Source organism: Hesperophylax consimilis, chromosome 19 (assembly GCF_061612785.1).
Source record: "Hesperophylax consimilis isolate HC1 chromosome 19, BYU_Hcon_1.0, whole genome shotgun sequence".
Taxonomy (NCBI): domain Eukaryota; kingdom Metazoa; phylum Arthropoda; class Insecta; order Trichoptera; family Limnephilidae; genus Hesperophylax; species Hesperophylax consimilis.
The window spans coordinates 18,147,606-18,291,784 of NC_142854.1; the positions used below are offsets into that span (position 1 = coordinate 18,147,606).

The window sequence follows — 144,179 nt, forward strand, 5'->3', positions numbered from 1 at the left end:
TATCTAAAATTGCCTCCCCTCCATTCAACATCTCATCTCTTCTAAGTCTGAACTCGACTCCAATTTTCATTATAATTTTGAAATTTTCCCATTTAAATAATATTTAAATTCACCTTTCATTTCTCAATAATTTTAAATGATGGCCAAGAACACCCTTGAAGGGTGAAAGCCAGAAATAATGTTAAAAAAAAAAAATGGGTTAACTTAAATAAGTCAAATTTAATTTACTTTTTTCAGAATAATTAAAAAAAAACTTAAATAATACAATAATAAAGGCAATCGACACATAATATTTTATTCTGGAAACTTTTGGTACAAATTAAAATAGCGATGGTCCTAAAAAATATAATAAAAATGCATTGTTTTTAAATTTTAATCGCTATCCATTTCTAGTGCTAGAGCATCTTTTTTTAACAGGTCGTCATCGGTGTTTTTGCCCAATAATCCTTTAGAATCTAAGAACTTGGCGTATTGGTTGGGTATTTACATGAATTTCTTTGGCTTTTGCCGAAGTTGTTTCCAGGTTTGTTGTTTGTAGTTTCTTCTGGCCTTTGCCATAGCTTTGTAGTCGTTTCCGTATTTATCCATGAAATATGTGATGTGTTTAATGAGATTTGGGTAGCCTGGAAAGAACACAAAAAATGACATGATACATTAAAATTAAACTAATTACATAATACTAACCTCCCGGTTGTCAAAAAGGGTAACCAAAATCTATCTTCCATGCATCAGCCTAACCTTTGTTTTTTACTGCCTTAGCGTGCCAAGGGTAAAATGCCGAAGGGTCCGCTAACACTATTTTCTTAATGTGCTTATACAGGGTGCTTATACAACATTCATCGGAATAGAGCAGTTCCCTCTCGAAACACCATCCTTCGTTGGGTTGAATCACTTCGCAGGCGTGGTGAACTGATCAACAGAAGACCAAGAGGAGCTCCGCGAACATCCAAGAGCGCCTCCAGCACTGCATCAACGATTTCGGCCACCACATGCCTGATGTGATTTTCCACACTTGACTGTCTCAAATGCTATTTCCTCGCGAACCTGGTTCCATCAATAAATTTGTTTTTGAGTAAAAGTTAACTATTTTATGATTTTTTTAAAACCGTCCGTCCTCTCTGCCACACCCTGTATATTTATAAAAATTGTGAATAACTATCCTATGTATTTTCCTTAGAATGGCTACAGAAATGATAAAATAATCTAAACCAGTGGCTTCCCTCAAGGATCAGTTGGGTATATTTTGTACATCACAGATATGCATACCAGCTCGAGCTGTTTCACGGTATATTTTGTACATCACAGATATGCATACCGGCTCGAGCTGTTTCACAGTATATTTTGTACATCACAGATATGCATACCGGCTCGAGCTGTTTCACAGTATATTTTGTACATCACAGATATGCATACCGGCTCGAGCTGTTTCACAGTATATTTTGTACATCACAGATATGCATACCGGCTCGAGCTGTTTCACAGTATATTTTGTACATCACAGATATGCATACCGGCTCGAGCTGTTTCACAGTATATTTTGTACATCACAGATATGCATACCGGCTTGAGCTGTTTCACAGTATATTTTGTACATCACAGATATGCATACCGGCTCGAGCTACAAAATTGACTTATATATTATTAATTAAAAGTGGTGTATACAAAGTGTTATGGCGTCATTTTCATATAATTAAAATGACGTCACAAAGTTATTTTGCGATTATTGAAGAAGTAGTATTAGTTTCTTTATTTGGTTTCTGCTCTTCGGGTTTTGGCTCAAATAACCGGCCGTCCCAAGATAAACCTGTGTAGCAATTACGAGGAATCGACTGTAATTTTCTAAGCACTTTTGCACAGATAAAATAAATATTTTTGATAGTGATGAAACGTCAAGCTAGAAACATTATTTCGTTGCCAAGCAAGTAGTTTAGTCTGCTAGGAGCACTTTATGTCCAAAATACCATAAAATTGAGGCAAGTGTGGTGAGCTACTACCGTATCCGTTACGATAAATGGATAGAAGAACACCGCACAGTTACAATATTTCAACTGGAACTAAGTTGATGATTTAATACACAAGGGATAACTAGTGCTATAAAGAAGTGGACATATATTTTCATAAATAGATAAACTAGTCACATATAGGAATAAAATACAACCGATACAAAGTGTTTTTGGTAAAATTTTACCAACGACTACCCTTCTTCATAAGCATTTAAAAAAAAACATTTGGTTCAACTTAATGATAATAAACAACAACTTTATGCATTTATGATTATGGAAAATAGTACAATTTAATATTAATTTCGTAAAAATTATTACACTCGAAAATCTAATAACTGATGCACCATTTTGGAAGAAAATCGATTTGAATTAGATTGGCAATATCGGCAGTGCCTACAAACAAATGCTAATTTCCTATGTTCTTTGAAAATGCTGTGTCAGTTTGCAGATTTGGTAAATATACAGAAAATAGGCACGCGCTTAAGAGGAAGCTACAAGCCGAAAATGTGTATATTCTTGGTATACAAATATTGTAGGTAATAGGAATTAAAATCGCTTGACAAACGGAATCTAGAAAAATTCGATTTCAAGCACAAAACTGGTTTTTATTTATTTTGTAAATAATTTTATAAGAAAGCAAAAAAGTTAATCAAGTGAAACTGTCACAGATAATCTTAGTTATAATACTGTATTTTTTAAAGTTGTTTCCTTTACGCGTTCATTCATTTCTATTGAAAAAATTTTTTTTTTAGTAGTTTATATTTATATTTTTTATTGCGCAATTTATTATTTTATTTGTATTCTACTCAAGCGAAATGATAGGAAAACCTTAAATTAATAAAATCATATTTTTGGTATTCATAATGTACACCGATTCGTTATAAAGATTAATCAAAATAGTGATTTAGCATTAAGGGGAACGTTTACACTGCCAACTTCGGCCTATCGGATATAAAAATATAATATTGTGTATACCGCTCTAGTTAAACAAAACAGAGCTTTTAGTTTCATGCTTAAATAGTTGCACGAAGACGGTGAAATACCCTTTGGCTTAGTTCCGTAGCTATAGCGTTAGTAATAGTGTTAGTGGTATGTTATGGGTACCACACTCATTCTCTTAGTGTTATTATGCATAAGGTGGACAATAATTTTTATCAAATTTACGAAATTATAACTTTCAGTAAGGTCTGATTCATTCAACATCTATTCAAATTTATATTTAGCCAAACTTGATGATTTTAATAAGGTCTGGTCACCAAACACGGCCAAAGCCATTTCAAGCAATGTTTCAATTCTGAAAGGTGGTCGTCAGGGCGATACTGGGAGTATCTACTACTCTGGAACCTGTCACAAATATATAGTTTTTTAATGTGAATACTGCATAAGGATACGGATAAATTTGGAAACTGAAGCGCGAACCGTACCACGAATTACGGGAAAGGAATGAATCAACTGCAAGCGGCATATCGCGCCATTTGCGGTTTCTTCGTTTTTTTCCCATAAGTTGAGGTTGAGTTAGGCAGTTCGGCTCGCGGATGTATACGTAGCATAAAAGTCCCAACCAGTTGCGGCTTGTGACTTTTGGTTGTATTAGAGCGCTAATATTACAAAATATGAAAAAAAAATTATGAAGATTTTCAGGAAATTTCAGTTTGACTGTGCGCCGCACGGTCTCATAAATCTTTTGGGATCAAATCGCAATTTCTTCAAATCGGACACATATATACTTTATACATGACACACCTATTGATTAACCCTTACAGTGCCGAAAAGATCCGTGGCGCTTATAGGTAGGTGTGCGAAAAATGCTATAGACGCGGTAGCGCTCTTTTTGACAGTTCACTTTTGGCCCGATTTCACCAAAATGAAAATTCAACACATCTTTTAAAAGTAATATAGAGTCATTAAAAGTGGTGAAACAAAAACTAGGTTTAATAGTTACCTATGGAACCTTGTTTTTGTTTCATCACTTTTCATGACTTTATTACCACTTTTTGGAGGTGTGTTGAATTGAATTGTCATTTTGATGACATACCCGGTCACCATGCAGCAGTAAGGACAGTAGCTCTGTGAAAAGATCCAACCTGATTTGCTCATTGTGTTTGTGTAGGAAAACAATCTTCTACGTTTTCCATATATCTTCTGTAATTTTCTTGTCAATAAATATGTAGTATTTAATTTCTGTGCTTTTATTATCATAGTTTGAAACGTTCTGAAGCGAATGTTGTTAAAATTATGAAAATTAGTGTATTGTAACAGAAATAGCAAGTGTTTTTATTTTTTATATAAATTATCTGTAAAAATGCACTTTTTTACTAGCATTCTCAGCATATTTTGACAAAATATTTATGGCACTAAAAGGGTTAAAAAAAGATGAATCAGTTTAATTTGGTATTTTGGCCATAAATCCAAATCTAAATTTTGTATGAAACAGGCCGCGCAGCCGTTCCATTTAACACACTTCAAGCGGACCAAAACAAGGGTCCCATTCGAGAAAATGGATTTTGTATGAAACAGGCCGCGCAGCCGTTCCACTTAACACACTTCAAGCGGACCAAAACAAGGATCCCATTCGAGAAAATGGATTTTGTATGAAACAGGCCGCGCAGCCGTTCCATTTAACACACTTCAAGCGGACCAAAACAAGGGTCCCATTCGAGAAAATGGATTTTGTATGAAACAGGCCGCGCAGCCGTTCCATTTAACACACTTCAAGCGGACCAAAACAAGGGTCCCATTCGAGAAAATGGATTTTGTATGAAACAGGCCGCGCAGCCGTTCCATTTAACACACTTCAAGCGGACCAAAACAAGGGTCCCATTCAAGAAAATGGATTTTGTATGAAACAGATTTCTTTGGAAATAATACATATATTTACCCACACCCCAACTATAAAATGATTGTCTGAAATTAAAAACTACTTAAACTGAAGTCAGTGGTAGGACATTTAGTGGTGTTTTATTTGAAACAAATGTATGATTTTATCACATTACAAAAACAAATCGTTTTGACACAAATCTTAAAAAAAAAACTTCCGCATCTCCGGTGAGATATTGTGATTGTAAGCACTATTTTCCATAATCGTAAATGCAAAAAGTTATTGTTTATTGTCATTAAATTAAATCAAAGGTTTTTTTTTAATGCTGATTCCAAACGGTAGTAAGTCAAGTAAGGTAGTATTGTGTATTGACGATTCAACAAGTTATAACAATATGTTTTAAAAGTCGGTACCTTAATTTAGAGGTTTTTGGTGCTTTCGCTACTGTTTCCAGTTCCCGGACAACTTCTGGTTTGGCATCGGTGACGCATCTACCAGATGGCAGAAAAAGACAGGTTACAAAGGAGTTCTCAAAAGCAGGACAAAGGTTTCATAACACATAAACACATATGATATTGTGCAGTACTTACTTTGGTGGGGGCGAGACATTAGGATCTTCCTTTTCCTCCATCTCCGTCTTAATTTTCTTTCTGTAAATTTAATATCATTACACATAAGTTGGGTTGTTTCTGGTAACAAGTTTTATTTGTACAACATAAATCAACGGTTTCAAATAATTATAATAATGTAATGTGAAAGACTTAATTCCTGCACCATGATGCATATCTGATAAAGCAACATATTGAACCAAAATTGATGCTAATGATCGTTTGAATCGTTTGATCGGTTCAATTTGAAGTGTTAAATGGCGCTGAGGGAATTTGAAATAATAATAATATTTAATAAAATACTTTTTTGTTTTAAAACCACGATATTTATTAATTTAAGAACCGACCGGTTTCGCTTTACTTAAGCATCATCAGGGTACAAATTAATACTAAACAAGAAGTACATAATGTGTGTATATATATAACAAAATATAGAGGGAGACAACATGATACAAATATAAGCAACACAAAGACGGTCATAAAATACATTAACATAAGTGAACAAGTAATGGAAAAACCGCTAGATAATTATGTAGACTAATGGGTTATATCAATAAATCGGGAGAAACAAAGCATCAACTGGCATGGTGGTAAGGAGGTTAGGAGAACTGGGAATTTTTTTATGGGTTTATTGGAAACAGACCTAATATTGGACTACTTGATATGTCTAATTGATTATTAAGTATCTGACTTTTGGTTTTTACAGCTTTTTTAATTTCTAGTATGGCAATTAGTGTGGGAGAGTGAATGGGGAGGAGAGAAAGAAGGAAGGTATTCAGATCTCGACCAGGCCGTTCATTTTCTGTTGGAGCCTTTGCCCACATTTTAAGTAGAAGGGTTAATTCATGTCACCTTGGTTAAATATATTTTAATGGCCAATGGTAAAAGATACGGATGAAATGGTATCTCAATTATACAGCCAGTTTGAGAGTGAAATTTGTAACCGGTGATTTGATCTTTGCATCCATTTCTTGCAGTATTTTTATTGTATCATAATTGGCAACAAGGACTAAAACCACATTAGTTGGACATAATAATTACCTTGCTTCCTCCTGAATCTCCTCCCTCCTCTCCCTCCTTCTCTTTCTCCGCTCCTCCTTGCTGTCTTGTCTAGAATAAATGAAAAACATGAGCATTTACATAATATGGCAATTAGTGTGGGAGAGTAAATAGGGAGGAGAGAAAGAAGGAAGGTATTCATATTTGGTCACTAAATATACCTAGGTCTACCCCTAGAGCTGAGCGGAGTGACCTTCAGCTTGTGTCCAGGTATTACTAACATATGTATTTTACTATTTTTTATACTTGTTCAGCGTCCAAGGGTGACCTATTCTTACCCGTGTGCATTTAATGTGTGCATATGAATGTACATAGTACTAAATTTTGTAAATTTATATATTCAAGTCATCAAATTTTGAATAAGTTTGGATGTGTGTGAGTACATTGTACATCCGTTTGGGATTTTGATGATTTTCATATGTACTTTTATCATATTCATTTTGGAAATGGTTATGTAATTAACTGTTTTCAAGATGCACTTGCTAGTCCGGAATGGAGGGCGTATCTTCAAGATAGTTTATAGTAAAATACAGTTGGGTTTTATGTTTCGTCATCTTGTTCTGTTTCGTTATCTTGTTCTGTTTCTTTGTCTTGTTCTGTTTCATTATGCCCTTTGGGATGTTACATACTATAAGCTGGAGAAATAGTGCATTTTCAATTGCTAGGAACCATACAACATTTGTATTTCAAATGGGGAGACATTCTAAGAAATATAACGACAAAAACTCAAGCAAATCACTCGTAAACAGACAATAAGTACCACTATCACGTACTGTCAGAAGCCGGCTCGAAAATGGCAATACGCTTATGACGTCACACGAGATAGCCCCGCCCCAACATTTCCTTTTGGCGGTATTTCAAAAATGGTATTTTAGACTCGCTCTAGAAAATTTATTCGTCAACATAAAAATAAAATAAAAATTCCGTAATCATCGTAATTTTTTGTACCATGTTATTGCAAAAATGTTGTCATTATGTACCTGCTGACAAACTACATAAGTAATAACTACATATTCAATTTGGTAGGCGGGAATGGGTACCGCCGCCCTGGGAACCATTTATTGGATGACCAACACCTCTGCCACAGGTCACCCCAAGTGGTTCGCTACGTTTGGTGACTTAGCAGGGGTGCCCGGGTTCATGGGTTAAGGTTTGCCCAGGTCTTGGTGACGGGTGCGTCGGCCCACCTTCTGCGTGGCGGGCCGGTTGGGAGATGCTGGTTGAGGGAGACCCTTTACAACCGGTTACCGCTGTCCGGGCCGCTCGATAGTACAGGGGCCCGACCCTCAGGCTCACGACTAAGGGTGGGCTGCCCCATCAGCGAGTGAAAAAACCCCGCCACTGCTGTTGTGCCGGTTCGTGACCGGAGGGGACCCAGCAGCAGCGTTTGGGGTGCATTGGATGCCCTCTCCAGCCGGACTCTCCCAGCCTATCGCCTATCACCGCAGTGGGTGGGCTGGAACCAAACGCTCATCACTCCTGGACAGCCTGAACCCCAGATTCCTACCCACCCCTCATACCTTTCCTTTCCAGACCTTTCCTTTCAAAAAGAAAAAAAAAAAACTTAAAATTCTTGAACTTACAACACAACAATTTTAACATCGTTACAGCGGCGAGTAGCAGGCGTCCCCGGTGCGGGCCAAAACTGTTGGTAAATTTTGCCAACATTCGCGGCCTGCACACAAATTTAAATTCCGTCCATCACCATCTTTTGTCCCAACGTCCCAACCTTCTTTTCCTATCCGAAACTCAGATAGCCGAGCCGCCAGACTCCTCCTATCTGGACTGCCCGGGCTTTACCCTCGCAAGCAAATTCCGACTCAAAGGAGGAGTCTGCCTCTATAGTCGAGCTGACGTCAACTGTGTACGACTATTGAGTCTGGAAAACTCCAGATTCGACGTAATGTGGGTGCGCGTCAATCTTGCCAGTACGGCAAGATTCTACGCATGTCTATACCGCTCACCGAACCTTAGCGAATCAGACACTTCCGAACTCTTCAAACATTTGAGCGATACTATTGATGATCTCTTGCCCCGCTACCCTTCGGCCGAGTTTGTTGTTCTGGGGGATTTCAATGTTCATAACGAACCATGGTTGAAGTTCTCAGGCCCAACGGACTCGGCTGGCCGACAGGCGGAATCCTTTGCCATTTGCTACGGATTAGAGCAACTAGTTCAGGAGCCTACAACGGTTCCTGATGTCCAGACTCACCGCTCCAATCTGTTAGACCTGTTGTAATATGGCAATGAAATAACATTCAGTTGGTAACACTACATGAACAGGAAGTAGGTGTCAAAAGTATAAGTCTCTGTAATGGCTGTAATGTGTGTGCTCTGCTACAATAAACGTTATTTTGGTTAAAGATCACCATCTATTATTTATCAAGACTACAAGACCTATTCTTAACTACTGTGCCACACGGTTATAAGATTGACGTCACAGCGCCTCTGGGATCATCTGACCACTGCCTAGTGACGACATCAATCCCCGTTAGCCTCAGACCAACCAATGAGAGGCTGAGGAGAAAAGTGTGGCACTATAGGTCAGCAGATTGGTTCGGTGTGCGGGCCCATTTCAACGCTTTTCCGTGGTCAGCTGTTTGTTTTCGGACTTCGGACCCTTCAAGATGTGCCCAGGAGATTGGTGAAGTCATCAAATCGGAGATGGATGGCTTCATACAATCGACTACTAAAGAAACTGGTGTGGGCTCAAAGCCGTGGTTCAGTCGACAATGCTCCGAAGCAGTTCGATGAAAAAACGCGGCTTACCGAGCCTACAACACATCTCGAACGCCCGAAAGCAGATCAGCATACAACAAATCGGCAAAGGAATGCAAGAGAATCATTAATAGGTCAAAATTCGAACACGACCTGCAGATCAGCAAAAAGCTGGCTGCCTGCCCGCATGGCAGCATAGCATTCTGGTCGCTTGCGGGCTCAATAGGTCGAAATTTTTGCAAACCCAGTTTGCCACCTCTTACCAGACCTGACGGCTCACTAGCAAACACCGCCACCGAAAAGGCTAACCTATTAGGGAAAATGTTTGCGGAAAACTCGACCCTCGACGACGGAGGTGCTGTTCCGCCGTCGGTTCCTCACTGCAGCTTCTATATGAAAAAGCTGAGGATCCGGCATCGGGATGTACTCCACGTCATACGGGGGCTCGATGTTAATAAAGCTAGTGGACCTGATGGAATGCCTGCCCTGGTATTGCAGAGGTGTGCTGCGGAAATAGTTCCAGTTTTGACAAAGCTCTTCAAAATGTCCCTGAAGTGTGGCACTGTGCCCTCTGGTTGGAAAAAAGCGGTAATTCACCCTATTCCCAAGAAAGGTGACCGCTCCAACCCGGCCAACTACCGCCCCATAGCGATCACATCAGTTCTGTCCAAAGTGATGGAACGTGTGATCAACGACAAACTACTCACATACCTCGAGAAGAACAAAATTATCAACGACCGTCAATACGGATTCCTGCGGAACCGCTCGTGCGGTGATCTTCTCGCGTATGTGACGCATGTTTGGGGGCGGTGCCTGGAACGTCACGGTGAGACCCAAACGGTCGCACTAGACATATCCAAGGCCTTTGACCGGGTCTGGCACCGAGGACTTGTCAACAAATTGCATTCTTACGGACTTCCCGCATCCCTGTGTACGTGGATTGCTGACTTTTTAAGGGATAGGTCGATTCAAGCGGTTGCTGACGGTTTCACCTCTTCCTCGCACTCCATAAATGCTGGCGTCCCACAGGGATCGGTTCTGTCTCCGACTTTGTTTTTGTTGCACATCAATGACCTTTTGACATGTGCACCGATTCATTGTTACGCGGATGACAGTACAGTTCATGATAGCTTTTTGTTTGACAAGCCCCCAAAGGGCACACAAACTCCAACGGCTCGGAGGGCTTTGAAGCAGAGAATGGACGGTTATCTCGAGAGTATTTCCTCCTGGGGTAAAAATAATCTCGTCGAATTTAATGTTTCAAAGACCCAATCCTGTCTGATTACGTCTAAAAGGGATCCAAATGATAATCTAGTCTCCTTCAACGGAAGCAATCTTCCGAACAGGCCTTCCATTGATATGCTTGGTATAACTGTAAGTGACCAGCTCAGGTACGGGGGCTCCATCGAAGCCAGAGTAAAGTTGGCCTCTCAGAAGCTGGGCGTACTGTACAGGGCCCGCAGATACTTTAATAATACACAACTGCTGACCCTGTACAAATCGCAAGTGCGCCCTACTGTCGAATTTGGCAGCCATCTCTGGTCCGGAGCCCCTAAATACCTGAAAAAAACCCTAGACTCTGTGCAGAAACGGGCGGTCCGTTTGATAGATTCCCCAATCTTAACAGACGGACTGCAATCTTTAGAGCACAGGCGTCAGGTAGGTATGCTGTCCTTGTTCTACCGGTAATACAATGGAAGATGCTGAGGAACTAGCGTCATTGATCCCTTCGGCACCGGTGCGTAGTCGGGATACACGCCAAACGCGCGCCCAACATTTGTACACAGTTGACACTTGTCACATGAGAACGGGTCGCTTCTACGATTCGTTCTTAAGTTCAACAGCTCGGCTGTGGAACGAACTGCCGGCCTCTGTGTTTCCTCCCTCCTACAACATGGGACTCTTCAAGACCCATGTTCACTCCTTCCTCTCCACAAAAAGACCCTCCACACAGCATCCCCAAAGATGACATAGGCCCTGAGGGAAATTATTTTCTTCAGGGCCTCCTTTGTGGAGTAAATATAAAAAAAAGCAGGTTTGAATGTTAATAAATAAATAAAAAAAAATAATAATAATTACTTTGCTTCTTCCGGGGACTGCTGGCCACTCATTATATGAGAAAGCTCTCGGTGGAGGGCGGCCGCCACCTCGGGAGCAGCATCCAACAAGGACTCCCCAATCTGTCCAATCCGTTCCTGAGAACATAATTGATATCAAACTAGTTTAAAACATGACAATGTACTATTATTTGGAATTAATATGTTTTTTTTTTTTTTTTTTTTTAATGTTTTTTTTTTTTTTTATTTATTTCATATATATCCCGTTAAACTACGGTTAAGTAGTTTGTCAAACAGGATTTTTATAACAACTTTTTACAGATTACAACTTAGACCTTAATTTATACAATAACAATAAACTTACACATTAAATCGCCTAATACAAATTATTTCTACCTAGTAGCCACGTTTTCAGCAAATATCAGACTCTATTTGGAAATTCGCATTTCTTAATATTACCAGGTAGCATATTATATATTTTAGGCACATTATACTCAAGGGTTCGCTGTCCGTATTTATTATTATGTTTAGGTACAAGCATGCCTTCATTCTTTGTGAACCTAGTATTGTGCCCATGTTCAACTTTCCTCTTATACTCAGAGTCAGATATGTGCTGAATTAATATTTTATACCACAATAAGGCCTGCACCGGCAAAAATGTTAAATTTTGATACAAAAGTGAAATGTTTCGTCTTTGCGAAAAAATATTTTTTTTAACTAGTAATTTAACGATAGAATTTTGTATTGATTGTGCGTAATTTAAATTTGTTTTGCAAGAATGTCCCCAAGTGGTTATTCCATATCTTAAAGTTGATTCCGCGAGTGACATGTAAATAATTCTTAAGGTATTCACAGGAACGAAACACTTCAATTTGTATATTCTACCCACTATCGCCCGCAGCCGTTTACAAATTTTGTGTATTTGTATGTCCCATTTAAAGTAGCAATCAACAGTCACGCCCAAATAAACGTATTCGTTTACTAGCTCAATCGTTTCGCATGAGCAGGGCTGCACAATATTTTGATGGATGCAGGTAAAGTTATGAGAAATTATTTCAGGCATGATGGAAACTTTTGCATGTGGAGATCTTATGTGCATGAGTTTGGTTTTTTTTGTATTTATAATTAATCCTACGTCATGACACCATTTAATCAGAGATATAAAGTCTTCTTGCATATATTTAATCGCAGTATATAATTGTTCATCCGATATGACCAGTGCCGTGTCGTCAGCATATACAAAGTGTTTAACATGTGAGAATAGTTTACTCATTATTGATACAAATATTATATAGAGGGTGGGTCCCAAAATTGACCCCTGCGGGACACCGGCGTACATTTTTTTTTTCCCACTCAGTTTTTCAAATATTTTTACACAGATATGTCTATTAGATAGATAATTTTTAAATAAATTTAGTAGATTTCCTCTGATTCCTATTGCTTCGAGAATATTTAATAATTTTTGCAGATTAATTGTGTCAAACGCCTTGGAATTATCGATAAATAATACTAAAACATGCATTTTTTTATTTAATTCATTATTTACATAATTCGAGAAATCCTGTAATAATATTTCAGTACTCTTTTTCTTTTGAAAGCCATATTGATTTTTGTCTATAATGGAAAATTTCTGTAAGTATTTGTTTAATTTTAAAGAAATATATTTTTCAAAGATTTTTTCAAGTGCAGGCAAGATACTGATAGGTCGATAGTTCCCTATCTCTGAGTGTACTCCACCTTTGTAAATAGGTCTAATTATAGCACACTTTAGATCATCAGGTATTTCTGCTTGAGTAATAAGTCTATTTACTAAGTGCGTAATAATTGGGGCTAAAATATTTATATGTTTTTTTATGTCGTGCATTCTTATACTATCAATTGCAGCAGATTTTGAGTTTTTAATTTTTTTAACAATATTTGTTATCTCCGTGATAGTTGCTTTAGGTAGGTACATACTGTGAGGTAATTCTACTGTATCAATATTAGATGCTTTAAAATCACACTTGTGCAACATATGACATATAGTATCTGAAAAATAATTCACATATTGGTTAGTTACACTTTCCACTGTCTGATATTTTATCACATATCGCGAGATGACTTCATCACAATTGCTTTTAGTTTTTCTTCCTAAAATTTTATTTATCTCATCCCACGTTTTTTTAGTATTATTGAAACATGTTTTAAATTTATCTTTAAAAAAATATGATTTTTGTTTAGTAATTAGTTTGTTAACATTATTTCGAAAGGCCTTGTATTCATTTTCGTAATTTTTATTGGTTGGTGAATTCTTCCACCTTCGAAATAGCAAATCTCTTTTTTTAATTTTCTCTAAAATATCAGTAGTTATCCAATTTTTGATCCTGTTTGGTCTTTTATTCGGTTTTTTCAGGAATGATACTGTGCATCTTTCGTATAGGTTAATAAAATTGTTTTTAATTTTTTGATACAGTGTAATACTGTCTTGTTCATTAAGTAAGGAATTCCAATTTATTTTATGTATTTGGCTGTCTATACGTTTTTGGGACAAAACAATAATCTCCTTCGCAATGTTTAAAGGTTCCTTTTGCTCGTCATATTTAATATTAACTGCGACCATGTAATGATCTGCTATAGCAATCTCGCATACGCACGCTGATAACGCGTCCACTTGTTTATGTCCGTTATTGTACCTAACATAAATGTGATCGATGCATGAGCGTGTAACGCGTCCGTCTACAATTGCCTCTCTAGTCACGCCGTCTATACACTTGATTAAGTAATTGCTAGCTAGAATATTTTCATATGAGATTACAGCAGGATCTTGGTAATTCATCAAATTTAGATTAACATCCCCAAAGAACAAAACATTATCGAGAGGATCTATGAAACTTGTCAAAACAGATGTTATTTCCCCAATAAATGATTGTTTGCTAAGATTCGGCGGTCGATATATTGCTAAAATACTAATATGTTCTTTATTTGGAAGAGTAATTACACCGAATACATTTTCAAAATAAAACGATTCTAGTTGTTTTTGTTTGAATACAATATTATTCCGAACATATAGTAGAATGCCCCCACCTGACTTGTTAGTGCGGCAGTAGTTATAGCATGTGTAGCCCGGTATCTCATATAAATCAATAAGGTCAGTTTGTATGGAAGTTTCGCATAGCATTAAAATGTCTACAAACTCCCAGCAACTATTTAAGTATACATGTAATACATCCCAATATTTACATATTGATCTAATATTAACTTGGATGCAAATTAAATCTCCTATCTCACTTTTACGTTTCATTTTTACCCATTGATTCAAATTGTTTGTTCTTATAAAGTCCACTTCACAGTCATCTTGTATATAATTATTTAAAGCCATAGTGGATGGTTGTCCCTGCAAGTCCCTGGATAGTGCTGCTTGATAAGCTGGGCATTCCTTGTCTCCCGTCGGGTGGTCCGCGGCCTTACCGAACCTCGTGCATGTTGCACATACCGGCTTGGCTTCAGCGCTTGGGCACGATTCACGTCCGTGTCCTTCCTTGGCGCAGTGAGCGCATCTTGGTTTTTCCTTACAAAATTTGAATGAATGTCCAGTCATCTGGCAATTAGAGCACACAGTAAGCCCTATAAAATCTCGTACACGGCACACCGTCCAATCCACGAATACCCGTTCCTGTTCTACTAACAGATGACGTAGCTTAGCCGGAACCTCATACACTCGATGACAGGTTGAGCCAGATCGAGCGCCAGCCAAATGGCTGAGTCGGCAATTCGAAATCATCTCTCCAGTGTCCATTTGCTCCATGTTTGGAATTCCAGCTAAAGCGCTATTCAGGAAGCTCTCATCGGATAACTCTCTAGGTACATTGAAAAATATTACCTTGGGATGTCTTTTTGCTGGTAGTCGTGCGCTTAAAGTACTTGAATTCGTATTAGTGAGCGCAATTAATAATTTTTGTTGGTCTTCAACACTGGCAGTATGAATCGCTACTCCCTTATTTCGTATGTTTCTCATGCCGGTTACTCGGACACCTAAAGCTGAGGGCTTTAAAGTTTTTCTTACATTTTGTTTTGTTTCCTCGCTGTCTTTAATGCTATCCAGCTTAGGAAAAACGCATATAGTAGGCTTTGTAGGTCCTACTGCTTGTCCTGTACGAGTGATCGGCAATGGAGTCGCATCTTTAGTTTTTATTTTGGTGATGTCCGCAAATGACATGGTCGCCTCAGTAGCTTCAGCGACACGTCGCATCACAGGTCCTAGGTCCGCCTCTAGCTGCTGAATTTTCTCCGCGAGGTGACGGTTGCAGTCCTCAACCGAGCGTTTTTCCGCCTGGGCCACTTTCAAACCAGCCTGGGCAGTAGTCAGATCAGCTCTCAGTTTTTCTCTGTCCAATGTAAGTTGTGATACAGCACCAATTACGTAGGTTACGTTTCTGGCAATTTTTAGTTGCTGCTCCTTGCTTACCTTACATTGCTTTTCAGCTAAAGTGTCCTGCAATTCCTCCAGCTCCATCTGGACATCGCTTAGAGCTTCTTTCCCAGATCTAAAGTATTCTTCAGAATTGTCCGAATCCTCGTCCGAAATATCACCTAGTTCTAGCCTGGGACTGCTGCAGACTGCTGCTGGTGCCCGGGATCTCGGCGGCGGCGGTTGTGGGAGAGTGCGGGGGGGCGCGCATCGTCCGGTTGATCCATAGATGGAAGGTAATTCTGGAGTGGTCTTCTCTGCGTTATTGTTCACTTTGTAAACATATAACTATTATCCTCTACTAAGCACTAGTTAATAATATTATAAACTTCACTCGGTACAGCCGCGAAAACAAACGTCAACTGTCAAAAACTACCGCAAACATAAACGTCAAAATTAACACAAACAAGGAATCTAAAACTATGCTGAATTGACCGTGCCAGATTTCACTCGATGGGAAATGTTTTTTAACGTCTGGGTGGTCTCTTATTTACTAGATTAGAACTGACTTAAGTACTAAAACACTAACTTAAAGACCGGGTCCTTTGGACCGGGCCGAACTGTCACTTTCAAAAACACTAAACCAGGGGTGCTCAAACGGTCGATCGCGATCGACCGGTCGAGTACTTTTTGAGTCGATCTCGAGAAAATTTTCCCATTTTCCATGCCTTCTTTTTGAAGTGAAACTTCTTTAGGCGCGTAATGGATTTTCGATGGACGGAGTAAAACCGAGTCAGGATCGACACGAAAATGCGGGTACCCCCACCACCGCTCACCGTTCACTGTCCCTCTCTCACCATATGCGCTTGTTGAGGTGGGGGAGCCGCTCACGAACGTTCTCTCTCTTCTCTTCTTTCCTCTCTCTCAGACACCAGCGAACTGCGCCACGCCAAGCATCTGCTGCTTGGTTAGTATACTGCGTCGTGAGTGTAATACGAGTGAAATACGTAATTGATTGTGGTTCATACGGTTTAACAAAAGAAGTTTCACTTCTGTCTTGCGTAGGCTTGACACACCCACTTTTTTTTTATTATTTATTTGTAGCTTGTAAGACTGAGTTACTGAACGGAGTGTTCTGGAACAGCTGGCAAATTTCGTATTCCCAATGTTTGGGTCAACTTACTTGTGCGAGTCTGCATTTTCTGAAATGAAGATAATTAAGTCAAAATATCGCAATCGACTAACTGACGAACATATGTCATCGTGCTTGCGATTAGCACTCGGTAATTACGTACCATCATATAAAAAGTATGCTGAGGACATGCAGTGCCACGCTTCAACATCCAAAGTCATTATTTAGTTTAGAAACTAGAACTCGTTTGTTTTTTGTATGAACCAATAAACTTGCAATTTCGAATAAATATAAGTTTTTTCATCGACTTTTTAGTGCAGACCTTCACCTACCTTGACTAAAAAAATGCATATTGCGAACTAATTTCTGTCGTTCCTCCAAATTCTATGTGGATTCGTGGCCATGCAACTATGCAACGTCCCTATATATATACACTTATACCTGCGCCACCATACACCCTACCTACATAGACGACAATTCTGCATATGCACATACTTGCAGTCTATCAGAGTCGATCGATCGGAATCTAATAATATTGAGGTAGATCGCCAGCAGTTCAAGTTTGAGCACCCCTGCACTAAACCATATAATTACGTTGATTTTAAGTTTTAATATTATGAAACTGATAAATCGGCGGAAAGCCCTTGACTTTCTACGTCGATTGAGCACTTATTTTCTTAATGAAAAACGCTATTTTGATTTTTAGAGTTGAGAATTGCACGGAGTAAGTGTTATTGTGGCCGGTTTTCGGTTTGGGTAATCAAAACTGTTTGTGAAAAGGAAAAAGCAAATAACCCATATTTAAGAAATGAAAAGTCGTCAAACAACATTATATTTCAAAACATTGTTCTTATTGTCTATATTACCCTCCACACAGCATCCCCAAAGATGACATAGGCCCTGAGGGAAATTATTTTCTTCAGGGCCTCCTGTGTGGAGTTAATATTAAAAAAATATATATAATGAATAAAAAAGTGTTAATAATGCAAATTTTAAAATCTTATCAATTATATGGTGCCATTTGAGTAAAAGCCATTGGTAAAAAAGTAATTGGTAATTACTAAAAAAAAATTATTTCAATCAATTTACCTTTTCCTCCTGTGGATGCTGAGTCGACCTCTCGGCATCTCCAACCAACTCTCTCAGGGTTCTGAATTTTCGAATGTTATGATTCATACCTGCCCACATACTTTTACACATGTCGGCAGAGTATATGCTGAATGCCACCTATTAAATAGAAAATGTTAATAAAAACGTATGTATTGCTACGGGCAATGGAAAGCTTTCTAAATTCGTTGTAGGTAATATAATATATGGTACATAGATGCAATCAATTTGCACAGTGAACATTTCCTTCGATGGAAACTTGGACGCCAAACTATGCCACTGAAGACAGACAAAGTATGCTGAACAGTGTGGTAGAATCTGAGAACTATACAGTTTATTGTTCGAAACATAACAGTATGTTATTAATGTATATGATACGGTATAGAATGCAACAACATACCAAATTCCACGGCACTCGCGCCTCCCTCCACTTGTGTGCGTGGTTATCCAATGATGGGGGCGATGGGGCAAACTTTTTGATGCGTCTTAGCATTTTCAATTTGTCTTTTTTAAATTCGTTGCTCATCTTCGTATCCGTTTTGACTTGATTAAATTTTGGCCTAGAATTTTCCAAACAAAAGCATACAGTTTATTGTTCTAAATTTGAAATATTTTTCTTGCAAGGCGTTTGGAGATAAGTCGGTAATGGAAAAATAACATAGTTCCTGCATACTTATGCATTGTCGTTTCAAAACCAAACAGCTTATAAACATTAAATTATAAGTTAGAGGCACTATTATAAAAATAAAGTAGAATAACCATTTGAGAAAATATATCAAAGCCCTTTTTTATCAATTTTTAGTGTTTATTTTATGAAAAATGAAGCAGGTACTGGCCGAAAATGCCAAAAAATCTAGCTAATAAAATTTTCGTATGGTTGGCAGAATTGGAAGATGAATAATATCCTGCGGGTGGTCTCATTGGACCGGCCGGAAAAGGTAGCTACTTCCCAACATGGTGCTTAGCAGTGTTGCCAACGTAGGCGATTTATCGCCATTTAGGTTACCCAGAGCGAGAATCGGCGACGAAAAAATTTAAAAGAAGGCGACTGGTCGCTTATTAGGCTACTTCGGAGAAAAGTTAAAGGGAATCAAGCTCACGGAGAATATTTGTGGGGAATATGTGGGCAGAATTTATGCGAGTTCATTAGAATTACTGCAACTGAAATTCGGCTACTTAATGTTTGAAAAACGGCGACATTAGGCCAAGATCCGTTGGCAACACTGTTTACAATACTGGCGCACGGCGTGTGTTCGTGACAGCGCGGCTATTCGCAAATATAGTTTTTTGAAAACTCTAATTTTGCTTAAAATCGTCCAAACAGTTTTAATATCTTCATTCCAAACAGCAAAGTAAGTTTTTTTTTTCCATTTTTAACCGCCATAGCTAGTTTTGTGATGTTTTTTTTTATGGATTATGTGAAATCTACGTTAAAAAATGGCGATTGTGGTAAAATTGAAATCAGGTTCGATAATTGTGTTTTTTTTTGCAGGATGTCAAGATTTCGAGAGTGGGATCTGCACTGCAAGGTGTACGTAGGAAATCTCGGATCTTCTGCTTCAAAATACGAAATCGAGCGTGTTTTCGCTAAGTATGGTCCGATCAAAAATGTGTGGGTTGCAAGAAATCCACCAGGTTTTGCCTTTGTTGAATTTGAGGATACGAGAGACGCAGAAGACTCTGTACGGGGTCTGGATGGCACGTGAGTAACATTGAAAATTACACAATTATAATTTTAGCCAAATAAAAAAACGTGGAGTGGGTTATAGGGCATAATGGTGATTTGCTGGAAAACGGCTTTTACTACCTTTCGTATGTCATTCTCAGACTTCATATTTTTTAATACCAATTAATGGACTATTATTTTTCAGTCTGCCTATTTTTTTTTGTAGTTGTTGTAGGCATTCGACTATAAAAAATAAAAACATTGATACACCATACAACCCACTTTTAAAACTTCGATCCATGATTATCGCATTAAAAACGGTTTTACACAATATTTTTAATTTAAAATATGTATATAATACACACATCTGTAGAAGTACGGCCTCTTATTATCGTTATGATATCTGTGGATATTAACAATTAAATAAATACTTCATCTTGCACCAAATTTTCAACACATTTACACTGTTTCACTTATTACGGGTGAGAAGCCCCCGAGAACGGTAGTGGGACTATACGCTCCTTGTTTTACGGCGTATATATTTCTAAAATGCCATCAAAATGTTTCATTTCTGGGTCTAAAAGTAGAATACCGACTCACTTGAAGCATTGCAATAATTTTAGGAAGCTACAAAAACGCTAAGTACTCACAAATACTCTTTTCACATAAATTTGTCGCATTGTATTTTTTGAACTGTCATATTCTTTGAAACGAATAAAATACAATATTCAATGTGCGTTGTGCGTACCTTTTCCTAACGGTTAGCACGAACGTCACGATGTTGATTTGCGTGCCCTTTATGCAAGTGTGTGTGAGAATTCATTGTCGCTCTGACTCAGTTGTGAGCGCGTTTGGTAATCAAACCAAAAATTACCATCTCACGCCAAATCATTTTTAGTTTGGTAAAATCGGCAATTTTAAGTGATAACATGTCAAGTTTTTCACTATTCCGACCTTACATGGTAAGGCGTATTCATATAAGGAGTAAACAAGTTTATTACCGTTTTTTTTATCTTTAGATTAAACAGACAAAAAAAACTTTATAAGTAAATTTACGATTATATCACCTTTCTGCGTATACACACGTAACCATTCACACTTTGTCAAATCAAAGATATTCTATCTACGTATTGTGTTGTAAAGTTCCAAATAATAAGGGTTTTTTAGGAAACAATTTTTTCCCTACCGAGAAAACACAAGGCCTCTAAGTCTATAATAGCCAGGTAACATTTTAAACACCCAAATGAGGCAAAAATTGTGAGGCGCATATTTATTTATTTATAGCATATGTCGCCGTTCTATTTGTATAAAGAACAGTAACTTTAAATTCAGTAAATTTAAATGATTCACCATTTCATATATTTATTACGCGTCAATACATCTTAAACAATAGGTCGAATCGTGGATTCGTTGAATAATATTTGTATTTAGGTATTATATTTCAACCCATTGACGTAATTTTTTTCAATAGCGTTGGTCGTTAAATGAATATAACTATTATTTCCAACGGCTAGTTATATTTTGATACAGTACTAGTATGCCTTGCACGATACTGCCATGGTTAAAACAGATTATTGTTTAGTTAACACTGAATAATTTAACAAATATATAAATTTAAAAAAAACTTTCTTTTATTTTTCGAGGTCAATATTATTAATATGTATAGATATTCTTTCAAATAGAAAATTTATAAATCTACCAAATAAATCCGCCTTCGATTTTCTCGAAAACGAAAGCTCAAATAAAAAAGATCATAACCCAAAATTGACTTTAAATGAAAGGTAGATTCATTCACAAGTTATACCGTTTATACCACGAGTTTCCGAACACCGTGCAAAACAACCTTTCTTTGTATAGGAAATGTTTCTCAAATGCGATTCGTAAAGCCAAAAGCCGTTCAAATCTAATTAGATTTAACAACAGCAAGTGAATGATAAACATTTATAAAAAATGTCAAAGTAAATGCTTTACCAAAATAGTAGGTTCTGCAAATAAGTCATACCTTTTTACTAAGCTGTTTGTTTTACTTAATATTTCCAATTGCGTACGTGATGATGCGGGACATGATCATGACGCACATTTGACGTTGTATTTTGACAAGTTCATTAATGTACAACTACCGCCCTCTAGCGACAAAAAAATGAAGAGATTTTGACAGTTTGAGAAAATCCGCTGGCATATAACAAGCGCTTAACCCGCGTGTCAAATTTGTCTTTGAAATATGTTACCGACACAACGCGCGTGGTTTCACCGAACTAGGTCCAGTGAACACAGTTGAGATTTACTGCGTTTAGTATCGCACACAAGTTCGTTGGTCAGACAAGCTGTCACCAGTGCCACAACCACGTTGCTCTAGGCTCCTTTTTGTGTTAAAATGCCTTCCTGTGCTTTTGAGAGCTGCACAAATCATTCTCGAGCAAAACCTACCAAATCTGATGGAATTTCTTTCCATTCGTATGTGCTCCAAAATCACTTATTATTTCAATAAATACAATTATTCATATGGATTTTTGTTACAGTTTTGTTTGCCAGTGGACCAAATGTTATCAAAACGACAGGCGTTCATGAAAATATAGCTTTTACAGCCGTACACATTCTTCAGGCAGGCATATTTGGTCTATTCACGCATCGTTATTGGCTATTCGTTATATAACTTTAAATGCAGCATATTCCATCCCTCAGATGTAAATAATTGGCTTATAGTAATTAAGGGTAAACATTTAGAATCGCTGTTCACGCTCAATAAGAAAACATGGCTGAGCTATCAAATTGCATTCAATTTTGAAACTTTGATTGACAAAAAATGGAACTTTAACGCATTATTTTCCACTCCCCTGGATTTAAATATGTAGTTGGTTTTTATTGTAATTAAATCAAATCAAAAGTGTTATTTCAAAATTCTGTCTATTATTGTATATGGCTGAAATCCCATACGTTGAAAGCAAATTTTCATTTTATGTAATTTTCAATACAATATTCATATTAAGGCGATGCACTATGTAGTAATTTAAAATTATGTGGTTTGATCCTGGAAATGTTTCAGATGCTTTAATTAAATACCGCGAATAGAACACATCTTTGCCTTTGAAATAATCCACTATTTTTTAGATAAGTCTTTTTATAAGCCCAGAAAAAATAATGTATAAGGCCTATGAAAACTGCTTTAATGTTCAAAATCTCCTACTTTCGGTTATGATTTTATTTTATAATGTGGCAAATTAAGTTATTTATAAAATGATGGAAAAACATTTAAATATTCATGCCTGAACATTAACAAAATAAAATAAAAGGCACTTTTTGGCCATGTTTTTTTCTTGCATAAATCAAAACAGGTGGATGGTGTGATTTAAGCCTTATCGCCAGCTACGTAAGGTGTGTTATTGATAGCGGCTCGATTCAAAATATTACACGACGTAGTGCATCGCCTTAAGAAACACTAAAAAAATGTATTAGTTTTGGATATTTACCTGATTTTGTTGTATATTTAGATTTTGTTGTATATTTAGATGATTATATATTGTGCACACTCCTTAGATCCATTTCTGATTTACTTAAGAAATGAAAGAGTCATAAGTGTGCTAGAACACGGTACCTCCATACTCAGACCTGTATTCCTCGTCCCAAAGCCCTCGGGCTTTTCTCTGGACGAGGAGTTAATCTGGGAGTGGGGAACAAAACTACGCTTACTTTGTCAATACGTACAAATTATTTTAAAAACACTTGCTTTGATAATTGAGCATTTATTTCAGTCTCCTGTGAAACAAAATAATGCATTTAAATAGCTATTTCATTATAATACTAGCAGACTTGTTAATGTCTTTCTCAGGCGTCTCCGACTTCTTCCACCATCCACTTCTGTCTACCACAATGGTACTGTTAAAAAACTACATTACTTTGACTTGAATTCGCCTCCGTATGTCATTACGGTGCAGAGATAGTACGTTATAAGCATTCCTCATGTGTCTACTATCCAAACACTCCTGGCACTAATAAAAACAAAGTTTGGAATTTTCAGCCATATCGGTGAAGGACTTTTGGAGATTTATGATTTTGAACATTTACATTTTTATTTATATATATTTCTATCATGATTACTTGTTCTTATCTAATTATTACATTCTCCTATTCTCTTCATAAATGCTAATCTTTTTTTAAACATTTTAATCCAAAAATGGGGGTATAAAAACTATTTTTAATTTTATTAAGTAGATAATATTCTACCCCTATAGTTTTGGTCAGAGGCATGTTTTATGAGAAATTAAAAGAAGTAAAAGCAACACGCGCTATTGTTTCTCTATCTGCACAGAAGGACTGAGGCACAGCAATGTGTGGCGGGGTACAGCTAGTCTGTCTATATAAACCAAAATGTAAATGTTCATTTGTTGAAAATCTTAAATCTCCGTAATTTCTTCACCGATTGCTTTGAAATTTTGACACAGCGTTGCATTCGAATACATGTGTTTTTATATACCTATATTATAAAGATAACAGCCCCATCTGTTCAAACACAAACAGATCTTAAATAAAAGAGGCAAAAAACTAACATTAAAAAATGTCATTAATAATTGTAGTGAACAACAAATAGCCGCCTAGTAAACAAAATAGCTATTAAAATGCATTATTTTGTTTCACAGTAGACTGAAATAAATGCTCCTCATTCTAATTGAACTGATACAAAGTGTTTTTTTAAATAATTAGTGTGTATTTATGGAGCTATCAGAAAAGTAAATTTGGTTGAGCGGCTGTTATCAATCTGGTTGGGTTGAATCATGTGGAGGTGCATTGCGTGCGGTTGGACCTGGGTTGAACCGACCAGATGGAGTGGTCTGTAAGACCCATAAGGATGTCCAGCATATCTGGATATTTCTCACCACTTCCTCGGTCTGCTCCTCGGTCTGCTCCAGGGTCACTTCCACTGGGACACCCACACAACACATCATTTCTCTGATGTTCATATAAGTCTTTTTTAATTTATTTTCAGACGGTGTTGTGGAACAAGGATCCGTGTGGAGATGTCTTCAGGAAGAACGAGAAGAGAGGGCAGAAATAGGTATGCATACTTTGCGCTTTCTTTTCCCATCTTATCTTATATCATCTCCCTTTCAATTCAATCTCTAATTTGATAACTGGTATGATATTGGAATGAGTCCATGATAATTTATATACTTTTGATTGTGAGTTCATCTGATGTAAGATTGGTATATGTATGTATTTATCAAATGTTAAGAATTATATGCTCAAACTCCTCGTCTTTTGTATGTTATCGCAAAAGCAGTTTTGTATATAACAAATTTTATTTTTCCACGCCGCATTCATTCAGAAAGCCCCATACTGCCCATCGATGGCAGATTTGTTAAATAAGAATGCAAGAATAAAGCTGGAATCCAAAACACCCGGACTATCGATGTCTGATGTGCTATTTCAATCCAGATACATTTATTTTAACCAAGCTATGCAATTGAATTTGGAATGCTGTGGAATTGAATTTGGAATGCTAAGGATTGAATTTGGAATGCTGTGGTATTGAATTTGGATGTTGTGCAATTGAATTGAATGTGGAATGCTATTGAATTGAATGTGGATGGAACATATTTGTTATCATCATCATCCTCTTAGGCGCTCCCTCATGGGTCAGAAAGGAATCCAATGTAAAGCGGGTGCGTGATATCGAGAATGCTTTGTTGCATTTACTTCTATTGGCACTCGAGCAGTGTTAAGTAATTGCGTTTCATGCTTTCTTACTGCACCTGGTTTATGTCGATTCCCTACCGACCCATGAGGGAGCGGCCTTAATGCCATCATTAGGACCCGGATTACCAGTGGAGAAAATAATTTAATTTTTCCCGGTCGAATCCGCGTTCTAGTCATTATATTAAATTGCTATTTTTTTGGATTTGGGTGATTTATGGATACTGGATTATTGATATAAATGCTATTGGTTTAGAATCTCTATTTTTTACATTCATCATCTGGAACTTGACAATTATGGAAAATATAATTTGAAGAGGTTTAATTATTAAATAAAATAGTAAATTTAATGATCTTGAAAAGTGAAACACGTTGTTTGCAAGTTGATGTTATTGTGATTAATATTAATATCATGTTGGATTAACGATTTAAAAACCAATAGTAATTTGATCATTGGCAATATGCGCAACCGAACACGGGGGATAGAGAGTGGCAGTGTGGCACTGTTGGCAACCACAACAAATTAACTGACGTTGCTGGGTGTTGGGACGTTTTCAGGTGCCACCAACTTCAACAAGCACCATCGTCAACAACCATCACCACCAACAACACAACAACCGTTCCACCACAACACCAACCGGCCCCCACCCAACCATCGCTGGAACCACCCAAGTTCCTCATAGACATCATCTCGCTGATGCGTCAGCTTCTTGGGGCAGTCATCACCTAATTCCCGTTATTATCAACCATACGGATTTTAAACTACTACTACTGCTAATTATTGCAGTTGACCTCATTGTTGTGATGATTGGTTTCATACATAACCGTTGAAAGATAGATTGTTTCTGCACCAAACGATTGAAAGACTGATTGTTTTTGCAAGAAATCATTGAAGACGGATTATTTTCGTACGAAACGATTAAAAGACAAATTGTTTTCTCATAAAACTAACGAAAGACTGATTGTTTTCTTAAAAAAGGAATAAGTCATTGATTTACGCTTTCTTTAAACCCTGTAAATTTTTCAAATGAATAAACATATACATTTGTTCTGTTTAACCAAGTAAAAGTCTCACTTTAAAATCATTAGAAAATTACTTCATTTCATGTTGGAGTGTTGATAACATTTGATATGAATTGCACAACACTTTTCACACTTCTGTGTTGCCACATTGCGGTGGAGAAAATTCATCAATTTAAAATAAAAAGAGCCGCAGGCTGTCGAGCGCGCGCGACTACTAGCCAAGTCAACTGGCTGGTCAACTACCAACCGCCACCCCCCACCGAAGGCCGCCCCACGCTCCAATCACCACCCCAACCACCCTTTATTCTTCCCCGACGACAGCACATCACTACGAGACGTGTGCCTTGGTACTTAATCTCATAATATTATTCATTGTTATTTTTTATAATATGTTATAACAATCTAAAAGAAACCCTATTCTTAAACGTAGGAATAATTTGTGTGTTGTTTTAAAATTATGTTTTTAAAATATTAATTTATATGCAATTCAGATCAAGAAAAAAATAGCTTATCACTATGAAATGTTTTGATTCTATAAGATTTGTCTTTGGTTCGAATCCTTGCTTTCGGCAGTGTTAACGACAAGTTGGGATTTTCTTCAGGTATTTATCCCTGGTTAGCCCTGGTCATGGATGACAAAGCATAGGTGATAAACGTAATTGCAAATAATATATATATATGTATCAATTATTCCGCATTCATTTAGAAAGCCACAAACTGCCCATTGATGGCAGATTTGTTAAATAAGAATGCAAGAACAAAGCTGGAATCCAAAACACCCGGTCAATCAATGTCCGATGTGCTATTTCAATCCAGATACAGAATTCCTTTGCTATAAAAAATTAAAAATTCATAGTTATTTGTAACTGAGAAGCCTCTTAGAATCTTATTAACATTTGAAATGCCGAACACCCTCAACCTGATGTCTCTGTAATGTGCCGAGAACTGAAAGTATTGTTTCAGATTACCGATTGAATATGCCGGCTTTCGATAATAGTTTCCTTCTATTTGAGTATGGCAAGACTCGATGTAACTGCTTTTTACAGACATTTGCAAACAGCAAACCCCCTAGAGTCATTTTGGGAGATATTTCTCTCCATCTGACACGGAATCATAAGTTATGTTATCTCACTTTGTATTACTGTAAGATATATGATTTGAACAGTGTTAGAAAGAGAGAACATTACGCTTTGTATTTGCATTCAAAAGTTTACCACAGATGCTCCCGAAAAAATTGAAATAATCTATTAATAAAAACATTTGGAAAATATTTATTCAAGGTTTGCAAATTTCAATATTTTTTATAAAACGAAAGAAAAATGAAGTGACAGATTTCGACTTTTATAATAGTACCTTTGTCTAATTGAATATGTTTTTTAGTTTGGTGCAAAGTGGTAATTATCAGTAAGCTTTTATCTATGTTTGCGTTCAAAATTTTAATATTTTTGATTGCATAGGTTGATTTATAATACTAAAATCTGATATTATTTTGTCAGGGCGAAACTGAGCCTGCATCAATGCAAAAAAACCTAAATCTCAGCCTGCCAACAAGCAAGGACTTTGTCTTCAGACTTTCTTATCCGATCGATGAGTATTATTATTTTAATGATTGTACAGTTTAGGATTGTTGCAAATGGAAGTGGCGCCCTCTGTTAATTTCAAAAAGAACTGTTAATGTTTTCAAACAGCAAATGGCGTTAGCAGGTTTTTATCTGCTAGTTTTCTATTATTTATTTATTGATTTCTGTATGTAACTTTGTTTGATGTGCAACCTTCATTTAACTAACAGAAGCACAGATGTCACCATTCGATAGGTCAAAGTCATAGATATCGTAAATATTAACATTTAATTGTCCCGTTTAGATCGAGAAGTCGCAGCCGCAGCGGAAGCCCCCGCCGTCGCTCCTACTCCCGGGGGCGCCACTCGCCGCGCTACTCATCGCGGCGCTCGCCCAGCCGCAGCCGCTCCCGGTCCCGGTCCTTCTCTCCGCTCCCCCGAGGAAGGAGGTCCTACTCCAGGGATAGCCGCCCGAGATATTAGAGGCTGCGGAACTGCTACAAAGATTGGATCTCGGAACGGGGGATTGACGAATAATACCTTAACTTGACATTTTTCAAGACTCTAAAAATATTACTGACGTTACCAATTGAAGATCTTGGGGAGAAAACCCAAGTTTTTAGAAACTAAGTAAAGGTTAATCACTAAGCAGATATTGTAATCATGGATAATAGAAAAAAAGAAGATATGCCATGCTACGACGAGCTATCAAAGCGGCTACGCAATGAAAGTTGTTTGGTGTAGTATGAGTGAATGATATAGGCGACATGCGCTGTGCCTGCGGTTTCATACCCATTCATGACCCATCTCCTTTGTTTCTATTATCTATGCTTAGCACCCACAAGTACACAGTACCCTCTATATCATACGACTTCACGGTATTGTTTGTTGATCCCCGGAACGTAAAAATGTGTGATACGATGTGAGGTGTTGTAATTTTACAATCACCACCATAATTTAATAAAGTAAATTTATTATTATTTATGTTTAAAAATTGCTGAAGGATTCCCTTACAGCCGGTTTTTCAGTGTACTCGAGAATGTCACAAGTCAGATTGGTCAAACTACTTGACAAAGGTTAAGTGCGCCCTTAAGGTGGTTTTTCACTAAATCGGCGCTACAGAAATCATCCAAATATTATTGTTATCATACATTAACGCTCAACACTCAAAAATGCACAGTTTATAGCAGTCTCGAATATAAACGGGTTGTTAAGAAAATGTATAACGTGGTTTCCAGTGATCAAAAGTTCTCAGAGCGCCGTCTATGAATTGGTAGATTATAGTGAACGTTACGTTTAGCCTTGAGGCCATTTTTGAGTGCTGGTCCTAAAGCTGAGCTTAAGAAGCAACTGAAATACCGGCCATAATTGATTTCAATTTTGGAAAATAGTCTTCAATACATATTTTTGTATTTAAATTAATATTAAAGGTTGGTTTACGCCTTGTGAACAAATTCGTATAAATTTGTCATTGGATTAAATTATTATTTTGTATTAAACTTAACTTTATTTTTACAAAAGACATAATGTTTATAAAAAGTAACCTTGTTTGTAAAACGATTTAAAAACTTGAAATTGCCATATGTATAAAAAATTATTGTACATAGCTTTTGTCGAATACGATTTCACATTTTGAAAATTGGAACTGATGAAGTAATGTTAATGCTTTGAGAAATTCATATCCAGACAAGCGATGAAATACCTACCTACGATAAATTTTAGGAGACAAAATTATTATTTGAAATTTAAAAACTAAATGTATTAATTTAAAAAAAAATGTAATGTTGCTAGGTTACAAGAAAATTGGGTATATTGTTTAATGTTTGTGTATCGGTAAAGCTTACTTATGTTTATTAAATAAAAATTTGTAAAAAGTAAAATGGTGTTTCAAAATATTTTTATTTATTTTACCTTTGACATGTCAAGAAGCAATACCATTTTTTCGCCAATTATTCTTACGATTTTTTACACATTTAATGTTTTCATGAAGTCATTATCAAAATGTTAATTTTATAAAACACATTTTATCAACGAACACTTCCGGAGAAGACTTGGGTTATGCCGATTTACATTACTCTATATGTTTCTTTCGGTTCGCCGGACTCACTGGATCTGGTGGAACGCCGCGGAGTTGGGAACGATAAGAGTCAGGAAAGTTATCAGATTTACTCACCGACGAGGAATCGGAATCGATCCAGGTTAAGGGGAGGTATTTTAGATTCACCCACGGCTCGAAACGAGTGAATCTGAATGAGTTAAATGCCTTTGGAATCAGATTCAGACTGACACACTTCTATTTGGTTCCCGCTGCGTAGGGTAATGTCTATCTCCTCAGCTTTGGTAATAGCGTGAGCGAGTTAGATGGCACGACTCACCCAAAATATTGGCCCATGATAAACCTGGGTTAAACTATTCTTTCAGTGTATTGCCTAATAATACTGATATATTAGTCTGCTGGTATTACAATATTTTCACAGATATACGGATAATATACAGATACGCTGGTAGCATTCAATGGCGTCATTTGATGCATTGTACTATACATAATTATTGGAAGAGTGCAATATCAAACACAAAGCTCAGAGTGCAAACACCAATATAGCGATGGGTCATGACCAGAGATGTAGTTTATTTCAAATAAATCCATTTCAAATGGAAATGCAAAATGGGTATTTTGCATTTTAAATGCCTTTCTAAAAACCATTTTGCATTTTAAATGCTTTTCTCAATGCATTTTCCATTTTAAATTCTTTTTTGCAACATTCTTCCTACTATCTCCACTCATCTTTTTTTCATAAGCCCCAAATATCATTCGGTCCTCAACCTCGCTATGAGAGATAATTAACATTTGTCAAGTTGCTCCCTGGTAGGAGCCCTGGCAATTGAGTGATACCATTACAAAAAATACTGAACATGGGGCCCATGACGCTGTAATATTAAATGTTAGATAGCAGTTTCTATGTTTTTACGTTGGCAACATTTGTCCCGCGCAAATTTTTTGTGGTTCATAATCCGTAGTCGTGGCATTTTTTGATTAACCATCATGTAATATGTTTGTTCTACATTGATGTCCATTATTAAATGACAAAACTGTTTAAAAACTCTATAATTACTTTAATTGTTTGACCTGAGAAACCATTTTGCATTTTCAATGCATTTTGAAAATAGGTATTTTGCATTTTCAAATGGAAAAGTTTTGACCCATTTCCATTTTGCATTTCAAATGGTTTTGGGTACCCATTTTGCACATCTCTGGTCATGACTTATTTTATTAATAGTGGGAGCCACGATACCAGCTCAATATTTTCTTAATATCTCCTGATGAAAAAGAGTAACCGTTCAATTGAGCCATGGTTACGGTGAATATGTAGGTTGGTACCTACCATATGAATATGTAGATAGGTACCTTTTTTATCCAGTTCCAAAAAGAACCGGTTTCACGGAAAAATTATCGGGCGTTCCAGCAATCGCAGTCGCCGAGACTCGATACAGAAATAACGACCATCTCTAGTTAGTTGTCAGAGGTTGGTATATCTATTATCTATGGTTGTCAGTTGTCAGTGTCAGTTAATATTTGACGTTTGAGATCATTTGGGTTCTGTTGTCAAAAACTACCTTGTTTTTATTGATTTCCATATATAAATAGCTGAATGAAGATGGTCGTTTCATGTTGCTGTCATGGATGTGAAAATACGTTTGTAGCAGGAAAATTTATGGATTTTTTCGGGTAAGTTTACGTACAAAATAACACTTTAAACAACAAACTAGTTCCGAAATGTCTGACCTTCTAAACAAACATTTAAAAATTATACTATACAACTATTTAAACTTAGACTAAACTCGTATTAGGCTTATACAGCCATCATATGATAAAACTCCCTAATCGCCGCGCTTAATAGGTACAGATTATGGAAATTACACCTCATTTCAACTCAATTACTACAAGAAACAACGGTTTGCTTCGGGATAGATTAGGGTTGCCAGATGTCCGGTTTTGGACAGTACGGTTCTTTGAACGGCTCTCCGGTCTAGAAAATTTTGGAAAACCGGACAGTAGAATGTCCGTTTTTTTTTAAAATACGCGATATATATACCTCATTCACGAGAAAACGCTCTTAACATTTACCAAAGCCTATATTGAAAATTGTTACCCTTTTGAAAACAATACCTAGAAAACTTTCAGTTGCTTGGATATTTAACGTGGAAGATTTTATGCTAGATTAACTAATTGAATTATGGTCATTGTCCCCATGGAAGTAGCAAATTCCTCCTGAAAATCTTTACGAGGAACTGCCTGCACTTCAAAGTATTTTTCTTTCACTTGAAGGAACATCCATTAATATGTGGTGTAGGTTTTTCAACTATGAATCGGCACCAAATCTGTTGAAAATGGTACAATATGTGTGCAGTGTTCCCGTCTCCAATGCCTACGTAGAAAGAGTTTTTAGTGTAATGGGTAATGTATGCACTGACGAAAGAAATCTACTAGGTGTGAATACCGTAAAAACCGAATTATGTGTTTTCTTCAATTTAAATGTCAGTTGCACTGAATTTAAAGATACAATTTCAGGCAATAAACGATTATTAAAAGCAGTAGCATCTAGTGCCACATATGTTAAAAAGTGATGTTTTGTTTACCAATAGTAATAATAAATATATGTTTTAATGTTTACTAATAATAATAAGTGTTTCATTGTGTTCATCCTTAGTAATTTTCGGAAATTCTGTTTGATCTGGCCAAAATCAAAGGGGTTTATGATATGATATTTTGCTTAAGGCGATGCAATACGTCGTGTAATATTTTAAATTGAGCCGCTATCAATAACAACCCTTACGTAGATGGCGATAAGGTTTAAATTACCGCTTAACACCATCCGCCTGTTTTGATTTATGCAAGAAAAAAACATGGCTAAAAAGTGCCTTTTATTTTATTTTGTGGATGTTCAGGCATAAATATTTAATTTTTTTTCGATCATTGATAAATAACTTAATTTGCCACATTATACAATAAAATCATAACTGAAAATGGGTTCGTAAGTAGGAGATTTTGAACTTTAAAGCAGTTTTCATAGGCCTTTACATTATTTTTTTCTGAGCTTATAAAAAGACTTATCTAAAAAATACTCAATCATTTCAAAGGCCAAGATGTATTCTACTCGTAGTATTTAATTAAAGCATCTGAAACATTTCTAGGCGACCAAATTTTCAATCCAAAAACACATGATTTTGCATTACTACGTATGGCATCGCCTTAAAGAAGTATTATAATTCCGTATTTATTCAATCAAAGTTAAAAATTTACCTTATAAAACCATCCATTTGCCGGCATTTTGTCCATTTTTAGTATTGAGAGCTACACTTGCGAAAGTTTTATTTCAATCTAAATTACTTAATTAACCCAAACTAAAAACTTAAGCACCTATTGTTAAAACAAAGTATATAATTTCCATAATCTGTGCCTAAAAGTGCGGCGGTTGGGGAAATAATTACCTTTGCTTATCAGATTTTGTTCTTAGAGCCATCATCCTATTCACTCTAGATTATCTAACACGTTTTTTTGGTAAAGTTGCCGAATTTCGCTGCACGCTTAGAATGCAAAATTTTTGAAAAAAACATTCAGTTTCAACTTAAATTACTACAAGAAACAACTATTTTTGTCGAAGGAGATGGTAAAAGATGCATTAAAGTTCCATTTTTAAATTACATTAATTTCAGTTTTTGTTTTTGTCATGAATTAATGCAAATCTTGGAAGCGAAAATTAACCCACTTTCTGACATCCGATCGAGCTGAAACTAGGCAGATAGACTCGTTATCCATGACAATACGTTCTATCAAATTTTGGGGGCAATCGTGTACACACAAGCCGACATATACGCATTTCTCTGAAATCGGATAACATTACAGCAGTTAATATACAAAATAAATGTCGGTCCTACCTGATCGGAATTTGGCGAGGTTGGTAGAGATGTTGACTCCAGTTCCTGGGTAGGAAGGTTCAATCCTCAGTGAAACAGACAAATTTTGAACAGTAAGACATTTTCAAATAGTAAAAACCTTGATTTTCACTGGTTGATTTTTTCGCAATCAAAGTTAAGTTAAAGGGTTGAGAAATATGCATAAATTTACTATTAAAATATCCCAAACTATGAACCTAATAATTTTTTTTTTCATCTCCCCCTGACTTAAATTGTTATTTCCAGTAGTAATTAAGTTGAATTATCTTTAAAAAAATGCGTGCATGCAGAGGAATTCAGCAACTTTACCTATTTTAAAAAACTTTGTTTCTAGATTTCCGAGGGATAAAAAGAAAAAAAATCTATGGCTCAAAAACATAGGAATGAAAGGTTTTGTGCCAACCAAAGATTCTAGAATTTGCATAAATCATTTCACACCTGATAGCTACGTCTTCCACGGAGTTCTAAGAAGAATGTTCCTGAACAAAGATGCCGTACCGACCATTTTTAATTTAAGTAATAAAGGAGGGAAGAAACTACAGCCAAAACGTAGAAAAAGTAAGTTTTTCTGTGACAAAATGTACAATTAAGTAACCACTCAAACGATTTTGGGCATATTATGACGTTTGCAAACATTTTCTAAGGGGTTCAAATATAGTTTCCCTTTGATAAAATATTCTTCCACACAAAATACAAGAATTTGAAGATGGGGAATATGCGGTGCACATTTTTAAATGCATATACATATAGTTGCGATCCTTACAACGCGATTGTAGTAAAATTATCTGACAGTAATGCCTTTTCCGCCATTCAAGTAGAACTGGTGTCAAAGGTAGAACTACTCTTCTCACCGGAAGTGTGTTAATATCAATAATATACATAGTTTTGATGCTAATTACTATTTATTTAATATAACGATACAGGAGTAATTGCTAAGGCACTAAGACGGCACCCTATTCGGCCGTTGAAATGCTTCTGATCGCTAGCGGCCGGCGACTGCTCGTCCGCCTAGCATTCGGAAGGTACTCGGTAAAGACTAGCGAAATGCTCGAATACTACAATTCTTTATTCTAAATACGTTTAACTCACTTTATGCGGACATTTTCCTTTGGTCAGAGCAACGCATGCCACTGCAGTATACCCATATATCTATTGATTCAGTGATCTTATAGATCATGCAACTATTAACGCTTCCTGGGTGACCAAGCATTGTATGATATCAGCTTCAGTCAAGGATTCAATCAACAAATAAGATTATCCCAAAATACATTCTCCAGGGAAGCGATGAATGACATATAATAAATAGATTTAAAAAAAAAAGAAATTGTTTAAATTATACAATAATTCATTTAATTTAATGATGTTTCTCAGGATCCTTTGCATGTGTTGATGTCAATGAAGAAACACCTCCACACAAGAAACGGGAAGAGGAATTTAAACCAATTGCCAAAAAAGGAAAAACTGTGGAAGAACCCTTAACAAATATAAAAAAGACAAACATTGAATCAACAAAGAAACGAGGCAGACCACGAAAGTAAGAAATCATATTTAAACTTTTTTTTTAACTTAATTCCGGTACCCATCCACTTTAATTATTTTATTAAATTATCCTCTCCCTGTTAACCTTTATGTACCGGAAGTTAAAAATTGTGCGTCACCCAAAGGGGGGTCACAAGGAGCCCCCATATATAGCGGAGCGATTGTGTCTCTTATTATTTATTTTGTCGATTCCAGTAACACTTGGATATTTTATATTATATATTCTTATTATATTCTTGGCCTGAAATATCAATACAAATTGAAAATATCTCCCGAGTAAAAATAAATGCCACCAACGGGAATTGAACCCGTACCTTCTGATCTCCGGTCAGGTGCTCTGTCTTTTAATATCTTGTTTTAAACCATCGATAAATTTTGTTTTAATTTGGTTTTTTTTAAATGAATTTTATAGAAATGCCGGAAAGATAGAACCATCGATTGAAGTGGCGAAAGTTTGTGTGGATGAAAATAAAGAGGAGGAACCCTATGTTTTCGATAAAACGTGAGTATTTTTTACAATTCTAAATTATGAGACGTACTCCCATAAAGTTGTTCCACAGAGAGATTGCATGTGAAATCATCGTTCTTTTTAAAAAATTAAAACGGAGACAGTATAGGATAGTTCCTGTGAGCACTCGGGCCATGAGTCCATTGTGCTACTTTCCATTTCTCCTCATACCTTTGAGTTTGTTTCCACATCCCGTGAGGGTCCCTGTCTTTTTTTTTCAAATATTTTTTGTGTGAAACCGCACAAGAGTCCCAACATCGAATCACTAGTGATTCGATGAGTACGGATTGTAAACGAATGGGGCGATAATTGGTTATATCAGTGTCGGCCCACATTTTTGAAGATTGGTAATGAAGCTTGATTTCCAGCGGTTTGGAAAATATCCAAAGGACAAGAGATGGTTGGACAGTAATGTACATATGTGGTTTAGATATTGCCAGCAGATTTGTCAGTGTCTAAGGAAAGTAATTTCTTTATGCAATATTTTTTGTGTGATATATGGCAATTTGATGTATAGTCTTACTAAATATGTATTCGGGTATTTTGTCATTAAGTTTCTTCATATGCATTTTTGAAGAAGTGCAAAAATAGATTTACAATGTCCTGTATATTGTTTGAACTTATTTCATTTATGTTCATTACTAGCTGACGTCTACCCGTCGTTGCTGGGGATTATCCTTAGGACATAGACATATAACGTCTGGGACTTTTCTGTAGGCCTTTTTAAGATATACAATTCCGTAGTACATTATTGTGATGTATCTAGAAGAACTAAGCGCACGAACAGACAGACGCGGATATCGACTTTATTTTATACCATTTAAAGATTTGCGAGTAGTCTGTGATTTCATTGTTCATTTTTTAAAGAAGTTTCCAGTGGCTTTTGGATTTAAAAACTGTGTCATCGATAGAAGTTATGTTAACTTTGTAGCGATGATGACTATTCTGGGTGACAAATCAATGTATTTTATCGTTATGTCTGTTTCTCCGTTAGCTTTTTGTTTTTTGATTGTCGATTAATCTCCAATATTGTTGATAAATTACTTTTATGGTGTCTATATTAGTTTTCATGCTAGGGCCCGAGACTGTATTTAAAATTTATATTTCGTAACATATTAAGTAATTACTTTTGCCCTTGTTTAGTTAAGATGAAATGATTGTTGTAAATAAAAACAATTTGTTGTTTTTTTAGGGCTTTTGTATTACAGCACATGGGACCGTCGTATTTACCCCGAGTCAAACGCCCCAAACCTCCAAAAGTCTCCCTAGGAAAGGTTAAAAGATATCGGTAAGTTTCAACAGTACATTTTAACTCCACACAGGAGGCCCAGAGGAAAATAATTTCCCTTTTTTAGTTAAATAGACGGCCTCCATAGTCGAGAGGTAAGGCTCTCACTAGCAATTCCATGGTTGCAAGTTCAAATCTCGACGTGCTTAAGTAAATTTTATTTGATGAATTTGTATTATTTCACAATTTATTCATTTAAAATAGTATAAGGTTTTAGTATCGCCCTGGTGTAATACCACCATTCAGAATTGAAATGGTGCTTGAAATGGCTTGTTTGGTGACCAGATCTGCTGGCGTCCCACAGGGATCGGTTCTGTCTCTGACTTTGTTTTTGTTGCACATCAATGACCTTTTGACATGTGCACCGATTCATTGTTACGCGGATGACAGTACAGTTCATGATAGCTTTTTGTTTGACAAGCCCCCAAAGGGCACACAAACTCCAACGGCTCGGAGGGATTTGAAGTAGAGAATGGACGGTTATCTCGAGAGTATTTCCTCCTGGGGTAAAAATAATCTCGTCGAATTTAATGTTTCAAAGACCCAATCCTGTCTGATTACGTCTAAAAGGGATCGAAATGATAATCTAGTCTCCTTCAACGGAAGCAATCTTCCGAACAGGCCTTCCATTGATATGCTTGGTGTAACTATAAGTGACCAGCTCAGGTACGGGGGCTCCATCGAAGCCAGAGTAAAGCTGGCCTCTCAGAAGCTGGGCGTACTGTACAGGGCCCGCAGATACTTTAATAGTACACAACTGCTGACCCTGTACAAATCGCAAGTGCGCCCTACTGTCGAATTTGGCAGCCATCTCTGGTCCGGAGCCCCTAAATACCTGAAAAAAACCCTTGACTCTGTGCAAAAACGGGAGATTCCCCAATCTTAACAAACGGACTGCAATCTTTAGAGCACAGGCGTCAGGTAGGTATGCTGTCCTTGTTCTATCGGTATTACAATGGAAGATGCTCTGAGGAACTAGCGTCATTGATCCCTTCGGCACCGGTGCGTAGTCGGGATACACGCCAAACGAGCACCCAACATTTGTACACGGTTGACATTTGTCACATGAGAACGGGTCGCTTCTACGATTCGTTCTTAAGTTCAACAGCTCGGCTGTGGAACGAACTGCCGGCCTCTGTGTTTCCTCCCTCCTACAACATGGGAATCTTCAAGACCCATGTCCACTCCTTCCTCTCCACAAAAAGACCCTCCACACAGCATCCCCAAAGATGACATAGGCCCTGAGGGAAATTATTTTCTTCAGGGCCTCCTGTGTGGAGTTAATATAAAAAAAAAATATATATATATATATTTGTTTGCAAAACCGAATAAATTGAGGGATTAAGAGTGTTTCTAAATAGTAAATATTTAGCCTAATATATATATATGCCAGTTTTCTTTTGTTTGTAGATATGTATTAGATTTCACCGCAGATGAAATGCAAAATCCAGAGAAAGCCGTAAGGATGCTGCGAATGGCCCAAAGGAAGGTGCAAAATCAGAAAGCTGAGATTAAAGTCATCAACGAAGAAGCGTCGATGCTGGCCACCAAGCGAACTTCCCTGCAGAAACTCCTTCATTTACTCGTCAAAGTAAACGGTGAAACAAATCAAAAAGCCGAACAAATTGAAGATTTGAATTTTGGAGAACGGACGATCTGCGATTCTGATGTTGAGTTGGACGGACAAATTGAAAGTGACGATTGTGATATAGATCAAATGAGTTGGAATGACGAAGGTTCCAGCAAAGATTTTGATTTTGAACATAACGAGAATGATCACTTTATGTTTGAAGACGGAGGGAGTGACAGTGGTGAGGGGGCGCAGAGTGATAAACTTAGTTACCTAGATGTTGTTGGTTCGGATCTGAAAAGAAATTTGGAAACCTTAGAGGTAATATTTTAATTCTATCTAACCACTGAACTAGAAGTGTGTCGTTCTGGCAGGAAAGAATCTAATGAATGACATAATACAGGGTTTTCCAATAAGAGGTGTTATTTTGAATAGCCCGCTATTTCGGTAGATGTTACTTTTAAAGCTGTCATTTTTTGACATTTGACAAGTAGAAACTACGCCATTAATAAAAATGGAATGATACACGCTTCAACAATGCATTAAAATTATTAAAATTCACTTGAGTGAATCAAATGCAAATCATCTTGAGTGATGAGGCTCATTTCGACCTCGGTGGCTTCGTCAACAAGCAAAATTGTTGCATCTGGGGCTCGGAAAACCCAAGAGTTATTGTTGAAAAGCCTCTCTATCCTCAACGTGTGACTGTTTGGTGCGGATTATGGTCCGGCGGAGTCATTGGACCTTACTTTTTCGAAAATGAGGCTGGAGCAACAGTAACGGTGAATGGATTGCGCTATCGAGAGATGATTAATGATTTTTTATGGCCGGAATTGGATGGTATTGATCTGGACAACGTTTACTTTCAACAAGACGGCGCTACGTGCAACACAAGCAACGAAACCATTGATCTTTTACGATTGAATATCAAAATAACACCTCTTATTGGAAAACCCTGTAGTTCCCAGGGCGGCGGTACGCCTTCGAAATGCTGCCCTTTTGCTTATGATGGCAGTGGACGGTAGGAATCTTTCTTTGAACTTAACCTTAGAAGCAGTGGTATTTATCATGACCCTGCAGTAGTTCTCTGCAATATCAGTAGCTCTGAAATAATGCCATCTGTGTTTAGCATAGCTAACTACATATCTCTAAATAGTATAAAATAAAGTCCTTATCCGCTTTGTTTGTGTGCTTAGTTCTTCTAAACTACGCAACGGATTTTGATAGGATTTTCACTATCATTTAAAAAATTTCTTCCGGTAGGTTTACATATATAATACATGCATATTATATTTATAGAGAGTAGAGAAAAATCGATGTTTTGTACAGAATTATGGTTCCATGATAACTCAAAATGACAACTATAAAAAGTGCTATGTATAAAGTTATGAAAAGTGATGAAACAAAAACTACGTTAATCACTTTTCATAACTTTATAGCACTTTTTACTGATGTGTTGAATTGTCATTTTGATGAGTTTCCGGTCACCCAGAATTATATATCTTGAGAGGGCCTACAGAAAAGTCTATCACCTAAGGATAACGCCCAGCAACGTCAGCTAGTTATTCTAATATGTCAAAATCTTGAAATTCAAATGGGATACACAATGTCAGGCAAATATAAGAGAGACAGAGCACGGGGTAAATCAAAACCTGGATCACAAGGCTGGGACACTAAATCAAATCGGTCTTAAAAGTTGTATGAGAACCTCCAATGGGACTTCTGATTGCCGTGGGCGCTTTCTTCACATTTTAAAATGTTTTTTTTTCGCGATCAACAAATATTTCAGAATGCAATACCTATAAATTTTTGTATGAAAGCAGCCTAGCTTGTATTACCAGAAAATAGGATTGACCTAGCTCCTTAGGATGATAACAATATCTTATTTTTTTCAAAATTGTTTTGCTGCTTTCTGCACAACTGCCTTCAATTATGTCTAACATTATTTTATTTGTTTCAGGATGACCACTACTATATTATACAAATAACAGACAAGGACGACGGCGAACTAATTAATTAAACGGTGAATTAGTTAACTTATAAATCAAATACAAAATATATATATATAAAAAAATAATATGTCTTTGTTTGTCCTGTACGCCTTCCTACACCATTCATTCGATTGCGATGAAAATTTCAAAGTTTGTTCTTATTAGTGCCAGGAGTGTTTAGAGAGTGAATGGTAGAAGTTGGGGACGTCCGATGAAGACTTAACTCATTATCTGTCATCTCTATAATTAGGACTGAATAATATCTCAGATCGCATGCAAAGTTCCACCGAAAGCACCTGCAGATTGGTATAATTGCAAAGCATTATTTTGTACATGTGACATTCAATAAACCATAAGAACTGTCAAGGATTGATCTCTGAGAAAATATAATTAAAATTTACGATGTCCAGTAACATCAAGCTAGCTAACTTGTTCCACACGTCGTCCAGAGTTCACCCATCAATCTTCTCAGTAGACCGGTTCCGTCGGCTTCCCGTTGAGCACTGGTTCGCTCGTTCACCGCAAGTAGCGCTGTTCCCTTCTCCTCCAAAACGAGCGGCCATACACCCAAGAGGCTAGGCGGTCAATTGCCAGGCAACATCAGTTCCTACTTACTGATGAGTCAACATTAGATTCCTGGGGTAGCAATAGAAACTGTTACAAGGTTTAAGAAGAATGTATGACTTTGAAGTGAATTATTGAAGAAGTCAAGGATGCCTGTGGAATACATGGAACGATCAAATGAAACAAATACTTATAATACAGTAATATTATTTTCACCTTAAAGTGTAGCTAGTAGCTAGTTACAAATAAAATCAATTTTTTTTTCAAAATATTTGTTTTTATTTTTCAATTACACGTCATCCAATTTATGCCACAAATTTCACATATTTATTAACAAATCATTTCAACCAATATGTTACAAACAATCTGTTTTTATCAACCATTTAAAACACAAATATTATAAAGCATAAAGTGCCAAACCAAACAATTGACTTGTATTTTGGGCTAACCAGTGTTACAATATAAATCTTTTCTACAAAGTATGGTTTATATTTTATATAAATACATATTTCATGCAATAATAATAATTATCAATCGTGTACATACGTTAAAGAACTACATTTACTTAACATTAGAATTAAGAAATGCAAAATAAATAATTTACACACCTTAAATAAAAATAAAATTTATTATTTTATGTAATGGCGACACCTTCTGAGATTTTTAATAAATCATGTTTGTTTTTTTAATAGTGCTCTCACATCTAAAAATACATTTATTTTTATAATTCACATTTAATTTTATACTTTGATTATTTTAATATGTGCAGACATTATTAAATTATTGTTTTTATCAACTGCTAGTTTACAACTACATAAACATGATACCATAGTAAGTATATTAAAAATGTCAAAAGTACTTAGAAATACATAGTTCCAAGATTCTACGGAAGGACATGAAAATATTCTACAGCAGAGAAGTTAGATAAGGAGATATTAATTTGACATAAAATATTCTATAAACAACAGACTCCTGTTGCAGGAACAACTTATTGATATTGTAATGAAATTGGAGTAGGTACTTTATTTCAGTACCTATTCTATTTTTAAATTGTGAGAAACAAAAACAAATAAATCAGAGTGACAGATATTATGGAGGGAATGCAGTTTATTAAATGGCTTATCGATATTTATGAAGAAAATATAAAAGTTTAAGTTGAGGTGGCATTAGAAGGGTCTTGTAAGAAATATGTCATCCTACGGTAGGTAAACAGAATGATATAATATCAGTTGATTCCCAATGAATGTTTTGAAGATTCTGTTGTCATCTTGTAAAATTTAAACATGCATGCTGTCAACTGTCGAAATAGATTAATATTTTATGTATTGAATATTGATTACATCTCTGTGGCAGGATACACATTTTGTAATTTTAAAGCATATTCAATACAACTTTGTACATTTTTTCAATTAATCTAATGTTTTACGTGCATGTTTTCACAATTAACAAGTATGATACTGAAATATTTTTATTTTATTTTATTGAACCTGTTACTATTACTTCAGATACTAAAAATGGGGGGAAAGTTGCCGAATTCCGCTGCAATACGCAAACAGCCAAATATTACTCTGGGTTTCAACTTAATTACTACAAAAAATAACTATTTATGTTGTGGTTTATGTAGGAAATATGCATAAATTATTTTAATAACCCAAACTGCATTACTTTCACTGCCTCGATAGGCCGTGCAGCACCGGGGTATAACTCAGATCGAAAATTGGAACCGTGAATATTGTGACTTCATATTGTTGCCTAACTGTATCCACCAATAAAAATCTATGGAATAAACTTTCAGAGTTTTTCATTGGTGTATAGTATAATAAGTAGGCTCCAAATGAGAATTGTACTGTCTATATATTGGCATATCTATGGTTTTTTAGTACTAATTTGTTTCATACAAAAAGCCCGAATTTAATTTTGAGTAAGTATCCAATTATGTAATTGTTTTATAAATTAAAAATGTCGATATGATAAATTTAATAACATGAAAAGGTCAAACCTTGCATTTTGAACATATCTCTTGTACAATTGTGGAAAGATATGATTTATTCCTAAACTTATTCAACATAAAACATTTAGAGGTTATTCATTGGCACAAATTTTCAATAATATTTATTTTGGGACAATTCAGATTAACACAATAAAATTTATCATCTAACACGGAACAATGGAGGCCATAGAGATATTAATCACGTAACAACTAAAGGTATGATATTTTAAATGTGAGCAAAATAACACAGTTTTAAAATTGATCTGTGTTGACCTTTATCATTGTTTACATTACAAACGATACAGATCATAGGCCCGGTATATCAGTCAGTCTATCCTCGCTATGTGCGACATTCCTCGTGCAAATTTAAGCAGGCTAAATCGGCTGCTTAAGCCTCAGAATAGTTCCCATTTTAGACACCGAGGCGCTAGCAGTAACAAATGTCAAATATGAAGTTTACGTGAGTAATTACATCTCACTGAAATATATGTAAATTGCATAATTTGATCAGTATGGACGGTTACATTCATCGAGCGATTAGGGATGTGGATGTAATTAATTGATAATCAATCCAAAATAGACAAATAGTCTGGTAAGGTATTATAAGAGGAATTTTTCAACGTCAGGACAGTGTTATTGACTCTAGCAAAACAAATAGTGTTTAAAATTAGTATCCTCGCACAAGCACCCTGCTGATTGAAGTGCGGAACTTTATCAAAAAATTAACTCGTAAATTAGACCGCCTTAAACATTTGATATGTTGAAAGCTGTCGATTAACTGATGATGGAGGAGCATAGATATACCAATCACACAGCCATAGAAAATGAAGTAAATTCCTCTATTAAAATCATAGACAGTAAGTGTAATCTAGGCTTCTGACCTATATACGGATAATGTTACAAGCTGCTCTAAACTCGACATTCCAACCAAGCCGAGCATATAATCAACTGACATACAGGGCCTTACATAGATTTAAAAAACAATTTTAAAAATATATTATACATTTTTACAGCATTGTTGAGGTCATTTTTCACAAAAGCGGCGCTATACAAATCATCCAAATACTGTATTACTATTATTAATATATTATAGCGAATTATGGACTTAAGGTCTATTCAGACATAAGCAGTATTCGCTGCCGGTATGGGTAGTGAAAAACATGTTTGTATGAGCTTTTGTGAAACTAGAACCTCGCTAATTCTGCCATACCGCCTGTGTAGGCGGTATCTTTTCATTTGTTTTGCGAAACAGGCGTTATCGCCATCTGGTTGCGCAAAATTACAGTGTATGTTTTTATTCACGGACGGCACGAAAAATTAAATTAATCACTCATGTGTGAATAGGCCTTTAGGTTTCGCAGAAATTCAAAGTAATATTGTCATAAAATGGTCAATCAGCATTATATTGGGTTTTTATGTACATTTGAGTGCCTGTTAAACACAGATTCCATTTTGGTTAACTGTCGAGAATAATCTATGTAAATAAAAATGTTTGTTTGTTCAAAATCTTAAATCTTCTAAAGTTCTTCTCCGATTGCTTTGAAATTTTGACACAACTTTGCATTTGAACACGCGTGTGTTTTTATATACCTATATTATATAGATCTCACCTGTGACAGGTAAAAACATGCTTTTTGTCACATGTGACAGGTAAAACAGCGCCATATATTGGACTTGCGCTATTGTTTCTCTATCTGCACAGACAAAAAATCAGTAAATCTATCACAATAAAGTCGAAAGTGTTTTGTCAAAGCCGGTATTTTACTGACTAAGGACGGGTTGTTTCGGAGAATTTGAACAATTAATTTTCTTGTTCTGGGTCCTATTCAAGTTCTGTTATTATATCATTATAGACTAGTTGCTTGACAGAACTGAAATAAAAACAGAACTTGAAAAATCTTTCACAGAATGTAGAAATTTCATAAATTGTTCAAATTCTCCGAAACAACCCGTCCTTAGAGCTGTGAGAAATTCCGGAGATACAATAATGACAGTGTTACATTTGAATTTCTGTACAACACTTCCGATGAGAGAACCTGCACATTATAAGGAAGTTGTTCACAATATTGTTCAATTGCCTAAAAATATAATTTTGGTGTTAACTTCACTGTAGCGTTAGACTGACATTTGTGCATAATCTACCGATGCGATTAATACCTCTATGACGGGGCCACATTTGCCTGAATATTTATACATTCTTTACACTTAAATAACTGCATTTTATTTTGTGGCAATGTTTTTTTAATTACAAAGCAAATTGAGTACAACATTCAACAACCATTATTTATATTTTATTTAATATTATTTTACAAAGAATAATAATATTCGCATTTAATTTTTAACGTCAATGAGATGTTAATATCTTACAAATGGTATACTTTTATCTTATAATAACTAGCTTTTGTATATTAAAACTTTTATACATTTCAATCACAATTTAGGACTCCACATATTTAAATTTACTTAAAGCCGATGTGCTTCGTACAAGCATTAATTAGCAAGCTTTCCAACTGCGTTTTTAAATAATTAATGGCTTGTTTAACATTTCCATTAAGACATGAGAATGTTTCTAAATCATGAGAAAATTCTCTTCTCAATCAAGTCAGGATATTATTTCCACAAAGTTCTGAAAATTAATTATATACTTCAGGTCTTTCATTATGAAGTCATGAAAACATTTCCATTAAGTCATGAGAATATATTCTACTCAATCGTCGTGATGAAGTTTATTGAAAATGGAATAATTCATTCATTATCAGCTGTGAGAAAATTTTCATCAAGTCATGAGAATATATCCCACTCAATCGTCATGATAAAGTTTTGAAAATGGAATAATTCATTCTTTATCGAGCCATGAGAACATTTCCATTAAGTCATGAGAACATTCTCTTTTTAATCAAATCGTGATAATTAATATATTCAGCACAAAGTTCTAAAACTGATTGATTATTTCCTTTTCAAATTATGAGAACATTTTCTTTTTAATTAAGACGTTTCGTTGTTTATGTTGTGAATATATTTCCATTAAGTTATGAGAAAATTTCCATAAAAACTGTCATAAGAATATAATCCATTAATTCATTAGAATCTTTTGTTTTTGTCAGTTCATGATAAAATTTTTTTCTGCAAGACCAATTTACTTCTTAATCGAGTACAATTCTTTTTTTTCAGTCTTTTCATATCAACCGTTAGCTTTCGCCTACCGCCTCATTAAAGTTTTCTTCACAATTTAATGGTAAAAGTTTTTATAAAATTTAACACTCTACATACATATTAATGATTCTGCTTTTTCAATTTTAACACATTCGCTGCCACTAAATTTTGAGGACGAAAACAAACGAACTTGAGAACAGTGGCAGCAAACGGGTTAAAACACAAACAACTAATATTATTATTAGAGTCAACTCAATTGAACTAGTTTAGTAAAATATAGTTGAAAACTATTGAAATCAATTAATTGTACTAGATTTGTACTCCTTTCTAGTATTTAATGGATTTATAAAAAAATAGACTAAGTATTGCGAACACAATAACTAGGTACCCACGATTTATAAGCATTTGGTGCGAATCGCCTAGAATATGATATGCAAATAATATATTCGTATTTTAACCCTCAGGCCTCTGGCATATTCTGTCGGAAGGTCAGAGTATTATACGCTTTCAAATTTTATAGACACATGTATTATAATCATAAAAACCTTTTCATTTTTGTCCGTTTCAAATATAAAAATAATTAAAGTTTCATAAATTTTTCTCAAAATTCGGTCGAAACCATTCATTTCATGGAGGGGTACAATTTAATTCTTTTGTGGTTAACTTCTAGATTTTAACATAAAGCGCGGTGTTTTCTTTTTCTAACACCGTTTAGATCATATTTATGAACACGACAGAAAGGGAGAAACGGCGATTTTTATGAGACCACATGAGCTGAAATTTATTTCTTTATTCACGCCATGAAGAATTTTACATGTATACAATGTTTAAGGTAAGCTGATCAGAAGTACAATAATGAGTGAATATTTCATAGTATAGTAGGCCTAGTACGGACAATATAAGCAGGTACAATACAAGTTATCGTTGAGAGTTATTGTACATTCAAGAAATGGTTGTTCGATAAATTATAATAAGAGTACAAGATAGGTACTATGAAAGTGGTAGCGAAACAATATTTAATAACAATGTTGATGTTAGACAAATAAATATGAAGCGAACAAATATGCCTGAGGGTTTAACATTAAAATCAATATATAAATATACGTATTTTGAGAATTTTCACGGGTGATCCTCAAATTAAAACTATTATTGTAATTAATATAAAAATAAGTAGGCTATAATCTGCGATAAAATTATTGTAAGCAAGATAAAGTACGATAATTCATATGTATGTATTTACATCTTATTTCTAATACACATATAGTGAAGCACCTACAAAAATGGCTTAATATATTATCATAAAATCATTTAAAACAAGATATTATATGCAATACATATGTTGTTAATTAAAACATTGAAGTTTTGAGTTTCTTACTAAAGGTAAGAAAGTAATTATTGGAAGCTGCGAAATAGGACTGAATTATTTTGGATAACATTAGCAGCATTAGTAATAACTTAATGGTTATTTATAATTCTAATTTGAAAGATTTAAAAAATGTTGTAATTTATAGGTAGCGCAATGGGGTATTTTCACAAACTATGAACGCCGTTAAAAATGTGTGAAAGATTTAAATTTATTTTTCCGATTCTGATAATTGTATTAAAAATGTGTAATTTTAATATTTTCACCGATAATGTTCTAACCGGCTACAACATCATTATGACATATAAACCTCCACTTGCTGGTAAGGCGGCTGTCACCAACGTCGCCCGGCGTGACGTCAATGCCGCCGAATTCACGAATACAAATAAACATGTCGTTTGTTTTGGCGGTAAATCATAAATGGCACATTAAAATCGTCAACATAAAAATAAAATAAAAATGCCACCATTATAAAAAAAAAAAAAAAACAGTGAAAATACCCTATTAGAGTTGATCCGAAAAACACATACTTAAAATTGTGTGTATCGGTGCATTTGTATACACGCCCGACGGTGATGTCCTTGAGAAAAGTCACCGAGAAACAGCCTTTTTGTCTTGCTTACGTCTACTTATGATGTATCATCGAATTCAAAATGTTTGAAAAGTTTTCACTGTTATTCAAAAAGTTGTACAGCGTGTTTTAAAAAAAAAAATTGAAGTTTAACATCTGTTCGAGTATAGCGTTCGATTAAAAATTGTCGCAATACCTTTAATAATTAGAGATTTTGTAATCATTTTCAACTAAATAAAGCAATGTAACTTTGTCTAATTTTATAATGGTCATCTATACTACGTGAAAGTTTTCATTTTTATTCAATTTCTTTGGTAAAAAATCATTACTAATAAACACTGCACCATTTGATTTTCTTGCGTAAAAATACTATACGCAAAATGCGTACATTAAAAAGAAATTACATTAATAATGTAATATAATTTATCATCTCTACGTAAATATACAATCTAAATTATTTTTTGTACATTAAAAGCATAGCAGAAATTAATAACAAAATAGTATTTTTGTAGCGGCACCATTTTATATGTATATAAGCAAACCTGAATTGGATTTTTTCACATTATTTTATGAGCATAATTTACATAATATTAAATCTTCCAATTAAACAAAAAATAATTCGGCAATTTATTTTTGTTAAATTAATTGGTTGATTAATTTGTATACTGGCGATGGTTGGAGCAATTGGTACTAAAAATGAAAGTTAACATTTTTAGTACCTGATTTCATAATATTACACAGACAATATTGTGTACACAACACCATAGATAATTTACATATTACTAATATGATTTTCTAACCTAAAATTTTTAAAAGTATATTTACAAAAAAATATATTACAGTACCTGCTGATGGGGCAATTCAAATTGGACATATATTATTACTTTACAATATTATCATATTTATAAATACTATAATAATATCAAATGTCTGTCCTCATTATGCTTGTCAAAATCAAACGATAAAGACTATTTAAAATTTGAACATTGTTGTAAAAAAATAATAATGAAAAAGTGCGTAAAAACCGATTATTATTATCAACTGTTTTTTTGGTAAAATCTTTCAAGCCACATTTTTTGGGAATGTTACTTTTCAGTGGCTTCGTACAGATACAATATTGTAAAGTAATTTTGCTTATTAAGGCATTTTTAACACTAAAAACTAAATTTATGCGTACATTTTGATTAAACCATAAATGAAATCACTCCAATCTCTCAGTACTGGTCCATGCACCCTCTTCCACTCATAAAAGCACCTCGCACATCCCATATTTTATCCTTTCTTACCCTTTCAATCAAAATTCTACCATACAGCTCGCCAACTGAGCTTAGCAGGCTAATAGCCCTATAATTCCCACATTCCATACGTCACCCTTTACCTTTGTGTAACGGCATGATCACAGCCCTTCTCCAATCTAAAGGCGTGTAACCCTCCTTTAAACATTGATTAAAAAGATTGCACAACCATGTGAGAATTATATGGCTATCTCTTTTAAAATATTCAGCAGCAATATTGTCGAAACCGACAGCCTTACCATTATTCATACATTTAATCGATCTTTTGTAGTGCTAGTATTACAAAAAATGGCATTATTCTGTAAATATTCGTTTTTATCATCTCCTGTAAAGTTTTCATTTTGTAGCTTGAAAGTTTTTACCAAAACACATTTGTTATATTTTTTAGACAGGCAACATTAAACTTTTCTCAAAATTTAGTACCTCCCTGCACATTTTCAAATGATTAATGGTTTTTTTTTAAGTTTGAAAAGGAAAATATTTGAAAAGATTTAGAACGGGTTTCGGAGCATTTGAACAATTCATCAAAATTCAATGTTCATTTTCGGGTTCTGTGAAAGTCCTATTCAAGTTCTGTTACTATATAATTATAGGCAAAACTGAAATAAAAACAGAAGATGAAAAATCTTTCACAGAACTTGAAAATTAACTTCGAAATTTGAAGAAATGTTCAAATTCTCCGAAATAACCTGTCGTTAATGGATATTTACTTTATGGGTTTGCTAGAATGGTGGACATTGTGACAACGATGTAGAGAGAAATGAACTAGTTACTAGGTTACAGAACTATATAAAGAGATTTCTATTGATATTTAGTTTTGCACTTTCACATAAAACAGGAATGTAAAGAGCGAATGGACTCAAGAATAAAAATGTCAAATTTTAATAAAAAACAATAATGAGAAGAAAAAAAAAGTTTTGTAATTTATTTGTCTTTAATTTTTTTTATACATGCAAAGCTATTCAGTCCCTGTGGACTGCTATAAGGTGACGAAATCGCAAACTTAAATAAACAATTTTGGAAGATTTCGGACCCTCGATCTAAATGATGTCATTAATTTGTCTGTTCGTTCTTATGCCCGTATGTTTTCCTGATTCTTTCTTTTGTAATATTAGGTACAAAATTTAAAGTAAATTTTTTTATTTTTTACAATTTCCAAATTTGAACACTCCTATTGTTGGCAAATGGTAATTTACTGTAATAAAATAAACATTATTCAAAATAATGTACCTACAACAACGGAAAATATTCCTTATAAATCACAACAATTCGTAAAACTTTTCAAAATATTATGTCTCCATGGTAAAAATGTCAACATTTTTCAAAAGTAGACGGCATTAAATATCGTTGGCTGATTGCCGCTAATAAATTTAGCATAATTTTTGGCACAGAAATTGGCACACTACGGCCAATACACGGGATCATACTTACCCCAGTTTCATGCACACTTTATATTATAGGTTAAGATTCAAGTCGTAAATAATATTGTTTTATTTATATAAATAAGACGAGAGATATGACAAAATTTTTGTTAGTTTTAGTCATATTGGAGATGCTGTTATTTCTTTTGCATCAAAGCTATGTTGCCATTTTAGCTGAGCTGTCATTGAAGCTGAGCTGTTATTTTAGCTGGCACTAAGTTGTCATTATACTATTTGTCACTATTACAAGTTGATTTAGATAGAGAACACAATTGTAGGTTTAAAAAAATATTGATTTAATTATTGCACTTACATAACGAAAAAACAGCAAGAAACTTTGAGGACAAGAGTTTTTAAAACAACAATGCTTACTGGCTTTCATGCTTCCTCCCTAATTTAATCCGGGCATCTAAGTTCTTAAATTAGATAAAATGTCATATTTCAATGTACACTTTGCGTGTTTTGCACCTAGGCCTCGAGCCAAGGATGTCTAAATTTAGTTAGATGGTTTTTGCCAATTAAAACCTACAAACACGAGATAAACAATGAAATATAGATGGATTCACTGGCTATAAATCACATTAAACAGTTACCGTATTGAAATTCAGAGTTACGATTTTTTGAATAAGCGCGGGCGCGAATCCTGCCGGAAGCCTCCATTGCTCGAGGCATTTTTTTTTGTAAATACGCCATCTCTCGAGTGGTTAAATTAGTGAGTTCAACTATTTATTTTACGCAGAAAAAGAAAATTAGTATTAAGGTGATAAAATTTTTTCTTGCATTCACAGTAATTTTAACTTAATTAAAAAATATATATTGCAAAATTGACTGAATATTATCAAATTAACTTAAATTTCCTATCTGACGTCATAATGAATGGCGATCAAATTTTCTATCAGACGTCATAATGAATGGTGATCAAATTTCCTATCAGACGTCATAATGAATGGTGATCAAATTTCCTATCAGACGTCATAATGAATGATGATCAAATATAAACATTAAAATAAAAATATTTTATATTTCTTATTATGCAGCTGCATAAAATCGGTTCAATAACATATATGTACAATTCATGGAATCAGTAAAAATTGGGTATATTTGAGGATTTAGTTCGAAAAAACTGCACCCACCAAAAAACAATTGTACAGTCCATCGAGAAAGGGTAGATAAAAATCAACCTATTAAAAAAAAAAAACAAATATTTTTTTTCAATTTGACTGAGGATTGAACCTCCCTCCCTGAGTACTGACTAAAATGAGTGAACCATGCTATCATTTAAGCCAAATCCTAATTGGATAGTACCGAGATATATTTTGTATGTTAACGACTGTAAATTTTTACAATGTCATCATTCTGTCAAACATAATCTAATATGGACTGTACTTCATGCGACCCGAAAAAATAAAAATGACCCTTCTCTAAAAAAGATTGTGCATTACTGCCTTACAACAATAAATAAATACATTTACAAAATTCCAGAAGTAAATGAGATATTTTTCTTTAATTTACAATAATTATAGTTTTAGAAAAAAAAATCAAATAAACATTATATTCCCTTATTTGACATTTCAATAAATTTTATTACTTAATATTCAAGTAAATGGTATTTTTTTATTTTGACTTCATATTGTATTTTCTAAACTAAAAAAAACCTACATAACAATTAAATAGAATGGTAAAATATTCAACGTTTAGACCGATTTTTGATTCATATTTTGTACAATATTAACAGGTTGTGCAAAAATATACAATAAAAATATTACTTAAAAAAAATATTACATCAAAAATTTATTAATTTACAACACTTTGGAAAAAAAATTCCAAATGGTCAATAATAATCAATTATAAACGAAATAAATAAAAAATATATATTTTCATATTATGATAAAAAATATCTAAACTCATAGAAATGAGTTTTTTTTTAAAATAATTGATAATAAATTTTTCAGTAAAACACATACATTTTTTTAAAATTCCAATTTGAGGAAAAATACAATTTGGACAGACTCAAAAACACATACAAGCCAAAATTTTATAATATTAATTATGTTAAGAGTAATGGCTGCGCGGACGTATTCATAGTACTCAGTTTGGTTGAATATTTTGACCTCAAATCCAAATTTAAGTTTTGTATGAAAATGGTAGCGCAGCTGCTCCTCTTAATATGGTCATCTTGCACTGAGAGGTCCATCGTAACCTGATTTTCTGTTAAATGTGTAGTTTAAGAGAAAGAAAGAGATGAGTTAAAAAGTAACTGGCTCAATTAAACGCAGCTTAAGTCATTTGAAGCTAAGTTTGAAATCTGAATGAGGGTTTCGACAGGGCTATACTGACAGTAACTAAGTATAGATCGGGAGCAGATATCTGCACAGTTACAACAATAATAATAATTGAATAATTTGTATAGCACTGTTTTTGTTCAAAATCATCTCATGTACAACGAAGCTATCAGTGGGATGCCATCTAAAGTGGTTATAATTTAAAAAAAATCAATTATTATTTATTGACATTGTCAAACAAATTTTGATACAAAATAGATAAATTGCAATGAAAATGGAGAATTTGATTTTCAGATATAAACATAATATATTAGCAATGCGTTATTACAATTTTGTTTCCATTTTGTTGAATTGATAATAATACACTAAATACTTACGAAGTTTTGATGGTTCAACCCTTTAGAAAACCTTATAAGAGAGTTTCACTGTTCAATGAACTCCAATATAACCACTCGAGTGATGGCTACCCAAATATGGGTAGGTGATTTTTATGAATTATAAATTTAACCTTAAAATTTCCTACAAATATGAGATAAATGGTGAAAACTAGGTGAGATGGTTTGCGTATTCATATTTGGAGGTATGATATTAATTAACACATGGAAATCATCATCGCTCGAGTGCATAAGTTTTGATTTTTCCGTCCCTTGGATTGTTAGATCGTTACAAGAGAGTTTCACTGTAATTATGAATAAAAAATACATAGTTGACATTTGCAGAAATTTGAGTCTGCCGGGAATAAATAGAATATTGTTTAATGTTTTTGTTTTTGGCATCGGCAGAGGAAAATAATTCAGTCGAGGTTTCCTAGGAAATCTGGGTCTTCTCTCACGCAGTCCTTAGGGAAATAACCTGATTGGCTGTCCGAATGCTGTGAAAAAAAATAAACACATTATGTAAAGTTGCTGTCATACTCTGTCATTAGATCAATTTGTAAAAAGAACCACATCAAAAAAATTACATAATGTCAGGAAAAAAAACTCATACGATGGCAACACTGACGCATTTTAACTATTGCGTAGATGTCAAAATTATATATATTCTTTTACAAAAATGATTTTATTATTATTAACCTCTTGAATACCACAGCAGAAAATCTTCAATAATCCCCAACTGTCGGCTGAGAATTTGCAGAATTAAAATTATCTTGATGAGTTTTTCTCAAATATCGGAATAAAAACTATGATTTCTATATACCAGATAATGTAGCTTATTATTTATATACAGGGTGTCCAGGGGTAAAAAGCCGGGAGGTGATTCTACATGACGGTACAAGTAAAAAAGGTCAACAAGTTTTTTTCGAAATTTCAATGTTTTAAGTTAGTTTTCAGGTATAAAAGTTGAATTCTTTGTATGGAAAAAATTATATATTTTTCTATTTTACTTCTAGCATCATGTTGAATCATCTCCCGAAGTTTGTACACTTTACCCCCGGGACACCCTGTAATATTTCATGTTTATATTGTAAGATGTTTCTGCAGAATAGCTAACTTTATAAAAAAGAAAAACTATTACATTATGATTAATATATAAAGTGATTTTATTATTTCTACATATACCTGAATACAAATGCATAGTCTACAGGAAAAACAACAAACACAAGGTGTTAACAAACAAATAATTACCTTTATACTATTTTAAAAACTCATTTGAAATCCATAGACAAATTATTTCATAAATTATCTTAGAGGCTACATTCATGAAATAAACAGTAGAATCTACAGTGATATTAGCGCAAGCGATTCTGCTTTTTACCTTTATACAATTTTCGAAGCATAAGGGTTAAAGTTTCATTGCAAAAAGCTCAGCGTGGACGGTAGGTACTAGAGCTCACATATAACAGTTAAATAATAAAATAACCTAAAAGTTTGAAAATTGTTTCAATATGTCATTACAATGGAATTCCATCAAGAATTGTTAGTTTCAAAAATATTAAATATATCTTTCAGCTGTTATATTGTTATGTTGAAAATAAATAATATGTTTTTCTTTTAAACGTAAATTGGAACATATTTCCAAATGAATAACGGCTGTTACTAGGGATGTACCTAACGCCTCTCAGATGTTATCCGAACACGTGCATTACGACGCTCAAAAGTAAAGCTATGATTAAACTAGACAATTTTTTAAATAAAGTTGAATGCCGTTAATTCGAAATCCATGGGATATCAAAAATCTAATTTTTAATTAACGAACTCCCATGTAATTCTAAATTTAAGAAAAAAAAATGCAGAAAATTAAGTTCCTCGAATGCCCCTTCAAATTCAGGTAGTAAATTCGTAATAATCCCATGTAAATCGAATTTTCGCCGCCGATTACCGCCGCGATCGGCCTTTCAAGTTCAGTTATTCAAAGTAAATTCGTAAAAATAAGATATACATCCGCGTAAATCGAATTTTCTTGACCGATTTTCGTCCTGGCTGGCCTTTTACCTTCAGATATTCATTGCAAATTTGTAAAAATACAATAAATTTCCGCGTAAATCTAAATATCGAGGCCGATTTCCTTTGCGGTTGGCCTTTGATTATTCAGAATAAATTCATAATCAAATAGGTGTGAATAGATTAGGATTTACAAAATAATAATACGAATTAGGACGATTTATAACCAAGTAAAGAGACATTTGATTCATGACATGGATTCAGATTTAGATTTACTCGAAAAATTAAGTCGACCGGTTGAATATTTTATTAATTATTTTCTGACATTAGCCTTATTGAGGTGCATGAACCTACCCTATCGAGGGGTCGACCTTTCCACCAGCCGCGGGCGTCTCCTTCCTTGCTGAGCACCAGCACCTTGGCGCCGGTGCGCAGCGGCAGCTGGCCGGCGTCCGACGGTCGGAAGTCGTGCGTGGCCGTTGCAACCACCCGCCTGAATGGGCAGCGGAGCACCACGTTTAAACTGCAAAAAACATACATTTTAGTATCTTTATTGATCGGACATACAATAGGCTATTCCACTCATACCCTATAAGTGGCGGTCGGTGACTTTGCAGAAGGAATTCCGGACAATAATATGTACGTATATTCCTAATCAACTAATCATCGCGCTGTTTCCCCGCAGAAGGCAGAGGACGGGCCGCAAAACACCTTGGTCTTGGCATAAACTCCTTGTCTAATTCACATTGTCTCATACATACTCTTCTGTTATTCTGACTCTTGACAATGCCTTTCTAATGTTATTCTGACTCCAGTTAGTTCACTCGATCGTGCCATGTCTTCCTCGGGCGTCCCGGACTTGTTCTACCATTCACATTGGCGTCATATATTCTCTTTACACTCTTTTTTTCGTTCATTCGCTCTGCATGCCCAAACCATCTAAGCATTCCTCTCATTATCTTACTCATTATGCTTACATCAGACTGGCATTCTTTGCAGATCTCCACATTTGTCACACGATCATACCATACATACGCCTCAGGGATCTTATTTCTACAGCATTCAGTCTTTTTTTTTTTTTTATATTAACTCCACACAGGAGGCCCTGAAGAAAATAATTTCCCTCAGGGCCTATGTCATCTTTGGGGATGCTGTGTGGAGGGTCTTTTTGTGGAGAGGAAGGAGTGAACATGGGTCTTGAAGAGTCCCATGTTGTAGGAGGGAGGAAACACAGAGGCCGGCAGTTCGTTCCACAGCCGAGCTGTTGAACTTAAGAACGAATCGTAGAAGCGACCCGTTCTCATGTGACAAATGTCAACCGTGTACAAATGTTGGGCGCGCGTTTGGCGTGTATCCCGACTACGCACCGGTGCCGAAGGGATCAATGACGCTAGTTCCTCAGAGCATCTTCCATTGCAATACCGATGGAACAAGGACAGCATACCTACCTGACGCCTGTGCTCTAAAGATTGCAGTCCGTTTGTTAAGATTGGGGAATCTATCAAACGGACCGCCCGTTTCTGCACAGAGTCAAGGGTTTTTTTCAGGTATTTTGGGGCTCCGGACCAGAGATGGCTGCCAAATTCGACAGTAGGGCGCACTTGCGATTTGTACAGGGTCAGCAGTTGTGTACTATTAAAGTATCTGCGGGCCCTGTACAGTACGCCCAGCTTCTGAGAGGCCAACTTTACTCTGACTTCGATGGAGCCCCCGTACCTGAGCTGGTCACTTATAGTTACACCAAGCATATCAATGGAAGGCCTGTTCGGAAGATTACTTCCGTTGAAGGAGACTAGATTATCATTTGGATCCCTTCTATACGTAATCAGACAGGATTGGGTCTTTGAAACATTAAATTCGACGAGATTATTTTTACCCCAGGAGGAAATACTCTCGAGATAACCGTCCATTCTCTGCTTCAAAGCCCTCCGAGCCGTTGGAGTTTGTGTGCCCTTTGGGGGCTTGTCAAACAAAAAGCTATCATGAACTGTACTGTCATCCGCGTAACAATGAATCGGTGCCCAGGTCATTGATGTGCAACAAAAACAAAGTCGGAGACAGAACTGATCCCTGTGGGACGCCAGCATTTATGGAGTGCGAGGAAGAGGTGAAACCGTCAGCAACCGCCTGAATCGACCTATTCCTTAAAAAGTCAGCAATCCACGTACACAGAGGGATGCGGGAAGTCCGTAAGAAGGCAATTTGTTGACAAGTCCTCGGTGCCAGACCCGGTCAAAGGCCATGGATATGTCTAGTGCAAGGCTGCCCAACCTTTTTAACAGTTGGGCCAAATTGACGATTTTGAATCACTGGCGGGCCACTGAATACCTGACGGCAAAAAAAATCAAAATGAGTGCTCCCCACCAAATATTTGTAATCCATGGGGCGGGGTTGTTACGGAACTTCGCTGAGAAAAAATTCCGCGCACCCAAAAACATCATATGTGATTCCCCACGACAATTTTTCGAATTCCATGGGGGGGGGGGGGGTGGCTACAAGATTCCATTTCGGACGCAAAAGATACTATATCAAAACCGGTGTATTTTTGTTTAAAAAGTAAGTTCAACAGGTTAGATTTTTTCGTTGCTGATTCTCGGTCTGAGTAGACCAAATGGCGATATATCGCCTTCGTTGGCAACACTGGTGACCGCGCGCAAGCGGCATTGTTTGTTTTACAGCAGGCCCGCAACACTTTTTCAAATTGGCAGATTGGCGGGTTTTTTGAAAATGGTTCACGCGGGCCACTTATAATTCGTTCGCGGGCCACATTATGGCCCGCGGGCCTGGGGTTGGGCAGCCTTGGTCTAGTGCGACCGTTTGGGTCTCACCGTGACGTTCCAGGCACCGCCCCCAAGCATGCGTCACATACGCGAGAAGATCACCGCACGAGCGGTGTTGTCAAACAAAAAGCTATCATGAACTGTACTGTCATCCGCGTAACAATGAATCGGTGCACATGTCAAAAGGTCATTGATGTGCAACAAAAACAAAGTCGGAGACAGAACCGATCCCTGTGGGACGCCAGCATTTATGGAGTGCGAGGAAGAGGTGAAACCGTCAGCAACCGCTTGAATCGACCTATCCCTTAAAAAGTCAGCAATCCACGTACACAGGGATGCGGGAAGTCCGTAAGAATGCAATTTGTTGACAAGTCCTCGGTGTCAGACCCGGTCAAAGGCCTTGGATATGTCTAGTGCGACCGTTTGGGTCTCACCGTGACGTTCCAGGCACCGCCCCTAAACATGCGTCACATACGCGAGAAGATCACCGCACGAGCGGTTCCGCCGGAATCCGTATTGACGGTCGTTGATAATTTTGTTCTTCTCGAGGTATGTGAGTAGTTTGTCGTTGATCACACGTTCCATCACTTTGGACAGAACTGATGTGATCGCTATGGGGCGGTAGTTGGCCGGGTTGGAGCGGTCACCTTTCTTGGGAATAGGGTGAATGACCGCTTTTTTCCAACTAGAGGGGACAGTGCCACACTTCAGGGACATTTTGAAGAGCTTTGTCAAAACTGGAACTATTTCCGCAGCACACCTCTGCAATACCAGGGCAGGTATTCTATCAGGTCCACTAGCTTTGTTAATATCGAGCCCCCGTATAACGTGGAGTACATCCCGATGTCGGATCCTCAGCTTTTTCATATAGAAGGCGCAGTTAGGAACCGACGGCGGAACAGCACCCCCGTCTTCGAGGGTCGAGTTTTCCGCAAACATTTTCCCTAATAGGTGAGCCTTTTCGGTGGCGTTGTTTGCGAGTGAGCCGTCAGGTCTGGTAAGAGGTGGCAAACTGGGTTTGCAAAAATTCCGATCTATTGAGCCCGCAAGCGGCCAGAATGCTCTGCTGCCATGCGGGTTCTGCCATGGCATGCTGCCATGCCGATTTGTTGTATGCTGATCTGCTTTCGGGCGTTTGAGATGTGTTGAAGGCTCGGTAAGCCACGTTTTTTTGTTGAACTGCTTCGGAGCATTGTCGACTGAACCACGGCTTTGAGCCCACACCAGTTTCTTTAGTAGTCGATTGTATGAAGCCATCCATCGCTGATTTGATGACTTCACCAATCTCCTGGGCACATCTTGAAGGGTCCGAAGTCCGAAAACAAACAGCTGACCACGGAAAAGCGTTGAAATGGGCCTGCATACCGAACCAATCTGCTGACCTATAGTGCCACACTTTTCTCCTCAGCCTCTCATTGGTTGGTCTGAGGCTAACGGGGATTGATGTCGTCACTAGGCAGTGGTCAGATGATCCCAGAGGCGCTGTGACGTCAATCTTATAACCGTGTGGCACAGTATACTTTCTTTCCTCTGCCAGTTTTATGCCAAAATGCAGCTTCACTTCTTTGAACAGTTTTTTTAGCGCCAATCGCATTCAGTCACCATTAATGGCGTTTCCTGAATTTATTCTTCTTTAAATATCTCTATCAGCATTTCCATCTCTCGTAAACATATTTTTCAAAAACAAAAACTCATCCATCTGCTCCAAGTATTCATCATTCACAACTATATTGCACACTTTAGACTTATTTGCGTTCATCATTAACTCTTCCTTCATACATCCTAGATACGAGACACTGTAGATCCTTCATGCTGTTAGCAATCGGCACCACATAATCAGCGTGCAACATACTTTCCGATTACTCAATTTCGCACCCAATCCCACCTTTTTCAATTGTTGCATACAATTATCCATGTATAGATTGTGTTTCGTCACGCCGATTTGCTTTTGACAGGCCGTGTGCTGACCAATAGTATGGTCAGATTTTGAACTGTACAGTTTGAAATCACACGTCAACTATAATCACGGAGTGCCGTGAGCCGTAGCTAACTGTGAATTAACCTTACAAATTGTGTTATCGCATTCGCCTGTCATAAGCCATAGGCGTTATCCATGCTTTATCTGTGTGGAATAGCCCTTTAAAATACGGCTATCCCAACCCTTGTTCGTTCCTCGAACAGATTGAATAACCACGGTGACATTACCACAGCCTTGCTTAACATCTTTTGTGATGTCGAACCACCATGTAAAATCACCGTTCACCCCAATACATGCAAAGCTTCTCTCATACAGAGACGTAATTGCCTGAGTGAGATTCGTATTTACTCCATACTTGGACAACACTTTCCGTAGCTTTTTCCTGATGACTCGGTCGTATGCTTTTTGTAGATCTACAAACGATAGACAAAGGTTTAACTGTACATTGATCTCTAGACGTATAGGATATGAGCAAGTTACCCGACAAAGTTCTCCCCCAGGCTGGTCTTCTCGTAGTAGCTGACCAGCTCCACCACGCTGCGGAAGAAGCGCGACTCGGACAGGAAGTAGTGTTGCACGGTGTCGATGGGCCGGCGGCAGACTCGCATGTGCTTCACCGTGTTGTCTGTCCTGGAGACCAAACATTACCGCTATCATTGGTCAATCATACATGATAAAAAACCTAAAATTATTCATGAATTGCTCGTTCGTAAATGGCGCTAATTTAATAATTTTAGAAAAAACACGCTGGGACCCTCACTCCTCGATCACGTAGGCTATCAAAGAACACTGAAGCTGGATCTGTGATACCATCCCTCAGACACAAATAGATTTGCTTTCGAGATTAGGAGCCGCCACAGTTATATTCAGATTCAGGTGTATGTGTAACTCACTTCAAACTCAACGCGTAGTGGGTGTCGTGTGGTCCGTGGGTGGGCTGCGGGCGAACTCGGAGCAGGAATGTCCCGTCCACTCGGCGCTCCAGGCGGCTGGTGGCCTCGTCGCGACCCATCTCCCCCACAAACCTGCAAACAAATAGATTCATTAGAGCAGCCACCCCCAGTGCAAAGAACCAGTATGATGAAAAAAATTAATAATTGGAATAAGGTATAAAATTGGTTTCGTAATACGTCTTGCAAGTAATTTAGTTTAAGCTGGTTTGGAGTGTGAACAAATGTGTGCCATGCTTGACTTATTTATGTTCATCATTAACTCGTCCTTCATACATCCTAGACACGAGACTGTAGATCCTCCATACTGTTAGCAATTGGCACCGCATAATTAGCATACAACAAACTTTCCGATTACTCAATTTTGCACCCAATCCCACCTTTTTTAATTCTTTTCTTTTGTACTTGCTATCGGGCATCTGCTGGAAAGAACCTACCAGTCGTGATCGTTCAAGGATAGTTCACATGGACTGAAAACGTGACTTGTTGATAACAGAAAGCCGACATAGAGAGTTGAGCTGGGGTGTGTTCGGTTTTTCATGCTATTTTAGAACAAAATATAGCGGAACCGAATAATAAACGATTTTATTTTGAAATATATCAGTCCAAATCCATCGTAAGGACAATAGAAATTCTCTTAGCTGCTGTCATTCTTAAATTTCGGTCTTTGTATTCTCTGATTCTTGCATCATAACACACATGTTCACTGTTCAAACCGCACAGTTTCACTGTCTTTCAAGACGTCGGTATTTTTTTTCCTATGAAACAGCACGAGAGTCCCAACTGCTCGCAATCATCTGGAGCCAGTAAGACTATGGTATCCACAAAAGGGGTAAGTAATGAGGCTGAAGGTAGAGGGGCAGGGAAGGAGATGGGGGAGACGAAGAGGAAGTTTGGGCAGTACTTGGCTATTCCGATCTGCTCACTAAAACCATTTTAAGAGACTTTTCAATTCCGATTGGTGGTACTTACACCAGGGCGATACTGAGAGTATCTTCCATTCTGGAACGTGCCGCAAGTGTACTATATATTATTTTAAAAGAATAAATTGCAAAGTAACACAAATTAATCAAATAAAATTTAATTGGGCATGCCAGGATTTGAACCCGCAACCTTCAGCTTGATAGTTGAGAGCTTTACCCTTAGACCACGGAGATATGTTCCGCTTTATAAATGTTGTCTCTACACTGGCTTCAAGAACAAGAACAAACCTTCTAGGATGAGAACACTTAAATCTTTTGATATGTACAAATGAACTGTGTAGGGACAATCAGGGGATTTTAGAATCATTTAATAGTTGCTTCGGTTTAGAAATAAAAGTAGTCTTCACGTGAAAACCGATAGAGGGACCAATCTGGTTCTTAAAGGTTCGGGAAAGTGGTGGATGCCATTAACTGTCTTTTCTGCAATTTGATTATACGAATCGTCCTGTTTGTTGACATCTTACTTTGGTAGTGACGAACTCACAATTGAAAATCTTTTTTATATTTTTATTCATAAAATTAGTTTTCACTGCTTTTGAATTTTTAATGTTCCTCTTCTATAGAAGCTGGCGCTTGTGTCTAGAAGAGTGATGGGCATCAAGATGAAGAATATTTAGTGTTTGTAATTATGATTTAAGGAAGAAGATAGTTTCATCATTTTGGTATTTTTACATTGAACTTCTCTATAATTGCTTTTAGTAGGTGTTTATCGTTTTCTATTGTTCTGATATTTTCTAGTAGGCTGTTGAAGTATTTTTTTCCCTAGATTATGTAATGTTGTTGAGCAAAAGTGGTGTTACATTTTTGCGTTGGAAATATATGTTTTTGACGAGTACGTCTTTCAGTTAAAAAGCTGTGATTTTGTTTTTCTTTTATTATGTTTTTTCGGACAAGATCATTAAATTCTAATACTTTAAATTCTTCAAAAATTAGGTGTGTTGGATAATCTCTTGGTTTTTTTGATAATATTTTTATAATTAGATGTTGTACAATTTCAAAAGGGAGTAGATTTATTTTGTATGCAGCTCCCCAGCTGATTACAGCCTATTACAGGAGATTTGATTGCACTAAAGCGTGGTAAACCGATGTTAGAATTTCCAATGATAGAAAATTTCGAATTTTCAAAAATATATAAATTAATTTTCTTATTTTGTTGTCGGTTAGGTTGATTTGATCTTTCCAGTTTAGGTTTTTGTCTATTATTATTCCTAAGTATTTAATTTTATTTGAAATTTTTAAAGTGGAACAGGATATTGTACAGTTTTTTTAAATTGTCTTGTATAATTATGTTAAAATTTTGTGGAACGTCATTTGATTTTAATGCAAATGGTATAACATGAGTTTTTTCGCTATTTAGAGATAGTAAGTTTATGTCAAACCAGTATTTAAGAGTATTTATGTCTTCTGTTGCTTTCAGTTTTACTAATTCCCATATATTGTCACTAACACGTTTGATTTGAGGCATGAGCCGTCATGCTGCCTGTGACGTCAGAGGCAAACCCGAGACACTTCAATCACTTGGCTAGTGTTCCACGAAAGCGTACCTCGCGCTGGTATTTCTTGCGTATCAGTTATCAGTTCCAATGAGAGAGGTAACCAGGACAATAAAACCGGGACAGGAATACCGATTTGAGAGTATGTCCGTATCTGCTTCTCTAAACTAGGATAGAAGTGTAAAATAAGTGAATAATGTGAATAATGAAAGGACTTACCACATGTAATAGTGCAGCGTGTGGTCAGGGACTGCGGCCAGGGTCGGGGGTGGGGGCGGGGGTGCTGGGGGGGTGGCTCCGCAGCGCCCCGACAGGATGATGCAGGCCTTGTGCACGCTGCTACCGCACTCCGCACACAGGTAGCCCTAGGCAAACATTAACACATATATTAGTTTATTCATTATTATTAATGAGATAAGACGTCTGAGCAGAGGCGGTTCTAGGGGTCCAGAAGTGGGAGATCAATCGAAAAAAAAAAATGAATATGAAATATTAATAACATTTGATGTATGGTAATAAGTTGAGTGTTTAAGCGATAGATGGCGCTAGTCATAAAGCTTACTCCAAAGTCCGTCAGATGTCGCTAGAGTGTAACAGATGCTTGTGAGGTTATAGTGACAGGGAACAAGCTTCTCGAACCAGAGAATTACCAACCCTCGGGTAATGAACAGTGTAGCTAAATCCAGACCTATTATTTGTAACGTAATAAACACAATTATAAGTAGAACCTTTTACTTTTTAACAAAGAGTTCCCAACCTTAAAACTGCTAAGTAAGACAGATATAACACCAATTGTTATCATCAAAAATAGATGATCCAATAATCCACAACCGGATTGTCTGATTGTTGTCTTGATCTTCTTAAAGAATAAAAATTCTTCAAAACAGTTTGGTTATCTAGGGTTAAAAAACTCATTTCCTATTAAAATGTTTTTAAATCACTAACTCCAATCTCAGTCTAATCAGTTGAGTTAATAAGTAAATAATGAAAGCAAAAATACCTTTACATTCATTAACACATGAAAACACATCAAAAAATTATAAATTTTCCTTTTAAAATATTGTTTTTAATATTTATTTTTATCTCCTGTAACAGAAACTAATTGACACTTCACTTGAAAATGTTTGTCATGATCAATGAATTTTTTTCAATACGATATCCACAGAATTTGACATTTTAAATGAATCCATGCAAATTACGTCAAGAATAATAAACATAATTTCGTGAATGATGACTACCATAAATAAACCACTCACACGGCTACATTGAGATCAATGGATGGCTATTGTTTATCACACAAAAACCTTTAGATTGACATTTTTTGTCATCTCCCTCCAATACCTTAATAATCTTAGGTCGCAGATTCTCTATCTCATCGCGGTCATGAACGAAATCCCCTTCAAAATAAATTGTGTGATACTAAGCATATGTCAGACATGATAGTGTTTACTTCCTTTATCTGTATGGCAAAGAGAAAGAAAGAATATAGTTGGGGGACAAAATTTAAAGTGACCCGCGGTTGGTATATGCAATAGCTTTTCATTTGGACGCAAGATGGCACTGGAATTCGCTATTACTATATGAACCCACACTAATATATTAAGTTAAATTAATAATCAAGTAGTTAAATAAATAAATTTTTTTAAAATTTAATAACATTGCAGCGTATTTTTGGGAGGCCATTAACCAAATTACCTCCATAGAAGAGCCACCACTGCGTCTGAGGCATTACAATTTATAATACATCTAGACACGTTATTATCTCAAAAAAATTACCGCTTGTTTGCCTGCGAATAGTTACGAAAAATATGTACCCGTTGAACGTGGACATATCCATAAGCATCGTTCAAAACACACTTTCTTTTCCTGGAATTTTCAAAAGCATAAAAAACGTAAAAAATGTTTGTAGCTTACAAAAATAAATCTTATTCGGTTGGCAATCAAATAAACCACGAGATAAGAGTTCTTGTTTTGCATTTTGTAAAAAGCAGCCTTTAAAAAAAAAAAACATGCATTACGGCTGCGTCATTCTTCAATCTGCCCACCTAAAGCGCAGTTCTGTGGTTTGTTGTGAGTTTTCTTAATTTTTATTTATTGTGAAAAAAAATAATTTAGCTTTATGGAAAATTTAACCCTAGATAACTAATGGCTCGAATCGTCGTCGCCACGACGCGCTACTCGGCGAAATTCGAAATCACCTACTTCCCCCCGCTCCCCGACCTTGACTCTTTCATTACCTTTCTAATTTGAGTAAACAGTGCAGCACGTGACGCGATTGCGGTCAAACGCATACTAGGACCTCGTCCGCTGGACGAAACTTTAGTTATAACAACAATTTTATTGTTAAGATACGTACATTCATATATTGTCATGATTGAGGATATTCTTGGCGAAACTTCTACAATAGAAGCTTAGGTTCCATCTACGTCAAACATGCGTAAAATTAGCTACCTGTGTCCATCCAAGGCCCGTAGGATGACCAAACACCGTTGCACCAGATGTAGAAAGGCTATTTGTGGTCCACATAATGTTGACATGTGTGGTCACTGTGTAGACTGATATTTTGATATTAATTTGTTCATTATAAACCTTACTTTTGTGCCATGTAACAAGTTCCTATCTTAATTAAATGATTTATTTCTAGTGTTTTATTGCGTAGTCCACTCGACGAAAGTTTAGTTACAATGAAATAATGAAAACAGTTTAGTTATCTAGGGTTAATAAAACTTCAAGAATATATTCATATTTCTTTACATCATGAGATGGGCAGCAAAGTAACGCACCTGGAATATTCTGCCCTTGAGGAACTTGGAGCAGTGGTGGCAGGTGACGGGCTTCTCGAATGTGTGCAGCGCAAACTTGTGGTCGGTTCCCCGGCACCCTGCTGGCTCCATGTTGTCCCTGGAAGGAAAACAAACAAACATCACTATTGTTAGCTGCATATTTGAATATTGGAGCCACGGTCGCATGGTTCGCTCTTATGCCACCAGAGGTGCACTGTGTCGGCCAATAGGCCGTTAAGGCTCTCATAAGGTTTAGCCAGCGTTAACAATGTAGTGCCCGAAAATATATTTTTATTACTTGATTATAAAACATTGACTTTTCTCTACTTTATATAAATACATTATGCATGTATTATTATATATGTAAACCTTCCGGAAGAAATTTTCTAAATGATAGTGAAAACCCTATCGAAATCCGTTACGTAGTTTAGAAGAACTAAGCGCTCGAACAGACAGGCACGGATATCGACTTATTTTATACTATTTAAAGATTGTCATCGATAGAAGTTATGTACATTTTTTAGCAATGTTGACTATTCTGGTTGACGAATAAATGTATTTCATCGTTATGTCTGTTTCTCCGTCAGTTTTTTGTTTTTTGATTGTTAATTAATCTCCAATATTGTTGATAAATTACTTTTATCGTGTCGATATTGGGCTTCATGCTAGGGCCCGAGGTATTTAAAATTTATATTTTGTAACATATTAAGTAATTACTTTTGCCCTTGTTCAGTTAAGATGAAATGATTGTTACATTATGCATGTATTATTATATATGTAAACCTTCCGGATGAAATTTTCTAAATGATGGTGAAAATCCTATCAAAATCCGTTCCGTAGTTTAGAAGAACTAAGCGCACAAACAGACAGACCCGTATAGCGACTTTATTTTATACTATTTAGTGTACGACGGCCGGCGTGGTCTAGTGGTATACGCTTTTGACTACAGATCCGAAGGTCGCGGGTTCGAACCCGGCGTGCGCAAATAAATTTTATTTGATTAATTTGTGTTATTTCACAATTAATTAATTTAAAATAATATATAGTATATTTGCGGCACGTTCCAGAGTGGAAGATACTCTCAGTATCGCCCTGGTGTAAGACCACCATTCAGAATTGAAACGTTGCTTGAAATGGCTTTAGCCGTGTTTGGTGACCAGATCTGAATAGCCAGGTACTTCCCCACCTTCTTCTTCCCCATCTCCCTCCCCTCCCCAATACCCTCAGCCTCACAACATACCCCAATTGGGGATGCCATAGTCTCACTGGCTCCAGACGGGAGCAGTTGGGACTCTTGTGCGGTAATACTGTAAAAAAAAAAAAAAAAATTTAGAGATAAACACATTATCTGGTAAGATAAAACAATTCACAAAAATATAATTTTGCAAAAAACAAGTAAGTTATTACGCAGATAGAATTGGCGAACAGGCACGGTGATCAAGAAGTTAAAGATATGTTTTTATTGTATAATTTTTATGTATACTGTTTAAAATTTAGATGGCGGCACGTTTTAACTAACTGTATGTGTTTCAGTGTAACTCCAATATATATGCGACGTTTGCTTATGGCGATAGCCGCCGATGGACCTAGTCGCGTAGATAAGGTTAATAAAATGTTGTATTTAGTGTATAATTTGTAATATATGTGAAATACAACATGTGTACACCCTCTGAGACCTGTGACATGTTCTTTCGAGTATGTAACGGTAATTTGAAAAGGATTTAAAAATCTGTGTATTTTGTTGCATCATATTACATATATGTACTTACAGGGCCTCCCTGATGGCGGCGATCCACCGGCGCCGCGCATCGTCGCTCCGTGCGTAGAGTGTGAGCGCCGAGCCGCGCGACCTACGCACCAGAAACCAGCGCGCAGCCCAGCGTCCCCCTCCGTCCCCGCGCCGCCCCGTGTTACCCTGCTCCACACGCCAGTCGCACAAACGCAAGATGGATCGAAACGAGTACTGGTTCTCCTGAAATACAAAGGTAATGCTTATTTATTTATTATTAAAACGATTTGCTCATACAAACACTACGAATGAGTGACAAAGTAGTAAATCACAATTTTTTTATTCATTCAACTGTATTAATTGAATTACATTGGTGATGTATTTTACCTGTGTCACTAGGAAATCCTGTACAACAAAAATAACAACACAATATTATATTTAACCACTCAGACCTCTGGCATATTCTGTCAGAAGTTGGAGAATTTGTGTGTATTTCCACTTTGGAATAAAATCCAAATCAAATGGAATACTTCAGAACTTACCCGTAAACTTAAAAACTGTTTTTGAAAGGTGATGAAAAATAATAAACATATAATTTTTGAAATATTCAAATTTTAAACGCAAACATAAAAAAGTTTTAAAAACGGCGCACCTTCACTTTCTCATCTAAATAGTGAATGCGCGTCTTGCGAGTATTGGGAGTCTTGTGAATCTTCGTGTCTTACGAGTTTTGCGCGTCTTGCAAGTATTGGGCATCTTGCGAGTATTGCATGTTTTAGCGAGTATTGCGCTTCTTGCGAGTACTTCGCAGTCTTTCGAGTCTTGGACGTCTTGTGCGTCCCGTATGCGCAATACTCGCCCGCTGCAAGATGCTGAGAAGAGTGTTCCTCTAACAGAAATAAGGATTATCCGCAATGCAAATGCACCAGAGGACACGAAAAAAAATGTGGGGAATTTTTTGCCCCTCCATGGATTTTTGAAAAATGGGGAGTCAATTTTACGTAGAAATTTTGTGGGGAATCGTTGTGGGCAGAAATCATCTAGCAAACCCCCCCATGGATTCGAAAAAATACTGTGGGGAATCCAGCACCGAGTGAGCAATACCCCATACAATAAATCACCTATAAGTAAGTACAAGTGCGAAATACTAGGGAACAGGTATTTGGACTAGGTATTTATTCATACTTGTACCAGTTGTTCCAAGTATCAAGACGAACTAGTACGACTCACCTCTAACACACACAAACATTTTATTAGACGAATGTATTATAAAAATTACTGTCACCTAACTTTTTGTTGTTTATATAAAAATAATTTGTAAAAAATTAAAGTTTCATAAATTTTTCTCAAATTGCGGTTTCATCCTTTGGTTTCATCGAGGTGTATATTTTAATTCTTCTGTGGTTAACTTCTAGATTTGAATTTTAAGCATGGTGTTTTCTCTTTCTATTACCGTTTAGATCATATTTTCACCATGACAATAAGGGAGATAATATATGAGATGTTCCCAAAAGCAAACAAATTAGCCTGGGGATAATAAAAAAAAGTAATAATATTTTCAAACAGTTCTTACCCTGACAGCTTTGCACATGACCATAACCTTATCAAAGACAAACACGTATCTGGACTTCAATTTAAGGTCATCGTGAGCCTTGACCCTCAGTTCTCCGTCCAGCAGGAGTCTGCCGTAGTCGGCCAGTCTGGCGCCATCCGGAAGATCCCAGTCCAGTATGCTCTCCTGGTAATGTTTAACAATTATTTATAATTAAATAAATAATAAATAATGTAATGATATTGGGTAAAAGAATATTGACGGTACTTACCCGTAGCAATTATGTTCTGATTTCAAATAAAAAAAGTTTATTAAGATTAATTTTTTTTGCTTTTTCCCGCCTTTATCACAACTGTCAAATGAGTTGAATCTTATATTCTTATGTACCAACAATTGAAATATTATAATCGTGATTTTACCGAATGAATTAAAACAACGAAAATCAAATATTAACTGTATCAGAGACAGGAAAACACAATAAGATCACATAACTACAGTAAAACATTATTTGATAAAAACAAAAAACACTTTGAGTTTACTGCAGGAGACATTAAATGAAGTGAAAGTTGGACCATAAAGATAGTTGAAAAAATTCTCTACAGAATAGATACTCCATCTACATGATATATTCGGTCACAAGAAAACAGAATCACACCTATTCCATATCACAATGCTTATTCTAGTTCGAGCATCTGGAGAAGAAGACATCGAAGACAAGTAGATTTGGCGAAAATTTGACAGTAAAATTTGTAGCGGTTATGTCACCGCTCCTAGGGTCATCATATCATAACCAGACTGCACGAGTTAAAAAGCTGAGACAGCAATCAGTCTTACGAAACTTCAATTAAAATATCAGTACCGTAATAAGTGAACTGCTGATAAGAGAATGTTTGCATACAGGGTGATGCAAATGCTCATACAATGAACCGAGTCAGCGGTCCTGTGGGTTCGACGTCCAGACGCTACTCCAACCCGTGGCAGACAAGAACAAAGGAATCAGCAGGTATATAAGCGGTGAAGGACCGAAGTACATGATCGTTCCACATCGTTCCACTCAAGTTCGACGCGACATCATCCCACTCGAGAAGTTTGACTCGGCGTGATGGAGGAATCCGCCATTATGGCCGGTTCCCCCGCGTCACGCTTCGATCCTTCTTCACCTCAACGCCCTGGCCCAGGCTATCATTCCTGGCCAGCGCTAACCTCACGCACCTAGACCCTGCGACCAACTCATCGCCGTCTGCGCCTCGGCTCCGTGACCAACGTCACCAGCCTGCGACTCCCGCTCATCTGCCGACCAGGTCCATCGCACCTTCGGCTAGCTCGTTCACGCTGAAGTACCCGGAAAACTCCTCGCCTTCATCAGTGCTGAACAAGCCCACGAGTCCGATCTCCATCAACGCGGTGTCGACCCACTGACCCGCATCCCGACCATTCTACCGCAGTCATCGCCGACTACGCCTGGTGTCATCATCATCATCGATCCAGAGCCATCTCCCAACTGCGCAACTCAACTGATGTGTTATACTGACTCTCAATAAACGCTGTGACAACAACAACATCATATTTTATTGTCTCACTACCAATTCCCATATATTCTTTCCCGAGGGGGGAAGATTTAAAGGAAATGTATTCCTCTAAATTTTGAATTTTGCCTGCGTTTCGTGTTGTCGATAAAGCAGTGCTTCATGTCAACATGAAAACTAACAGATGATATAACAGAACGCAAACCAAGATGGGGATATTGCGTCAGATTTTTACATGGTAGAAGTAACAATAGGATAATTAGATTATTTGAACAAATCATAAAAGGGAATTGAAAAGAGATTGACTCCCGGGATTACAATAGCGCCTTGGCCTTGTGATATCTTCCCTGGGGAGTGCAGTCCCCACGCGTCTAGGCCCTGCGACATCTTCCAACGTCTACAAGTCCGGTCTCCACCAACACGGTGTCTAGCCACCGACTTTATCTCCTGGACCACTCCACTGCCATCATCTCCGCTTACATCTGGTGTCGATCTTCAACATGGAGGATTCGCCGCTGACAACATCCACCTACGCGGTGTCGATCTTCGGGAATTCACCGTCGACAATATCCACCAACTGCGTGAGCACTGACTCAATAAACGCTGGAACCTCACAATATCTTTCATTAGTCTCCTTGCAAAAACTCCAAACACATGTGTAACAAAATATTCAATTTTGGAAACAAGCCCTAATTTTTTTTTAACTCGATCTTGTAATTGTAGTAAAGTCTTTTTTACGCAGCTAGCAATAATTTGCTTGCTTTAATTTGGCTGGGATATCAATTTGGATGTCTATAATTGACACGGTAGAAAGAGTAATAAAAGAAAAGTCGTCTAAATAATAACAGCTGTAATTTGACGAGTTTCTTACCTGGACATTGCTGAGTAATACTAAAACTTCACTGTCTCTTTTGACTTCATTGATGTACTGCGCCACATCCACCATGGCCTCCTTAGCTCTCTCCAGACTTCTGAAATCTTCGTGGTTCTGTAATATTACAAAATAAATATGGGTTATACATATAGGGGACAAACAACTATACTTGTGGGAGATCCCATTCACTTTTTTATACTCCGAAAGCGAGGACTTTTGGCCATCAACAGAGCGACTCAACTGTTTAACGATTCTGTGTTGACCATCAACATTTTTAACGTCACTTACAGACAATTTAGCAACAATATTTTGACGCACGTCGTAAAATAGTAAAACTCTCTCCATGACCTTTTATATCTACGTGTACCTCAAATTTGTAATCTTCTTCGTGTATACAATAAAATAGAATGGACTTCAACTATTAATAACACTACAAAGTATAAATAAGTACTGTCGGCAAGACATTTGATTGGCGATTAGCCATGTGTCGATACATTGTCTATTGCTACTGTCTTTTCAGAACAATATACAATTGAAAATGGAGGAATTGAATAATAGGCTAATGAATGATTGTTTTACAATCTCACCGGTTGCGTCTCCTGCACGAGCTTGTCGAGGAGGAGGTGGTACTTGAGGATCCTCTGCATGGGCACCGATAAGATGTCCCGCAGCTGTATCCTGCCATCGCTATGTTCTTTTTGACATTTCTGGAACAAAAAAAATACATTCCGTTTAAAACAAATGTGAAAACTTTTTGATCAGTTGTTATGAAAATAACATACGATTATTACTCTAAGTAGGAACCTGTCAAATCTGTGATTTATCTTGTCTATTGTTTATGCTCTGGCAACAAGGAACTTTAACAGGAAGTGAGAAAAAATTCAAGATGGTGGCACTTCCCGGCCGGGCAGAGAAAAGAGAGGGTGTCCGGTCGGGGGGTCAATTATTATCTCTGGGGCTCTGAGGATCTGATCGAAAGATATTTCATGGATTCGTGATTAATACCGAAATGTTCAGTTTGTGATTCAAGTTTAGAAGTCTAATAATATTTCCCGCGAGTGGAATTCGCCCCGGGTGGCGTGGATAATGAAAACGTATTTTCGCCATGTGTGGCCATGGGGGTAATCAGAATTTATCCAAGCGATCCGTGATTATTTCTGCCGATAAACTGTTTTTGCCGTGTGCATTTTGATTCGGAGCATTTTTTAAACTGAACCTCACATCTGATGCCGTCGTCTACTACCTACATGGCTGAACCTCACATCTGATGCCGTCGTCTACTACCTACATGGCTGAACCTCACATCTGATGCCGTCGTCTACTACCTACATGGCCGGACCTCACGAGGCCGTTGGCCAGCCACATCCTGATGCAGCGGTCTACTCCTCTTGGCTGGACCACACTGGGCCGTAGGCCAGCCACATTCTGATGCCGTCTACTCCTACTGGCTGGACCACACTGGGCCGTCGGCCAGCCACATCCTGATGCTGCCGTCCTCTAGCTACATGGCTGATTCATCTACTCCGCCATTCGCGGCACTCAGTGTTCGTTCCTCATAACTAAATACGTTCTTATTATTTTAGACAGGGTAGATAGATTCTACGTTCTGGTCGATGGGGGTAAGTTTTCACCTTTTTTGTATTTCCCTGTGAAATTTATCAAATATAATTTGTTACGGCCAGTCCAAAGTTTATCCAGATTACTTTCATTCTACAACCTTGCAACTTCCTTTCAAACATCATGTAGATGGGATATATTTTTCCCCGCCCTGAATGGAGAATTATGCTCTACCGTCGGTAGGTCGGTTTGGCGAGCTCTTTTCCAGTTCAACCACTGGAAGGGACTCTGGCGCGTTGGCCTTCAAAGACCAACAAAGTCAAACTTGGCCACCCACTATTCTATCATATTAACAGTCAATAATGTACTTAGAAAAACCACACACAATAACAGCCTATTAACACATCTATGGGCTAAGTAAGTATCTTAACATTGTGACAACTTTAATATTCATAACACAGTATATTATACTATTTTAAATGTATATTATTATTTTTTTTATATTAACTCCACACAGGAGGCCCTGAAGAAAATAATTTCCCTCAGGGCCTATGTCATATTTGGGGATGCTGTGTGGAGGGTCTTTTTGTGGAGAGGAAGGAGTGAACATGGGTCTTGAAGAGTCCCATGTTGTAGGAGGGAGGAAACACAGAGGCCGGCAGTTCGTTCCACAGCCGAGCTGTTGAACTTAAGAACGAATCGTAGAAGCGCAACGGCATTTATGCCAGCCTTCCAAAATATCAAATTGACAAACTTCAATCAGTGTTTAATGCAGCAGCACGGCTCATAACCGGGGTTTCAAAATATTCACACATTTCAGAAAACCTTCGTAACCTTCACTGGCTCAAGTGCCCTGAAAGAATCCAGTACAAACTGTGCTGGATGGTGTTTAAATCCATCAATGAAATGGCCCCACCCAACATCTCTGAACTATGCTTCCCGGAAAACACTGGTCTGAGGCAGTCAACGCTTAGATCAGCAACATCAGCAGCTGTAGGCAGACTGATAGAACCTATGCACAAGCCAAATACTAAGTTTGGTGATCGCGCTTTCGGAGTATCTGGGCCGAAGGCTTGGAATAAACTCCCTCCGGAACTAAGATCCATAACAAGTCCAACAGAATTCAGGTCTAAATTAAAAACTTACCTTTTTAAGCTGTTGTATCCTTAAAATAAATATACCAATCCTAAGAGAAAGTCCAGTTATATTCAATTTTTCAATTAAGTCCTAAATCCTGTATCTAAAGTTCGCCAATAAACAATTAGATAATGTTAATTAAGTGTTAATCTCAAGTGACCTATCAGGTAAGTATTGAACTGTATATTTTCTCCATAAATAGTTAAGTAATAACATAGACCACTGTACAAATGTATTATAAGTTTGTACAGCGCCCTTGAGGTGTTTTTGCACAAAAACGGCGCTATACAAGTCATCCAAGTATTATTATAAGCGACCCGTTCTCATGTGACAAATGTCAACCGTGTACAAATGTAGGGCACGCGTTTGGCGTATATCCCGACTACGCACCGGTGCCGAAGGGATCAGTGACGCTAGTTCCTCAGAGCATCTTCCATTGTAATACCGATAGAACAAGGACAGCATACCTACCTGACGCCTGTGCTCTAAAGATTGCAGTCCGTTTGTTAAGATTGGGGAATCTATCAAACGGACCGCCCGTTTCTGCAAAGAGTCAAGGGTTTTTTTCAGGTATTTAGGGGCTCCGGACCAGAGATGGCTGCCAAATTCGACAGTAGGGCGCACTTGCGATTTGTACAGGGTCAGCAGTTGTGTACTATTAAAGTATCTGCGGGCCCTGTACAGTACGCCCAGCTTCTGAGAGGCCAGCTTTACTCTGGCTTCGATGGAGCCCCCGTACCTGAGCTGGTCACTTATAGTTACACCGAGCATATCAATGGAAGGCCTGTTCGGAAGATTGCTTCCGTTGAAGGAGACTAGATTATCATTTAGATCCCTTTTAGACGTAATCAGACAGGATTGGGTCTTTGAAACATTAAATTCGACGAGATTATTTTTACCCCAGGAGGAAATACTCTCGAGATAACCGTCCATTCTCTGCTTCAAAGCCCTCCGAGCCGTTGGAGTTTGTGTGCCCTTTGGGGGCTTGTCAAACAAAAAACTATCATGAACTGTACTGTCATCCGCGTAACAATGAATCGGTGCACATGTCAAAAGGTCATTGATGTGCAACAAAAACAAAGTCGGAGACAGAACCGATCCCTGTGGGACGCTAGCATTTATAGAGTGTGAGGAAGAGGTGAAACTGTCAGCAACTGCCTGAATCGACCTATCCCTTAAAAAGTCAGCAATCCACATACACAGGGATGCGGGAAGTCCGTAAGAAGACAATTTGTTAAGTCCTCGGTGCCAGACCCGGTCAAAGGCCTTGAATATGTCTAGTGCGACCGTTTGGGTCTCACCGTGACGTTCCAGGCACCGCCCCCAAACATGCGACACATACGCGAGAAGATCACCGCACGAGCGGTTCCGCCGGAATCCGTATTGACGGTCGTTGATAATTTTGTTCTTCTCGAGGTATGTGAGCAGTTTGTCGTTGATCACACGTTCCATCACTTTGGACAGAACTGATGTGATCGCTATGGGGCGGTAGTTGGCCGGGTCGGAGCGGTCACCTTTCTTGGGAATAGGGTGAATGACCGCATTTTTCCAACCAACCAGAGGGCACAGTGCCACACTTCAGGGACATTTTGAAGAGCTTTGTCAAAACTGGAACTATTTCCGCAGCACACCTCTGCAATACCAGGGCAGGTATTCTATCAGGTCCACTAGCTTTGTTAATATCGAGCCCCCGTATAACGTGGAGTACATCCCGATGTCGGATCCTCAGCTTTTCCGCAAACATTTTCCCTAATAGGTTAGCCTTTTCGGTGGCGGTGTTTGCTAGTGAGCCGTCAGGTCTGGTAAGAGGTGGCAAACTGGGTTACGAAAATTCCGACCTATTGAGCCCGAAAGCGACCAGAATGCTCTGCTGTCATGCGGGCAGGCAGCCAGCTTTTTGCTGATCTGCAGGTCGTGTTCGAATTTTGACCTATTAATGATTCTTTTGCATTCCTTTGCCGATTTGTTGTATACTGATCTGCTTTCGGGCGTTTGAGATGTGTTGAAGGCTCGGTAAGCAGCGTTTTTTCGTCGAACTGCTTCGGAGCATTGTCGACTGAACCACGGCTTTGAGCCCACACCAGTTTCTTTAGTAGTCGATTGTATGAAGCCATCCATCGCCGATTTGATGACTTCACCAATCTCCAGGGCACATCTTGAAGGGTCCGAAGTCCGAAAACAAACAGCTGACCACGGAAAAGCGTTGAAATGGGCCCGCATACCGAACCAATCTGCTGACCTATAGTGCCACACTTTTCTCCTCAGCCTCTCATTGGTTGGTCTGAGGCTAACGGGGATTGATGTCGACACTAGGCAGTGGTCAGATGATCCCAGAGGCGCTGTCACGTCAATCTTATAACCGTGTGGCACAGTAGTTAAGAATAGGTCTAACAGATTGGAACGGTGAGTCTGGACATCAGGAACCCTTGTAGGCTCCTGAACCAGTTGCTCTAATCCGTAGCAAATGGCAAAGGATTCCGCCTGTCGGCCAGCCGAGTCCGTTGGGCCTGAGAACTTCAACCATGGTTCGTTATGAACATTGAAGTCCCCCAGAACAACAAACTCGGCCGAAGGGTAGCGGGGCAAGAGATCATCAATAGTATCTCTCAAATGTTTGAAGAGCTCGGAAGTGTCTGATTCGCTATGGTTCGGTGAGCGGTATAGACATGCGTAGAATCTTGCCGTACTGGCAAGATTGACGCGCACCCACATTACGTCGAATCTGGAGTTTTCCAGACCAATAGTCGTACACAGTTGACGTCAGCTCGACTATAGAGGCAGACTCCTCCTTTGAGTCGGAACTTGCTTGCAAGGGTAAAGCCCGGGCAGTCCAGATAGGAGGAGTCTGGCGGCTCGGCTATTATACTATTTCCATGGTATATTATACTATTTCCAATCGACTCCATTGTTTCTCTCTCCTTTTCATCCACTCCTTGATCCAAATCTTCCTATTTTTACGTCAACGTCATTTAATAATAAGCACAACCCTGCGACATCTGTCAATAATTGACTTTACAACAGTGAATGTACGCGAGTGTAGTGTAGACACCCTGGACACTGCATGTAGCGTCACAGCAACTCGGGCACTGTGGACGCTGATCTAGACAGACGAATATGGTTGGCGTGTGGACGGCTCATACACCAGTGCCTACATTTCTAGCGTGAGTGTCGAGTGTCTAGTGTCGTAGTGTATGCGTACCTCAATGATCACACATAGAACAGGTAGAAACACAACTCACCGCCAATCGTTTTGAGAAAGCGTCGTCCTTCTGCGTCAGCCCCTTGAGGGTGTCCTGTGCTGCAGTCAGGTTGCTGCAGTAGTCCCCGTACAGCAGGAACTTTTCCCGCCAGGCGAGGAAGGCATCACCGAGCTTGGGTGTGGGCCCCGGCGGCGGTGGGGGAAGGGGGGCCATGTCCGGGGGCCCGGGCAGCGCTGTGGCCAGCCGGATCTGGCACAGGAAGCCGCTGTGGATCTCAAATAGCTCCTGGAAAGTAAACGGACGAATTTTACCTTTACCCTCAAAATACCCTGGACAGTCTTATACCTTCAATAACCTTGGTGAGTGAATAAGAATTTTTATAGTATCCACTTAAGCGATGGCTACCCACATTTGGGTGGGTGATTTTTATGAATTAAAATAAATTTATTTAGTGCTTCCCGCAATCAGATAATATGTTTAGTCGCTAGCTTGATTAAGCTTCCATTGAATACCCCACACTGCCACGGTTTGACAACTCCAACAGTTCTTTTTGAAAATAACAGAGGGCTCCACTTCTGTTTACAACAATCCTAAACTGTAGAGTCATTGAGATAATAATACTATCAGATATTGCCCAAAATAAGTACAAAGAAGGGCATTTCTGTTAACTAACATAAACAATTCACAGGTTTATAGAAGTAGCTTGTTTACCAAAGCTATCGGTCTCACCAGCTCTGGACTCCAGGAGAAGATGTGACTCAAAATAATAAATAAGTACTTGTGCCAACCTTGACTCCGTAGAAGATGAGCTGCAAATCCTGCGGCTTCATCACCTGCGCCAGCTGGTTCAGGAAGTACTTGTCTATTTTGCCGAGAACGTCCACGTAGTTAGACTCCGTATCGACCAACTCTCGTATCACGTAGTCACGCTTCTCCAGACTGTGCGAGGAAGTCGCCAACTGTACGTGCGTCATACAAAACACACGTTAATAACACTAATACAACAAAAACAAATCACTATATATGTACATTATGTACGTTCAAATGCGAGGTTAAGTTTAACTTCCAAATCTGATACATTGTCAAATGGACATGAAAAATTAAACTCAATGTTTAATTTTTTATTTATTAAATAGCTAAACGTGCCTTCACCTTCTACATATTTTTTGCTTCGATTTAAGATCGTACTGTGCTAATAAAATCATCTAAGAAGTTGATTTAGAAATGAAGTACATATTTGATTATGTACAACTGATCTGTGACCAACATGGGCCGAGAATTGGCAGTTAATAGAGGGGTTGCAACTTGAAATGGCAAAATTTAAAGAAAACATAATTGCTGATTTGTGACATTGTCAAATGTGACGAGAGTTCATCTGGCCCAAGTGGCACTAAATGTGACAAGAGTTCATCTGGCCCAAGTGGCACTAAATGTGACAAGAGTTCATCTGGCCCAAGTGGCATTAAATGTGACGAGAGTCCATCTGGTCCAAGTGGCACTAAATGTGACAAGAGTTCATCTGGCTCAAGTGGCACTAAATGTGACAAGAGTTCATCTGGCCCAAGTGGCACTATTTTTGTAATCAACAAAAACATAAAAATCACATCAAGGAATAAGCTTCAAACTACAAATTCTAGTCTACTTCAAAACTACCAAGTTTAAAAGAAACATGCCAAATCAATGAATAATGATGTTTGTGGATAAGTCAATATACGCCCCTGGTCTTGCCCGAGAAGAATATCAATTGGACATTGGTTGAGGGAGACCTTTTGACCTCTCCAGCAGGACTCTCTTGGATAAATGGATTCATATGTCCGCCACTCTTGGACAGTTCCATGATAACTCGGGAGAGAGACAAATTAACACACCTTTTGAAAAGCGATATAAAATCATTAAGAGTAATGAAAAAAAAAAAACTAATGTGACCACTTCAAGACTTCATATCACTTTTCAAGTGCGTTGAATTGTTACTGTTCTGAGTTGTCCGGTTTCTCTCTTGGACACACCGACCCACAGATTCCTGCTCGTAACTTCATCTTCTTAAAAAGACCCTCCACACAGCATTCTTTAAGATGAGATAGGCCCAGAGGGAAATTATTTTCCTCAGGCTATCTGTGTGGAGCTATTGTAAAAAAAAAAAAAAAACAGGATGACTTTGGACGGAAGTATTTTACTCTCTGCTTTTGTGATTATTTGTTAATAAACATACGGCGTGGGCCGCTTCCCTTCCCCCCGAGGTGGCGTGGTGCTCCCCTCCCTTGCGGCTCAGGGAATGGCCCGGGCCCTGGTAGGGCGGCGGCTTAGAGGACTTGACGCTGCACAGGTCGTGGTAGATCTCCTCGTGGCGGATCCGCTCGCAGTAGCTGGCGTACTCCGTCACGTCCTCCTGCTCGGGTGCCAGGGCCAGTGGCTTCTTCGGACGGGGGGGTGCGGCGCTACCGCTGGACAGGATAACATCAAATAACAACGGTTTGCTTACTACACCTGGGCAGATTCATTCATTCGAACTAATGAATCTATTAAGTGTGATTCAGTCGAACTAGTGAATCAAGTCAGAGATATTTATTTGAATTAGTAAATCAATTAAGTGTGATTTACTTTAAATATTGAATTAATTCAGTGTGGTTCAATGAAAACTAGTGAATCGATTAAGCGCGTTTCATTAGAATCAATTCAGTGTGATCCATTTAGTGAATTAATTCAGTATGATTCATTTGAAATAATGAATCAATTCAGTGTGATTAATTCGAACTACTGAATGAATTCAGAGTGACTCATTTGTGTAGTGCCTCAATTCAGTGTTATGCACAGTGTCTATTGAATTAAATCAGTTTGAGTGACAATGATTAGCGAGGGTTTATTCACAATTTATAGTAAATCAATTCAGATTGATTCACAATATCCAATTTAATCAATTCAGTCTGACTCACAACATTTAGTCAATTCAAATACGTTTGATTTGCAACTTCTTTTCTGGATATTTTTAGATTAGCATTAGATTTTGACACCAAATATACTCGTTTCCTTCACAAAAACCACTTATTTCAATAGATAACATGTGACTGCAGCAATGAATTAAATCAGTCTGATTCATCATAAATTCAGTAACGCATCGAAGGACACAATGAATTGATTTCCAGCCAATATCTAGTCAGTACTAAGATGGAGTATGATATATTATACTTAGCTACATACAATAAATTACTAATTATAGCATACTTGGATTTTATATTATGATGGCATGATGATAAGGGAACGGATCATTCATTAAAAAAATGTGAAATATTAAAAACGACCACTCCACTATCCTATCCTACTGTGACTTGAATTTTTTTTTACATTGAATCCACACAGGAGGCTCCGAGGAAAATGATTTCTCTTAAGAGACCCGTGTTGTAGAAGGGAGGAAACACAGAGGCCGGCAAATCGTTCCACAGCCGAGTTCTCACGTGACAGATGTCAACCGTGTACAAATGTTGGGCGCGCGTTTGGAGTGTTTCCCGATTATGCACCGATGCTTAAGGGATCAATGACGCTAGTTCCTCGGAGCATCTTTCATTGTAATTCTGGTAGAACAAGGACAGCATACTTACCCGACGCCTGTGCTCTAAAGATTGCAATCTGCCTGTTAAGGTAGGGGAATCTATGAAGGATCCGAAGTCTGAAAACAGCTGACCACGGGAATGCATTAAAATGTGCCCGCAGACCAAACCAATCTGAGAGTACCACAGTTTTCTCTTCAGCCTCTCGTTTGATGGTCTGAAGTGAACAGGGATTGATGTCGTCACCAGGCAGTGGTCGGACGATCCCAAAGGTGCTGTGACCTCAATCCGGTATCCATGTGGCACAGTGGTTAGAAACAGGTCTAACAGATTGTAACGGTGAATCATCAGAAACCTTTGTGGGCTCCTGAAACATTTGCTCCAATCCGTGGCAAAGGGCAAAGGATTCCGCCTGTCGTCCAGCTGAGTTTGTTGATCCAGAGAACTTCAACCATGGTTCGTTATGAACATTAAAGTCCCTCAGAACCACAAACTCGGCCGAAGGGTAGCAGGGCAGGAGATCGTCAATAGTATCGGTCAGATGTTCGAATAGCTCGGTTGTGTCTGATTCGCTGATGTTTGAAGAGCGGTATAAAAACGCACAGAGTTTTACCATACTGGCAAGACTGACGCGCACCTACATTACGTCAAATCTGGAGTTTCCCAGATTCAACAGTCAAACACAGTTGACGTTAGTTCAAATATAAAGACATACAACTCCTTTCACTGGACAATATTTGAGTATTTATTAGCAAACGGCCCTTCATTAGTGCTTGATCCCTTTAAGTCGATGGCCATTTCTTCAATGAATCTGTTGGATGTAATATTTTTTCTCAGTTTGCCATTTCACGCAGAATTTGGGTAAAATATGCAGAAACCCATGAAATTAATGACAAAATACGGCCAAAATATGAATTTACACAATTACACATTTTTTATGCAATATCCGTTCCCTTGTAATTACCACGCATTAAATTGTCTATGAACACATCAATTTGGATAAAATAATAATATAATATAACATTGCTAAAAACATTACTGTATTATAAAATTACATTCTAAGGGTGGGTTTTTTCATTTACCGTTACTTTTAGCTGTACAGTTTGCAGTTACTTTAGCAGTGCAGTTGACATTTACGGCAAAATGAGTTTTTTCACGACGCCAACTGCGAAAGTAAAGGTAAACAGGGATGACAGCATGATAACTAATCTAATTCCCACATTTTCGTATTGGGAACTGTTCATATATTTTTTCATGTGGCAACACACACACAACAAATGTCAACATTCCGTGAATTGCATTGTCTGTAGCCGCGTCGCTTGTGTTTTGTTTGTAAATTTTGCGATAATAATGAGTGTGGTTAGCGAAAAGTAAGTAAAAATTCAATTATATCAGTATTAATAGTTATTTTTCAATACATAACTAATGTATACATCTTTGCAGCGAACGTGGAAACAATTTTTCGGCGAGGGAGATAGACTTGCTAAAAAACTTAATTCAAAAATATGGATCCGTAATTTTGTGTAAAAGGACTGACGCATTGGGCTCACATGACAAGGAAAAAGCCTGGATCACGTTGACAAGTGAGTTTAATGCGTCAACAAACATATTACGGACAACAAAACAGTTGAAATATAAGTGGGAGTATATAAAGCGTGTTGCTAGAAAGGTATTACAATCACTAATCATTTGATATTATCACTCATTTATTCATGATGATTTCACTTGTTTATTATTGAAAAAATGTATGTTTTGTATATTTTAGGAAGCTGGAAAGCAAAGGCAGTCTCGGCAACAAACAGGCGGTGGACCTCCCCTTCCGCCAATGTCGGACACTTCGGAGTGGGTGTCTAGCATTATGAAGGAATCCATTGTGGGGATTTCTTCAAAATACGATGGAGATTGTAAGTTGTTATATTCCAAATGTATAGGTTGATGAAGTGGTGTGGGTACACTCATGTGTCAATTATCTCTTGCCACGGTGCGGTGGTGGTGATGAATACTGTTGTCTCATTATGTCATATATTGTTATACGGTTATTTTTATATAAAGTTTAACTTTCAACAAAAGTTATGTCTGAAAAAAATAAGCCGGTATGGTTTTTATATAAATATTAATTATCTTTTCAGCCACATCAAAGAACGTCAATACATTAAATCCAGAAAAGTTATTAATAGTACAGGAGCTCATGGGTTCAGGTAATACATTTTCTCATTTAATGTATGTTAACAAATATGTACGTATTATAGATATGTTCTGTAAATGCTTGAGGTCCCTATGGCCAAGCAGATACACATTTGATTTAGTTACCCACAAATTGCAATCTACAATTAGCAACTATCCCGTTAAAGACTTGCTCCCAATAACTGTCATAATTTCTTTAACCAGGAAACTATTTCTCCGCCAGATTGCATAATACATGAGTACCTACATAGTTATTATTTGATTTCAGAAGTGAATCCTGGGATGGATGGTCAGCAGCTCTTTACGATAGATGTGGACCAGACAGATAACACAAACCAAGAAGGTATAGCTGAAACTCCTCGGAGAAGTAAGTGGAAACATTAATCGATAAAAATTTGAATTGATTTATGAATCCAATAAATAAAATAGGAACGTTTATTCTTGTTGCAGATATTCCCAAAAGGTTGCAAAAAAAAACACCCCCGAAACAGACAAGCCTGTCTGTATGCCCATCTTTAATCCAGTTGAAGGAGGAAAAAATAAAAATGGAGCTAGAAGTGTTAGAATTTGAAAAAAAGAAAAAGAAATTTGAAATGGAAAATTTAGAATTTGAAAAAAAGAAAAGGATAGTAGAAATTGAAGATTTGGAAAAGAAAAGGAAACTAGAAATTGAAAATTTAGAATTCGAAAAAAAGAAAAAGATGTTAGAAATACTTATTTTAGAAAAACAATTAAATAGTTAATCTGGAGCATGTTTTTTTCTATTTCCAAATTTTCCATTTCAGCAGCATGTTTGATCGTCTCTTTCACATTGAATAATATACACTTTTGAAAGAATACATACTTACTTTTTTAAAAATTTAAAATGGGTATCCTGTCAAATTTGTTGAATATTTTATTTAGTTTCTATATTATTAATTACATTTGTAGGGTATATGTGAAATATATATACATAAAAACGACGCAGATTGTTGAAGTCCTCCTCACTAGGAGATCCTGTTCTGAGGGGGACTATGTATGTTTGAATATGTTTTCAAGGACTATGTTGTTGTTTTGAATATGCTAGAGAGGTCTTCTTCCGATATTACTTTGATTTGATTTCCTTAACGTAGTTCTTTATAGTTTTATTTTGTTTGATGCTAAGTGGGAGTTTGTTCATCCAAACATAAGTTAAGCAATAACAATATTACTCACTTTCAGTGTTTTGCTGATTCAGCATAAAAATAAACTTTTTTTTTTTAAATGTACCTACACTTTTTTTCCTTTTCAATGTTGTCTGAAAGGCAATTATATATGTTGCCCCCCCCCTATAGTGAGTATGTATGGTTAAGTGTGTGTACTTGGACGTTTTATTGAATTCTGTATTTGAATGTATGAATTTATTTTGTATTATATTCATAATATAGTTTTCTTAAAGTTTTTGTTTCCATATGTATTTTTTTGTGGACTTTCTGGGTTTGAAGTTAAATAGCTTTTTGATTACTTTGTTTGGTGATTGTTACCCGTTTGTAGTTCATTTATATATGTTTCATATGCGTTTCTCCAGATTTAAAAGTAATTTATGTATTAGTTTTAACTATGTATATTTTCATTAATAAGGAGCATTAATAAATTATAAACATATAATTGTTACTTAAAGATAATAATTTTCCTACATAAGTCCTACAACTTCTTAAATAAAAATTATATTTTTGAAAAAGTCCATCATTTCAATTCCTTGTTTATTCCATATCATGTGCACACTGCACATGAGTTACAAGTTGATTCATATTGTGTCTCTGGCAGCCAACCTGAAACAAAATTATACATACATACATACACAATACACACCATTTCCCTCTTGGGGTAGGCAGAGAGGACAGCTCTACACAAATGCCCATATAAACCTCCCTTGCTTCCTCCACATTTATACATCTCTATATCCAACTTCTTCTCCAATTTCTAATGAGTTTATGTAAATGAAAACCTGCAAAGGGTCTATTGATGGAAAACTGTAAGAAAGTAGTTATCTATGTATATAAATATTATGGATACAAGGAATAAATACTTAGTGGTCAAAATAGGAATGAATGAGTGCTTCCCTAGCATTGCTTCCAGAGGTGGTGGGCGCACCGCTGCCACCGCCTTCATTGTTATCCATTCGGAATCTGTCGAGATCAACATACATTTCCGGATCTACCTCAGGAATGTTCTTTTTTAAACAAATATTGTGTAAAACTGCGGTGGCAAGTATGACACTTTCGATTCTGTTTTGATTTAATCTTAAATTGGTCGCAATGCAGGGAAAACGTCTCTTCCAGACACCATACGAACGCTCTACTGGATTTCTGGTGCGAATATGGCATCTATTGTATAGTTCCTGCCCTGGTGTAATTGGATTCCTAAGAGGTGTTAAAAGGTAGCGCTGCACGCCATAACCCCCATCTCCCAAAATTACGTTGCTTCCAAAATCTCCATTCTCCAACCTGCCTTTAATGTTGCTAGCATTAAAAATGGTGCTGTCATGGCTAGCTCCTGGCCATCTACATACAATATCCAAAATTAGTAGATCAGCATTACAAATTGTTTGGACATTGTATGAGAAATAACCTTTACGGTTTCTGTATAACTCCGCAGTATTTCCACCTGAAATTATAAAATATTGTAGTATATTCCAATTGCATAAATATATGCGAAAACCAAATATTACTGTTTTGTCTCATTTACATTCATACATACTCATCTATTTTTCTGACTCCTGACATGGCCCGAATTAAGTATCTGATTCACTTGATCGTGCCACGTCTTCCTCGGGCATTCCAGACTTCTTTCACCATTCACATTTGCGTCATATGTTCTCCTTTCCTTTCTTTTCCTTCTTTCTTCATTCATTCGCTCTGCATGCCCAAACCATCTGAGGGCCCTTTCTTAATCTTACTTATTACAGTTAAATAAAAACACGAAAAGCTTATTTACCTGGAGATGTTATTGGTACATGGGTACAATCGATGGCTCCTATAACATTTGGGAATTTGGCCAATCTATGAAACTTTCTGTTATTCTCTAACATTCCAGCGTCACTTCTGGGCATTGATATAAAGTTTTTATTGAGTGACGCTATCGCCTTTGACACATTGAAAATTATTTTACATACTGTACTTTTGTGTCCATTTGCAATGTCCCCAAGTACTCTTTGCATTGAACCAGTTGCATAAAACCGCAAAGCCAGTAACAACTGTTCAGATGGTTTGACAGCATTATTCCTAAGGAGAGAAAGAAAGTCATTATCATTCTATTTACGTGATGTAATTTGAATAAATTGTTGTAAAAATGTTTGTAATTTCATTTTATTAACCATTACTTACATATCGGTGGGAGTACATATCATATCTGCGATTAATGTAGTTAAAAGTCGAGCAGTTTCCTTATTGACACGAAATCGGCAAATAAAATCATGATCTTCCATTAGATACATGTTCCGACGTATATTATGTCGCTTAACACGTCGCGTCATATTCATTACAACTTCATCATCAGAACTTGAAGAACTGTCACTTGTTGCAAACATTTTGTTAAGTAATATTGGTAATATATAATAGCAAATACCGCCAAATAGCTACAACAAAAAATAACCTCTAAACTCTTGAACTGTCACTTCGGCAATGGCAGCCATTTTTTACTTTACAATTAGCATTTACAGCACGGTTGCCTAGCTGTAAGATTGTAGGTAAAAGTAAACGGTAAATGTCAAATGAAAAAACTCATTTCTATGACTTTTACTGTTTACTTTTACAATTAGCATTGCATTTAGCATTCTCGGTAAATGAAAAAACCCACCCTAAGCATCAACTGCAAATTAAAAAGATTATGAGAACAACTTTGCCAAAAAAAAAATATAAAATCAACAGTTAATAAAAAAAATTTACACAATAATCATAATTTCGAATCATCTATGGAACAACTGCAAATAAAATATTAAACAATTCTAATTTCGAATCATCTATGGGACAACTCCAAATAAAATAATAAACAATTCGAATTTCGAATTATCTATGGAACAACTGCAAATAAAATAACAAACAATTCTAATCTCGAATCATCTATGGAACAATTGCAAATAAATAATATGGAATTCTAATTTTGAATCATCTATGGACCAACTGCAAATAAAATCTAAAAACAAAGTAACATTCAAATTGAAATTTGGAATCAGCTCCAATGAACCTCTGGTCTAATGGCCGGTACGTGGATATAGCAGAGATCCTCGTATATGGCTTCCACTCTCTCTTCCGAGGGAGCCACGTTGGGTATCTTGAAGTGCACCCAGGGCGACACTGCCGAGTCCGAGGAATTGGCAGCCTCCTCGTCCGCGGGCAGGAGTGCCGTGGTGTCTACATCAGCAGCATCAGCCCTGATTTTGTAAGATTGCATTGCTTGGAAATTATTTTCTTTGGGGAACTATATATTATCATTCAGCAAAAAGTAACTTTTCATGATTCAAGCGTTCTTGCTGTGTATACAATAAAGGATATGCGCCGCACTTTTTGTGGCATTCTATGAAAACATACATGAATGTGCGTAGCGCTGGGGACATGGTATATTCGCGCAAACATGTATGTGCTCGGGCGGTGTAAAGGTTAAACGGGAACAAACTGCATAAGTTGTATGGGAATTTATCAGGGTTGAAAAAAGATATTTGCGATAAAATCCAAATAAATTAAATATTTCTGAATGTATCCGAAAACTAAACACTGCCTTTGAATGAAAGTTATCATTTTTGAAATACTAAATTTTTTGATTAAAACATTAAAAAATTAGACACGGCTCACCTCACGTTTTTTGTAACTAAAATTGCTGATTATTAGACAAATATATTACAAACGTTATCGTCACCTATCTTTTATTGTCATTTCATAAGAAAATAATGAATAAAAAATTCAAATTTAAAAGTTTCATAATCTTTTTTCAAATTGTGGTCGGAACCTTAGGTTTCATACTAGTGCACATTTTAATTCTTCTGTGGTTAACTTCTAGATTTGAATATAAAGCGTGATGTTTTCTCTTTCTAACACCGTTTCGATCATATGACAGTAAGGAAGACAACGATTTTTATGAGACCACATCAATTGTTACCAAAAGCGATCAAATTAGCCTGAGGAGTTCAACAGATAAAGATATGAAAAGGGAAGTTTCCTTTTCCGATATCTTGAAAACCTTATGAGAAAGCACCAGTGCCATAGATAATAGAAACCAGGTATATGGGCAATGAACCATTATTATTATGAAACCGTGTGCACAATAAATGTCCCCAACATCGTACACACTGCAAATCGCACCTGCGCACAGCGGCGCCCCGCCTTTCATAGCCGCTTCGATAGTCTGTGCACTTTGGTCATAGCTGGGCGACATATATCTCTTTGTTTCTGTTACATACGATCAATACAGCCAGCAAACAAATAGATTCATCTGGATAAAGGTTGGTGTTGGTACTCACATAGATTGCAGATCTTTATAGATGTCTTCCTGAGATAGCGTTCGCTGCGCAGAGAAGCTCCTGTAATTAATAAAAAACAAACATTATATTTTAACCTTGTAAATGCCATTGATAGCCTACTCCATACATGTCTCAAATATGATATTTTTGGTTGCAAAGCTGGAATTCTGTGGTTAAAGTTTGTATGATCTGCACCGAAAACTTCTTCGTTTTGAATTTTTTTTTCTTTACTAAATTATTAATCAATTTACAGAGTATAATAATTTATGTAAAATAAAATAATTCATAAAATTAGTTTTCAATGCTTTTGATTTTTTAATGTTCCTCGTCTCTAGAAGCTGGCGCTTGTGTTTAAAAGAGTGATGAGCATCAAGATGAAGAATATTTAGTGTTTGTAATTATGATTTAAGGAAATATGAATATTAAAAAATATATGAAAATGAACAAAATTTATAATTAATTACAAAAATAGTTTCATCATTTTGGTATTTTTACATTGAACTTCACTTTAATTGCTTTTAGTAGGTGTTTATCGTTTTGTATTGTTCTGATATTTTCAGGTAGGCTGTTGAAGTATTTTTTCCCTAGATATGTGTAATGATGTTGAGCAAAAGTGGTGTTACATTTTTGTGCTGGAAATATATGTTTTTGACTAGTACGACTTTCAGTTAAAAAGCTGTGATTTTGTTTTTATTTTATTATTTGAATTCTTATGTTTTTTCGGAGAAGATCATTGAATTTTTATACATTAAACTCATAAAAAATTAGGTGTGTTGGATAATCTCTTGGTTTTTTCAATATTTTTTTAATAATCAGGACGTTGTAAACATCCGTATTTCAGCAGGAAGTAGATTTGTTTTGTATGCAGCTCCCCAGCTGACTACAGCGTATTGGAGATTTGATTGTACTATCGCGTGGTAAACCGATGTTAGACTTTCAGTGGTTATAGATTGGAAAGTTCTTAGATCATTACTCTACTCGAATTTCAATGGAAGGTGCTCCAAAGAACTAAAGGTGCAAAAGTTTTAACGATTTTAGGTAGACAAAAAAATAGTGTTGATTTTATTAGCTAATGAAATAATTAATTCAGCAATTTTATTTATATTATCCTCAAATTATGACAAACTTTAAATACAGTGAAACCTCCATCTATCGTTTTTGAAGAGACCTGTTGAAAAAAAGCTGTGAATGTGGGAAAACAATGAAAGCAGGAAATTAAAAAAAAAAACACTAAATACAAGCATAACCCATCGGTATATGAATTTTTATTTGTGCATCTGTGCATACTTGAAAAGGATTATTACCGTGCAGTATTGCACCCCATATTTCCCCAAATTAAACACTTTTTATGCTTTTATATAGATTATAATTTTATTGTGAACTATCTAAGTATGTGGAAAAATTTTTGGTCGCCCCAGTGGGGCGGGCAATATGCCGATGCGTAAAAAGTGCAGCCCCCCAATCTTGGCGGCAGGTAGCCGATGGGTTAATAATAATAACTGAATAATTTATATTGTGCCGTTTTTGTGAAAAATCACCTCAAGGCACTTAAATGTTAAATATTTGAAACAAACGATACTTATTTCACACATAACTGAATGTGATTACTAAAAAATATTTTATATTCGTAATATGTGAAGTGTAACTTTTAATGTTTGTAATTGGTAAAGTTAAATCTGAAATTTCAAAAACGTACTATACTTAGATTGTAACTTTATTGCTGTGCATATATTATAGGCGGTTCATTTTGAAACCTAGATAAGTAAAAATATTGCAGGCGCGCACTACAAAGTGTTTCGTATGTCTATAAAATATTTTATCTTATTCAACGAAATAGATTATGTACTATCAACAAATACAGGCATTATTATTTTTTTGGTAAACTAATGTTTAAGACAAGATTTTTTATGCATAGCACAAAGGGTAACAATTATTTTACAAGCAATAATTATTCACCTGAAACACTCATCAACATTGAAAAATCTCGTGATAAAAGATAAAAGACGTTTCAGGCGAATAATTATTGCTTGTAAAATAATTGTTACCCTTTGTGCTATGCATAAAAAATCTTGTCTTAAACATTAGTTTACCAAAAAAATAATAATTAATATTTGACAAGTTCAAGTATTTCACCTAAAAATGTAGACAATTTGTCTCGACGCCATCTAGTGAGAGAGTTTAGCACTTACAATGCCTTTCTCATATAAAATAAAGTTGGTTGTTTTCAGGTGAAAAAAATGTAACAAGCAGTAATTGTTGAATGAAACACTAGTATATATTGAATTATTTCGCAGATAAGAGATAAGCCGCCATAGCTCAGTAGTCAGAGCTGTCGACCGGAAATCGAAGGGATACGGGTTCGAGTCCCGTTGGCGTCATGTATCTTTTATCAGGAGATTTTTCAATGTGGATGAGTGTTTCAGGCGAATAATTATTGCTTGTAAAATAATTAAATACAGGCATATTCTGAATAAATGGATGTAATTTAAAAGGTGTTGCATTTAGGCATGTATAAAAATACCTTTTAACAAAATGAGTCAAAAACAAAGACATGATTATTGACGAATTTTTAAATATTAATTCCACACAAGAGGCCCTGAGGTTTTGCACTCGCCATCTTCAAAGATATTAGGGTGACTCAGTTACCCAATGCATTTTATCATTTTGATGCTATTTTAACCCGGTGGAAATTGCTCAGGTCAAACAGTCAGAACACCAGAAGAAGAAGGAAGTACTCACTGAATGCCGCGGGTATTGGCCTTTGGACACTGGCTGAGCTTGGCCAGCGTGCACAGCACTCGGTGGAAGTTGCTCAGGTCAAACAGCATGGACGGGTCAAACAGGTCGGCCTCGCGCAGCTGCAGCCGCTCGTGCGCCGCCTTCAGGAACACGCGGATGTTGCGCAGACACAGGAACTGCGCACAAACAAACATAGGTCATAGTTATTGCGCAAAAACACTATCCACTACTGGCCACACGAGTAAACACCTAACAATATTTATAATACTGCCACAGTCATTTGGAATAAAAGAATTGGGGTCCAGTGGCATCAAATCACATAAAACGACTCGAGATAATTTAGAAATGCATCATAAAGACCATATTAAATCTTTAAACAGTTTGATGTTCCAAGTATACAAAAAATATTCAGGTGAGGACACCTCAAAAAAGACAGGATAATTAGATAGGATAATGCTAAGATGTTTATCACCCATGTTTTGTGCTGTTTAATACTATTACTGTCTGTCTCATATTGTGATGCCATGTGCCACCCGTTGTATTACAATACTTCTTTCATTTGGTAACTGAAGGTGACGTGAACCCTTTCCAGCAAAAGGTAGGTCCAGAAACATAAGTCCGTTTGACGATCCACACCTGAAGTGGAGTTGTCCATCTTGCCGACCACAGAGCTAGTCGCCGGCACTGTACACCCCCCTCGCTGGGAGCCCTCAAATCCACGAACCTAACAGTATTCAATCCTAGGAAACACGTCCTTGTAAATATAGTAGTGGAAGCATGGAACAAACTCTCACCACATGTCAACCACGCTACTAATATAAATCAATTTAACGTTTCGAACAACAGACCCTTTGTGAGGGAAATCAAAAATAAACTCTCAAGTGTTTCAAGTGCAAGCGATTCTGTTAAAAAATTTTTTGCACTTTCGCATATCAAAAAATTCTAATCAGGGTGAAATTCCAATGCCAGCAGCGCATCAACGGCTTGTCGGCGGGAAAAAATTCTAGTCACTGGTGTGTGAACGGTTTTTCCAGAGGTTAAAGCTCGATTGGATTCTCATTTGGAGAGACGAAAAGTTTGAATTATTGTGAAATTAAATTCGAGCACGTCAGTAGAATGCTGCCTGCTCATTAACTAATAATTTTAAAAAAACAATAGCCACCACGGGACACGTGGCAGATGTGAAACATAGAAATTGATTTTTATTGAAGGAAATACAGGGTTTTCCAATAAGAGGTGTTATTTTGAATAGCCTGCTATTTCGGTAGATGTTACTTTTGAAGCTGTCATTTTTTGACATTTGACAAGTAGAAACTACGCCATTAATAAAAATGGAACGATACACGCTTCAACAATGCATTGAAATTATCAAGTGAGTGAATCAAATGATTACTTGAGTGAATCAAATAGAAAACATCTTGAGTGATGAGGCCCATTTCCACCTCGGTGGCTTCGTCAACAAGCAAAATTGTCGCATCTGGGGCTCGGAAAACCCAAGAGTTATTGTTGAAAAGCCTCTCTATACTCAACGTGTGTCTGTTTGGTGCGGTTTATGGTCCGGCGGAGTCATTGGACCTTACTTTTTCGAAAATGAGGCTGGAGCAACAGTTACGGTGAAGAGATTGCGCTATCGAGAGATGATTAATGATTTTTTATGGCCGGAATTGGATGGTATTGATCTGGACAACGTTTACTTTCAACAAGACGGCGCTACGTGCCACACAAGCAACGAAACCATTGATCTTTTACGGTTGAATATCAAAATAACACCTCTTATTGGAAAACCCTGTATAATGTAAGTAAATAAGTTTTTATATTTTCGATAATAAAACAATTCTTTTATTGTTGTTAAAATATACACAAATAAATATATTACAATGCGGTTAAGTTGTATCGTAAACGAATAATTTTTCAATGAAGAAATACCATAATAATACTCAAGAAAACATTGATGACTTTGGTGAAAATATTTATATTTGATATATCCTTCAGTACTTTCAACACTTTTGTTCAGTTTCCAATGTTTTCTGTTTATTTCAAATGCGCTGGTTACGATATTTCATCAAAACGACAATTAAACACACATTTAAAAAGTGATATAGAGTCATTAAGAGTGATGAAACAAAAACTAGGTTAAATAGTTACCTATGTAACCTATTTAACCTAGTTTTTGTTTCATGACTTTATATCATTTTTTGTAGGTGTGTTGAACTGTCATTTTGATGAGGTACCCGGTCACCAAATGCGCTATATACAACTTATTTTTTAAGTATCCGTAAAAATAAATACTGTTTTAGAAACTGGATAAAATTATCTTTCCGGTGTATGCATTTAAAATAAACATTACTATTTCTAAATAGTACTAATAGTAATAATACAAATAATGAAAAATGTTGTCAAAAACGCTAATGGCATTTTCGATTAATTTTTTACTCCAATCGTAGACAAATTGAGAGAACTCGATATATCGAAAACACATTCGATTTGTTTTGAGAAAACTGTAGCTTCACTATTATCTTGTTCATATAATAAAAATTAAGAAATAATTTTTAAGTTAAACCGACTGTCGCGATAGCGACGCAAAATTTGAATTATTAACAAATTATTATAAGCAATAATTCGTCGCCTGAAATATCAATACAATCGAAAATATGTCCAGAGTAAAAATAAATGCCACCGACGGGAATTGAACCCGCGCCTTCTGATGTCCGGTTAGGTGCTCAATTTTATTTTTGTAGGAAAGGCTTTGTTAGTGCTAAATTTGCCACTAGATGGTGTTGAGACATATTATATCTACATTTGTTGGTGAAATATTTTGACTTGTCAAATAATATTATTTTTTAATGATAAACTAATGTTTATAAGACAAAGTTTTATGCATAGCACAAAGGATAACAAATTATTATAAGCAATAAAAAAAAAAAGTTGGTTGTTTGGAGGTGAAAAAATATAATAAGCAGTAATTGTTGATTGAAGTACTAGTACATATTGAATTATTTGGCGTGTTGGAAATAAGCCGATGTGGCTCAGTGGTATCAGAGCATCTGACCGGACATCAGAAGGTGCGGGTTCAATTCCTATCGGCGGCAGTTACTTTTACTCGTGAGATATTTTCAATTTGTATTGATATTTCAGGCGACTAATTATTGCTTATAATAATTTGTTATCCTTTGTGCTATGCATAAAACCTTGTATTATAAACATTAGTTTCTCATTAAAAATAATAAATTATTAATTTTTGTTATTTTAAAATTTTTTTAGTAGCACGCAGTATAAATATTAAGACAAACTGGAAAGCATTATTATTTCTCTTTCTAACGTCAAAAAAGCAAGTTTTTCAGAATGGTTAAAAGAAAGATTAAAAAATATGGACGCCGGGTCATATATGACCCAAAAATGCTGGATGTGTTAGTTGAGTAAAACCTCAAATAGTAATATTTAATCATTAAAGATATTATTAGTGACTCAAAATGAAATAGAAATATAGGAAAAAGATTCAGTAGCATCTAGGAATTTCAGTCATTCTTCGATGCGACCGAATCTTTTCCTGATTTTTCATTAGAAAGTCGCTAATATTGTCTTCAATTATGAAATAATAAAATAGAATGTAATGAGAAGTGAGTTAGTTGAGCTTCACAGTTGCACTCATAGAGGGCAGTGCAAAGAGCTTGCGTGGAAGTCCGTAAGATGGCAGCTAGTATCCAGTAGTCGCCAGGGCCAGTGAGAATGCTCCCAGACAAACTTACTGTTCCCAGATCTCATTTAGCCAGCTTCTAGTTAGGTCGACTATCGAGTCACCATTGTAATACGCGAAGTATTAATAAATCCCTGATCTATCACAAAGAACCAATTATTTATAATCTCCTTCCACAACGAGTTGGAGAACTGTTTGTGGGAACACAACAGAAAGAAAAATATTCTTGCTACAGAAAGTCTTACTTGCAGAACAACAAACTTTACTTTGGAATGAAGAAAGATATTTGAGATTATAAGAAGAAAGATATCAGTGATCGACAAACCGGTGGGTGCAATCTGTTAGACATAAATTGATAATAGTTTTACTAGTCTATACTTAATAATAACATACATCATTGCAGAAATGTATAATTTATTTGTACAGCGCCCTTGAGGTGATTTTGCAAAAAAAAGGCGCTATACAAATCATCCAAATTATTATTCTTATTATCAGCTCCAGGACAACGAAACAAAGTTTACACTTCGATGGACATTCCTTGCACAGAGTTTTGGGGGCCAGCTGGAAAGAGCCGATGAATCACGAGGGTGGCTTAAGTGTCGTTACATGCAAGCCCGTCTTGTAATGCTTGCCACGCAAGAGTCAAAAGATATTTCACATCAATAATAATTCGATACTGTCGACTTGGACGAGCTACAGCTTTTCACCTTGATTGGTGAGCTCTGGCATTATGAACTTTGAACAGCTTTTCAATCTAGAACTTCTAGGTCAATGTAACTATTCTCAGCAACCATAGATAATAGAAACAAAGGGAAATATGACATATAAGCGAGTCGACTGTCGCCAAGCTAAGTGACAGAGCTAGTGAAAATTATGCAATTGGTGCGTAGGTACAAATTAAGGCAGGGCGCCGCTGTGTATAGATGTGATTTACAATAATATGGATGAACAATGTTTGGGACACGCATTGCGCATGTGCTTTCATACTAATAATGGTTCATGGCCCATCTCCCCTTGTTTCTATTATCTATATTCATAACACTCTGTTAATGCTACTGTTTCATTATTAAATTCAAATTACATAAATGGGATGGTTGGTAAAAATTGCCACATGGCAATAAGCCCACTGTTAATAAAAAATATTCAATGGTAGTTTTTTTGGTTCCATAATAACTCAACCAGAGATGTGCTTTATTTCAAATAAATCCATTTCAAATGGAAATGCAAAATGCAAAATGGGTATTTTCCATTTTGTATTTTAAATGCTTTTCTAAAAACCATTTTGCATTTTGCATTTTAAATGCTTTTCTCAATGCATTTTCCATTTTAAATGCTTTTTTGCAACATTCTTCCTACCATCTCCACTCATCTTTTTTTCATAAGCCCCAAATATCAGTCGGTCCTCAACCTCGCTATGAGAGATAATTTACATTTGTCAAGTTGCTCCCTGGTAGGAGCCCTGGCAATTGAGTGATACCATTACAAAAAATACTGATTCAAATACTGAACATGGGGCCATGACGCTGTAATATTAAATGTTAGATAGCAGTTTCTATGTTTTTACGTTGGCAACATTAGTCCCGCGTAAATTTTTTGTGGTTTCATAATCTGTAGTCGTGGTGTTTTTGGATTTACCATCATGTAATATATTTGTTCTACATTGATGTCCATTACTAAATGACAAAATTGTTTAAAAATTCTATAATTATTTTAATTGTTTGACCTGAGAAACCATTTTGCATTTTCAATGCATTTTGAAAATAGGTATTTTGCATTTTGCATTTGAAATGCTTTTCTAAAAACCATTTTGCATTTTGCATTTTCAAATGGAAAAGTTTTGACCCATTTCCATTTTGCATTTCAAATGGTTTTGGGCACCCATTTTGCACATCTCTGAACTCAACACAGTGACAATTCAACACACTTTTAAAAAGTGATATAGAGTCATTAGAAACAATGAAATTTTTTTTTTAACTTAACCTAATCTACTTAACCTAGTTAATAAAGCTTTTGTTTCACCACTTTCCATGACTTTATATAACTTTTTAAAGATGTGATGAATTATCATTGTGATAATTTATCCGGTCACCGTTTTTTTTATATGAAACCGCACAAGAGTCCCAACTACTCCCAACTTTTCTGGAGCCAGTGAGACTACGGCTTCCCCAATCGGGGTATGTTGTGGGGCTGAAGGTAGTGAGGAGGGTAAGGAGAGGGGAAGAGGAAGGTGGGGAAGTACTTGGCTATTCAGATATGGTCACCAAACACGGCCAAAGTCAAAATGGTGGTCCTAAGCAAGGGCGATACTGAGAGTACCTTCCACTCTACGTAGTAGTTGGTTATTGGATTTTTTTTATAATTTCAATTTTGTTTCATTTCTTGAATACGTGTGAGGGAGATGTATGATAATAATCACATACGTAAATCATTTGTTTCATTTTCAACGGCTCTTTCGTACAAACTATTATGTAACGTGTAAGAGCTGTAGCATTATTGTGATAAAGAACATACGTTTTGTTACATTCGTGCCGTAACCGTAAGAATTGCAAAAGCGCCAATTATGTGATCAATTAAACACGAACTTTAGAAGAATAATTATGTTATTATCTCCGATTATGTAAAATCTCGTTCATCATCTTCAAGATTTTGAAGATAAGATTTCCCCGCGGCTTTTTTAAGAATCAAATTGCATAACGTCGACGGCATTCCATCACCGCGTATGTAACATCACCGCGTAAGTCATCCTGAAATGCCATTCGACGGCGGTCATAAACCTACATCGTTGGGATTATTATAGGATTTTTTCAATGTAAGGAAATAGTCCTACAACGAAAATAGTATCACCGCGCATCTCATTTGCCTTCCGTTTGGGTAAAATCATCGCCTATCTCAGTCGTTGACCAACAGTCATTGCCGCAACACGTTATTTCGCTGATTACAACAGTTTTTTTTAAATTTATGAGTTTTCTGTTCATCGGATGTCTTACAAAAGGTATGTATTATGAGACTAAGTAATTATATATTGCAAACATTGTTTTGTGCACACGGTAGACGTTATTATTAATCATTATGAACTTACGCGTTGATACACTTCGCAATGATTCGTTTCATTGTATCGGAAAACGTGAGATACGCGCTGATTCATTATTTTTTGATTTGTCCTTTTTAATTTTTGTGACTTTACTAATAATTATATATTATACTTTACTATTACTTTACTAATAGTATATAGCGAAACAAATATATTAATTATTTTTTTATTTTTTATTTCAGTAACAAAATGTTCGATTCTAGCGATGATGAGTTATTTGTTGATGCCATGTGCAAAGAACTCGGAATAAATACATTATCTGACAAACAGGGCAGTGGAAAAAAAGTTGGTGAATGTTCTACAAATGAAAATATAGAAAACATTGATATAAATAATTTGGAATTTTCTTGATTATTCCCAAAATCAGCCACCAACAACAGAAGACAGTGCGGAGTTGATCTCGATGGTATCTCCTGAATACATATGCCAACATATTACCTAATGGCATTAATAATAATTCAACATCTTTTGTCATAATAAATAATGAAAAGATTATAGTTGATTCAACTTCAATTGAAATGCAGGTGGTGGATTACAGTACTCCTACACCAGGTACTATATTATCTCCCTCGGAAATAATAGCATCCCCATCAAATCGGCCGAGTGATGGCGACATACACGCAGATTCATCAAGATTATTAAAAAAGAAATTGAGGATGCAAGGGAAAGATTATTTAGGCTACAGAAGAAGTTTACTGCAAGATGTGAAATTCAACATGGCACACGATGTGCCTAAAGAAGCTCGTCAAATGGGTCCAGCTTGCAAATCCAAAATGTGCATTCGATCAAAACTACCAAACTGTCCCAAACTTAACCAAGGTTCTAGAGAATCTATTTTCTAAATGTTTTGGTCAAAACTAAATTGGGATCAGAGAAAACAATTTGTTGCATCTAATGTAATGAAAAAAGAACCCAAACAAAGAAGATCGGAAACAAGTGCTTCTCGTAGACAAGGCACGTTGGTGTATTTTTTGCCCATTGAAAATATTACAGCCCAAGTTTTCAAAATGTCGTTTTTGAATACCCTGGGGATTAAGGAATGGACCGTTAGGTATTGGGCAGAAAAATCAAAATCGGCAATGATTCCGATGTCATCCATGACGAATCAGAACAGGTGACGAACAACAGGAAAAATTCTAAAAAAATGTTATTACTGAAGTTTTTTCACGATCTTCCAAAACTCGAATCGCACTATTGTCGTAAATCTACAAAAAGCTGTACTTAGAACCAATAATCAAAAGCTTGGCTCAACTGTATGATATTTATTTAGATTATTGTAAGGAAAATGTAGGAAGTCCCATGAGTTGCAGAACTTTCGAAAATGTGTTTAAAAAAGAAAACATGAGTATTTTTATGCCCAAAAAAGATCGGTGTGACACATGTTGTGGTCACGACGTTGGGAATATTAGCGATGAGGTTTGGAAAAGACACATCGTACGTAAAAATAAGGCACATTAAGAAAAAGTTAAAGATAATATAGATTCCAAAACTTTACAAAGATAGAATTAAAATAAAAGAATCCAAGTGGAAACATTTACAGGAACTGAAATCTGTAATACCGCAAGATTGTCATAGCTATTATGATTCATTACTATATCAATAACTTTATTTTTTATATTTTTAACATTACACGAGGTACCTACAGTGTAATTTTATTTTTTTTAAATAAAAAAATTGATGAGCTAAATTTTTACGTTGATGATTGTCGGTGTCATTGAGTAACTAATAATTTTGTGTATTTTTATGATAAGGAACCTATCTACTATTTTATTTGTCTAAATAATGTCATGTAACATAATATTACTTTGTTGTAAAATATTATTATTATTAAAAATAAAAAAAAATAACATTTGTTTCCACGTTCTCGTGTTTTAAAACTATAATGATATTATATACCTAACTCCCAACAAGAATAAATTTCCGCGTAAGTCTAAACTTTTGCCGTATTTTACTGAACATCACCGCTTAAGTCATTTATTATTTTATTTTCGGTTAAAAACGTATATGTGTTTAAATACATAATTGTAAAGACAATTGAACATGAAAAATAAAATAATTTGCCGCGATTTCGATGTAAATATATTAAGAAAAATGGTTTTATGTCTCTCCTGAAAAGTGGCCAAATATGATTTACGCGGTGATGGATTGCCGTCGACGATAAGTTTTCTTTATGTCTGCGCAATTTATAAAAGAATGTATGTTTTTATATTGAAAGAAAAGTCGTTGCATACACAATTTGATACTTGACGATTGATTATTACTTGGTTGCATCAATAAGATATATTTCCGCTGGTTCCATGATAACTCAACACAGTGACAATTCAACACACTTTTAAAAAGTGATATAAAGTCATTAGAAATGATGAAAAAAAATATAATTTCAACCTAACCTAACCTACTTAACCCAGTTAATAAAGTTTTTGTTTCATCACTTTCCATGACTTTATATAACTTTTCTAAAATGTGATGAATTATCATTTTGATAGAAATATATGGAAAATGTAAACGACAAAGTGGAAAAAAAAAACATATTGATAGTGAAAACGAAAATAAATCATTGAAGCAGAAGATGATACTAATGAATCGAAACGAAACATGAAACAGAACAAGACGCAGAAAAATAAGAAAATTTTGGTGGAGGGTATGGGTACCGTTGCCCCGGGAACCATTCATTGGATATCCGCCAAAGGTCACCCCAAGTGGTTTGCTACGTTTGGCGACTTAGCAGGGGTGCCCGGGTTCATGGGGTGAGGATTGTCTAGGTCTTGGCGGTCTACCGGTACCTTTTTCCTTCCCAGTTCTTTCTCTCCTTCCTTTCCTTAAAATAACCCTCCACTCAGCATCCGCAAAGATGACATAGGCCCTAAGAAGAATTATTTTCGTAGTGACCTCCTGTGTGGAGATAATTTCATAATTAATTTAACTATACGAAAATATTCCGCATAGGACCCATACTAGTCGTGCTTTGTTTAAAAAAATATAATAATAGTACCAAGTCTGCAAAAGTAATCACACAAATCAATAATACTATCAGTTAGATGGTTTGCTTACAAATTTATCTTTTTCAAAATCAAATATTTAATAATGCCTTTCCCAGGAAAGATAAAATAATCTCAGAAATAAATATTACTACTAGAATATAAAACTGTGCAAAACCAGATACAACATCATTTGTAAGAACTTGCTACTATCAATAAAAATAACCCTGATTTGGGTAACAGGATATAAAGGAATTGAGGGTAATGACAGGCTGATGGAGTAGCAAGGAAAGGGGCGAAAGCACCACTTGCGGGATCCAAGCCGGCCGTAGGAGTAGCAGCTTGCCACACCAAAATACATATTGAAAGGTAGGCCAAATTCCGGCACTGGGAGGAATGGGAAAGGGCACCCAGAATGAGGTCCAAAGTACTCACAAACGGACCAGACCCAAGATGAACCAGACAACTACTCAATATGGACAGTGCACTCACTGAGGGAACTGGTAGGACTACTAACGGGACACTGGAGACACATGCAGCTGTTGGAAGTGGAAAACACCAACAGATGCAGGAAATGTGAAGAGGATGAAAAGACTCCAATTCACTTTTGGTACCAATGTCCCGCTCTGTTGGGAACAAGGCTCAGATACCTGGGAAGACACATTGTAGAACCAGAAGACATATCCAATGACAACCCTGTTTACAATTACTGTTAAAGGATTGAGGTAAAATGGGAGATAACGCAATGGGCGTATGGCCTAAGTGCTCACGGGAACTACATGTAAACCGTATCCACTCTATAATTGGTTTACTAGTTATTTGTTTAAAATAAGTCTTTGTGTGAGAATAAATGGCACGAATTTATACGAATTTATGGCGATAAGTGGAGTGCCGCAAGGCTCTCATCTAGGGCCCATTTTGTTTATAATATTCATAAACGACATTGTTAATGTATTTACTGATATAAACGTTCTACTGTTTGCCGATGACATGAAACTTTATAAAGAGATTTACCACATTAATGATTGTATTACACTTCAAACTAACTTGAGATATCTTTTTGAATGGTGCTCAATCAACAAATTAGCATTAAACATAAATAAATGCCAGTTCATTCATTTTTCCAAAATAAGTAATCCTATTTTTTTCAATATTCATTAAATGATGAAAATTTAATTTGTGTTAATAAAATTATTGATCTAGGCATTATGTTCGACAGTAAACTCACCTTTGTATGTCATATTAATAATATTATCAACAAGGCCCTAAAGACTCTTGGCTTTGTTTTGAGAGCTGTAAAAGATTTCAATAATTTAGGAACATTTATTATGTTATATAAAACCCTTGTCAGATGCCAACTTGAGTATAACTCTACGTTATGGTCTCCATTTTTCAATATTCATTCAGATAACATTGAAAAGATTCCCTGCAGGGGTAGGCAGAGAGGACAAACTGCCAAACAACTCTGTCTTGGGACACACTTCTTGCCTTATCCATATTCATACACGAGCTGACATGATGACCGGATAACTCATCAAAATGACGATTCAACACACCTATAACAAGTGCTATAAAGTTATGAAAAGTGATGATAGGTTACATGTATCACTTTTTATAAGTTTGAATTGTCATTTTGAGGAGTTATCATGGAACCAGCTGACATGTACCCGACGTTGCTGGGGGTTATCCTTAGGAGATAGACAAATACCATTGGAGGCCTTTTTAAGATATACAATTCCGTAGTATTTTCTACTTTCTATAAATATAATATGCATGTATTATACATATAAACCTTCCGGGAGAAATTCTCTAAATGATAGTGAAATCAACATCCATTGCAGTTTAGTAGAACTAAGCGCACAAACAGACAGATTAACAGACATTATTTTATACTATTTAGAGATCATACTTTAAAATTGATTCACTGAGTGTACGGAGGCATCATAAGGATGAACTATTCCCGTATTAAGTAGTTAACAATAATATTCAATGCCCAGAGTTGCTAAACAAGATTCCATTCAATGTAGCTGAGCGTTCAACACGCTCTTGTGTCCTGTTCAGGGTGGATCAATGCAAAACGAACTCTAAGCAGAATTCTTGCCTGAACAGACTATGCAATAAAAACAATAGCGTATTATCCAAGGTGGATATTTTCAGTTGCGAACTTACCAAATACAAGAGGTCAATAAAAGAATATTTCTCTGATGGTTTGTGAATAATGTTATGTCCCTATTGTTTATAATTTTATCATGATTTGATTTATATCTACAACCTCTCTCCATGGCTATAAATGTTTTGTTTTATAAATTTTTCGTTTTGTATAATTTTTTTAATTCATATTCATTTCGTACATATTTAATTTACTTATTCCTTATTATGCTGTCTCAGTAGAGGTAAAGTCACAAGGAGGAAATCCATAATTGGTTTTATTTTGGCTATATTATAATTATGTACAAACTGAAATATTCTTCTAGCATTCATATTTGCGACATATTTTCTCGTTGTCCAAATCTTGTTGGAAATATGCTTTCCACAGGCCATTATTGAGAGCGGAACACAAAATAATACAAAGGATGTTATATTATTTGAAATAAGAACAATGATAGTTCAGAACAGTTCATTCATTGTTCTAAATCTGAAATATCATTTTCACTTGAGAGAAGCTATTTTTACAAAGGCAAATCTACATTGCATAATAATCAAATCGCAGATTATACAACTGTATAGAATGCAAGATATTACTTTAATCGATTTATCTATATAATATAGGTATATAAAAACACACGCATTTTCGAATGCAAAGTTGTGTCAAAATTTCAAAGCAATCCGTGAAAAACTTTCGGAGATTTAAGATTTTGAACAAACAAACATTTACATTGTTATTTATATAGATTAAATCACCTACATAATAAGGAAGTTGAGTGAAAAATATTTTGACTTATAAAAAATATGTTCATGTAGATCAAAAAATATCGATTCTAAATATATAAATATATTTCTATATTATTATTCTTAGAATTAGTTAAACGTTCTTGAAAAAGCATTCAATAGCAATATACTGTATACGCTCCACGATTGGTCGAAAGAATTCTGACGTCACATGTGTCGTGACTTGTACGTACAACGGATCACCTATGGTGCATCTCTTTCTATTACATGAGAGATGGTCGGTTTAGATGAGAGAGGTGTATAGGCCAAACGTTTATTTGGGTTTGTCAAATATATGTACGTATTTGTTGTTATTATTATATGAAATGGATTTCTAAAGATACATATTCGTATAGTGCTTTATAATAATATGTTGTTTATTGCATAACTTAGAAGTTTTTATTATTATACATGTCACATAACATGTGATACACTTCAGGCCGCCGGCCGCCCAGAAAAGTCTCACAGTGAACTGGGCTGTAAACCGTTATTTTACTTTTGGTCTTTACTTTTCTGCGCGGTGGTCCTGAATTCGCGCGGAGCACGTCAACAAAATAGCGACGGCAATACCGTACAAGTACCGTACCGGGCGGGAAAAGCAAATATTCTAACTTAAAATATTAATTTAACTATGAAATCTTAATCAATTTTCTTTTTTTTTAATAACATCAATTCTAATAGACGGTTAACATTGGTAAAAAAATTACTGGAATTCCTTGTTGAAGAATTAAAATTTTTTCCATACAAAATGCTTAAGCGACGTGGTTTTCACAGTTCGAATGACGTCACACCCACACCCCGCCTCTTACCGCTCGGATTCCGCTCGTTTTGGCGGGCTTAATAAAATTTGAACTTTGAGAATTAATTTAATTATGAAAAAAAACTTTAAAAAAAAAAAAAAAAATACCAGTATTTAAGTTTGAATGCGAACATTGATAAAAAAAAAAAAAAAATGGACTCAACTTCCTTATTGCATGTTCTTTCTGAAATTGGCTATTGGGTAGAGGAAGGTACCTGGCTAATCAGATCTAGTCACTAAAAACGGTTAAATCACAGACATATGAATATATAGACTAGAAATTAAAGATGAGGGGTAAAATCAACTGTTGAAGAACGAAGGGGGTAAAGCTGACTGTGATTCGTCAATAAATCAATCTGACAGTATATAGGCATCTCGCATTATAATATCACCATTTAGTTCTTAAAAGTAAAATCTGCTTTTGAATGAATAGACATTTTTACAAGGGAGCGCAAATTACTCGCCACGTTATGAACAAATTTGCGAAGTCCAAATTTGGCAAAATAAATTTCTTCTATTTTCAGAGTCGAATATTTCGTTTACGTATTTAGTTAAGACACTTTTATAAATGTTCATAATTTACTTCCCAGCAACTAACCAGCTTTGTGTTTCGCGTCCAGACGTATCTCGATGTGATAGTATATGTTTCTACAACTGATCCATATTATACAATGTGAATATGCTTAAAATAAAGTAAAATAATGGTTATATATGGAATGTAATACGACAATTGGGTTTATTCTCTTTTTCACATCTATTTTTACAAGTTTTCATAACACAAGCCACCATTTTGCCGTGTTATTTCGTAAAATGCCTCGACCATAGCTCGACGCTAGTTCGAACAAGAATGATGACGTCACATTCTCAAGATTCACGGGAAGCCATACGCGAGCCCAGCCGGCTCCAATGGAACCGGTATGGGGAGTGGGGAATAATACGCTTTTAATCACTTAGGGCAGGTCTACTAATATTCATATGTCTATGGGTTAAATCCATTTCAAGCAACATTTTGATTGTGAATGGTGGTCTTTCGCAAGGGCAATACTGAGAGTATCTACCATTCTAGAATGAGCCGCAAATATATTAACAAACATTTTAAAATTTTAATTGTAAGTTAGGTTAGTTAACATGATAATTAAATAAAATTTATTTGTTGGTTTTGTTTATCATGGAGTTTGTCATTATTAAAAAAAAGTTATTCACTATAATAGATCTATTTTCAATTTCTCTTGGATCAGCTAGTAGTCGATTCCAGAGAAATGCGGTGAGTGCCACCAAAAGTTGATAGAATGCACTGTCATCGACGAGTCTATCTGCTGACTTTTAGCTCGATCAGATGTCTAGAAGTGGATTAATTTTCACTTCTAAAATTAGCATACAAATCAAAATTCAAGGAAACCGATGTCGCCAATGACATAATAATGTTTGGTTTTAGCCCATCTATCATGCGCTCTGTCTCTTTTATACTGCCTGACATTAAATGAAGAGAAATTAAACTATCACAACAATAACGAACGATGTTCTATATTTAAACTTTGAATCTGATCGGTTGTACTTTTGTATCATAAAAAACACCCACACGGTAATCCTCATTTTCTTCTTTATTCTATGGTAAAACGTTATTTGATAATTCTTTACTCGTTAAATTTGATGAACACTACAGAAATACTATCAACAAATGTGATTAGTAAAAGTGTTGCAGAAAATAGTACTTTTTACTTTTATCTCTCCCTATCATAACAGCGTTTATTTTCCCGTTTTCAGTCTTACTGGTTTGCAACAAACATGAATAATTGTATGCATATACAAACGTACAATGTACGTACTTACTTTATAATTGAACTTTGCTTTATTTACAATATCAGGTGTTATTTGGATTTGATGTTAATCATAGCATTAGTATTTGAATTATTTATTTTATATAGTTATGATATTATCAATGTATCCTGTTACACCTAAATATATAAATTGTCAATTTTCATTATAAAAGCCTGATAGGGTGTTAAGAGGAAGCTACAAGCCAAAAATGTGTATATTATGTGTGCATTATGTGTGCATTAAAATCGCTTGACAACGGAGTCTAGAAACATTCGATTTCAAGCAAAAAAACTGGTTTTTACTTATATTGTAAATAATTTTATAAGAAAGCAAAAAAGTTAATCAAGTGAAACTGTCACAGATAATCTTAGCTATAAAACTGTATTTTTTAAAAGTTGTTTCCTTTATGCGTTTATACATATCTATTGAAAAAAAATTTTTTTTAGTAGTTTACATTTATATTTTTTATTGAGTAATTTATTTTTTTATTTGTATTTTACTCAAGCGAAGCGATAGGAAAACCTTCAATGTATCTAATGCATATTTTTTGGTATACCTTATATAGTAGGTAATAGGCATTAAAATCGATTGACAAACGGAGTCTAGAAACGTTCGATTTCAAGCAAAAAACTGGTTTTTATTTATTTTGTAAATAATTTTATAAGAAAGCAAAAAAGTTAATCAAGTGAAACTGTCAGAGATAATCTAAGCTATAATCCTGCATTTTTTTAAAGTTGTTTCCTTTACGCGTTCATACATTTCTATTGAAAAAATATTTTTTTTAGTAGTTTACATTTATATTTTTTATTGAGTAATTTATTTTTTTATTTGTATTCTACTCAAGCGAAGCGATAGGAAAACCTTCAATGTATCTAATGCATATTTTTTGGTATTCATAATGTACACCAATTCATTATAAAGATTAATCAAAATAGTGATTTGGCATTAAGCTTCGCCTTAATGAATGACAAATATTCTCATTCATTACTCAAAATATTGTAAAGCATTCAAATTAATCTAATGCTTTGATTTAAAACTCCTGAAAATTTGATAAGACTATAAATGTACTAGAAATATTATTTTTTTAATGATAAACTAATATTTATAAGACAAGGTTTTTATGCATAGCACAAAGGATAACAAAATTAATGCTTATAATAATTTGCTATCCTTTGTGCTATGCATAAAAACCTTGACTTATAAACATCAGTTTATAATAAAAAAAATAATAATATTTGACAAGTCAAAATATTTCACCAACAAATGTAGATATAATATGTCTCGACGCCATCTAGGGGGAAATTTAGCACTAACAAAGCCTTTCCTACAAAAATAAATTTGGTTGTTTACAAATGGAAAAAAATATAATAAGCAGTAATTGTCGATTGAAGTATTTGTAGATATTGAATTATTTGGCGGGTTGGAAATAAGACGACTTAGCTCAGCGGTCCAGAGCACCTGACCGGACATCAGAAGGCGCGGGTTCAATTCTCGTCGGCGGCATTTATTTTTACATGGGAGATATTTTCAATTTGTATGGATATTTCAGGCGAGTAATTAATGCTTATAATTATTTACTAGAAACATGCCGATAATTTTAGCGCAAATGTTTTAAAACATTGTTATTTAAAATATATGACACAAATGTGGCCCAATCAAGTGAAATCGGATACTTGAGTCGGGCCATGTCAAGAGTCAGAATAATAGAAGAGTATGTATGAGACGATGTATGAATGTGAATGAGGCAAGGAGTGCGTGCCAAGACCGAGTTGTTTGGCGGTCCGTCCTCTCTGCGGTAAACGGCGTGTAGGTTAGTTGGTTATTTATAAAATCAAACTGGCTGAATCTATTTCTTGACGCAAAAATTATAGACATAATACTAGCGATGGGTCATGGCTGATTTCATTAAGAGAAGGAGCCACGGTACCAGTGGACAGGTGGAATACTCTCCTGTAAAATTTGTATATCACAAATGTAGATTCCTACAATGAAAACATGATTGTATGTAATGTGTTTTCTTTTTCATTTTAATTCTTATTTTTGTTATCTCTACAGAGGGCCTAGTCTTTAAGCAGCTGTTTTGTCCATTATTAATTTTTGTGATTATTTTATTTTAACTATACCTGTTTCGTGACGCTGAATTGTTTTAACGCCTTTTCCGCTCCAACCAATAAGGAGGCTAGGATTCAAATTTTACTGGTTTGAATCTGCGCAGTGTTGCTTTGAGTGGAATCGAGCCGCCCACGCCGGAGCGAAAACGTCATCTAATGACAGTTGACAAAAACACCATACCGAGAAAACAACCGATGTGTCAATTTGATTTTTAGCAGGAGTTATAATTAGTTCAATGTTATACGAGTGCCTGTAAATTCCTCCACCATACGAGCGCTGCCAACAGAACCATATCTTCCGTAAGTCACATTTGCGAATATCTTTTTGGTTCAGCGAACGGAGCGTTAATTTACATAGGCACATACCTGCCTAGATTATAACCATTATAATCTAACCCATGTTTCGATAGTCTATGCGATTATCGCACAATACCTGTGCATATTTTAATACTGTTAATTATGTTTTTGTAATAAATTTAAAGTCGTTTGACCAAAAAACAATTAGAGTCCTTGTGAGAACCCTGAAGGATTAAAAATCTGTTACTATATGATAAGTAAATATCCATTAAGGAATTTGAAGAATTCTTCAAATTTAGAAATTAATTTTCAAGTTCTGTGAAAGATTTTTTCATGTTCTGTTTTTATTTCAGTTCTTTCAAGCAACTAAACTATAATGATACAATAACCGAACTCGAATAGGACTTTCACAAAACCCGAAAATGAATGTTGAAATTTGATGAATTGTTCAAATTCTCCGAAACGACTCATCCTAAATGTTATATAACGTTTTAAAAATATTTTAATATCGTGCTTCTATTCTATTCTCTTGTCAAATCGACACTTTTGATTGAAATGCGTTTTTATTTTCATTATTAGGTATTCAGTATTCGGCAGAATAATAGACAGTATTCAGTCGCATACCGAATATTAAAAAAATAGCTGAATAGTTGCCGAATATTCATTGCATCTCAAATGTATAAACCCCATAATAAGCCTCGCTGTAAGCTAAATGATGTATCAAGCTGTAACATATTATAACATATATCAGGTAAAGTATTCTCTCATGTAGGAGAGAGTTCAGAAGAAATTCTTGAGATTTCTCTACTTGAGGGAGTATGGCTACTACTCGTGGCTCTATCCCACTGACTTTCTTTTGGGTATGTTCGGAATAAGAGATGTGCTTTATTTCAAATAAATCCATTTCAAATGGAAATGCAAAATGGGTATTTTCCATTTTAAATGCTTTTTTGCAACATTCTTCTTACTATCTCCACTCATCTTTTTTTCATAAGCCCCAAATATCAGTCGGTCCTCAACCTCGCTATGAGAGATAATCTACATTTGTCAAGTTGCTCCCTGGTAGGAGCCCTGGCAATTGAGTGATACCATGTAAATTACAGATACATTTAATACTAAATACGCTTTAGTATTAAATGTTTAATAGAAGTTTCTATGTTTTTAAGTTAGCAACATTAGTCCCGAGCAAATTTTTTGTAGTTTCATAATCTGTAGTCGTGGTGTTTTTGGATTTACCATCATGTAATATGTTTGTTCTACATCGATGTCCATTATTAAATGACAAAATTGTTTAAAAACTCTATAATTATTTTAATTGTTTGACCTGAGAAACCATTTTGCATTTTCAATGCATTTTGAAAATAGGTATTTTGCATTTTGTATTTGAAATGCTTTTCTAAAAACCATTTTGCATTTTCAAATGGAAAAGTTTTGACCCATTTCCATTTTGCATTTCAAATGGTTTTGGGTACCCATTTTGCACATCTCTGCTCGGAATGAACTATCTACGGGTCATGAGGGATGTGCGCATTGCTACACATTTCTTTAGACTGATTCGTGGATGGTTTGAAAACTCGGTCATCATGGAGAGCATTCATTTCTATGTTCCCGATGGTTATCTACGTCACCGACAACTTAGACCATTTTATCTCCCGGCCTGCAGTACTAACTTGCCAATGGTCATGCAGCATGCCTGTGGGGAGAGCAATCTTGCTGTTGAACAGAATCAATTCGGATATCGACATGTTTTGCATCAATGAAGCTTCCTTTAAAAGGCAAGCTCTATTATCACTGGTATAGTTGATATTTGCACTGTTAATATTAATCTAAGAATTTTTATTTCAAAAATATTTTAAAAACGCATTGAAATTAACAATTTTGTAATGTTTTTGAAATGAATAAACAGAATTGAATTGAATTGAACATAATTGGATGAAATACAAACGGCATTCAGCTAAATATTTTGAAAAATCAGAATAAGCATGTTGAATAAGTGTACAAACAAGAAGCAGTGATGGATTGTTATATAAATAAAGGCAAAGATTTAATAAAAGAGAAATTGATACATAAGATTGAATAATGAATAACAGATAATAAAACATTTACAGAACCCAGTAATTCACTGCTCAAATAATGTTTTGGTATTTTAAAGCATAACTTGAAAAGTGTATTTTTGTACACCATCTATGAATGCGTAGATTATAACGTACATTACGTTTACCCTTTAATTGATTTCAAATTACAGAAGAGTATGACCATCTGAATCGTTTACGTCAGTTTTTTGTTATTTGAATCATTAAACCCTTAGACACATTATGCTACATACGTATTATATGTTGGGGTGACACACTACGCTATAATCTTACTCAGGAGAGGGGGTCAGATCAATTTGGGAACTGCCGCCGAATATCATTTCTTTGTATGGGATCTGCCACTTTGACATATGGCCATTTTTTTATACTTTTTTATTTTTGATTAAACATTTTGATAACAAATTTTTTATGTTCATTTCTAGTAATAAAAATGGAAACCATATTTCAATCATCTTTCAAAAACAGATTTTAGTTTTAGGATAATTTTTTTTCAGAAATTTTCCATTTATTTGGATTTTAATGCAAAGCGGAAATTCACAAAATTTTCAGACTTTTTGACAGAAATACAACGGTCAATATGCCAGAGGCCTGAGCGGTTAAAGTATCATAGCAATTTTTATTCAAAGTTCAAAATTTTCCTTATAAAACAATCCCTTTGCCGCATTTTGGTTGTTTTAGTAAATATGCATAAATTACTTAATCAACCCAAAATTAAGAACCTAATAAGTTATTTTGTGCATGTAAAGAGTTGTTTATTGTAGTAATTGTTGAAAAAAAGTGTGATTTCCATTGTCTGGACTTAAAAGTGAGGCTGTGAGGTAAATAATTAACAATATTATTAGCTGAATTTGTGGAAAATGTAGCACTCGGTTAGATAAACTTCCGCTGCACGCTTAATATGAAAACAAAATTATAAATAGCACTTAGTTTCAACTTAATTACTACAAGAAACAGCTATTTATGTAGTGGAAGATGGTAACAGTTGCTTTAAGCCCAATTTCTACCCAATTATAACAAGTTTCTCGTTAAGTTTTCAAGTTCCAAAAAAATATATGTTATTTTTGAAGATAATATCTTTACATTTGTTATGCAGAAACGTTAATTATTTGAAATTTCGTCGATAGAAAAAAATCACAAAGTAAGCTCCGAAAATTATTAAGAACACGTTTTGTTCTGTTATTTAATATGTTATAGGCATGAAAAAATTCACAGTATATCTTTAAATGCAACTAAAGCGTTTTTCGAGAGATTTTTGCTCTATTTCAAACGAGTTGTGTTTTATTAAGAATTTTTACCATTTTCGCTTAATTATTATCGTTTTTTAATATTAGTGCGCTTCCTCTAGCATTCGTATTTACATATCTCCCTTTCAAACCATCTTTGAACGCTTACTACAGGGCCTTAATTGTGCAAACTATCATTTAGGGCGCTCCCTCTAACATTTGTATTTACATATCTCCCTTTCAACCAATCTTTGAACGCTTACTACAGGGCCTTAATTGTGCAAACTATCATTTAGGGCGCTCCCTCTAACATTTGTATTTACATATCTCCCTTTCAAACCATCTTTGAACGCTTACTATGGGGCATTAAAGTTACATTTTTTCGCAATAAAAGTTATGTTTGAAGGTTAGAAAATACTTTTTGATCTGTTAAACATAGTACCTACTTTGTTAGTATTTATAAAATATGTTGTCGCTTTGGCAATTTAAAAGTACTTGATTATTGTAATATTCTCTCGTTCTGATTTTAAAATGAAAATTGGATACGGCGAAGATATAGCGCAAAATAGCGAAGAAAAACAAAAGTTGATGCTGTGAAAAAACAAGTACGTATTTTAGTATGGTGTTTTCTAACATAATTATTCTAGCTTTTGACAAAAAATAATTACTACTGTTTACCTTTAAATAGTTACTTTTGTGAGTGGTAGCTGCCATTATACAAATGTCTGTAAAGATTTCTAATTTTATACAAAGCATTGGCAGCACTAATTAATTACGCGTTTTTAATAAAGTTTCTCACCACGTATAACTCCTTTTCCTAGCCGATGAATCAAACAATCATAAATGAATATCATTAATAACTAAACACGTTTAAACCGAATTGATTAACTTTGAAATTGAGCTGAAAGAAGGTTGAATTTTGACAGAAGCTGGCAGATTTTCGTTCAAAAATATATTGCGCAGTCTAAATTAAAAAGTAAAATCGGATATATTTGATTTGATACTTGCAATTAAAGGAAATTAGAATACGTAATAGATTGTGTCTAGGACGGGGAGTAATATTCCTAGATTGACATTGAATTAATGCAATGAAAAGGGACCACCAACCTGCGCCATCTGTGGCCTTTGGTTCACGTCTTTCATGTCCACACTGCCAGGGTCTATAACATTGATGAGATTGCAGAGAAGCACTCCATCTCTGAGGGTATAAGCCAGATCCTGGATCGTGCTTTGAGGCCAGTTCGCCTTGTGGTCCGTCCGGAGAAGGCCGCATCTTGTTAACCACGAAGCGCATTCTCTCCACAGTTCTTCGCCCCCTGTCGCCATTTTCACGGATAAACACACTCACATAACATTGATTATCACATTCGAATCTATTTCAATTAGAAACCCATTAATAAGGGTTAATTAATCATTGACATACAAATTCATACAACAAACACCAACCAAACACCAGTTTTTGACAACTTAATCAGATACGTTCCGTTCGCTCTTAGCTCCCTTAGCTGTCAAAATTTCTCTTCGCTGATTGGCCGTACTTATTTGTCCTTCGTTCTCATTGGTGTGTTATTTTCTTAGGAGAAAGATAAGCGAACGGAGCAAATCTAGATGAACCATAAACACTAAAAATGTTTATTGATTTCGTACGGAATTCTCGATGAATGAACCAAAAATAGACCTCCAATATACTGAACACCTGCGGTAGCCACTCTCAAAAGGGAACACTCCGATGTTTCTATTTGAGGGGGAGAAGTGTTTACATTTAATCTGAGATGTACACTTTAGATTTTATTTAGAATATTATGTAAAGGGTTTTAGTTTTAAGATCATACATTATTTGGACACTTTTTTGTTGTTGTATTATAGTATTGAATAATTTGTTTAAAAGTCATAGGCCCACACAGCATCCCCAAATATGACAACTCAGAAGCTTCTGTGAAAATATAAAATAAAAAAAATATTCGATAGGTAACTATGCTATGATGGACAAAGAATCCATTATCGCATTTCAAATCAAACATTATATTAATTTCGGTTGTTTGTGGGTCCTCACAAAATCTGGATCAATGAACTCAATTTTACTTTGAATTTTGAGCCGTTGGCCTCAGTATTGCATAAGAAAAAAAAAGAATTACTCGTGGATTACATTCCTGGAAAATACAACATTATTTTTTCATTTTTTCCGTCTGTCCGGGTTAAATCTTCCCCACAGGATAAACTAAACCCTTCCACAAATGATCATCTAGTCAATTCACATTATGCAAGTGTATTATATAAGCATAATAAATACAAAATAATACTAAAACAACACGTCAAATCACCAGAGATCAAATGGGAAAATAATTCACCGACTCCAGATATTTTCATATCAGAGGGTTCGGCTCGGTAGAACTTCTAACAGGGCCTATAAATCCTACTGATCCCTCAACATAAATATTTAAAAAACCTTTCGTAATCCTACATATATTTAAAATGACTGATTTTTGCATTTTTATGCATAAGTATAATAATTTGTTATCCTTTGTGCTTTGCATATAAATCTTGTATGACAAACATTAGTTTATCATTAAAAAAATAATAATATTAGACATGTCAAAATATTTCACCAACAAATTTTAATGTAGATATAATATGTCTCGACGCCATCTAGTGGGAAATTTAGCACTAACAAAGCCTTTCCTACAAAAATATAGCTGGATGTTTTCAGGTGGAAAAAAACATAATAAACAATAATTGTTGTATGAAAAATACTAGTGCATATTGATTTTTTTGGCAGGTTTGTAATGAGCCTATGTAGCTTAGTGATTAGAGCAGCTGACCGGAAATTATAGGGTTGCAGGTACAATTCCCGTCGGCGGCATTTATTCTTTTGGGAGATTTTTTTCAATTTTTGTGGATATTTCAGTTGAATAATAATTTGCAATCCTTTGTGCTATGCATCCTTTGTACCATGTCTCAAAAACATAAGTTTATCATTAAAAAAATAATATTTAATTATTGAAGACAATATTAGCAATTCCTAAACGAAAATTTGAAACAGAAAAATCAGATAAAGATACGATAGATATTTCAAATTTTCGTTTAGGAATCGCTAATATTGTCTTCAATAATTAAATATTACAATTTGAGTTTTTACTCGTAGTTATTCCAAAAATAAAATATTCATCCTAGACTTGCAGAAAAAGTCAATAGATGTCGCACATTAAAATAAAATATATTTATTTAAAGACACTGTCTAAAAAATGTCTGAAAAATGAAGACAATGTTGTTAGTTCTTATTCCAAGTATGATACAGTTAAATATGACCGAAGGAGATATGTTCCCATTAGCTCAGTTGGTAGAGCGGTGCCCCGGCAAGGCAAAGGTCCTTTGGTTCGAGTCCTAGATGTGACCGTATCTTTTTCTGTTTCAAATTTTCATTTAGGAATCGCTAATATTGTCTTCAATAATTAAATATTACAATTTGAGGTTTTACTTTTTAAGTTTACCAAAAAATAAATATATTATTTGCAGTATGTCTTTTATCAATGTGATGTAAATAATAAGCTGTGATAAGTAAAGGTACCAACAAACTTTCTAATAAATTTTCCAATCCCTCCCGTTCTCCTTTACCCTCTGGTGTGAATGCTATAGTTACCCTACTGTAGGTACCTACCTATAATATTATATTTGAACAGATAAATATTTTAATTGTCTTCAAAACTGGAATCATAATATTACACGATTTTTGAAAGGACTGCGCCAGCAAGAATACTGCCAACTTCAGTATTGGCAGTAATTTCAACTAATTATTGGTTGTGCACTTCGGGCGCCGACTTACCCAGGCGCTGATAATACCTAACACAGTGCCGTGAGAATTTTACTAGCGCCTTTTGACTAAGGGCCGTCCCCTTTTTACTGACAACTCTGACCACCAGAAGTGCAAGAGTAGGCAGAGGACGGCCGCTAAACAACTCAGTCTTCGCACATACTCACATTCACATTCATACATACTCTTCTGTTATTCCGACTCAAGTATCTGGTTCACTTGATCGTCCCAAGTCTTCCGCGGGTGTCCCAGACTTCTTCTATCATTTACATTTGTGTCATATATTTTCCTTACATTCCTTTCTTCGTTCATTCGCTCTATATGCCCAAATCATCTAAGCATCTCTTTCAAAATCCTATTCATTGCGCCTACATCAGCCTTGTATTCTTTGCGAATCTTCACATTTTTCACATGATCACACATGGTTTTACCGCACATAAGCCTCAAGGATCTCATTTCTACAGCATTCAGTCTGCTTTCGTTCTTTCTCTGCCAGTTCCATGCCTCACTACCATACATCAGGTACTGTTATATCGGGGATTATTAAAGAATAAAAGACTGTTGACTCAGACCTATGACGTTTATTGACACTCTTGCACATTAGTTATTATCTCCCAAGTGACGCATCAGGACTGCCAACATAGCAATACATATCAGGTACCAGCACTCCATTGTGGACTGCTAGCTTCGCTTATTTGGACAATTTTTTGTTACCGCCAACTGTGTTCAGTCCTCCATTCATGGAGTTACCTGCATTTACCCTTCTTTCAATATCTCTGTCAGCCTTCCCATCTCTCGTAAACATACTTCCTAAATACACAAACTCATCCACCTGCTCCAAGTATTCCTCATTCACAACTATATTGCATACTGTTTTCGTACTCTCTTTTTCAAACATCATGACTATAGACATACTTACATTCATCATCAACTCATTCTTGGTTCATCCTAGACACAAGAGACTGTAGATCTTCCATACTGTTAGCAATCAGCACCGCATCACATAGCAGGCAAAATACTTGTGGACTGTTAGCTTCGCTTATTTGGACAATTTTTTGTTAGTGCCAACCGCGCGTAGTCCTCCACTAATGCAGTTAAGAGGAAGCTACAAGCCAAATTTTTTTATATTCTTGGTATACCTTATATCGTAGGTAATAGGCATTAAAATCGCTTGACAAACTGAGTCTAGAAACGTTCGATTTCAAGCAAAAAGCTGGTTTTTACTTATTGTAAATAATTTTATAAGAAAGAAAAAAAGTTTATCAAGTGAAACTGTCACAGATAATCTTAGCTTTAAAACTGTATTTTTTAAAAGTTGTTTCCTTTATGCGTTCATACATTTCTATAGAAAAAACATTTTTTGTAGTATTTTGCATTTATATTTTTTATTATGTAATTTATTTTTTATTTGTATTCTACTCAAGCGAAGCGATAGGAAAACCTTCAATTTAACTAAAGCATATTTTTGGTTTTCATAATGTACACCAATTCGTTATAAAGATTAATCAAAAAAGTTAGTAACATTAAGCTTCCCCTTAACTACATTTACCCTTCACGGCATAAAATCCATTAAAATGTATGAAAAAAACCAAGCTGCACAACCAGCACTGCCAGGAGTCGCTATGGGAAATGTCAGAAGTTGGAAATATTACAACTACATATTATAGAGTATTTGGTGCTAGTATTTATTATAATATAATCTCACCTTCCTGGTTTAACCACAGCAAACGACAAGAAAGGACTAGGGCAAAAAATTACATAAAGGGGAGGTGGAAAATCAATTAACACCAAATAAATTAGAAAATAATTTCCATTTATTAAAAAAAATTAAAGCAGGTACAATCATTGATGTATTATATTATTTTCTATCTGGCTTCTACCCAGAATTGCTCGGGGATTTATAAATTGTTTGGGGTAAAGTTTTGAAGTTGTGAGGCCTTTTTCAGATGGACAATTCTGTAGTAAATTATTTTGATGTATCTTATAAGGTATAGCCAGCATTAGCAATGTAAGCCGCCGAAAATATTTTTTTTACGACTTGATTACAAAACATCGACTTATCTACTTTGCATAAATATAATACGCATTTATTATATAAATAAACATTGCAGAAGACATTGTCTAAATGATAGTGAAAACCCTATCACAATCCGTTGCGTAGTTTAGAAGAACTAAGCGCACAAACAGACAGACGCGGATAGCGACTATATTTTATATTAGAGACCTGTAATGACCGGTCAGTGGCTGAGTCGGCATCGCGTTTGGGTTCCACCCAGGCTTTGTGTATTCAATTCCTCAGCTGGTTAAGACCTCCATCAAGGCATAAGCAATATTTTCCGCTTACTGTGGTGGTAGTAGGAGATAGTTCATATTGTTTCTACGCACAGCAGCGCATCGTTTTTGTTTCAACCTACAAACCAAACGCATAACTTTAATTACATAAATGCTAGTTACTATTGTTACAGAAGTTCATTGTATTATATTTTAGGTATGATTAGCACAAAATGATGTGTGATTAAATTAACTGTACCTTATTTTATCTTTAAATTGCTAATTTATTATTTTTTTATTTTCAGTTGCGTGGCAACATTACCTCATCTCTTTCCTCCCCCATCCAGATACAACGCAAAAACCTGTTTCCCACTCTATCCGTCCTGTATACTTTTAAACACATATTTATTTATTTATTCATTTTCGGGAAATCGACAGTTTACATTCGGTTTGTACATACGTTTTATATAATAAAATAAAACCAATTATGGATTTCCTCCTTGTGACTTTAACCGAGACAGCATAATATGGAACAAGTTATTTAAATTTGTCAGAAAGAAATATGACAAAACAAAAGATTATATAAAACAAAAAATTTACAAAGCAATACATTTATAGCCAGGGAGAGAGATTGTAGATATAAATCAAATCATAATAGAGATATAAACAACAGAGACATAAACATTATTCACAAACCATCAGAGAAATATTCTTTTATGGACCTCTTGTTATTGTATTTGGTAAGTTCGCAAATGAAAATATCAACCTTAGATAATAAGCTTTTATAATTATTGCATAGTCTGTTCAGGCAAGAATTCTGCTTATATTCTTGTATAATGCGTTATGTTGGTTTATTACATTTGTTCTACTTCCATTTTTATACTTGTTACTTAGTTTGGCTTTTAAATTTGTTACTTAGTCCTGCTTTTTATATTTTATTCTACATTCGCTAAATACTTAGTTGTATATTACCAATTGAACCATCTGTGAACATTTATAATAGGTCTGTTTCTTTTCCATCCTCCTTTGTATATTAAATTAATATTAAGACTTTTCATGTTCCTTAAAATAAATAAATAACCGCTTTGATAGTATGTGCAGCTTGGTCGTGGCTCAGCGACAGTCATGCCAATCTCCCTTTGTTCCTATTATCTATGGTTGTGACATATAAAACTATGTGTTGCCTTATATCTATGGTTGATGTTTCGTTGCCTATGTGGCATCTCCATTCTGTGTAGGAATTGTAGGCCAGTGAGCAGAGGGACTCCATGTATTATTCGACGTTCTGCTTAGAGGCCCCATTAAGCCCACCTGCGAAAAAAAGAGAAATTAAAAAGACCATCAAGAAAACAGAACTCAAAATTGGCAATTAAATTGACCTTGAAGAGTATTATAATAAAAGATTTCAGCAGGTAATTTTCGCAGGGTAGTCAAATATATCAACTAGGCAGAGAGAATAGACTGCCACACAACTCTGTCTTGGCCCACACTCCTTGCTTCATTCAAATTCATACATGTAAACAGTTATTCTGATTCTTAACACGACCTGACGCAAGATATTTAGTTCACTTGATCGTGCCATGTCTTCCTCGACGGTCCCCGACTTCTTCTATCATTAACGGGTCATATATTCTCTTTACATTACATGACCAAACCGTCTAAGTGTCCCTTTCTAGATCTTAACTGTTATGCCTTACAACAGCCTTGCATTGTTTTCGGATCACCTTATGTTTTCCAACACACATGCCTCAGAGATAGTATTTCTAAGATACTTCCAGTATCGCCCTGGTGTAAGACCACCATTAAGAATTGAAACGTTGCTTGAAATGGCTTTAGTCATGTTTGGTGACCAGATCTGAATAGCCCGATACTTCCTCACCTCCTTCCCATCCCCACTACTTTTAGCTTTAAAAAAAATTCAGTCTAATTAAACTATCATTTTTGTCAGGGTATTCGATTTTAGTAATTTATAAACGTTTTATAGATGGAATATCATAGACATATGAATATTAGTAGACCTGCCCTAAGTGATTAAAAGCGTATTATCCCCACTCCCCATACCGGTTCCATTGGAGCCGGCTGGGCTCGCGTATGGCCTCAAGTGAAATTTGAAAACGTGACGTCATCATTCTTGTGCGAACTATGGTCGAGGCATCATCGGTTCATTTTACGAAATAACACGGCAAAATGTTGACCTAATGCTATGAAAACTTGTAAAAATAGATGTGAAAAAGAGAATAAACCCAATTGTCGTATTACATTCCATATATAAGCATTATTTTAAGCATATTCACATTGTATAATATGGATCAGTTGTAGAAACATGTCTGGACGCGAAACACAAAGCTGGTTGGTTGCTGGGAAGTAAATTATGAACATTTATAAAAGTGTCTTAACTAAATACTTAAACGAAATATTCGACTCTGAAAATAGAAGAAATTTTTTGCCGAATTTGGACTTCGCAAATTTGTTCATAACGTGGCGAGTAATTTGCGCTCCCATGTAAAAATGTCTATTCATTCAAAAGCAGATTTTACTTTTAAGAAGTAAATGGTGATATTATAATGCGAGATGCCTATTTACTGTCAGATTGATTTATTGACGAATCACAGTCAGCTTCACTCCCTTCGTTCTTCAACATTTCAACAAGACAATTCCTATGTCTGTGTGGAATATAAAGAATTTACAGTGATGGCCTCACCAAGTAGCGGCACACTGCTAAGGCCCTGCACCAGCGTGTCCAACTTGGCCCCGAGGTGCCCCCGCAGCGTGGTGGTGCGCGCTTGATGTGTGGCAGAGCCGCTCCTCGCGCGCTCCACGGCAACGCGCATGTTCTCTAGGTGCTTCTGCAGGATGGCGTCCTGAAAGAGAAAACATTACATCCATGGGTTTAATAATAAAAGATCCAGACATATTAATATACAGGTTTCATGATAAAACAGAACAGAGACAAAACAGAACAGTTACAAAACAGAAACGTGACAAAACAGAACATTGAAGAAAAATAAAGAAAAAGATAAAACAAACAAAAAACCAACCCTTTTATCATGTTCTGTTTTGTCACTGAGCTCATCTCCTTCATTTGATTACCCTCCAGCCTAATAACATACCCCAATTGGGGATGCCATAGTCCCACTGGGTCCGGTTAGTAGGAAGCAGTTGGGACTCTTGTGCGGTATTAACATAAAAGAATTCCCACCCAAAAAAATGCACCCATAAGTAGTCTCCATTGGTACGATGAACGGAGCTCACTAGGGGCTTCACAGTAGTCTAAACATGAAACTTGCGCGCTCCACATGCTCTTCCGTCCTGTTCAAAGTGGATCAATGCAAAACACAATGTAAACAAAATTCTTGCTTAAGAGGAAGCTACAAGCCAAAAATGTCTATATTCTTGGTATACCTTATACTGTAGGCATTAAAATCGCTTGACAAACGTTCGATTTCAAGCACAAAACTGGTTTTTATTTATTTTGTAAATAATTTTATAAGAAAGCAAAAAAGTTAATCAAGTGAAACTGTCACAGATAATCTAAGCTATAATCCTGTATTTTTTTAAAGTTGTTTCATTTAAGCGTTCATACATTTCTATTGAAAAAAAAATTTTTTAGTAGTTTACATTTATATTTTTAATTGGGTCATTTATTTTTTTATTTGTATTTCACTCAAGCGAAACGATAGGAAAGCCTTCAATTTATCTAAAGCATATTTTTTGGTATTCATAATATACACCAATTCAAGATTTAGCAAGACAAATTTATATTATTTAGAGTATTAAGAGCTCGGTTAATTGTCGAATTAGATTCGCCTTAAGCCCTGCGCACACAAATTCTACCGATTTATAACAAGTTTCTCGTTACTCTTTAATTTTTTAAGTTCCCAAAAAAATATATGTTATTTTTGAAGATAATATCTATACATTTGTTATGCCAAAACATTAACTATATGAAATTCCATCGAAAGAAAAAATATGCACCACTAATCCAAAATGGCTGATAATGCTAACATATGATAAACATATGTGTACCAACATAACAACAAAAAAAACACGATAATCGAATGTACACAGCCCGCGAAAATTCAAAATTCACCTTTTCTTTTGAACAAACCTCGTACAGCTAAATATTTTGAATAATCAGAATAAGCATGTTGAATAAGTGTACAAACAAGAAGCAGTGATGGATTGTTATTTAAATAAAAACGAATATAAAAAAAAGCAAAGATTACCGAAATGTTAATTATTTGAAATTTCCTCGATAGAAAAAAATCGCAAAGTAAGCTCCGAAAATTATTAAAAACACGTTTTATTCTGTTATTCAACATGTTATGGGCATGAAAAAATTCACAGTGTATCTTTAAATGCAACTTAAGCATTTTTCGAGAGATTTTTTCTCTATTTGAAACGAGTCGTGTTTTATTAAATATTTTCACCATTTACGCTTAATTATTATCGTTTTATAATATTAGCGCGCTCCCTCGAACATTTGTATTTACATATCTCCCTTTCAAACCATCTTTGAACGCTTACTACAGGGTCTTAAACAGACAATGTAATAATTACAATAACATAATATCAAAAGTGGACATTTTCAATTGAGAGTTAATGATATTTTACAAGTAACTTTTCTGTTGTTTATATAAATAATTCTGGTTTGAATTGAATTCGTTCAATCTGTCTTCTTAATATATGATATCTTGTCTTAATATGAAATCTACACCAGAATAAGCTTCATTAAATAAGTGTTTTTCTTACTTGTCATGAGCGATTTTTTGTTTTACATACATAATTTTCTCATTATTTATATTTTTTATATGTTTTCTCTTTAGAATAATTATATTTCAACTGTGGTTTGGTAAAAACCCTACAAGACAAAAAATGAAAACTTTACAGGAGACGGTAAAAACTAACATATATATTTTTTTATGTGAATAACTGCTCATAACCGTCTGGAGCCAGTGAGGCTATGACATCCCCAATTGGGGTATATTGTGAGGCTGAAGGTAGAGGGGACGGGAAGGAGACGGGTAAGAGAAAGGTGAGGGAGTACAAGTGTCTACACAGCTTTCAACAGAATAAGATGAAAAATAAGTTTGGCCGTTTTCAGATTGGCAGTTTATGACCGAAATAACAATTTTGAAAGTGAGGTTAACCCAAGTTCTGAAATAATGCTTACTTGTAATTAACATTGCTATTAAAATAGCGTTTTGCTCAAATTAGACTGTATTACAATTATAACAGATTTCAAATATGTATGAGAATTTATTATTGGTTAATATTTATGTGTTTATAAGGCATAATGCACTTTTTTCTTAACCGTTCATCACTTGGAAAACTATGTCCAGACGTTATCGAGGCGCATAAAGGCACGACACAATGTTGTCCAGACATTCTCGAGGCGCATAAAGACACAATACAATATTGTTCAGACGTTGTCGAGGCGAATAAAGGCACAATACAATATTGTCCAGACGTTGTCGAGGCGCATAAAGGCACAATACAATATTGTCCAGACGTTGTGGAGGCGCATAAAGGCATAATACAATATTTTCCGGACGTTGTCGAGGCACATAAAGGCATAATACAATATTTTCCAGACGTTGTCGACGCACATAAAGGCATAATACAACATTTTCCAGACGTTGTCGAGGCGCATAAAGGCGTAATACAATATTGTCCAGACGTTGTGGAGGCGCATAAAGGCACAATACAATATTGTCCAGACATTCTCGAGGTGCATAAAGGAACAATACAAAATTGAGACATTTTAATTAACATTATTGGAATAATGATTGGCGTGATATCTGACAACACCAGCAGATTCGAGCATTTCAGATTTCATGTACATAATTGAACCTTGGTTTAAGTATCTGCTTGTACGGGCTGGTTATTCCACTGTAGAATACCTCTATGACTTAATCTAGAATGAATGAGATTTACCTGTCCCCGTCCTGCTCTGCGGCATCGAGGTACTGTTGGTTTTCCGGCACCGACAGACGGCCCCATTCGCTGTCCAGGCAGCGGGTGACCTCAGCGAAGCCAAGGCGGGGTTTGGCTGCCCGTAGAGTCTCACGGCGCTCATCCAACTACCTCACATAACCTGAAAACAGAGAGAAATTAATATTATTGTGATAGATTTTTGGGTTATTATGCCGTGTTACGCTTCCTCCTTCTTTAGTCAAAGTTTCTGATGGTGTTACAGTTGTTATCATCGGGGTGGATGTGTAGATTGTAGTGACGTGTGTGTTTACGAATGTAGAAGTCATACCGTGTTGCGCGCTCCAATCAATTGAGAAAGGACATTTTGGTAAAGTTGACGAATTTAAATAAAAAAAAACATTTGATTTCATCTTAATTACTACTGGAAATAACTATTTAAGTCGGGGGAGATGGAAACACATGCGAAAAGAGGTTCTTAGTTTGGGATATTTAAATAATTCATGCATATTTTCTAACCTTCAAATATAACTATGATTGAGAAAAAATGGAACTTTTAAGCATCTTTTACCATTTCCCAAAACATAAATAGTTGGTAAATATACAGAAAAGTAGTTATAAAAGTAAGTACAAAATATCGGCATACGGTTAATAGGCACATTTTACTTCAACTGTGACCTTGTGAACAAAACTTACGTGACTCCGTGGGTCCCAGGGGCACTAATTTTTCAGAACTAATTAGCTAGATAAAGTAAAATTTATTCAAATAATGGATGTTTTTAAATTTTCATTTATCACAAATAAGATACTAACTAACTAATCATCACGCTTCCCGCAGGAGTAGGAGAGAGGACGGACCGCCAAACAACTCGGTCTTGGTACACACTCCTTGCCTCATTTACATTCATACGGTTCCATGAAATTTCATCTAAATGACAATTAAACACACCTTTAAAAAGGTCACCTAAAGTTATATGTATTTTTGCACTAAATGCAACACTTCTTGGATGATCTGGAATTAAATCTTCAATTTATATGTGGTTTTACAGTTCCTCCAGTAATAGCCAACGTCCGATAGTGTTTATCTTTGATGTAAATATGATATTTAAAGTATCCGGGGTTTTGACTCCCCATCTAAATTAAACTGGAAAAATAAATTTAAAAAAAATTAATCACATAAGCGGCATGGTAGGTCCCAGGGACCTATGTGACTCTTGTAAATAGACTTGCCAAGGCGCTGATAATATCTAACACCTCACAGTCCTAACACATCGCCCTTGAGTTTATTTTTCACAAACACGTTGCTACACAACAACACAAATCATCCGAAAATTATTGATTTTAGTGATAATTTAACTAACTACCTAGCCGTTTACTAGTTACTCGGACCAAGCGCCGTTTGGCTCAGGGCCGGCCATATAGCTGTCTATCCTCCAGTGCAATCTCGAGGCAATGTGGGTCCATGGGTCCACAACGTCACTTAAGGGTTAAAAACACTTTGTATCAGTAATTATGGGATCACACGAGGACAATAGTGTCCTGTCTCTGCATGGTGAACAGATTCGACCGCGTAGGACAAGAGAATACAACAATTCTACCATAGTTCAAACGCAGAACGCTGTCCAAATGGTTACATGATGATGCGCGTTACGTGCTAGTTTGCGATAAATATTAAATTCTATCGGTCTTTTATACCACGATGTATTTTGGTGTTCCATTTACGTTACGTTTTAAGCCGAAATGCGAGATACGTACGCGCAGAGTGACTGGGTATTGACCTACTGTTTTGTCAATACGCGTTTACACGCGGACAATGTGGTCGGGCGTGGTGGTGCGGGTAAGAGACTATCGTACGGAGATAGCTTACCAGTCTATCTCTGAGACAGTGTCTTGTTCATTGTTCTGTCTTTTAAACTACTGTCCACACTAGGACAGTGGGTCCTGAGCTGGTACAAAATAGTATTGTACTGTCCTCGTGTGATGCCTGCATTAGAATAATTAAATAACAACGAGGAACAACTATTTCAGTCTCCGAAAATAATACATTTTAATAGAAATTACGATAAACAAACAATAATTTGACGTCTGTCTCCAAGCTATGTTTTGACATAATAATGTTAAAGTGGCTTTTTTAAACTAGTTTTTTTTTTAAATTATATATTTTTTTACTAAACCCAATCTAAGAACCTATTTTAGAATCTTATGTTTATAGTATGGGTTATAAGAGAATACAAAAACTAATCTTTAATGGCCGCCAAGCGAAAAATCGATTTTAATTTTAATTTAACGAAATAAAATGCATTATTTTTCATTTTCGGTAACTGAAATAGTTGTTTATTGTCATTATTTTCTAACTGATAAACTGATACAAAGTATTTTTGAAATAAAATGTGCATATTGACCGTGTCTCACTCAATTACCACAAACAAAATAAAATTGAAGGAAAAGCATTTCACCCGTTATGGGACTGGGACACGGTCAAGCGGCTTGATCGCAAGCACGTAGTTTTTTTGTCTATTGTTGTCTATTGTTGTCTATTATTGTCTATGCTTAGCGGCTTGACAGCCCGCATCAAGCCTCTCCGTCAAGCATGGCCACGCCTTCCTGTGATTTCGTGGTGGTCTATGTATATGTACTTCTATGCCTTCCTGTCATTTCGTGACTCGCGGCAAAATGGAATCTGTCAAAGACAAAGCGTTCTTGGCTCTTACGTTAGCTTTATGTTTGAATAAAATAATAAAAAGAAACGAATTTGGTGTCAAGAATGGTACAAGTTAAGGTACCGCTTTACCCATGAGCATTTGCAAAGTGTATTACAGGCTACAGCTATTTTTTGTATGAATATCTTGTGCGGTATTCATACAAAAAATATGTTTTCTCCATTGAAAATTCAGAAAATTATTTATTCTACAGTTTGATTATTAATGACCTTGAAAACCGCTGTCATAATTATTAAAAAATACTTCCAGAATTTTTAAATTAGATGGATTTCTACAAATTGAACACAAAAACAATAACTAAGTACCTATTTTATAACAATTTTATTCAATTTATATCATTGTTTATGATACGTGATATTTATTTGTCTATTGTCGTTTGTCTATTCCCACAAAAATATAAATTCGCATCAAGCCTCGCCGCAAGCACGTAGAATTGCGCAATGCTTGCAAGCCAGCTTCGGTACACGGTCAAAATGCTTGACACTAAGTGCCATAGACAATAAACTACGTGCTTGCGATCAAGCCGCTTGACCGTGTCCCAGTCCCATTAAGGGCTGCCAAGGGACCGTCACATCACTTGGAGCTTTTGACTTTCTTTTGATCATTATGAGCTTCCACAACTGGAGTTGGGGCAGCTGCCAGGACTCCGTGGGGGGAGCCGGGGGTTCAACAGCATTTCTAATTGGGTTTTCCGACTCGGCTGCTATTCGGGAACAGTTTAATTTTATGATAATTATTATGAATATAAACAATGTTTAAAAAACATTAGGATCATAATGGGACTTGGACACGGTCAAGCGGCTTGATCGCAAGCACGTAGTTTATTGTCTATGGCACTTTGTGTCAAGCATTTTGACCGTGTACCGAAGCTGGCTTGCAAGCATTGCGCAATTCTACGTGCTTGCGGCGAGGCTTGATGCGAATTTATATTTTTGTGGGAATAGACAAACGACAATAGACAAATAAATATCACGTATCATAAACAATGATATAAATTGAATAAAATTGTTATAAAATAGGTAATTAGTTATTGTTTTTGTGTTCAATTTGTAGAAATCCATCTAATTTAAAATTTTTGGAAGTATTTTAGTATTTTTTAATAATTATGACAGCGGTTTTCAAGGTCATTAATAATCAAACTGTAGATTAAATAATTTTCTGAATTTTCAATGGAGAAAACATATTTTTTGTATGAATACCGCACAAGATATTCATACAAAAAATAGCTGTAGCCTGTAATACACTTTGCAAATGCTCATGGGTAAAGCGGTACCTTAACTTGTACCATTCTTGACACCAAATTCGTTTCTTTTTATTATTTTATTCAAACATAAAGCTAACGTAAGAGCCAAGAACGCTTTGTCTTTGACAGATTCCATTTTGCCGCGAGTCACGAAATGACAGGAAGGCATAGAAGTACATATACATAGACCACCACGAAATCACAGGAAGGCGTGGCCATGCTTGACGGAGAGGCTTGATGCGGGCTGTCAAGCCGCTAAGCATAGACAATAATAGACAACAATAGACAACAATAGACAAAAAAACTACGTGCTTGCGATCAAGCCGCTTGACCGTGTCCCAGTCTCTTTAATAAACCACTCTCTAGATCGATATCTTCGGGCTTTTTGTATGGCGCCATTTTGTCACCCCCTTAACCACAGACGACCACAGATAAAACGGTCGTTTGGTCCAGACAGGTAAATATATGGTGGACCATAAAGAAATCTCAAGGTCATTTAAAAAAAGGGCAAACATAGACAATATATCTGCACCCAGCTAACATCGTTCATTCACTAGCCCAAAAAAATTATATAATAAAAAATACTGGAATGCAGGAAAAGGAAAATAAAAAAAACCACAGCTATGCACACATCAAAATATATTTTATTTTCAAAAAGACAATGGACAGTAATACAGAACAGGGTCAGTACAACCGATGTATTGAGCATTGATTTATCATTGAAGTAGAAGATAATACTAATATATCTAAACAAAACATGAAACAGAACAAGACACAAAAAAACAAAAAGTAACAGTCTCAACTAGGAATCGAACCCAGGATTTCTGTCTTACTGCAACAACTTAATAGGATTTAATTTGACCTTGCACAAAAATACAAGAATATATACACAAAATAGCACTAGAAGTTATTCAAGTTGTCCTGCAAGGGTTTCATATAATTTTCACAGCTTTGTCGTCAGCAAACATCATTGAAAATACTGGTACTTACATGATGTAATTCTGGAGAGGTTTAAATGAACTTGTTTGATGTAATCGTGGCTTTGTTTAGCAATTTTAGTCTCTTAATACGTGGTATAAGATCGCGTCGGAATACGGATAGGTCTGAAAAGGAAAATTAATCAAATTATTAGCCAATGAAGTACATTCAGGAATCATGAACATTGTCTCAAAGAACGAGAGGTTAGTACCTGTATTTAACAACGTGATCGGGTCCTTCTTTCAATTGGTGGAGATAGACCGGATATTTTATGATGATTGGAAGATTAAGCGTTGGCAACGCATTACTTTTTAATCCCAAAAGTACCGTATTTTTGATTTCAATCGCGAAATGGCACACACAAACAAACGTATTTCTTGCTGCTTCTTCCTAGCACTGGATTATTGAATCCATTTGAGCAACCTTTAACACAACACGGCATTAATTTATCACCTTGAAGAATTCTAGCACGCAACTTTATTTTTAGATGGGTGAAAGAAAATTCAAAATATTTACGCTAAAACCTTCAACTGACTTCAATCTGCGAAATGACGTCTTGGAAATTACCGTTATTTTTTTATCGGAGCATAACACATGTTTAGCTTCTCTTTCTGTTACACGAGTCGCTACGGTAGAGAGCGAGAGATCAAGATACAATTTTTGCTCTGAGCCAATGAGATCTGAGCTTTCAGCCACAACAGCTTTGTCTACAAGAATTTGGGTTGAGGATAACTCCTCCCATCAGGGTTACAAGGTTATGCGAGAGTTATACGCCCCTGATTAGGATATTTTTTTATTTGTTTATCTATGGTCAATGTGACAGCTTGGTGTGGCATAGAGATGGTACACAATCCTATAAATAAACCACCACAATCCTCTCCTCTTGTCCGAAATACTTTGTCCCGGTTACCTGGAACGCCCGATAAATATTGTTAGTCCATTCGCTCACGGGGAACTGAAAAAAAACAGTTGGCAACTCAAATTGCTATGCTGTGTTATTCAATGGCGGTCCGAATTAAATACATTTATTAGTAAATAAATAAATATGTAGCTTAAACCGTTACCTCCGTAGTCGAGGGGGAAGTCGCTCTACTAGCAAACCAAAGGTCGCGGGTTCAAATCCCGACGTCCGCAAGTTAATTTTATTTGAGGAGGATTTTGTGGTATTACATAAATTATTTATTTAAAATAATGTATAGTATATTTGCAGCACGTTCCAGAGTGGAAAATACTATCAGTATTATTTTGGTGTAAGACCACCATTTAGAATTTAAACGTTGCTTGGCTTAAGCCGTGCTTGGTGACCAGATTTCAACAGCCGAGTACTCCCCACTGTCCTCTTCCCCATCTTTTTCACTTGCCCACTACCTCCAGCCAACATTCCCTAATCGCCATAGTCTCACGGGCTTCAGACAGTTGGGACTTTTATGCGATATCACATAAAAAAGCAACTTCTCGATTTTGAATGGTGCTTTTTCACAAGGGCGATACTGATACGTTTTTTTTCTCACTGGAATGAGATTGAAAAATCTATTGAATTCTATAATGGCGAAAAACCTACATAAATTGAGAAACTTTCCTGGAAGAAAAGGTCCTGAGAAAAATAATTTCCTTCAAGGCATGTGTCATCTTTGGGAATCGTGTACTTATTGATTTAATTATTTTTTCTTCATCTCTCCACACAAAATACTTCCTGCGTTTAAAATTTTTAATGATGAAGTCTGATATTAGACAAATTACAGAAGGTACCTGCTCTTATTTCGATTGAATCTGATATCAATATAATATTGAGTAATTGTGCATTATCGTTAATACTTTTCCCACCAAATATCCTAATATCAGCATCTTGACAACAGTCTCGTCTCCAATGTAGAAGTAGATAAGATTTTTAATCTGGCTGGGATTTTCCGTTGGCTTAAATTATTTTCATAATAATATGAGTTAAAATAAATATCATTTTGGTGCTAGATATTTTTTCATGTGAATATCGCACAAGAGTCAAAACTGGTCCCTGCTAACATGCTGCTAACCAAAGCTCATGCGACTATGGCATCCCCAATTGGGGTTTGTTGTGAGACTGAAGGTTATGAGCAGGGGAAGGAGATGGGGAAGGAGATGGGCAATTATCTGGCTACCCCCCTCCCCCGAGATAAAACTACGACCGGTAAAATCATTAATTATTCAATTATTTAGATGTTTCAAATAATATATTTCGTTCCTGCCCATCACTGATTCATACTTAAAAAGGAACCTCCGTTGCTTACATCCTGTTATTTTCTTTATTTGTCCGTTGTCTATGGATAGTACATGTCCATCAGGGGAGTCGCTATATGCACAGCGACTAGTCGACAGGGGGCGTGGCCAACATATCCGAGCATACCCGAATATGTTCCGAGTAAATTGTTTCGAGTGGTTCATTTATGTCACTGCCTGTGATCACTGTGATGCAAAATCAGTGAAACGCGGTGGGCGGTGAAAAGAAACGTTCAGGGGGGTAAAACTCTGAGAAAAAAGTGGGTCAGAAAAAAAGACACGGTAAATCTCTATGGCTGTGTATCTGTGACGTATATTTTCCACAAACCAGTGCGAACTTCATGCATGTTTATAGGCCGCTGTCAAAACACGAAAATGTCAAAAAATGTTAAGTGCGATGTGAAAGGATGTACGGACAATACATCAATTCGACACCGGTTTCCGAGTTTTAAGGAGTACCCTAGTCTTTTTCGCAAATGGTCAATACGGATTGATAGATTAGAATTTATTACGAAATACAAAAATCTTCTGTCTTTTTCATTTTTCTGTTAAAAGCAGAGAAATGTCAAAATTCGTTACTGTCGTAAAAAAAATTTCATATTTGATAATCTTATAAATGTTCTTCCTTTATTTAAAAGATTTTAAGTCATTTTAGTTTATTTTTACGACAGGTTGATTGTTCATCTCAGAACAAAATTTTAGGCTAGTGAATGGGATTGGCTTCGAATGAGAATTATATTGTCTATGGTTACGCCTTTTTTATAGTTTCAATCCTAGCCGATGGTGAGTATGTGTAGTAGTGACGTATATTTTTCACTTACAGACTTTTATCTATGGCAAACATTAGGACCCATGGCAGGGGCGTATAACTCCCGCATGACCTTGTAACCCTGATGGGAGGAGTTATTCAATACCCAAATTCTTGTAGACAAAGCTGTTGTGGCTGAAAGCTCAGATCTCATTGGCTTAGAGCAAAAATTGTAGTTTGATCTCTCGCTCTCTACCATAGCGACTTATGTAACAGAAAGAGAAGCTAAGCATGCTTTATGCTCCGATAAAAATTAACGGTAATTTCCAAGACGCCATTTCGTAAGTTGAAAAGTCAGTTGATGTTTTTACGTAAATATTTTAAATTTTCTTTCACCCATCTAAAAATAATGTTACGTGCTAGAATTCTTCAAGGTGATAAATTAATGCCGTATTGTGTTAAAGTGTGTTATCCGGTCTATCTCCACCAATTGAAAGAAGGACCCGAACCCGTTGTAAAATACAGGTACTAACCTCTCGTTCTTTGATACAATATTCCTGATTTCTGAATGTACTTCATTGGCTAATAATTTAATTAATTTTCCTTTTCAGACCTATCCGTATTCCGACGCGATACAATACCACGTATTAGGATGCTAAAACTGCTAAAAAAAGCCACGATTACATCATACAAGGTCATTTAAACCTCTCCAGAATTGCATCATGTAAGTATTCAGATTTAACCAGCATTTTCCATGATGTTTGCTGACGACAGAGCTGTGGAAATTATATGAAACCCTTGCAGGAGAATTTGAATAACTTCTAGTGCTGTGGCAATAATAATGAACACTTAAATTTGTTGAATATGTATTTTGTGTATATATTCTTGTATTTTTGTGCAAGGTCAAATTAAATCCTATTAAGTTGTTGCAGTAAGACTGGGTTCGATTCCTAGTTGAGACCGTTACTTTTTTATTTTTCTGTGTCTTGTTCTGTTTCATATTTTGTTTAGATATATTAGTTTTATCTTCTACTTCAATGATAAATCATTGCTAAATACATCGGTTGTACTGACCCTGTTTTGTATTACTGTCCATTGTCTTTTTGAAAATAAAAAGTATTTTTATGTGTGCATAGCTGTGGGTTTTTTTTATTTTCCTTTTCCTGCATTCCAATATTTTTATTTTTAAAATATAATTTTTGTGGGCTATTGAATGAACGATGTTCGCTGGGTGTAGTTATATTGTTTATGGTTACACTTTTTTTAAATGGCCTTGAGATTTATTTATGGTCCACGATATATTTACCTGTCTGGACCAAACGACCGTTTTATCTGTGGTCGTCTGTGGTTAAGGGGGTGACAAAATGGCGCCATACAAAAAGCCCGAAGATATCGATCTAGAGAGTGGTTTATTTATGACCCATGGGCTCAGTCAGGGGCATTTAACTAAGCTTTGGCCTTGAAACTCATTTGAAACCGCCACGCCCACCTCAAAATTCTTATAGAAAACGAATAATATGGCTAAAAGCTCAGATCTCATTGGTGAGAACAGAAGGATTGGTTTGATCTCTCGCTCTCTACCATAATGACTCGTGTAACAGAAAGAGATAATGGAATTTTGCCGTTTGACAGATGAGAGTGGTTTATTTATACACGCGGGTTGTCATTTTCTGCCGAAATACTATCATTTCCGTCGAAAATATTGCGTGTTAAAGTTGTTCGTGATAAAAATACAATATAAGCCAGTATAGTGTTAGCGAGTTACAAACATATTATATTCAACCTACCTACGTAAGTTCAAGTTTAAAGTGAATTAACAGTTTTAGGTTATTCGTTCGGGTTTTTGAACAATGCTTGATACTTGACATATGTCTTCCTCCACAACGTATAAATGTTATTTATTATATCGATAAACTTATTCATGTTATTGATTAGTGTTATCCTGTATTATCTTATTGTTTTGGTGAAATTAAAGATTTTTAAACATATGTAACCATGAGTTCATGAGGCTGAAAAATGTCGGAATTTTTCGTCGTACTGTCGGACAATCATGTTTTGGAAATTTTCTTCAGTGTTTTTGCAAATTTCTTGTCATTTTGGGTGTCTTCTTCTCAGATTAACAAGTTTCATCTTAAGGAAATGCACTGTAAAAGTTTATTTTCTTAGTCAGATGAACCTTGCCGTTGGAAAACGTTTCGACATTTTTCTGCTTCAAGGACATTTTTATTTTTATAATAGTTTTTTTGTGCTAGTGAATGAATAGAGTAGGCTGAGAGCAATTATGTTGTCTATGGTCGCATCTTTTTTGAAATGGCCTTGAGTTTCCTCTACCTTGTCTACTGCTCTGCTCCGCACGGTAGGTACTGCTTGTATATCTGTGGTAAAGTACTGTATAATTCTGTTGGATACAAAAAGCCGGAAGATATCGATCTAGAGAGTGGTATATTTATGGGCTCAGTACGTGATTGGTTTATTTATGCTCAGTACTAATAACCCGAAGATATTGATCTAGTGAGTGGTTCATTTATGGAAGCGTCAGAAATCAACAGAAATGGCGTAGCTTTGAGTGCCGGTTTAGACCGTCTTTTAGAAGTTTCGTTAAGTAATTTCAAAAAGAATTCAGAGACAGGTGTTATCAGTGGATACATTGACAATGAAGTAAATTATGAAGCATGTCTGTGTTCTGTGAACGCGTTGGGGCACTCTTTTTCAACGAGAGACAGTATGAAAAAGAAGTTGGGAGGTAAGTTCTAAACCTTAGGGCCTAGGTCTAGGGTAGGCCTTCCCATTTCTTCAGTTCATAAGCAGCTGCTGATATTTACGAGTTATTCGAAATTAACATTTCCAATCTTTCAGATGCAGTATACACGTTCTGCCCGCCCACAGTGGAGCTCTTTGGGATGCCATTTACATTCGGTATGAATGCGTACAGAGAGTGCGCCCAAGGCCCCCGACTACACCGCCCAAATAACAAGAAGAAAAGAAAGTTGAATTGGTATGTTAATACACCCTTGAACCACATCAGCTAGGCCTACTCCCCTCGTCTTTCAATAGTAGCATTGACAGAGCACCGAGGACTCTCTGGTCCAAGATTAATGTCTATAACCCCAAAATGATCACCGTATCGTCGGTGATGTGTTTAAAATAAAATAAAAAGCGATGGGCCTGGGCCTAGGTAAGCTAGGACTAGATTACACCAGGGGCCTTCCTAATATGGCAGTTGCAGCTCCGTCTCATTTAGATTATCACGACAATCACACCAATCACAATTCATCTTTGTGTGTTAAAAAGTGTGCCGTGGCTCGTAACACATCCTCCTGTCGTGTTAGTCTAAAGAAGACCGTGCTCAAAGTGCCAAATTAATTAAAGCCCCTGCAGCTATATCTCATTTCACAATTTTAATTCATATCACACTGGATTATAACCACACTTGTAATTTTATACTAATGTCAACATTGCATAGGCCCTAACAACTTTTGTAAAAGTTAATCATCTGCGTCAAATAAGTTAACCATGGGCAATTTATTTGCCGCACAAATAATAGGTGTCTTATACGTATAAGCCTATTAGACCCTATACCTTGAATTGTTCTTTCAGGCTGATCACCCAAACCATAAGAAGAAGAGGTTCCGAGTTTTGGACTCCAAGAAGCTTGGTTGTCCCGCAACGATGAGTGTGAAACAAATAAAATATTTTCCATAATTTCCTGTTCCACCTCAAATTGCAGAAAGAGCAAAAACCAAGGTAAGATAGTTTCTTTTCTCTGCTTATCCCTACATGGGCAATCACTTTATAACATTATTTTAATGTTTTCACTATAGTTAGATGCAGTATTGTGTCAGATACTAAGTATCTAGATACAGATACTTGGCAAAATTTGTAGCTAGATACAGATACAAGATACATTGTGAAATTGTATCTGTATCTAGATACATATACTTTTTAAAAGTAACTCACAGATACTCGGATACTTTTCTTCTTTTTTGGGGGAAAACTTAAAAAATATATATATATTATCGAAAACAGCGATTACTTTAATTTCTTAAAGACGGTAGACGTAAACGCTTGTGATTATTTTACATATTTACACTTGCTTGTTTTATTCGTTGCCCAAAAAGATATTGGCAAATTGGCCTGCAAGCGGTGATACTCGCGAGTACCCGGGTAGCATATTACTACCCGGGTACCCGACGCCCCTTGGATAAATTAAAAATACGTGAACTATGTGTAACTTGATTACATTGGGTTCTGATGAAAAAAAAAAAAATTATTCATTATTTTTATTTTATTTTTTAAATTTTTTTTTTTTATATACGGGGGTACCCTGGTACTCGGTTACTCAGGTTAGGACCCATGTATATAAACTGCTATAAAATATTATACACTAGATGGACAAAGGTACCCACTAGCTGAATCTGTGTCATGAATCTGTGAGAAAACTTTAAAATTAACTAGAGAAAATCGGTAAAGAAGTTCACTTCTCTTTCACTCTATAAATGCTGGCGTCCCACAGGGATCGGTTCTATCTCCGACTTTGTTTTTGTTACACATCAATGACCTTTTGACATGTGCACCGATTCATTGTTACGCGGATGACAGTACAGTTCATGATAGCTTTTTGTTTGACAAGCCCCCAAAGGGCACACAAACTCCAACGGCTCGGAGGGATTTGAAGCAGAGAATGGACGGTTATCTCGAGAGTATTTCCTCCTGGGGTAAAAATAATCTCGTCGAATTTAATGTTTCAAAGACCCAATCCTGTCTGATTACGTCTAAAAGGGATCCAAATGATAATCTAGTCTCCTTCAACGGAAGCAATCTTCCAAACAGGCCTTCCATTGATATGCTTGGTGTAACTATAAGTGACCAGCTCAGGTACGGGAGCTCCATCGAAGCCAGAGTAAAGTTGGCCTCTCAGAAGCTGGGCGTACTGTACAGGGCCCGCAGATACTTTAATAGTACACAACTGCTGACCCTGTACAAATCGCAAGTGCGCCCTACTGTCGAATTTGGCAGCCATCTCTGGTCCGGAGCCCCTAAATACCTGAAAAAAACCCTTGCTCTGTGCAGAAACGGGCGGTCCGTTTGATAGATTCCCCAATCTTAACAAACGGACTGCAATCTTTAGAGCACAGGCATCAGGTAGGTATGCTGTCCTTGTTCTATCGGTATTACAATGGAAGATGCTCTGAGGAACTAGCGTCATTGATCCCTTCGGCACCGGTGCGTAGTCGGGATACGCGCCAAATGCGCGCACAACATTTGTACACGGTTGACATTTGTCACATGAGAACGGGTCGCTTCTACGATTCGTTCTTAAGTTCAACAGCTCGGCTGTGGAACGAACTGCCGGCCTCTGTGTTTCCTCCCTCCTACAACATGGGACTCTTCAAGACCCATGTTCACTCCTTCCTCTCCACAAAAAGACCCTCCACACAGCATCCCCAAAGATGACATAGACCCTGAGGGAAATTATTTTCTTCAGGGCCTCCTGTGTGGAGTTAATATAAAAAAAAAACTTCGAAAATAAAGTATCTGAGGTGTCAGATACTAGTAAAAATGTATCTAGATACAGATACAGTTATAGAAATATAGCTAGATACAGATACACAAAAATGTATCTAGATACTTCACAACACTGGTTAGATGCAAGGTTATACAAATACCGTTTTGGACAACACACATTTGTTTAGAAGGAAATGTGGTGGGAATACGCAACTTCCCATGGCTTACTTAAACACATTTTCAACATTCGTATCTATTAAATTTGACTGTGCTGCCATGGTAGATGTCAGCACAGAACCATGGCCGGAAATATGATTCCCAGGGCCTCAACACTGCAAAATAGAAGGTGTGAAGCATACTTCCCTGTGCCCTTCAGGAAATCAGATATTTTTTTGTTGAAAATATTATTTTATATTTTTTACTGCCTACCAAACCAATAATTACTGTTTTTGTAGGGTTCTGTTATTTTTATTTATGGTAAAACATTGTGGCTTGTTTTCAGATTCTGAAACAAGTGAAGGCAGCCCTTCAATCCACCTAAATGTGTGCTACGTTATTACGTCTTGGCAATCGGAGAAGCGAGCCACAACCACAGCAGAGACGCGGCCAAGATGACCCAACAAATTCATCCTGACCTGATACAGGAGATCAACAGGCTTGTTGAAGCTGGAGTTTCCTCAGTACGAGATGTGTCTCTATTGTTGGAGCAATTTATTAAACATAAATTTCAGGATGGGGCAGAACCTGATCGGCTCAATTCAGGATTTATCTGTCATGTTGTTAAAGGGGTTTGTTCCCTCAATGTTTATATTTCCTTTGTGTGGTGTAATATATTATTTTCCATTAATAAAATAATATCAAATTTTATTTTATTTTTTTATTGGTTTTCAAGCTACAATCCCGTTAAACTGCAATAAAGCAGTTTGTCAACAGGATGTTAATGATCAATTACATACATACACACATACTATTATTACTATAACTATACAATTAACACACCTAAATTAATATAAACTATCTCTATTTAGTAACCATTGTTTCAGCATATATCTCAATCTGTTTGTAGAATCGCAATTTTTTATATTAATGGGTAACATGTTAAGCATTTTTATTATTATATTTATTATTATATTTTGGAACAAGCATTCCTTCATTCTTTGTAAACCTTGTATTATATTCATGTTCCACTTTCTTTTTATAATCAGACTCAGATATATGTTGAATCAATATTTTGTACCATAATAAGGCCTGCACCGGTAATATTGTTAAATTCCGATACAACAATGATATGTTTCGTCTCTGTGAAAAAATATGTTTTTGAGCTAATAACTTAACCATAGAATTTTGTACTGATTGCAGGTGGTTTAAATTAGTTTTACAAGAGTGATTCCAAGTAGTTAAACCATACCGTAAAGTTGATTCTGCGAGTGATAAGTAAATAATTTTTAAAATATTCACCGGAACGAAACATTTCAGTTTGTATATCCTACCCACTATCGCTCTCAGCCGCTTGCAAGTTTTGTTTATTTGTGTATCCCATTTGAAATGACAATCAACAGTCACCCCCAAATAAACGTATTCATTTACCAGTTCAATACTTTCACACATACAGGGCTGTAAAATGTTTTGATGAATACATATAAAGTTATGTGAAATTATTTTAGGCATGATCTGAAATGAAGCATGTGGAGACCGTATGTGCATCAATTTAGTTTTCTTGGTATTAATGATTAGACCTGCGTCATGTGACCATTTTATCAGGGACGTAAAGTCATGTTGCATATATTTAATCGCAATGGATAATTGTTCATCGGATATGACAAGAGCAGTGTCATCAGCATATACAAAGTGTCTTACATATTTAAATATTTTTTTCATTATTGATACAAATATAATATAAAGGGTTGGACCCAAAATCGACCCCTGCGGGACTCCAGCATAGATTTTTTTCCTCCAACTCATTTTTTATAATATTTTTACACAGATATGTCTATTAAATAAATAATTTTTAAACAAATTAAGTAGGTTACCTCTAATTCCAATTGCTTCTAAGATTTTTAATAATTTCTATGGGTCAATTGTATCAAACGCTTTGGAGTTATCTATAAATAGTACTAAAACATGTCTTTTATGGTTTAATTCATTATTAATATAATTTGAAAAATCCTGTAATAAATTCTCTGTGCTTTTTTTCTTTTGAAAGCCATATTGTTTTTGGTCTATAATGCTAAATTTTTCTAAGTAAGTATATGAATCAATGAATTGCCCAACTTCCTTCATTGCTCACTTATCCTTCAACATACTATATGGCATCCAAATTTTCACATAGACTCCAAATAATGCTAGTTTTACTTTCCCATAGGTGTACTGTTTTGTAATGTAAAAAGATTAGATACTTAGAGTATATATAGGCCTAGTACGAATCTGTACAAAAGTTGAACATAGGGCCTTTTAGTCAAGTCTTTTATTGTCCAAAAGTTAATTATATTTGCAGGAATTAGAATGTGGTTGCCATACCAAACAGTCTTTATTAAGGCTTTGGAATCGACTTTATGATATTGGCCCTATAGTAATGTAATCTAACTAAATGAAATCAAGGTGCAAGAATAAGGAAGTTGAGTCCATTTTTTTAAATTTTTTTTATCAATGTTCGCATTCAAACTTAAATACTGGTATTTTTTTTTTTTTTTAAAGTTTGTTTTCATAATTAAATTAATTCTCAATGTTTAAATTTTATTAAGCCCGCCAAAACGAGCGGAATCCGAGCGGTAAGAGGCGGGGTGTGGGTGTGACGTCATTCGAACTGTGAAAACCACGTCGCTTAAGCATTTTGTATGGAAAATTTTTTAATTCTTCAACAAGGAATTCCAGTAATTTTTTTACCAATGTTAACCGTCTATTAGAATTGATGTTATTAAAAAAAAAGAAAATTGATTAAGATTTCATAGTTAAAATAATATTTTAAGTTAGAATATTTGCTTTTCCCGCCCGGTACGGTACTTGTACGGTATTGCCGTCGCTATTTGTTGACGTGCCCCGCGCGAATTCGGGACCACCGCGCAGAAAAGTAAAGACCAAAAGTAAAATAACGGTATACAGCCCAGTTCACTGTGAGACTTTTCTGGGCGGTCGGCGGCCTGAAGTGTATCACATGTTATGTGACATGTATAATAATAAAAACTTCTAAGTTATGCAATAAACAACATATTATTATAAAGCACTATACGATGTATCTTTAGAAATCCATTTCATATAATAATAACAATAAATACGTACATATATTTGACAAACCCAAATAAACGTTTGGCCTATACACCTCTCTCATCTAAACCGACCATCTCTCATGTAATAGAAAGAGATGCACCATAGGTGATCCGTTGTACGTACAAGTCACGACACATGTGACGTCAGAATTCTTTCGACCAATCGTGGAGCGTATACAGTCTATTGCTATTGAATGCTTTTTCAAGAACGTTTAACTAATTCTAAGAATAATAATATAGAAATATATTTATATATTTAGAATCGATATTTTTTGATCTACATGAACATATTTTTAATAAGTCAAAATATTTTTCACTCAACTTCCTTATTGACTCGCGCCTACCAAAACACGATTCCGCAATCTACACAACTTCTTAGCTAAGCAGCAAACCAGAACTCGAATATTAAGGCACAATTGCTCGCGCCTACGAAATCATGATTCCGCAATCTACACAACTTCTTAGCTAAGCAGCAAACCAGAACTCGAATATTAAGGCGCAATTGCTCGCGCCTACGAAATCATGATTCCGCAATCTACACAACTTCTTAGCTAAGCAGCAAACCAGAACTCGAATATTAAGGCGCAATTCAATTTCAATTCAATTTCAGTGCCGGCAACCCGGGCGTTTATTTATTATTAGTTATGTTCATACATGATTTTTCTCCTTACCCTCCTCACAAGACAAAGTCTGTTCTGAGGCTGGTAACTAACAATTTCTAATTACATAAAAAACAAATAAGTGGTAAAAAAAGATATATATTATAGTAAAAATAATAATAAAAAATTATAGGAAAATCAGAATTTAAAAACAGAGTAGAAAAAAGAAAAGAAAAGAAAAGAAAAAAAATTGCTCGCGCCTACGAAATCATGATTCCGCAATCTACACAACTTCTTAGCTAAGCAGCAAACCAGAACTCGAATATTAAGGCGCAATTGCTCGCGCCTACGAAATCATGATTCCGCAATCTACACAACTTCTTAGCTAAGCAGCAAACCAGAACTCGAATATTAAGGCGCAATTGCTTGCGCCTACGAAATCATGATTCCGCAATCTACACAACTTCTTAGCTAAGCAGCAAACCAGAACTCGAATATTAAGGCGCAATTGCTTGCGCCTACGAAATCATGATTCCGCAATCTACACAACTTCTTAGCTAAGCAGCAAACCCGAACTCGAATATTAAGGCGCAATTGCTTGCGCCTACGAAATCATGATTCCGCAATCTACACAACTTCTTAGCTAAGCAGCAAACCAGAACTCGAATATTAAGGCGCAATTGCTTGCGCCTACGAAATCATGATTCCGCAATCTACACAACTTCTTAGCTAAGCAGCAAACCAGAACTCGAATATTAAGGCGCAATTGCTCGCGCCGACCAAAACACGATTCCGCAATCTACACAACTTCTTAGCTAAGCAGCAAACCAGAACTCGAATATTAAGGCGCAATTGCTCGCGCCTACGAAATCATGATTCCGCAATCTACACAACTTCTTAGCTAAGCAGCAAACCAGAACTCGAATATTAAGGCGCAATTCAATTTTAATTCAATTTCAGTGCCGGCAACCCGGGCGTTAATTTATTATTAGTTATGTACATACATGATTTTTCTCCTTACCCTCCTCACTAGACAAAGTCTGTTCTGAGGCTGGTAACTAACAATTTCTAATAACATAAAAAACAAATAAGTGGTAAAAAAAAGAAAAGATATATATTATAGTAAAAATAATAAAAATAAAATAAGAGGAAAAACAGAGTAGAAAAAAGAAAAGAAAAGAAAAAAAATTGCTCGCGCCTACGAAATCATGATTCCGCAATCTACACAACTTCTTAGCTAAGCAGCAAATCAGAACTCGAATATTAAGGAGCAATTGCTCGCGCCTACGAAATCATGATTCCGCAATCTACACAACTTCTTAGCTAAGCAGCAAACCAGAACTCGAATATTAAGGCGCAATTGCTTGCGCCTACGAAATCATGATTCCGCAATCTACACAACTTCTTAGCTAAGCAGCAAACCAGAACTCGAATATTAAGGCGCAATTGCTTGCGCCTACGAAATCATGATTCCGCAATCTACACAACTTCTTAGCTAAGCAGCAAACCAGAACTCGAATATTAAGGCGCAATTGCTCGCGCCTACGAAATAATGATTCCGCAATCTACACAACTTCTTAGCTAAGCAGCAAACCAGAACTCGAATATTAAGGCGCAATTCAATTTTAATTCAATTTCAGTGCCGGCAAC

The 144,179-nt window shown here is 36.0% G+C and overlaps 5 protein-coding genes and 3 long non-coding RNA genes across 17 annotated transcripts; 4 read left to right on the forward strand and 4 right to left on the reverse strand.

Moving 5' to 3' along the window:
* Positions 1-281: 281 nt before the first annotated feature.
* Positions 282-18,342, reverse strand: LOC149414927 (uncharacterized). Of its 6 annotated transcripts, XM_089643260.1 has the most exons (8): positions 18,290-18,339; positions 17,872-18,009; positions 16,834-16,852; positions 11,286-11,401; positions 6,471-6,539; positions 5,412-5,471; positions 5,235-5,312; positions 282-623 (listed from the first exon to the last, which is right to left on the reverse strand). In XM_089643260.1, the coding sequence occupies exons 2-8, from the start codon at positions 17,907-17,909 to the stop codon at positions 605-607; spliced, it is 399 nt and encodes a 132-aa protein (XP_089499386.1). In that variant the 5' UTR covers positions 17,910-18,009; positions 18,290-18,339; the 3' UTR covers positions 282-604. The 6 variants fall into 6 exon arrangements, with proteins under 6 accessions (XP_089499386.1, XP_089499385.1, XP_089499382.1 ...); XM_089643259.1 differs by lacking the exon at positions 16,834-16,852 and having other exon boundaries at positions 17,872-18,342; XM_089643256.1 differs by lacking the exons at positions 16,834-16,852; positions 17,872-18,009; positions 18,290-18,339 and adding an exon at positions 15,123-15,812.
* An 81-nt stretch (positions 18,343-18,423) lies between these two features.
* Rbp1 (RNA-binding protein 1) lies at positions 18,424-29,662 on the forward strand. Of its 2 annotated transcripts, XR_016303890.1 has the most exons (5): positions 18,428-19,241; positions 19,382-19,591; positions 24,537-24,605; positions 25,802-26,613; positions 28,130-28,269. XR_016303890.1 is itself a non-coding variant. In XM_089643264.1 (4 exons), the coding sequence occupies exons 2-4, from the start codon at positions 19,383-19,385 to the stop codon at positions 28,305-28,307; spliced, it is 456 nt and encodes a 151-aa protein (XP_089499390.1). In that variant the 5' UTR covers positions 18,424-19,241; position 19,382; the 3' UTR covers positions 28,308-29,662. The 2 variants fall into 2 exon arrangements, 1 of the variants encoding a protein (XP_089499390.1); XM_089643264.1 differs by lacking the exon at positions 25,802-26,613 and having other exon boundaries at positions 18,424-19,241; positions 28,130-29,662.
* A 1,724-nt stretch (positions 29,663-31,386) lies between these two features.
* On the forward strand, positions 31,387-40,721 carry LOC149414929 (uncharacterized). The gene is made up of 7 exons (XM_089643294.1): positions 31,387-31,551; positions 34,114-34,337; positions 35,151-35,313; positions 35,731-35,820; positions 37,019-37,114; positions 38,525-39,005; positions 40,645-40,721. Exons 1-7 carry the CDS (start codon positions 31,475-31,477, stop codon positions 40,702-40,704), a joined length of 1,191 nt encoding a protein of 396 aa, XP_089499420.1. The 5' UTR covers positions 31,387-31,474; the 3' UTR covers positions 40,705-40,721.
* Positions 40,722-53,051: 12,330 nt separating this feature from the next.
* Positions 53,052-114,674, reverse strand: Vav (Vav guanine nucleotide exchange factor). Its single transcript, XM_089643613.1, has 16 exons — positions 114,315-114,674; positions 92,176-92,351; positions 89,437-89,496; positions 88,167-88,353; positions 79,026-79,196; positions 78,277-78,522; positions 72,931-73,050; positions 72,341-72,457; positions 69,965-70,129; positions 68,432-68,634; positions 66,663-66,780; positions 64,099-64,244; positions 61,347-61,478; positions 60,934-61,083; positions 56,050-56,218; positions 53,052-54,185 (listed from the first exon to the last, which is right to left on the reverse strand). The coding sequence occupies exons 1-16, from the start codon at positions 114,531-114,533 to the stop codon at positions 54,108-54,110; spliced, it is 2,457 nt and encodes an 818-aa protein (XP_089499739.1). The 5' UTR covers positions 114,534-114,674; the 3' UTR covers positions 53,052-54,107.
* On the forward strand, positions 82,877-85,436 carry LOC149414931 (uncharacterized). 3 transcript variants are annotated; one of them, XM_089643611.1, is made up of 6 exons: positions 82,877-83,149; positions 83,223-83,448; positions 83,545-83,683; positions 83,909-83,977; positions 84,235-84,330; positions 84,414-85,436. In XM_089643611.1, the coding sequence occupies exons 1-6, from the start codon at positions 82,923-82,925 to the stop codon at positions 84,704-84,706; spliced, it is 1,050 nt and encodes a 349-aa protein (XP_089499737.1). In that variant the 5' UTR covers positions 82,877-82,922; the 3' UTR covers positions 84,707-85,436. The 3 variants fall into 3 exon arrangements, with proteins under 3 accessions (XP_089499737.1, XP_089499736.1, XP_089499738.1); XM_089643610.1 differs by having other exon boundaries at positions 82,879-83,149; positions 84,232-84,330; XM_089643612.1 differs by having other exon boundaries at positions 82,882-83,149; positions 83,223-83,683; positions 84,232-84,330.
* On the reverse strand, positions 85,572-87,770 carry LOC149414932 (uncharacterized). Of its 2 annotated transcripts, XR_016303930.1 has the most exons (3): positions 87,308-87,770; positions 86,919-87,205; positions 85,572-86,588 (listed from the first exon to the last, which is right to left on the reverse strand). It is a non-coding gene; the product is annotated as an uncharacterized LOC149414932 (long non-coding RNA). The 2 variants fall into 2 exon arrangements; XR_016303929.1 differs by having other exon boundaries at positions 85,572-87,205.
* A 4,157-nt stretch (positions 114,675-118,831) lies between the features above and the next one.
* Positions 118,832-125,664, reverse strand: LOC149414933 (uncharacterized). The gene is made up of 3 exons (XR_016303883.1): positions 125,224-125,664; positions 121,988-122,147; positions 118,832-120,597 (listed from the first exon to the last, which is right to left on the reverse strand). It is a non-coding gene; the product is annotated as an uncharacterized LOC149414933 (long non-coding RNA).
* A 10,052-nt stretch (positions 125,665-135,716) lies between these two features.
* Positions 135,717-139,433, forward strand: LOC149414934 (uncharacterized). Its single transcript, XR_016303912.1, has 4 exons — positions 135,717-135,905; positions 136,019-136,157; positions 136,760-136,906; positions 139,170-139,433. It is a non-coding gene; the product is annotated as an uncharacterized LOC149414934 (long non-coding RNA).
* The last annotated feature ends 4,746 nt before the right edge of the window (positions 139,434-144,179 follow it).

Excerpts from the sequence above, each read along its gene's own strand:
- LOC149414929 (XM_089643294.1), top strand. The coding sequence starts at position 31,475 with ATGAAGATGGTCGTTTCATGTTGCTGTCATGGATGTGAAAATACGTTT. Across the intron at positions 31,552-34,113 it reads AAATTTATGGATTTTTTCGG|ATTTCCGAGGGATAAAAAGA; the intron begins GTAAGTTTACGT and ends CTTTGTTTCTAG. Across the intron at positions 35,314-35,730 it reads AAACGAGGCAGACCACGAAA|AAATGCCGGAAAGATAGAAC; the intron begins GTAAGAAATCAT and ends TGAATTTTATAG.
- Rbp1 (XM_089643264.1), top strand. The coding sequence starts at position 19,383 with ATGTCAAGATTTCGAGAGTGGGATCTGCACTGCAAGGTGTACGTAGGA. Across the intron at positions 19,592-24,536 it reads GTACGGGGTCTGGATGGCAC|ACGGTGTTGTGGAACAAGGA; the intron begins GTGAGTAACATT and ends ATTTATTTTCAG. Across the intron at positions 24,606-28,129 it reads AGAAGAGAGGGCAGAAATAG|ATCGAGAAGTCGCAGCCGCA; the intron begins GTATGCATACTT and ends TGTCCCGTTTAG.
- LOC149414931 (XM_089643610.1), top strand. The coding sequence starts at position 82,923 with ATGAGTTTTTTCACGACGCCAACTGCGAAAGTAAAGGTAAACAGGGAT. Across the intron at positions 83,150-83,222 it reads ATGAGTGTGGTTAGCGAAAA|CGAACGTGGAAACAATTTTT; the intron begins GTAAGTAAAAAT and ends ACATCTTTGCAG. Across the intron at positions 83,449-83,544 it reads TAAAGCGTGTTGCTAGAAAG|GAAGCTGGAAAGCAAAGGCA; the intron begins GTATTACAATCA and ends TGTATATTTTAG.
- LOC149414927 (XM_089643256.1), bottom strand. The coding sequence starts at position 15,755 with ATGGAGCTGGAGGAATTGCAGGACACTTTAGCTGAAAAGCAATGTAAG. Across the intron at positions 6,540-11,285 it reads CAGTCCCCGGAAGAAGCAAA|ACAAGACAGCAAGGAGGAGC; the intron begins GTAATTATTATT and ends CATTTATTCTAG. Across the intron at positions 5,313-5,411 it reads AATGTCTCGCCCCCACCAAA|ATGCGTCACCGATGCCAAAC; the intron begins GTAAGTACTGCA and ends GCCATCTGGTAG.
- Vav (XM_089643613.1), bottom strand. The coding sequence starts at position 114,533 with ATGGCGACAGGGGGCGAAGAACTGTGGAGAGAATGCGCTTCGTGGTTA. Across the intron at positions 68,635-69,964 it reads TCATGTGCAAAGCTGTCAGG|GAGAACCAGTACTCGTTTCG; the intron begins GTAAGAACTGTT and ends TTTGTATTTCAG. Across the intron at positions 61,479-64,098 it reads ACGCTGCACTATTACATGTG|GTTTGTGGGGGAGATGGGTC; the intron begins GTAAGTCCTTTC and ends ATTTGTTTGCAG.